Raw genomic sequence first — 137176 nt, 5'->3', positions numbered from 1 at the left:
CCCCACGGACCGTCCAGTCCGGCTCCTGGCGGTGCACAGGTCACCCTAGCAACCCTACCCCGTGCCTGCCTGAGAGCATTATCCAAAAACTCCTTGAGCTATGTCCGGTTTGCGCTTATGCCCTGGGGAGCCTCTTCCAGTGCTCAGCCACCCTCTGGGAGAAGAACCTTTTCCCGATATCCAGCCTAAACCTCCCCTGACTCAGCTTTGTGCTATTCCCTCGAGTTCTGTCCGTGGTCAGCGGAGGGGAGATCAGTGCCTGCCCCTGCCCTGCCCCTCGTGAGGATGTTGAAGCCCACAGTGAGGTCTCCCCTCAGTCTTCTCCGAGGTGAGCAAAGTGCCCTCAGCCGCTCCTCATAAGGCTTCCCCTCCGGACCCTTCCCCATCCTCGTGTCCCTCATTTGGACGCTCTCTAATAGCTTAATGTCTTTTTTATACTGTGGTGCCCGAAAGGGCACACTATATCCCAGGTGAGGCTACCCCAGAGCAGGGCACAGAGGGACAATCCCCTCCCTTGCCCTGCTGGCAGTGCTGATGTCCCCCAGGACACGTTGTCCCTCCTGGCTGCCAGGTGACTCTCACATCCAACTTTCCAGGACCCCCAGGGCCCTTCCCACAGCCGCTCTCCAGCCTCTCATTCCCCAGTCCGTACACACAGCCAGGAGTGCCCTGTCCTAGGCACAGAATCCGTCACTCGTGTTAAATTCCATGCGGTTGGTGATTGTCCAGCCCTCTGATTAACCGAGGTCCCTCTGCAGCGCCTCTCTGCCCTCGAGGGGGTGCCCCGTAACCCGTGTTTGGGGCTCCAGGGGTTTCTTTCTTTTCCCGGAGATGTGTTAAACACTCGTGATGTCCCGGGGCAGCCACTCGCAGCCACACCCGGCTTGGTGATCCTGGCGTGGGGTGAGCACGGTGTGAGCAAATTAACAGCAGTCAGAGTGTTAAAAACGAGCCTGTAGTATCGGCTTTTGCATTTATGAATAAAGCTTTTACATGTTGCTATTGATTGTAAGTATTCAAATACAGCATAATTCATAACCCCTTTTAGCTGCTTGCTAATAGAATTTTTCATTCTAGGTATGCACTGTATAGCCCACAGAAATAGTAGTGTGATGAATATATTATATCTATGTATACACCTTGCAGCTTATAGAAATAATGGTGTGATGAATGTATGATACTGTAGGCCTTAGCAAAACATAAAATGTTAAAATACTTCTGTGTAACTGAAAGAACTATATAAAGCAATGATGTTGTTTCCCATATCTGCTGACTGACCTCTCCAAGTGATAACAGTGACACAAACCAGAGCACCATTTGAGAAGAACTTGTTAACTCCTCCTTATCAGGGAAGTGTGAAACAACAGGATGAAGCCACAAGAAGGAATAAATATATTAACCTTATCTGCAGAATGTCATGCAGATAAGTCAGAGTGAAAAAACAAAACAAGAAAGTTCATACAACATCAAAAGCTCCCAAGATTATTTGAATAATGCATGAAACTTATGAATATGGATGTACCTTAGTAAAGTAACAGTATATAGATAACAGTGCCTTAATATACTGCCGTTCTCATTGGCCAATAGCCAGAAACACCCAAGCACTGGACATTGTCCTGTTTTATTCCCTTATTAACCTTTTAAATTAGTCTAAATGAATTTTCATTTATCTCCAGGACAAAGGCAGAACTCACTGACAACATACCCCTCCTGACTGCTCAAAAGGACAGTTTTGTCCAAGCTACAGCACAGGGGTGTGTGCGTGTCCTGTGCTGGGTGTGATGCACACACGTGTGCGTGTCCTGGGTGGGATTCCTGCGTGTTTTACTCTTTGTAGACCGAGACTAACTGTGAGCGAGCGCAGCTCTGAGGGGCCGCTCCCGCCTCCAGGTGGGGATAACGAGCTGCGTTAGCTCCACAAAAACCTGCTGGGACTTGGGGGCAAAGATTCTGCGATGTGCTTATTTGGCTGTGAAAGTTACGCGTGTGAGTGTCAGGACTTAGGGAAACAGTAAACTTGGTGTATTTTCGCTAGGTGATAGGATCGGAGAAGGAATGCAAGGAGAAATAAAGGATCGGGTGGAAACGCAGCACTGGAGGTGCTCAGTGGGAGTGGCTCAGTGATGCCTGCTCAAACAGAGCTGCATGAGAGAAATGCATCAAATTATTTCCAGAACTAATGGAACTGCTGAGGAGAACTGTGGGACGACAGTCTGGTGTACTCTGGAGCCTACTGAAATCGATGGTGTAGGTTCATATCCCTCTTACACAGAGCATTTTCACATGTATATATCAAGATTGTATATGTGTTTTTTTCTCATTTTGCAGATGCAAAGACCAAAGTCCAGAAAAGTCACCTTACCTAGGTTTCCTCTGATATGCCACTTACCTAGGTTTTCTTTTTCCCTTCCTCCCAAATTTTAGCTGCCTTTAAGCCATAGCAAAAGAAAGGCTTTTTTGTTGTTGTTGGTATGTTTTTCCTGAGAGAAGTATTCCTGAGGGAGTTGGAGGCTGAGCTGTTTTTGCAAGTATGGATTCCATGTTTAGGGGCTTGTTTTAGTTTTTATCATTCGTTGTCAGAGGTTTCTGACAGCCAGAGAAGTGACTAACCAGCCATACCCAGAGCTCTCCTAGGTAGCCCCACATTTTGTCACCTTGGTGTAATCACTCCAGCATAAATCAAACTCTGTAGAGGTAATTAAGTTAATGTAATTGTCATAAAGATGAATAACTCAATTTGTGCATAGAAGATTGAATATAACATCCAGTTACCAGAAAATGCACAAGGAATAGGGAGATTCTAAATCCTCCAATGCCAGCTTGCAGTGTTACTGATGCTCAGGTTAAACATTTGGGACAAGTAAACCACAGACTGTGGTTCTGGTGCTCACAGTGCTGGCTCTGGAGCTCACATAGCCTTTTTTTTCTGAAAGCACTACTAAAAACTTTTGAATTAATTCATGTGAGGCATCCACTGCGTCATTCACAGGCATTGATGGGAAGTTTGGGTTCAGGAGTGTTACATCAAGGCTTCAGTAAGTGGCTTTTCCCCTTTAAAATGAAGTGGTGTTTGTAGTGAGTGATGCCATGTTTTATAGAGCTGGCAGATATCAGAGGGACAAACAGAAGCTTTGGGACACTCCAGCTTCTCTTGGAGTCTGACTCAGATGCAGCAAACAAGTCCAAGCTGGGAAAACGTGACTGCAACATTAACTTGATTACTGTGATTAATGAAAGGAAAAGACAAATTAGAAATAATCTATTTTGGAGAAATGGCGTAGACGTCTGATAACATTGTTGTTTTTACAGGATTAATTTAATCTCTTCCTGTAAATATAGGTTAGAGTGTTCTAACAGTGGAGATCTGTCAAATATTTTCTTTTGGCTGGAGAATTGTTTGGGTGTTGATATGTCAGGGATGGGTGAAATGATTAGAAAGCATCCAGTCTGTTCAGCTGTGATGGGAACAAAACCAGACTACCAGTTCATGAGGAACTGTCTGGAACAGGACCTGGATTCATCTAGGTGAGGAGAAAAGGGGAATTTTCAGAACTGTCATTATGTTTCTAGCCCAACCAAAGTAACTTCTGTCTCCAAATCTGTTCACTTCACACAAACATCAACTTGATACTGTTCCTGACGTGCACAGGCCTGCTAAGGCTGTCAGTCAGGGTCCACATGGCTAGAGATGATTCTTCATGTGTAGTCTGAGAAAACATTAACTCACCCAGTGCCTGTGGTGGCTTATCCTGTGAAGGCAACGCCAGCAGCATTGAACCATTGCAGGATGAGGCATCCCCATCTTCACCCAGTTTGAGTGTGCAGCTCTTTGGGCATCCACTGTCATTTTTCCTAATGATTTCTACAAATTTGTTGTATTTTTGTCTGGTTTCTGCAGGCAGAGATTGCTTAAGGTATTTCATGACAGCATGGTGTCAGCTTGCCTCCTAATCTTGAGAGTACCTTAAGAATAGTCTGATTTAATAAGCAGTGTATTTTGTGCCTGTTTGTGGGTACTTGGAATTTTGCAAGTCCCTTTGGCAGTCCCACTTTGAAGATTTTCTTCTCCATATGAAATGCTAGAAATTTGGTTTTAATTAAAATAAGATTTCTTGCATAATCACATGAATCCAGGAGCTTGAGGCATAAATAATCTCAGCATTTCAACACTTGGGATAAAATATGAGTACTGGTGGCAGAGTGTGTGAACATAATGCATTATGCAGGGGACTAAAGCAACTCTTGGATCAAGAGTCTGAGGAAGCTGCATATGGTGACCATTACTGAGTTTTGCTTTTTTATTTTAGTGGTTGAGGTCTGGGATTGGGCTTTGAAAAGTAAAGCCACACTTAAGGTACCATTTTCCATTCTAGTTGCTGGTGATCCATATTCTGATTTTAAGTAATGTTAGCTTGGGCAAGAAAACATTTTGTGCCATCTGTGAGAAGCTTTTCCTGTTGATTTTGAAGGAAATAGTACTTCAAGCTGATAACTATGCTTTCATTTCCAGAAATTTCCCTGTTTCTAAAACAAGATCTTGTTGCAGGAAGATAAGGATGGATTGCTCAGCTTTAACTGATACTTGAAGTGTGCAGGAGCTGTTTGCTATTTGTACTTTGCCAGATTGATGTTCCCATTTCTCAGTTCACCAGGTTTCTGCAAAGTGCCACTGATGGCAAAGTCACCTTCTCCTCATGAGCTGCAGTTCTGCCTGTGGGGATATGGAACAGGGGCACTGAGAAGGAGGGGGTTGCCTCCTCCTGAGGGGAGGAGTGGGCTCCTGATTAAATGCTGCTCTGTCTGTGGAATTTGTTACAGAGCCCCAAATCAGCCTCCTAAATTCAGTGTATTTCCAGCTGTGCAGTCTGGGCCTTCCAGAGAGAATATTTATTTGTCAGGTAATTACTGTTCTCACTTAGAACAGAGACCTTTTTGTGTTCCAACACATTTCCAAGTGTCTTCCCAGCTGCAGGATGTTCACCAGTGTGGTGGAGAAGCATCTGTCCTGCAGAGGGACAGTGATTTCCTTGCTCCACAGTGCTGGGTACCTGTGAATGTGATCACCCTTTCTGTGTCCCTGAAAGGCAGCTTCTCTGTCTAAAGATTTGTGTTAGGTGAGTGTTCCCAAGGAACCTCCCGAGATATCACCATGGCAAGATGTCCTTGGATTAGTTTAGCATCCAGGTCCTTTTATAACCCAGTACTCAAAAACCCACATAAATACAGCTCTAAGCTGCTTAATAAAATGAAATATAATAAAGAAGAAATAATAGTCTTAGGAAGGGAGGCAGTTCAGAGCTGTAATATGAATGGAATAAGCTGTAGCTCGTTGGTTTTGTAATTGATACAGTATTTCATGTTATTTTTATTCTTCCAGTTAAAACCAGATACTGCCATTCTTAAAGAGCAGGGAATCTATTTAATGATACCTTTAATAATCCCCTCTTTCCTTTTGAAAGCCGTATTTTGGAAGCAGAATGTCTCTCCCACTAATGGCTGTCTGCCAATTGGCTTTCATCTTTATCCTTTCTGATTCTGCAGTCTTTTACCCATGTGAATAATTTGCTCTCAGAGCATGCTGTTTTTAGCTCCTGGCAGTCAAGAGGAGAGAAATCAATGTAGATTGCTGGGGTGAGTGACCAGGAGGTGAACCTTGAAAGCCTTGAACATTGGCTGCTTCAGCCTGGCAAGCACGATGAAGTGTGCATGAATGGGGAACTGCATGGGCCATGAAGGAGAGTCAGTCACAGGACCTCAGAAAAGACTATAAAAAACCAAATACATAAGATCCCCTGAGGCAGAAAGTAGAGACTCATGTAAGAAGCTTCTGTGAGTACAGAACAACTTCCTGTGTAGATTCACCTTTCAAATCTTTTACTCACATTTATTGTCCACCTTCTTTTTTTAATTTGGCTTAACAGTGTGGGAGGCCACAGGTTTCTTGAAGATGCTTACAGACGTGCTATTGACATTTGCATTTAGTCAAATACACTTTTAAATATAGTTTGGATTTCTATGATTTTTAACTTCTCAGAAGCTGACATTTTCTTGTTCCTTGAAGATGGAAGAAGGATTTTTTTTGCTTACAGACATAGTATTGACATTTGTATTAAGTCAAATACATTTTAAATATAGTTTGGATTTGTATGATTTTTAACTTCTCAGAAGCCAACACTTTCTTGTTCCTTGAAGATGGAAGATGGATTGCAGTACAAGGGTTGAAGTTGTTTTTCTAATATGACACCCTTTTGAATGTAACAGATTTATCATGAACCATTATTTGCCTCTTTAATTTTATTTCTCATTTCAAGTGACCAATTCTGTAACCACAGTTGTCATGATAAATTCTCCCAGTCTTACAGGAGACGGAATTAAGGATGGAATTAGGAGTTTCTTTGGATGTTGAGCCAAGTGTTCAAGAGCGTTTGAAATGTTGAAATGAGAGAAGCTGTCTTGGAACAGGCTGTTCCTATCCTGAACCAGATTTCTTGGTGTATTTCCAGCAGTACTGAACAGAACTGGGAAATGGGCCTCAGAACTAAAATTTGTGACCCAGTAGGACTGGCCTTGTTCTATTGCTTTGCTCCCTGGAGTGTTAGAGCAGACCTAAAGCTAACTGTGTGCAGAGGCTCCAGGTTCATGCCAGCAGGACACAGAGCAGAGAGATTACCAAGCAATAATTCATCCTATGCCTGTGAAATTCTCAGTTTCCAGGGTTGACGTTTATTTTGTGTCATGAGACTGGATTTAAAATAAACCCTACAGTTCCTCATTGTGTGTCAGCCTGTAATACATGTAGGGAGGTCAGTGAGATCATATCTGGTACAGGACAGTATCTAAGGGCTTACAGGAATACCATAAAAAACAGAACATCACATTGTTCTGTTCTCCAAAATACTAAAACTTTATAATCTTGCATTTAAATATGAAATATCAAATAGCAAATGTCACAATAGGTGCTTGTAAATCATCCAAGTTTGAAGAATAAGTAAAATATTTGCCTGAGGGGAAATATAAAATTTTATTCCTGCTGTGGTGGGAAATGAATGTGTTTTGTAGGATTGCTGTTGGTTAAAATGAAGTACTGTTTATTCCATAAAGACAAATGGATTTGGACAAGAGCCACGTGCTGGGTTATTTCTCTTGTGCTGTGTACGTATTTGGCTTAACTATCAACAGCTCCTGTTCTAGGGAGCTCAGAGACTGACTGAGAGTAGGAGTTGTGCCTGGACTGGGCCATCATTCAGATTGTGTGGCAGGTACCTTATGTCTCCATATCCTGTTCTTATATCCTTTATGTTCAGAAGTTTAGGAGTTGCTGAACAAGCCACAACAGAGGAGAAAAAGACATTGGCAACTGTAGGTATCTAAGGTGATGTTATCTGAAAGTTATTGAAATGCATAAGCAGAAAAACCCAGAAATTTCTGAGTGTTGGTCAGTCCCAGGGGTTAAAAAATCACTGCCATCAATGCCAGATGAGCTATTGCTGAACCTGGAGCCCTGTCAGTCATCTCCAGACCTATCAGCTGTTTTGTGTAGCACAATACAGGATGTCATGTCAAGAACATTATAGAAACAATGCTTCAGGAACAGCTGGGCAAGATCCTTTTTCCTGTAGGTGTCCTCATCTCCCAGTCTGGTCACTAAATTGTGTATTCATTTCTAAATGCCCTGAGGCACCAATGGATTCTGCACAGATGTTTCTCTAAATCCAGCCCACCTGATAGGACAGAGAACTCATCAAAGCATCACTGCAGAACAGCAGTGGCTCTGCCATTGGGGACAGTTGGGTCTATTCCCCCTAAACCTTCCCAAGTTTTGCAGTGAATCTCGCTGTGTAAGTCTCAGTACACACATGGAGTTAGAGTTAGGAACTGAGGAAAGAGAAATCTAGATGTACAGTGAGAGAAGGACAGTCAATAGGGCTTGTCAAATCAGTGAGCAGATTGTTGGTAGGGTCTGCTCAATACACATGACCTGGGAGTGTGGCTGATGTCCTTAAAACCCAGTCAAGGTTCAGAGTGAAGATGATGGCTCTGACAATGAGAAATTCAGTCATAGGGTAGGAGTGGATTTCAGAGGTGACACCACAGTAGAACGAGGGCTTTTACTTGTGCTCTCCCCTCAGCAATCCTTTGACTGGGGACTGCAGTGCCCCATGGATAAGGGACATCTTAGGGGGTAGTGAGGGGTGGGGTCTAGTGGCTCTTAGGCAGAGACAGTGAGGTCACAGAGTTAAGTAGGTTGGAGAAGGCTTTTAAGATCATCAAGTCCGGCCATTAACCCAGCACTGCCTTCTCAGCCAGGGCCTGGTTCCTCTCTGCCTCCTCCTGAGCTGGGTTTCCTGGGCTCAGTGCAGGTGGTGCCCACATCAGCTCGATCCAGGCACCACAGCTCACCAGGAGTGTGACAGAACCAGAGGTGTGGAGCCTGCAGCCCTCAGCAGGAGATCCACTCATGCTGAAAGCACTGCGGCTGTCACTGCCAGAGAGGAAAAGAACCATGCCACAAAATTTTCCCTAGCACAGCCAGGGTTAACACAGTCACACTCAACACCCACTTATTATTCTTGGGACAGGACTATGCTCCTATGTAAATAGAGATTAAGTTCATTGCATCCTTCTAAAGGACCTACTATCAAATTATGTTTAGAATTGCACAGAGTTCTAGGGAGAGGGCACACTCCCAGTTTCACTAATGAACTTTGTTTCCAAGCCTGTATCTTTTTTTTTTTTAAACTCTTCTCTATTTCCCAGAAATTTGTTCTGCTTTTTGACCCTTAGAATTCATATCTCATATTTCTAGCAGGCTGAGAGATTCCAGCTCCATACTTTCTTACTTCCTGTCCATGATAGTTTAACCTCTAGGCATTCACATTGCTTCCTCACCATCATCGAGCTGTAGCTGTGCAATTCCTTGCCTATTGTCCATTTCATACTGTTCTCTTGCTGTTCTCTGAGTGTTTGGATTTGACATTCCTGTTACTTCAAGTAAAAGGAAGTGACTAAACACCAACTTTCACATCATTTTACTGTTATCACCATTATATGGCTGATCAGAAATGCCAAATCACAACCTCAAGAAGAACGAAACTTTGCTTCTCTTACATGAGCTGTCTTTGCAGGATGAGAATTCCTGCTGTGCTGTCACAAAGGAGCAGGCATCAGCTTGGAGCAGGGAAATGCCTGAGGGCTAGTTCCAACATCTGGCCTTGTTAGTGACAGTGACAGTGACAGTGACAGTGGGGTACTACGAGTTTCAGAAATGTAGACAACTGTCCTCTGCAGCAAGCAGTCACCATTAATCCTCACTTTGCTCAGTCACTGGGGAACCACCAATGGAACTGCTTAGACTCAAGAGCAAGTTTCATTTTTAATTTCATGTGGAAACTGGCTATTATGGAGGTCTTAACTGTAGTCTGATGTAAGATTACTCTCTGTTGTGTTCTCTGTTGGAAATTGTTTCCAGTCTATCACATGTTCTCAGTGAGTTGCTACTGCCCCTGTTGTGATAGTTGCTTCGACAGTTAAATCTTGAATCTCAGGTGACTTCATGTGTCAGCATAAATACAACCAGGATAGGAACTTGCTTTTGGGTTTCTAATGGGTCATGGGAAATGAAGTTTATAATTTGTAAGCTATGGTTTGAGATAATTTTGTGTTTGTCTTGAACTCCTCTGTCAAAACACATTTGCATTTGTCAGAAGATCCTATTTAACTGTCCAACACATCCATGAGGCATGAGCTAAACATTGGCTGTAGGTGCAGGGTTGTGGTTGAATGGATAAAGCCTGTGGTTTTTTAAAAGAGTAAGAAGTTGCTTAAATCTCCCCTTTTCTTTCTTGTTATAAATCCCTTCATAGTTCACATCCTAGGACTCCTGCTGGGCTGTGACTGTACTTCAGCCTGTTTTTCAGAAAAGCCCTGAGAAGTTGGCTCAGTTGCCCGAAGGGTCAGAGGACAGGCAGCTCTCTCAGTCTCAGTGGGTTTCTTTCTCTCTGATTGTTCATTTAGGGTGATGTTCCATAAGCGTTTATTCTGGGTTGTAGCATGGGCTGCTCCCCACAACTTCAGGGCTCAAGGTGCTGCAGTCGGGAGGGTGTCAAAGGGGACAAGATTTGCAGAGGTTCAGAAGGTGCTGCTTTGACTGTGGCTCTTTCCAGGTCACCTCATTGCTCTGGGCTCGCTGGAGGGGCAGCAATGGGTGACAGGCCTGGCAGCACTGAGTCCTCTCCAGTGGTGCAGTGACAGTGTTTCCTTGGCTCAGACAGAGCTACTTTGGCCAGTTCTGTTTTTCTAAAGCAGAGACTCACCACTGTTATTCCATTGCTGGAGTAACAGCAGTCTGGGGGATCAAGAGTGATGGGCCTGAAGGGAAACAGCACAGTGAAGATGTGTTTTGCTCTGAAAACTCTCATCATGCTGTAAATCAGAAGCTGGATGACATTGGAAAAATTCATTAAACTAAATTATCAAGGGGTACCACATACAAAGAGGCACTTGTGGCTCAGGAAGTTTATGAATTTCAAGTATTTGGAGGCTGAGAGAACATTTAGGGAAGAATCACTACACATTTATTGTTGTCTTCTTCCTGCTGTATTCCTCCCTGGGCATCCCAGTACCAGCTGCTGTCAGAGACAGGAGCTGTGGGGCTCTCCGTTTGACTCATCTGCCCGGTTTTTCATTTGAATATAAATAGTCAACATCTAAGGCTATTGTTTAGAAAGGATGGGAATGTAAGCAAATGAGACAAATTTTCTTTAGATGAAATAGTATCTGTGACCATGAAACCAGGACAGGGCTGTGCTGTATGTCTTTACATTTGAACATTGATCTGTTTCAGAGGGTTTAAAATTTTTTTTCTCTTTCTAAACAATGCATGGAGAATAGAAAAGTTTTCTCAATATAAACACTTTTGTTTTTACTGTGTTTATGTTTTCAAAACAGCTATTTGGTTAATCTTGAATAAACAAGCCTCCAAAATATGGTGTTGGGCAATCTTGGCTATTAATGTGCGTGTGATAAGTGTGTTTATGTGTGTGTCCAACTCTGTTCAGACTGACTGAATTTCATGTCAGACAAGGAAATATAAAACTTGTACCGTCTGCTGAGAGTCCAGGCTTGACAGCTTTCTGGAATCCTGCACAGATCTGCTCTTGATTCTGCAGCAAATGTCAGACCTTGGGGAGGAAGCAGAAAGGGACAGTCCAAGTTGTCTCCGAGACTGAGATGTGGCACCGTTTTAGCACGTGACATGAAATACAGATTGACATTCAGGAGCTGGGTTTTGCTTGTCCCGGGCAGTGGGAAATGGGAATAGGCAAAGCAAGGAAACAGGGCTGGTTACCTTTTGGCAGGAGCCAAGGGCTGCTGAGGGTTGAGTCTGGAAGAGTTGTTTCTTTGGACCTTGGTGATGGCTGCCCGATTTGAAGGACTTTATCCCGTTCCAGGAGGTGATAGATGCTGGGCAGAGCTGCTGAAGGAAAAGAATTGTCGCTGTGGCAGAGGCATGGCCATGTCAGGAGGGAGCTGTCAGGGAGAGAGCGGCCCCAGGCACCAACTGTCCCAGAAAGGAGAGAGATGAGGTTTTAGTAATGAGGCACTGTCCATGCTCTTGGGCAACCCAGAAGATCTCTGTAAGTGATTATGAATTCCACATGTTCTGGGAGTGGAATGCTTTATGGCTGTGCAGCACTCAGGAGGCTGCACCAGGAATTGCCAGCTGGGAAAGTTGTGTGGCCAGGAAGCAGATCTCAGAAAAGAAAGCAGCAGGCAGGAGAATAGATACTGATGGGATAATGTGATGGAAATACCTGGTAGGAGAGCTGTGCATTTCTGTAACTCATCCAGGGGCCTGAAGTGGCAAAAAGTTTGGTCACTGCTCACGTGCAGCATCCAAAAGACTCTGTCTGAACTAGGCAGTGAAAGTGGAAGCACTGTGAGAATTGCTGGTGCAGACAGAAAGGAGCTGAGGGCCAGAAGGGAAGACAAGATGCCATCAGCCCCGTGGTTGTGGCTCCTGAAGCTAGGTTTTGATTTTCTGAATTTCAGAGAAAATGATGTGTGAGGCTGAAGGACCATGTCCGTTTTCCATTCTGCCTGCTACCATGGAGCTCTGGAGATGCACACTGTGATCCAGTTTCTGTGTTCCAAAAGCTTTCAAATGAATTTAATTTTATTAAACTAGGACACCCTGTCCAGTCACTGCTGGAAGTCCTTTAATCTATTGCAAACAAACCCCAGATGTTTCTGTGTGCATTATTTATTTTGTCCTTTCTACATTGACCCTGGTGCACTGTGTAGAAACAGTTTCTTTTTGTTAAATGCTGCTGCTTCCATCTACCCTTTGGTATGGAGACCAGCAGCTCTGCTTTTTATGGAAAAAACCTGAAAACCCAAAAAAACCCAACACCCTCTCCAACCAAAACAAACAAATAAACAAAAATCCAAATAAAACCCCAAACCAAACCCCAAATAACTCCCCCCCTCCCCTCAAACAACCCCCAAGAAACCCTCAAGGTTTTCTTGAGTCAACCTTTTTCCTCATGCAACTGCCTTTCTTTTGATGACTTCTGTGGAAATCTACACATTACTGCTCAGGGTCAGGCTTAGGGTTTGAATCCAGAAGAGGTTTGTGAAATGTACTGTGCTGGTACAGCTACTGCACATAGTTTGGAAAGGGACCACGTTACTGTTGAGAACTAGCATGCATTGCTGACAATAACTTACTTGCATTCACCAATCTGATAAGCTGAAAATGTCTTACTTCAATATGGTAAGAAACTTAACCAGCTGTTGTACAAAGAAAGGCCTTAAAATTAAATGTACAAGGTAGAAAAGAAGGGGAGGATATGAACAAAATTCTGAAAACAGTTTATTTTTTATTGAAATAAAAAATGTGTAGTACTCTGGCATCTCAGCTCAGGTATTAGTACACTATATATTTAACACTGATGAAAATGAATATTCAAATTCTGAATGTGGGAAAGCGGGGATTTTTTCCATTCCCATTGTTCATGCCCATGAATAAGCAGCAGTTGACTTCTTGCATTTTCTACTCCATGTTCCAGCTGAATAAATGTTGGGACTATAACATCAGCATGTCCCTAGAGGAAAGAGGGTAAAATTTTGAAGGGAGGAGGGAGACATTTACCATGATCAGAGTGTGGGAAAGTGGCTAATGATAAGTAATACAACAGCTCCAAAGGGAATTGTGCAACAGCCTGGAAACACCACATTTGAATACCAGGGAATTTCCAAAGTAAAACAGCAGTGTAAAATAAGCAGGGAAAAAGAAAAGTACAGAAAACAAAGTCTACCAGACTGATTTTCTCTTTCCCTTCATGCTGCCCTTCCACTTTCTAGGGAAGAAAGCAAACAGTTCCTTGTACTCTTGCACAAAGAAAGGGTTACCTCACACAAGCTCCCAGGACTATCCAGAAGGAAGGGAAGTTATTGTGAATCAATGCTGTCGTCCCTGGAACCAAGACAGAGCTAGGAGCCTACATCTGTAGTTGCCCAATACCAATAACCTTTTTTCACCAAGACAAGGCAAGGGTTGTTTATGGAGCTGGGTTTTATCCTTCTGTCAGCCTCTCATTGCTGTGCTTGTGAAGTGCATGAGGATCATAAGGGCAGTTAAGAACCTGCTCTTCCCCCATTCCCTTGTGGAGAAGCTCAGCTTGCTCTGGTTTTCCATGTGTGCTGGCTCTGAGATCCTTGTTGACTTGCAGCACTCACACATCTGGCTTGCTTTCCCAGGAGCTTCTCCTTCCCAAAGATCTGGAAGTGCAGCAGGGAGAGGGCAGCGGTGCAGGCTGTGTTTAAGCTGGGTCTGAGGCAAGTGTGAGGGAGTCTCCTCAGTAGCTTGTGGCTTCCCAGAGGTGCATCCTGGTCCCTGCCCATCACTCCTGCACCAGCTGCACATGTCCTCCCTTGCTGTCCCTTTCAGCACTCTGATGCTGGTGGATGTCACTGGATTCCAGGGAGATGGTAGGAAGCTGCAGAACTCCAGTGGGGATGCTGTGTGGATGCTTTCATGCTCAGAAAGAGCTGCAGGGATAGGCAGAGGTGGGGCCTGCTGACTTCACAGGACAGTACAATCTGTTTGGCTGCATTTTGCTAGTCCTGCTCATTTTTGAGAGGAGATGAAATCCAGACGCTGGTCCTGGTCTTGATTCCTGACTCAGAAATTGCACTGTGATTAAGCACTTTGGAAAGCTTCACTGTGCATAGCAGTGTAGCTCTGTCATTTACCTGGGAATCCCAGAAAACCTTAGTTCTAATTTAGGGGAATTTTTAGAAAATACTTCCCATCCTTGCTCCTTTTTCTGAGAGGTTGAGGTTGTTTTCAGATGTTAATACAGAACTCTCTACTGTTTTTATATACCCTTAACACCAGGAACTTAAAAAAAAAAACAAAACAAAACAACAACAACAACAAAAAATAAGTAGTAGCAGCTGCACAAACAGCCTAATGCAGATATCACATGCCCATTGCCTGGAGCTCAGTATGTACAGCCCATGGAGTCTTTGCCCTCATGTCCTGCATGGTGTGAGCTTGCATTGACTGACTGTGAGGAGCAGGGACCCAGAGTGTGGGGATGGCAGAGGGAGGGAAGTGGGAATATTTGGTGGGGGATAGTCCCTGCTTTGTGGAGTTGGGAACCAGGGTATTAGATGCTGGAGAAGCATGTAGAGGGCTTGGAAGAGAACACACAGACGAGCTTGTGGGTTTTGCCAGCATTTAAATAGTCATTTCCCTGGATCCCTCTGGAGAGCAGCCCTGTGCTGAGCACGTTATTCTGCCTGTGTGCAGACCTCTGCCCTGCTGTGTACCAAACTTCATGAGGTTTCTGTTCAAGTTCAGCAAGGTCCCTGTGGATGATGCTCTGCTGCTTGACAGCCATTCCCCTTAATTTAGTCCAAGCCAGAGATTTGCTGGTGTTGCATTTTCATCCTTGTTGATTCCCCTTTTGACTTTTAAATTGTATTTCAACAGCACTCCTTTTTCTGAACGTCTTTCTAGGCTTTTGTCATTACAGAGTTCAGGGTTTGAGTGTGTTACTTCTCTCTGTGAAGATCCCTGGCAAAATCATCCTCAGCTTCCTCAGCTGATGTGCTTCCCTGGTGTTCAGAGTGGCTCGTGTTGCCCTGTGCTGGGCTCTGGGGAGACCAAGGGACCTCCAGTCTGCCAGGACTCAGGGAAAAAACTGCTCCAGGCAGCTCTGGAATGAGCACGGCAGCGAACCAGGACTCACTGGCTGGGCTCCCTGAGGAGCAAATTATGGCAGCTGTATAGGGAGTTGCATATAGAAATACACACACTTTACTATAAATATATTGTATTTAGTACTTTCAGTGAGTTTAGTGCTTCCATGTGGGTTTTAAATCCTCCACAGCTATCCTTGGAGTCACTAATGTGATACTCCAGCCTATTTCAGACAATACAGAGTTCAGGCAGAGTTTGCTGTCAGTGTCTTTGGATGCACACAAAGCTCCCTTTTGTTTTCTCCTGCCAGTACTTTCAGCTGTTATAGTAATTGTACTAATGAGGTTTAATCTTTAAGAAAACTGCTGGATTTGGTCCAGAAGGGCACTCAAGAGTTAAGGACTGAACCAGAAGGTTTCACTGTTAATCTAATATTGAGCATTGCTGCAGTGTTACAGAAAGAATAAAGTGCTGAAGTTTGCAGTGAACTGTGCCTGGATATCCTCATTGAATAAAGTAAATAGATAGGAGTTTCCCTTGGGCAGTGGTTTGTGCCATGTGTCCCACTAAACAGATCTGTGCAAAAGTTGATTTTTGTTGGGTCAATGTCACTGGGAAATAGTGGTTGTTCTGGTTTGGGTTCCACGGAGCATTTCCAACAGGCTCTACTTCGTAACCAGCAGGAAAGGAGGAAGGAGGCAGCAGCTCTGCCTTTAACCTTGAAAAATTCAACACAGAGGAGTCCCTGAGATTCTGTGGGTCCCTTGAGGCTTTCAGTGGTGTGAGAAATGGTGTTTGACCTGAGACTGTCCTGTTCAAGTGTTTCCCCTTTGCTCATGCTTACAGCCCACAAAGAGAGATTCTTTAAGTGGGAAACTGAAGTGTAATTGAGGAGAACAGTGCCAGAGTAGTATTGGCCTGTTGATACTTGCCGTCCTCAAGATGTAGGTTTGTCCTCTCCAGCCATCTGTCACTGCCCTGCTGCTGTACTTCTAAAAGATGGAATGCCTGTGATCACCCTCCAACCCTTCAAAGCTTTGTTGGACAAATCTGTTTAACCATTACAGTTGGAGCCAGAAGTGTGTTTTCAAGATTTGAGATGAAGTACTGCCAAGTTTCCCAGCTAGAAGTGTGAGAGTTATTCTGTGGCATGCTTTCAAATTAAAAGGAAAACCAAAAATTCAAAAGGTACTTAAATGCTAATCTCAGCAAAACACAGACCTATGAGTAAATCAGGAACATACTTCCCTTTTCTGATTTCAGTAACAAAAGAAGAATTTGGTTTTCCTGAATCAGGGCAGTTTATGGGTGTAACTGTCATCCTGAATTCTGAGGAATAACAGAGGGAGGAGAAAGATGAATGAGAAATTCTTGAGTACCAGAATTTCCTGATACCAAGTATCTGTTTTTCCAGATGCCTGAACACTTGGTTTTTGTGGGAGCTGACCCATGACCCTCAATAAAGTAAGCTTATTTGTGTGCAAAGGAAAACAATGTGCAAAGTTTAGTGTGTAGCAGTTTCTGAAGAACTGTGCTGAGACAAATGGATCATGAGCTCCAACTGTGGAACTCACAGCCATGTCCCTTAGAAAATCTGGACAATAAATTCCCTGAATGTTGCCTATTATTGGGTTATTTGATTATCATATAGAGTTAATTGATATTCCTGGGTTATAAATAAACATGACTGAAGGAGGGGACAAACAGCATATGAAAAATATCCAATTTGGCTTTCAGTTGTATGATCTTGGAAGTTTTCCTAGACTCTTGTCCAACGGTTAAAACCTAATTTAGAGCTGAGAAATGCACTTTTTATTTATTACAGTAAGAGCTTGGTGACTGTAGACAATGCTGTGCAAACAAACACCAGCAGCAAGAGGCATCCTCCTGAGTATGTTGCAAAATAATTTGGACGGTGTAGAGACCAAGGCAAATGAGGTTATTTAAGACACTAGTGTGAGAATGGCTCATGAGTTTGGTGTGCATTTAGGGTTCTTTTGATTTATATTTTTAAAAGATGAGATGAAGAGTGATAAATTGAGTGTCAATAGCTTAGCTTTTCTTTGTCAAGCACAAATGTCTTGACTTTCTGTCTGTTCTTTACTTCTTCTCAAGCAATGGAAAGCAGCACTAAATAAAAGGAGGGAAAACAGTGCTTGAAATGTCATTCATGCCACAAACCTACTCTTTTGCTGCACACAAAGCTACAAACTTATTTTTCTCAGTCTGGCCCTGGACTGTCATGAATCCTGCTTCAACACAGAGGTGTCCATCTTCTCCAAAGGCAGCTCCTTGATTTGCATCTCCAGGTTAATTCTTCCAAATGAAAAACATGCTTACACCTCGTGTAGGTGCTGGGGCTCTTTGGGACTGTCTCCTCACCTCCAGGCTCCCCAGGCTGGTTATGAGGGGTGTCTTTCAACCAGCAAACAGCTGTCCTCCCCTCAAACGTGGCTGATGCACCCATCATCCAAAACCAGCTTTACTTCAGAGCAGCAGCAACTACAGATGGCAGCTCTGTGTGTCAAGACTTGTTGGAGCTTGAGGTAAAATTACAGTGGCTCAGTGCCCTACACTGAGCAGAGGTGCACAGCCTCTCCAGCAAGGCTGAAGGAGAAGCCCCTGGTGCCTCCAAAGCCTGCCCTGGTCCCTTTGGTCAGGAGATGACTCCCTGTACTCCCCCCACCAACTCAGCCCAATGGCTGAGGCTCTTCAACAGATCTGCAATAACCTGAGAGGGAAATTGGGAAAGAAATCTGAGAATTTACACCCTTTGATAATTTCTTACCCTCCAAAAGGCAGCTGTGGTCTTCACGTCAACCTTAACAATGCCTGTACTTCAGATATTACATAATATTCAAATTTGATCTCTTGATTGCAGATTTGGACAAAGATGTAGCAGGACACCAACAATGTAAAGGACAATTTAAAGATGCTCTGCCTTATTATAAGTTAATGAATAATGATTTGGTTAATAATTAAAATTTTAGTTAAATTTTCCCTGAGTTTATCTTGGCCTGTAAGGGTCTTTAAGTACCAGTCCCCTTTCAAGCAGCATACAAAGCCCTTCATACTGGCAGCAGAAGACCAGAGAATGAAGGGCTATGTATAGAGATTTCTGCCAAGGCAAACTGTGCTCCCAGACAATGATGGCAAATGTAAAAGTTTTGACAAACAAGCAGAAAAATAGGGGCCAAAATCCTGAATCCCAGCTAAGTGAACTGTTGTGAACTGCTAAGCAGCTTCTGATATGGGACGCTCAGTGCAGTTTGTAGTATCATAAGGTCAAAGTTGAATGTTGCACCAAGACTGTAAAGGTTACACAGTGAAAAAGGCTCAGTCTTCATTTCCATATCAAAAAGACAAATGGGTTTTCCTGTGAGAGGCAGCTGTTAGTTGGGATAGTCATAACTATGTCTTGGCCCTCCCAGGCCATCCTTGGCCTCTCCCTTGGTCTGGGAGATGACACTCTCTTCTTTCTACCTTTCTTGCCTCTTCCATGTCTCTGACTGCACAATGATAATTTTCCAGATGCAGACGTTTGATGTGCTGAGTTAAACCCCAAATCTAGGTTGGAGAGAAATAGAAGAGACTACAGCTGAATGCTCCACAGCATTTGATGCAAGTGAATAGGCAAAGGCCACTTCTTTTTTTGGTACTGAGTGGCCAGCCCTGCTATGAGTTTAAAGGGAAGAGCTTCCCCAGAAATAGCAGGATTCTTTAAGTGTTACACTGTAATTTGTCAAAAACAAGATATCAAAGCCATGTAGGGATTGAATCATTCTACAAAATCAGCAATATTTGGAATGGAGTGAAGAGTCACATCAGCACTGAGGAGGCTTGTGTACACGTGCCAAGTATATTTGCAAGTAAGACTGAGGTGTGGAGACCAAGAAATTATTCCCTATGGACCATGGTTTTATCTTGGACAAAACCATGCATTTTTCTTGAACTATTTTCTGTTCCCCAGGGTTAACTGAGAAGACACAGCCACGAAACCATTTTAGCCTATCAAATCCATTTCTTGCGATGTGTGAAATAGTACTGCTTAGTTATAAGATAAAGATTAGTGGGACAAGTTCATAATCTGCTCTGAAATACATGTGTAAATCTGCACAGGTGAATTGCCCTTCTCCCAAGTCTAGCAGGGAAAGGATCACAGGTAACACCTTTTAGAAAAGATAGCAGGCAGAGCCCTATCTTTAACTTCTCCAGTGCAAGGAGAACTGTGCAATGAAGAGCTTGTTAAGGATCCAGCTGCACTGGGTAGCAATTCCTGCTCTCATCACTGCTCCCTGAGGGATCAGGACTGTCCCAGGGAGCAGCAGTGCACAGGCTGGGCCCAAGAGCTCTTGGTGCTCTGGGCACCGATGTTTTCAAAGTGCTGCTTTATTCCAGTTGTTCTCCTCTGCTCCTTTACAGAAGGTGTATGCTGTGGACACTGGTAAAATGTACATATGAAAAAAATAAATAAGATTATAATAACTATAAGGTAAACTAAGGGTAAATATGTAGGTTCTAGCTTTGTACAGTGTGTTCAACTTTTACTTCTCTGAGGAGTTTTACAGGAACAAAACACCCCAAGTTTGCAGTGTAGGGCAGGTAATTTTCCCTGTGATTCACATAGGCCACCTTTGTTAGGTCATTTGTGTGTCAAGAATGGGAAGGCAGAGAAGCTTTGAGAAGCCGAGGAGCAGAGTGGAGATTTCTCTTTGAACTGCTCACTCAGGAGTGAATGTGTTAAATGTTTTCATCAGAGACACACACACAAAAGGCGGATGGTGGATCTGCAAGAAAAGTTTATAAAGAGAGTGTAAAGCCCCTCCACACCTCAGCGAGTAAGTGAGAAAGCGTACAGCGCTTTTTAATGTTAGAAAGTTCTTAAAGTTAGAAAGAATGTAACGCTGGGGGCAGAGCCCACTGCGGTGGGACCTCCCTCACTAAACCGCCGGGATATATCCGCTTCCTCGAAAGGACCGAGCGCCTTGCAGCTGCTCCGGCGGCACAGGATAGCCATGAGCACGGGGAAGATCTGCTGCCTGCTGCTGCTGACCCTGGGAGTGCTGGCGGTGGCCGTGACTCTTGTGGTCATGCTGACCCAGCCCAGGTGCGGTGCCCAGCAGTACCTGCACGGCGCCGTGGCTGCTGACACCGAGAGCTGCTCCCTCATCGGCCGGTACGTGCACGGAGCTCCTGCCTCCCCTGGCTGCCCTGGCTCCCCTGCCTCCCCTGGCTCCCCTGGCTGCCCTGTGTGTGTGTGGTGACTCGGGCTAACAGAGGGGACAAGCTCCGAGCACCGTCCCCGCTGCGGGGCAGCGCCGCGATGCCGCTCCCGGGGTGACTCCAGCCGGCAGAGCAGACGGAAACTCTGCCTCCGCGGCTGATGCTTACTTGCACTAAAGTGTCTCGGAAGTTTGCAGCCGTGCAAACTCTTGGCCTTTTAGAAAGTATAAATATTTGTAGTAGACAAGTGCAATGGTAGTTTTAAGTGGGGAAGGAAGGAATTTACTTTTTATGGCGTGATGGGTCTGTCAGACAAGTGACTTAGAATAAATCAAGAAGTTAGAGGAGCTTGCAGAGAGCTGCAGCCAGGCTTCAACGGAGACAAGGAAGGGAAGGCAGGGAAAGGGGTATCCATCCTTGCCTTTTGGAAGTGTATTTCTGGACTGAAGCCTCTAGCAAGAGTGTCTGCTATGAAGAAAAAAGTAAAGAGCAGATTTTGACTGAAATTCAGTCAAGACAGTAGAAAAGACATGTTTACATCACTTGGAAAGAAAGATGTAGGTTAAAGTAATTCTGTAGATGCCCAGGTTGTACACCTTCAGTTTGTGTAAAACTTGTCTCTCAAACATTTTGACTCCCATGTTACTATTTTTCTATTCCTTCAACTGTTAAATGCCTGTATCCATGCAAGCAGAAGGATGGAAGTTTACATGTGATGCTGGATGCTCGGGCGATGGATGCTGGAGCTGTGTGCTCTGCCTTGTGGCTGAAGGAGTGAAATGAGACGTGGTGCCACAATATCACACTTTGCCATGGCTCACCTCTCATTCTGGTAATGACCTGCTGGCACAGCATGTGCCTGTAGCTGGAGAAAATACACTGTGGCTGCACATATGTCAAGCAGTGAGATGGGTTTTTTTATGAGAAGCCACAGGTTAGTTCTTCAGAAAGCAGAAGTATTTTTAAAATCACTATTATATGGAAAAAGAGGGAAATACCTAATTGGATTGCCCAAAGAATCTGCTGGGGAAAACCACTGCATTTGTTTTTGCAGCTTTTGTAAATGTTAACTTAATGTAGTGTATAATCAGCTGGAAGACACTGAAGTGAGAGCCACAGAAATCTGTGGCCAGTGGACAACTGAGCAGCTTTGTCCAGCTGGCTACTGCTGCTGAGGTCTCACTTCCTTCCTTTCTCTCAGCAAGAAGCTCCACAGGCTTCCCCAGCCTCCACCATTGCTGCAGCTGCACCTCCAGCACAATTGCTGACAGATCTGTGCTGTCCCTCTAGTCCCATGGACCTACAAATTCCCTCTACAAATTCCCTACAAATAGTCTGCCAATGGTCCCCACAAAATCCTGCCCTGGCTCCACCTTCCCATCACATCCCCCCCACTTTTGGCCATCCTGGGGCCTCTGCACATCAGGTCCTGCTCTCTCCTCCAGCCCTGCCAACCCTCTGGGACCTCCCCAGCCATGGCCATTCTCCTGCTCTGCCTGGGCTCTACACTGTTCACCCTCTGCCTGGTGGTCACCTCTACTCCCCCGCTGCTGCATGATTGCTCCTGCTTTTCTCAGTGTCCTTTGCCTCCAGCCATTCTTGGAAATCTTTATGCTCATTTCATGCTGTCCTTAGACTTGGAATGAGACAAACTCCCATGTTGTTCTCCCAGCTTCTTTGGTGCATGCTCTTGTAAAGGATTATAATAAAATTGTTTATAGAAGTGTTCCTCTGCAAGAGAGCTTGGGATCAGAAGCTTTGTGTAATATTTGCCCTTTTCCTTGTTGTTGTCATATTTTTTTCTCCATCCCACTGGCCCACAGTGGTGGCTTCATTTTTCTCTGTAGGAAGTTTACTGCATGCTCTGTACTGCATGTGATCTTGCTGATTTTCCCTGGACATTTCTGTGCTGTTATACCTGTATGTCACTTTTTAAGCTCTCAGCTCTTAGCACATGATGGTCACCACTAAATTAGTTCTCAGAGCAAAATGCGAGGTGAGAAAATGATGTTCTTTCACTGATGAGGAAAACTCACATGGCTATGGGACTGTGAGGATGCCTCAGCAGAGGGGCTCTGGCCAGGGGCTCATCCTTTCAGAGCCATCTGCTCTGCTCTGCTCTGTCACCTCCTGTGGGACTCTGCAGGGCGAGGGCTTCCTCAAGGCTGACTCGGGGTCCCTGATGGGAGCACCACAAGATGATGAGCATGCAGCTGCTTCCTACCTTATCTTTGCTGAATAAGATTTTAGCATCCATAGGGATTTTGTCACAGCAGTAGCAATAAAATCCAGTTTCTGCAAGCAGTCTCGGCCATTGGGCCCTGCTATCCCCAGCTGTGAACTGGCAGTTCGTGAGCCACTTTACTTTAGCAACAGGGTGACAGCAGGGCAAAGCCAAGCAGCCCTGGATGCCTAAAGACACACTACAGGTCTGGTTCGTCCCTGCTCTTCCTCACTGACCTTGCAGACCCTCTCTCCTGCTGTGAGCCCAGGCTGTTCCCCACAGCCATCCCCTTCATCCTCAAATCTCCCCTCCCTGGGCTCACAGGAATCCATGTGGGGGGTGCTCAGAGAACTGTTCGGGTGCCTGAAGCCTTGGAATCTAAGAGCAGCACCTAATCTCTGACTTACTTACAGATTTTATTCTTTAATTAAAAAATCTTGTTTATTTTAAAGATAAACTCAAACCACATGCCCTGTGACTTGTCAGGAATGAAATTCCCAGGGCACTACATGATACTCTGTTGGTTTAAGATTCTTTAGGAGTCTTTGTGTATTCCTAACAGAACTATCAATTGAACTTACTGAGAATAACTGAACTAAACCTCTTGCTTGAGAAGGAATCTTCTGTTTCAAAGAGTGGGATAGTGGGTTAGGGAAAACACCTCAGGGCTCATGTGTTTTCCAGCGCTGGAGATTGTGCTTGTGTACTCTGGATTTTTGAAATCTTTGTGGGACTCTTTGGGTCCCTGCAGAAAGTGAGCAATATTCAGCCTGTCACTGTCCATGTTAGCAGGTCCTGAGCTAAACTTCCCCACAGCTATCAGTGCCCAGCTCTCAGTGCTGAACAAAGTTGGGTCTCTTGCTGCGTTTTTTCTGCTGGAAACTGGGGGCTGAAAGCAACCTTGTACAGCTGTCTGGTCCAGACTAAGACCTTGCCCTGGGAGAAAACTTGCCCCTGAATGAAGTGAAACACTTCGATGAAGAGGGATGGGAGGCTAAAAGGAGAATCAGAGCACTTTTAACCCAAGGATGTGGATTTGGTGCCTCACTAATTTGTCCTCATGTCAAGAACCCTGAGGAGACAGGAGATGATTGCCCTGTGACAGTAAGAGGTATTCGAACTTCACCTCCAAGTCCGAGCCACTTGTTCCCTCCTGGAAGAGGCTCTTTTCACTAAGCATGCAAAAAGCTCTATATTCCCTACCAGTGTGCAGTTGGAGCTCTGTCATCCACTGCTCTGCTTTCCTTTGTTTCCCAGATGGCAAAAGCAAGAGCCAGCATAAGGTCAGGGACAGATTTAGGAAAAATGTTCATTCCCAGTGGTGGGATTCACTGCAGCAAGGCGAGCTGACCTGGCCTGGCCCAGCAGCATCTCTGATCCCACTTCTCCAGTGCAGCCAGGCATGAGCCCTGGGAACTGACCTTCTTTGAAATCAACACTCCCCAGGGGGACAGGGTGGTGGGGAGGGTGAGAATGGTGAGACTTTAACAGTCAGAAAACCTCTGCAACCCTGGGAAGCTCAGTCCTAGACAGAGAATCTGATACAAAAATCCTTTTCAGTGATGGCCCAGCAGATTTCTGAAGTGTGTTTACATCCCAAAGGACTTGGTTTCCCTTCTTGTACGTTTTAAATTTAGTAATTGGCCCTTTTTAACAGAAGAAGTTGCTGCTTTTGCTCTTCATAAATCCTGAGGAGGCAGCTGCTGTATAATGGGTGGTCTCCCTGTCCCCAGCCTTCTTTGGCAAAAAAAAAAAAGGGTCAATGCAATTTAATACATTAGCATTTCCAGTGTCTGTAAAGGGGTCTCAGGGCTCCCTCTAGCCTAGGGCAGAACAGCCCATCTTTGCTGTGAGCAAAGTGCCATCATCATTCACCCTTCCAGGGAGCGTGAATCCCCATTTGCTGCTGCTGGAAAGGGACTTGGTTGTTAACACCCTCTTCTGCTCCTTGTTGTAAGGAAACTCCATTAATGACTAAAGCCTAGCACTGAAACCAAGTGGCAGGAAGGATATGGGACAAAACATTGTTATCAGATCTTGTCAGCTGCCGCACTGGTATCTCTAGAGAGACCTGGTAAGGTGCCACACTTTGATTAAGGATCTTGCATTACAATTAAAATCATTGAGCAGAGATCCATCTGAAGGGAGCCAGGTACTGGGTCATAAATCCAGATGAGGTTTTGCAATACATAATGGCCCTTAATTCCCCTACATCATTTCAGGGAAGTGACAGGTTTCTGACTGGAAGTGAGTGAGCCACGAACAGGGAGCCACATGGGACACACCAAGAGCCAGCTCAGAGTATTTTCTGTTGAGTTTCAGTCTCTGGAGAGGCTGGAGGGAAAGGTGTCAAGGCTGGAGGCCAGTGTGAATGTGCTGTGAATTTGGGTGAGAATCTGGTGCTTTTAAGGCTTTGGGAAATGTGCCTGGTGTTCCATGTTAAGGTCTAAATGCATTTCACGGCCAGAAACATTCATTTCCCTGTCACCAGGCTTTGTACATTGTTTTGCCTCACAGCCCATATTCCAGGGGCTCTGGGGAGCACTGTCCTGAGTCAGTGTAGAAATCCTTCTTCCCTCTTTTTCCAACTTTCTAACACTGTTTGGGTCTTCTACAGAGGTGACCTGGTTTTTAAGGAAGCCCTCGTGTCCTTGCTTACTGTGGTCAGCAATTAACAGCTTCCATTTCAGAAAAACACCTCCCAGGGACATTGGTGTGGTGAGTCCACCCCTGCTGCAAGGGGCTGGATGGGCGAGTCTGAGCCTCAGTCTCCATGGAGCTCCTAGGAGGGAGCTCCTAGGAGGCCAAAAGCCAGGCAGATCTCAAACAGAAATCCTGATGTTCCCTGCTGTTTCTTTTCTTCCCACTTGTCCACATGTCGTTTGTCCACATGCAGTGATCCCGGTGCCCTTAGGGGAACAGGAAAGCCACAGCCAGTGTGCCTGCTGGCAGCATCCTGTTCCCGGACCCAGCAGGTCCCAGCCATATCAGTGGATGTAAAATAAACACCAGTCTCTGTGTGTGCTCTGTGTTCTCATGCAAACTCTGGGAGCAGCTGCACTGCAATTAATGAACTATTCCAGTTTCCCCTCTGGCTTTGCCTTATCTGAGCAATAACCCAATAAAACAGTTAGGAACCTCCCTAGCAAACACCAGTGCTGGCTACTGGCAGGCTGTGCAGAAAACGCCACCCCATTTCCACTGCAAGGAAGAGAGGTTTTTCAGATGTTCCTGAGAGAAGCATTTGTTGAGACACATTTCTCTAACAGAACCTCGTTGCTGTCAGCTGCAAGAGGCTGCCTTAATGCCTGTGTCTTCTTTCACTTAGGTGTGCCTTGGTAGAACGTGTTGAAGCCTTTGTTTCCTGTTTGGTTTTTTGTTTCTTTGTTGGTTTTGTCTTTGGGAATACACAGAGCAGGGTGGGAATTTTTTTGTGCTAATAAGCCCAGGAAGTCACATTTTAGGAACAATGAAGTGACTATTGTGCTAATTGACACGTTGTCCCGGGAGTTTGCTTCGCATGGACCCAGTGTTCCCACTTCAGTGTCCTGTCCACTTGACCAGCATATGCCTTTATTAGGAACGGCATTTGGGAAGCTAGAGATCAGTTGTTTGGTTCCTAGTATGTGGAAAGCCCTCTTCTGTGCTCAGAGCATCCTTCTCCATGTCTCGGGACTCCTTGCTGTCCCTTTTAGTCTACAGCAGCTGTGAGCAGCTGCAGTCCTCTCTGTCCCATAACTCTTTACTCACACAGGTCTGGCCCTGGCTGCTCTTTCCTCCTGTGGACTCTCCTTTCTTTCCCTCTAATTGTTCCTTCTCACTCCAGCAGAGGAAGGTGCCCCTCCATGCCCTCACACCCCACAGTGCTGGCACTACATTTCTCCAGCTGCTCTCCTCAAGTTGCAGAGGCCCCAAGGAGGCATTTTCATGTGGTTCCTCCATTCTGACATTGCTGGATTTTAACGGTGACTTTTTTCTTCCCTTCCCACCACAGGGACATCCTGAAAAGTGGAGGCACAGCTGTGGATGCTGCCATTGCTGGCTTGATCTGCACTTCAGTGATGAACCCTCAGAGTTCGGGCCTGGGTGGGGGTGTCGTATTTACCATCTATAATGCCAGCACAGGTATGGGCCTGCCCTGGCCTCCCCGTGGTGCCTTGTCCCTCTGCAGACACACAACTGCTGTGGAGAAATCAGAATCCTTCCCTCAGAGCAAGCTTTTGAATATAAAATCTACATCACAAACCACACTTGTGCTCTTAATCCAAAGCATCCACGACAGGGAGCTGTGATTGTCATTTCACAGCAAGAACGTGTGTGTGTAGGAAAGAGCTTTGATATAAAAACTAAGTTTGCCTCTCCTTCCCCCTCCAAAGCAATCTCAAAGTACATTTCAAAGCCACACAGCTGACTGCACTAGGTGTGAGTGGCTGAGGGAAGCAGGCAGGAGGGGAGTGCAGCCTGTGCTGGCAGTGCCTCACTGAGCCCTTGGGGTGGCACTTGAGGGGCTTGTGCTGCCCAGCAGCTCTGGCAGTGCCTGCTGACACTGGGGCTGTGTCTCTCACTGCTGTCCCCCGTGCTGGTGTGAATGCCCAAAGCAGAGTTGACAGTTCCTGTCCCAGGAGGTGCATCTCCACTTCAGAAATCTAAACCTAGCAGTGTTCAGTGTCTGTTGGGGAGCCTTTCTGTGTTTGGCTTAAACACAAAAGTGTTTGCTTGCTTTTATGTTTTTAATGTGGGAGTTTTAAAGTCTTGGCTTCCAAAAATCCCCAGAGCTTATATATCTAATAGTAATATCAACAATGAACACTGTAACAATATCATAGTTTTAAAAATCCTGCCAAGTAGTTTCTCAGAGTCACAAATCTGGAAATGTTTGGGTGTATCTTATGCAAGAGCCTAATTTGGCAGAACACCTATATTTTTCTTCTTTTCCCTTTTGGCAGAGCTGTGGAACTTTGTTTCCTGACAGGAATCCTCCTCTGCTACCTGAGTTATGCTGCTGCACAGAGCTGCCCGTGGCACTTGGCACCCCAGGGAGCAGTGTGGGCTCCTGCAGCACAGCTGGCTCTGTGGGCTGGGATAGGGACAGATAAACACAAGGCAGAGAAGGAGACAAAATATGCTAGACCTGAAATATGAGTGTATGCAAGTGGGGGTTTGAGGTTTTTTCCTTTCAAGCTCCCTGATACATAGAGGGCTTTAAATACGATGGACTTGCTTCATCATCATTTGCTAAATGGCCCTGCCAGGAGCATGAGGCTCACTTTATGTCTTTGACATGTGCACATGTGTGCAATGTGCTCACATTATGTCTCTGACATGTGCACGTGTGTGCAATGTGCTCACATTATGTCTCTGACATGTCCCATCTGTAGAAGAAGTGCAGGAACCTGCAGGTGTGAGGCACCATGTCCCAGCCTGTGAACCCTGGGGGGAACCTTCGCTGGCTGCAGACAAGCCCTGGCCTTCTCCCTGTACTTTCAGTACCTTTAGTAGGCACTGCTTGGATTGCTGTAAATAAAAGCACGGGAGTCAAGGACAAGTTGTGCTGACACCTGACCCTGCAGGTGCACCTGGCACATCTGGCAAAAGGCTCCAGAGCAGCTCAGCTCTGAGGCAGCAGCATGTGCAGTGCTACAGCTGACTCCAGTGTGATGTTCACCTGCTTCAGGAAAACAACATCATGCATTTCCCTCTTCTTCCTTCCAGGAACAGTCGAGGTGATCAACGCCCGTGAGACGGTCCCACGAATGTTTTCTCCCAAGTTATTGTCTGGCTGTGGGGCTGGTTTCCCCATTGGTAAGGACACAGCCTGGGCCACAGCTCTGTGCCCTCCTGGTGTGCACAGAGCTCAGCGTGGGGAACTGAGCACCTCACTGACTTGTTCTGGAGTTCTGTTTAGTTTAACACACTCTACCTGGACTGCCTTTTGCAAAAGTAACTAAAAATACTAGGTCCATAAAAATCCCTGTTTGGTAATAACATCGGCAACCTGACCAGTGAGACAACAGGGAGCCAGCTTGAGGAGAAATCACAATGTAACTTCTCTCCATAGGAAGTCTGCAGTTCAAGACTGGATTTCCCATAGCCCTCATTCCCCAGAAGTGCTTACAGAGAAAAATAAGATCAATAGCTTTTTGGAAACAAAAGAAATCTATCTCGTGTGCTTGCCCATGTCCATAGATTGAGGAAGCACATCAGGGGTTGAGTTGCTGGGCTCAGGCACTCTTGCTTTAGCAGCACATCTTGGATCTTTCCACATTTCTTGCTGCATTCATTCTCCTTCCCTAGAATGTTATCTTTTGGAGTGTGTCCTAGATTCTTATCCTTGGAAGAGCCTGAAAAGGAATCAGGAGCAGCTCTGGTTGGAAGGGACAGCTGGAGGTCTGCTCAAAGCAGGGTGATGTCAGGTGTTGCTCAGGCTGCTCAGGGATGGAGAATTTCACTGTTTCCCTTGTTCTGGTATTTGACCAGACCCCATTGATGCCATTTGTCCAGTGTCCAGCTGGCACCTCCCTTGCTGCAGTGTGTGCCTGTTGCCTGTGAAGCTTTCAGCACACCTCAGGCATGGCTCCAACCTCTCTATACCCCTGCTGTTCAGTAAAAGCATGAACAGGAAAAGGTCATAGACAAACCAAGCTTGCTTTTAGAAGCCTTGGTTGCCTCTACCAACTCAGACTTGGATTGGAGAGCTTTCAGGGAGGTGGAACCCCCGTGGCAGTGACTGACTGGGTGTGACTCTGCTCCTGTGCTCCCAGGTCCCCTCTGGATTGGCGTGCCTGGAGAACTCCGTGGCTATGAGGAAGCCCACAGGCGACACGGCCGCCTACCATGGAAAGCCCTGTTTGAACCAACCATCAAGCTGCTGTCAGAGCCACTGGTCATTTCCCCAGTTCTGCACAAAATTCTCCATCACCCAGCCTTCTCTGCTCCGGGGAAAAGCCTGTGGTAAGACCCATCAACGAAACTGCAGTGGGAGGGGCACTGTTCCCTCAGCTTCATTCCCTTTCTCTGACATGCTGACGTGAGCACAGGCTGCTGCTGTGCTTTGTGCTCAGGGAATACTTGCTAAGGAGTGGGAGAGAATCACAGAAGTGGGTTTTTAGAAGAAACTCCAGTATAGCACTGCCTTGGAAAGTACACAACATCCACAATCCAGATCAGCTCTTGGTAGGAAAAAGAGATCATTGGCCCTGGGCAAGAACAAGCTCACGCTGTAAAACTGATGAATGTTCTTCTTTAACAGCCCACTGCTATGTGATGGTCAAAGATTTCTGAAGGGTGGTGAGACCTTCCGGTGGCGAGCGCTGCAGCAAACTCTGCAAGCTGTAGCAGAACACGGAGCTGCAGCTTTCTATGAGGGAGAGATAGGAAGGGCCCTGGTGGAGGACGTCAGGAAGGCTGGTAGGTAACAGCTACAGGAAGCCCTGATACACTTTCAGTACCACGCTTTCTCCCAGCCATTGGCTCACAGTGAGCCTGTACCAGGCAAAGCCAACACATGGCATTTGCTTGTCACTTGGGGTGGCACCTGACATGGGAAAAGGTCACCTTTCCCCAGTTCCTATAGCTCAGGCCCAGAAGCAGGGCTGAGACCACCCACTGCTCTGGCATTTGCCCACAGCACTCATGCACTGGCCCCTCTGACTCCTCTAGGCTTTGTGACATCCTGGGGCTTGGCAGCACCTGAGGATGTGTGAGAGCAGTGCTGTGCTGGGTGGAGGGGATTTGGGCTGTAGGGCCATGGCTCTTCACAAGCTTTACCAAGGATCTGATGCAGGCAGCCCACAGCACCAGTACAAGCTGCAGTGCTAATGGCAGCTCCTGGTCTCTGTTGAAGGGTCCAGTCTCTCACTGGAGGACCTTCGGGCATACAAAGCAGAGGTGTCCTCAGCTCTGAACATCACCCTGAACAACCACACCACAGTGTTTGCTCCAGGACCACCCATGGGAGGTGCAGTGCTCATGTTCATCCTCAAGGTATTGGAAGGTAAATTCCTAATGGAAAAGGGTCAGCAAGAGGTTTTCAGAGAGGGTTGCTCCAGAGTGATAAACTGCAATGGGCAGAAATAGAGTTTTTGAGCCAGAATGAGGCCCAAAGCAGCAGTGTGACCATGCTATGCAGCAGGAGATGAACTGGTTCACTTGTACAGTGGGTCAGCATCACCACAGCTGCTGCAAAGGCCAAAGGATGCATGACTTTCCCATTGCTTCAAAAGAATTGAAGTCACAGTTGAAATTAGCACTTGGTTATTTCTGTGCCCACATCCTTCTAAAGCATAGGGGAAACCTGGGAAGAACTGGAGTTGGAAGAGGAAGCTCCATTTAACTTTTTTTTTTTTACACTTCTTGAAAAAACATTGCCTCAGGTCTATTAACCAAATTACTTCATCCTGCTCCATAGAGTTTAAATTCCATAAAGCATCACTGGCAACACCTGAGGAGAAGGTAGAAACCTACCACTACATTGCAGAGGCCCTGAAGTTTGGCAACATGCTAAGACCCCACATGAGTGACCCAGCCTTCTCCGAAGCTCAGGTGAGCTCCATGGTGTGTTGGTACAGTGCTACAGCACCGAGCAATGTTCTGACATGCCCCTTCTTTGCAGCCTGGAAGGAAAGAAAATACTCAGAGCTGCTACTGAAGAGCAATGCAGCTGAGTTGGCCAAGACAGAGGCAGGATCAGGCTGTTTACTCTGCAGCTTCAGCTGTAGGCAGGCCCTCACTTGCCTGACAAATGATGTGCACATGCTCCTGCCAGTGTTGAGGTGCCTCAGTGCTGAGCTTGGTCCATTTTCTGGGACGAGAGTGGCCTGGGGCTGAATGCTGCCACTCCAGGGCCCCAGGCTCTGACTGCCGGGGCTCAGTTCCTGAGGCCTGCCTGTGCCCAAAGACATGCCCATGCTTTGGTGACCAGCTCAGTGTCCTTGCTGTGCTTGCAGGTGCCTGTGGGGACCCTGCTGTCTGAGCAGTTTGCTGAGTTGGCGAGGCAGCGGATAGATGCCCGTGGTGACCACCCACTCAGCCACTACAGCCTGCTGGAGTCCCTCTACAGTGACAAACACAAAAGTATGGGCACGAGCCACATCTCCGTGCTCGCTGCCGACGGCAGCGCCGTGTCTGCCACCAGCACCATCAACTACCCGTGAGTAGCCAGGGCTTGGAACAGAGGCACACAGGGTCACAGGGGAGCTGCAAGGGCTGGCTACCAGAGATGCAAACCCCTCGGGTTTCACTGGTTTAGGCAAGTTCTGAGCTGTGAGTGCCCTTTCCATGTGACAGCAAAAATCTGTGAGCATCAACTCCAAGGGCTGTCATAATTCAGGAGGATGCAAGAAATTGCTGAGGCTCTTGCTGAATTTCTGTGGGTTGAGCAAATCCTCACAGGCACCAGTAACAGGGAACTTATCTCTGTCACCAGCAGCAGCACAAATTCCTTTTGGACACCCTCACTAGGACACTTGCAGACTGGAAGGAGACAGAAATTACAAATTCCTTTTGGACACCCTCACTGGGACACTTGCAGGCTGGGAGGAGACAGAAGTTACTCACAGGGTGCCATGTGCAGTTAATGTCATCCACAACAGGAGAACCCTGGGCACTAAAAGGCTTCATCTTTCCTCCCTGCAGGTTTGGCTCCTTTGTGTATTCTAACCAAACTGGGATAATTTTAAATAATGAACTTGCTGACTTCTGCATAGCAAACAGAAGCATTAAACCAGGTGAGCATCCTCATCCTCAGAATAAAGCACAGGGCCAGGGGATGGACACACAGGCTGTGTACAAGTGGACAGGGACAACCTGTAAACTTACAGGTGCTCTTTCTTTTCCTAGATCTGGAGGAGAGCAAGTTTATTTCAGACTAACAGGGCATAAAGCCCTGTAGTGTGTTTGTGTCTGCTCACATATCTCCTCATGTGGAAACACAGAAGTTTTGGGTTCTAACCAGAGAAGTCAGAGGTTTAAAAAAATCTGAAGCTGATCACTGACTGATGGAAAAGGGAGGGAAGAAGTGAAGAAACTACTGCTAAGACAAGCCTGCTGATATTTTAGGCTTATCTATGATTCTGAGCATAGAGCTGCTACAGGCTTGCACCAAGCTCTGTGACACAGCAGTGTTGGTGCAGACATGGCTCTGTGCCATGAGCTGTCCCTGCTGCATCCCCCTCAGCCTGCTGGGAGAGGATACCAGTGCTGCCATGGCAGGATTTCTGCTAAGGGTTCCTCATTTGGTTGGATGAGCTGCAGCAAGTCCTGAATACTTGTAGGGTGCCCTGTCCTGCATCAAGAGAAGCTTGTTTAGCTTGTGCCATAAAGGTCCCTGTTTCTTGGGAGACAGGCTTTCAGTACAAGGAAATTTTTCAGGAAGTCCTGAGCATCTTGAGGAAGGAGTAGCATCTTGTTGTTCTGTGGGAGACAAAAGAAAGGCAAGGTAGATGAACCTGTGTCGCTCCTACCCTGTTTAGAGCCACATGGAAAGAATAATATCTCTGCTTCTGCTCTAGGAGAGAAGCCTCCCTCAGCAATGGTGCCTTCCATCCTCATCTCCAAGTCAGGAGACATGCTGGTGATTGGAGGAGCTGGGGGGGGCTGGATTATCAGTGCTACCACCATGGTAAGTGAAACCCACAGCAAATTGCCAGCTTTTTCAGCCCTCCCAGATTTCTAGCCATGGTCAGTCCCTACTCAGCTCTCCTCAGATCTTGACTCCTTGGTGCTTTTTTTTAAATTTGCAATTTAGAAGTTACTAAAGACTACACGCTATAGGCCAGGGAAAGCATTCTGGGAAGTGTTACGTGCTCATCCTATTCTCTTACTTGCCCCAAGCATCTAGTACTGATCACATGAAAGCAGGACTGATAGGACTGCAGGTCTGGCTCAGTGCAGCCTGGGTAGGACAGCCCAGGTTTTATGTCCAGTTGGGCAGTGTGGGATTTGTTTTATTGCAGGCAATTATAAACAAGCTGTGGTTTGGCTATGACTTGGAACACGCTATTTCAGCTCCTGTCATGCACACCCAGGGTGACAGTGTCCTGTTTGAGGAGTCTTTTAGCGAGGTGAGTGGCCTTGGTGGGAAGTAGAATGCTTCTGTAACTCTCCTGGGTAATCTTTATTTTGCCTCTGGCTCACCTCCTTCTTGTTTAAACTTCACTTTCTCAGCCAGACTCCACACACATCCCCTATGTTCCACACCTGGCAATGTTAAGATCTCAGCCCCCTGCCCCATTCACTCCATTTCCTCTTCTCTCCCCCCACAGGAGGTTAGGACTGGCCTGCTGGGAAGAGGACATAAAGAAAAGAAAGACAAATTTGCAATGAATGTTGTACAGGGAATTTCCAAGGAAGGAAAATGCATCTCTGCTTACTCTGATAAAAGGAAGCTGGGGAAGTCAGCTGGATATTAGCATGAAATGTCATCACAATTCACAAAACCACAGGAGATTCAGAACATGCTTTGCTTGGATGTGCCCAAAATTTCCTGCTCCCATCAGGATGTCTCCTGGAGCATGGGCACAGTCTGTGATTACATCTAATTCCAGCAGGTCGCCCTCAGGCAATACAAGGAGAGCTCAGCCAACCTTGTTTAGAGCTACACCTTTCATTACTTATGTGATACACAGAGAACATATTTCTTGAGCACATCAGTTACTCAGAATGAGAGAATACAAAGTGTGAAAGGAAAATTGGTCCAAACCCCACTGAGAACACTGTGAAATGGCCCAGCTGCATCTTCCATTCCTAGTGGAGTCCCAGTTTCTTTCAGGCTGTTCCACACTAAGCTTTTTGCTGGGGCTCAGCAATGTGAAATACATTACTATCTTAGCTATGAACAAAGAAGCATCTGTAGGGTCAGGATTTTAAAATCTGGAGCATTCAGGCTTAGAGTGTGGGTTTGGAAAGGGAAGAGATCAAAATTCTACACTCTCCCTCTGTTTTCCCACCCAAAGAAGCTCAGCTTTTCCCCGAGGTGGCAGATGAAATCACACCACGGCACAAGTGCTGCCCTGCCTGCTGCTCTCTGCCTCGGGGGTCCAAAGGACCCCACAGGCTCAGGGTAACTGCCCCAACACTTCCTCCAGCCCTGCTCATGGTGCCTCTGGAATAGCCTCCCATGGGGGCATGTGATTTCCCTGCTCCTGGGACAAACAGGCTTCAGCTGAGCTGGAGGTGCCTCTCCCTGTGGCGAGATGGGTCCCAGCCTGTGCCAGTTCTCTCTCCTCAACACTGGTACATCAGTCTTAGGGAAGGCAGGTCAGGAAGGCAGTGGAAATGTTGTTTTGTGGAAACTTTGGAACTTTCTTCAAATTGCAAAGTATACGTGTCAGGAGATGTCGTTTGTAGCCCTGAGTTCAGCTGGGCCAGGCAAACACCAGGACTGCTGAGAAGTGAGGCAGCACCATCAGGCATGAGCAGAATTCTCCCATTCTCTCCAAATCCCTGTTTACCACAGCTAATCTCTAGTGTTCCCTTTAGACCACCAGGAGGGCATTACAGGACTCTAAGAACTATGACAGAAAGAGAAAACCTTTGGAGAGGAGACCTGAAGGTGAAAGATTCTGGATTTTGCACCTAGATGCAAAAGGTCTTTGCAGTTAATCCACAATCTTGCCCTGCTCAAAATGACCAAGAGAATCAAACATTTAAGAAAGTAAAACCTAAAACCCAAAAAACCCCCAAAGTTCTTTAAATATGCAGGGTCAAATTCCCAGAATGCTTCAAAATTCCATTTTCTGAAAGCTTCTGAACCTGACTTCCCTATGGGCACAGTGTTGTGTGTGTGTCTGAAAGAAAGCAGAGCCAGGCACTAGCAGAGCCCTCCTCCTCACACATAGAGTCCATGGGACTCCTAGCTCTCCAACAAAAAGAATCCTTCTGTAAACATTATAACAGGCACATACTATTAAAAAGCACAAATTAAAACAAGGCCAGCTAGATTTAATGCCAAATGTTTTTACTCACAAAGCCTGTCCAACAAAGCCATCAATGTACTGAAATCTCAGCCTTCACTTGCATTTTAGTGATGGTCCAAGTGCAGCTGACCAGAGCCAGACATGTGTTTTCCTTCAGAAGTTGTGCACCAAGGACTGTAGCATGGCCCCTGCTGTGTCAGTGAATGACTGCTGAGTTACCAGATCATAACTGCAAGCACTTGATCATGCAGCTGGAAATCAAGTAACTCATGGATGGAGCCAGCTCCATGCACTGCCCTGCTCCCTCCTTGTCCAAGTGGAATTCATCTGAAATCCCCCAGTTCAGGAAGAACTGCTGCTTTCCCCAGCAGAGCTTCTCACTCACACCTGGAAGTGGCTCAGCACCCTCTGAGGCAGCACCACAGCGCTGGTGAATGGGAAAGGAGACAGCCCCAAAAGCTGACAAGGGGCAGTTTTTATGTTCATGTGGAAGGAATTACATTGACTATGACTACCAAAGAAACCAAACCTATCTAATTTGCTGGAGTTTTCTACATGGATTAACTCCCTTGCCCCAGGGAGCAGTTCCTGGGTGCATCAGTTGTGGTGTCAGAAACACCACCCGGCAGAGCTGTGCAGGGGAAACACTGACAGGTGCCAGACACCATCTGCAGCTCCCACTGCAGCTCCAGACACACCAACCAGACCGGATGCTGGCTCTGGCAAGATCCATAGTTATTTCCAGCTAACCCCACTGAGCCGAGAGTTTGCAATGAGCAACTGAGAGTGGCACTGGCTGGAGACAGGGAGAGCACTCCTGGCTTCCCTATTAGGTTTCAGGGCCATCTTCAGCAGTGCTCTGGTCCCTCTCCATCATGTTTCACTACAGAAAACCCAAGTCACCAAGTAACTGAGCCTTTCATTACCTTTTGCTTCTGACACACCTTAGGGTGAAGCACCCTGCAGTACTCCAGCCTATCACCTTTCCAGTGCAGTAGTATCACAGCTACTTCCCACCACAAAGGCACAGGAATATTATCTTTAGTCCAGTACTCACTGCAGTTTAACTGCTTTGCTATTAACTTTGCAAGTCAGCCAGTGAAGCAGTTTAAAAACTCATCATAGATTTAATTTGCAAGACAGAAGGAAATGGGAGTGCAGATCTCTCAGTGTGGCAGAGACTTCCAGTCCTGCAGTCCTTCCAGCAGAATACCTGGTGAAGCTGAGATTGTACCTGCTTTGGCACCTCTGCTCTTGCCCGGCCACCTCCTCACTGCTGCTGAAATCTGCTTGGGTCAAGAGCCTCTCAGTTTGGTCTCTCCACATTCCTGCTCCTCCCAACAAGAGAGCATTATTTTTGTACTGAAATCAACTTACATGGACTTTTAAAGCATCACTGTACAGAGGCTGCTCTGTTTTCTAATGAAGTCTTTAAGTTATACTTTAATAAAATGTTTTTAGACCTGAGTGGGATTTTCTCTGCTAAACCTGTTGCCTATCCCATCACACAAGCACAGAGGACTCCATGCAGGTGTTTCCAGCAGTAACAGTTGTTCATTCTGGAGCCTCATATGCTGCTGGAGAAGCTGAGCAATGGTGCAGCTCCTGCCACTTGTCTCTCACAGCTGAGTTTTGTTCCCTTGAAGAGGCTGGATGGTTGCCAAAAGAAAATTGTGGTCATGTCAGACTGAAGAATAGGGGCAAGAGGTGAACCCTCCAGCTCATGACCTGAATTGCCTTTTAATGGTACAGCTTCCTTTCCATCAGCTGGAATCAGCCATGGAATGTGTCCTGTTCTCCATGCCCTGCACGGGGCAGGCAGCCCACACCAGCACACTGTGTGCACCAGGAGCAGAGCCACGTGCTCCCACTCAAAAGGTGGGACATGGAATGACGAGGGACCTCAGAGACCATCTTGTTCTGACCCCCTGTCATGGGCAGAGATGTCACTCACTAGACCCAAGCTGTCCTTGAACATTTCCAGGCATGGGGCAGCCACGGTTCCTCTGGGTAACCTCTGCCAGGGCCTCACTGCTGTCACAGTCAAGAATATCATCTTAACATGTAACCTAAATGTTCCCTCTTTCAGTTTAAAGCTATTTCCTCTTGTCCTATCCAGAAGACTTTTCCCTGCAGCTGAAACATCCCATCAGCTGAGCAGCCTGGAGGGTACAGCAGGAGGTTTTACAGCAGGAACCACTGACTGACATCTGGCTGTTGATGCACAGACAGCCCCAGCGTTGGGTGAGCAGTGGGATGTGGTATCCAAGCAGGTGGTAGAAGTGCCTGTCAGTGTACAGATATGTCCAAATGAGATACAAATAATTACAGCTTGCAGAAATATCCATAGCTTTTTAAAAAAAAGTAGGATGTAAGTGCAAGCTGTAGCCCTGTTTACCAAATCATTCCTCTGCAGTGATACCACTAAAAAAACAACCAGACATATAAACTTCTGCAGAATCAAGAATTCAAATGCATTTATATAAGAACAGTTGTAACTAGGAGTGTTTTAAGCTTTCCACAGGGGAAGCTTTTTAACACAGGTTATAAATAATAGGGGAATTTTCTGACTAGCAAGTAGAAATTCAGGGACATCAGAACAACTGCTGCACCATGAACTGTTAGAGGCAGCCCAGCAGCAGCCACTCACACCTGTGAGGCAATCAGGATTGTCCAACAGGCCTTTCCCAGAAATCAGTTTCCAATTTTGGACTCACTGTAGTGGTTGTAAGATTCCAATAAGCTTATTTTGCTGTGCAGCAATTTTCTTTATTTCCCAGGTGGCACCTAGCCAAGAAAGAACTCTGCTAGTCCCAATTCCAAAGGCAGTCTGACACTGAGGACATCAGCAGTGGAATTACAAGAAGTGGAAAAGTGGAAGTCTCAGTTCAGCAATAAGAGGACATAGACTTGGCCCCAAACTGGTCTCTTGAGGGAACAAGAGGGAACACAGTGACTTAGAGGTCATTTACAATCTCTGCCTTTGCTGCACCTAATGCAGCACCACCAGTAAGAGCTCGGGAAAAGGAGCCAGACCACACTCAGGGCACGTTTGGTAAAAGCCACTCATTTGGGTCAAATGATATAAGCAAATATGTATGTTAAGGTCAAAACTCTGACTGATTTAAACATCATCTAGCTGTCACTTTATTCTGTGAAACTGGGCTTTCCTCAATTCCAGACACTTCTAGGAAAGAGGTTGCATGATGCCTAAAACTTCAGCCTTTCATTTTCTCTTCTGTATTTTAAGGTTCTTACAAACTGACAGGAAGTTTCAACAAGCTGAATAGATGAGTTAACTTACTGCCACTTGTGTATCCACAATTTCAAAAACACCACTAGAGCGTGACAAAATCCTGGATCATTTGGTTTTGATCCTGGGCTAAGTGATATATTGATCCATGACGGTAGGTGAACACCAAACCCCCTCATGCAGGTACAAACACTCTCAGCTGCTCCATATCAGACAGGGATTTCTGAGAGCTCCTTAACAGTCTGGTTAATGGTAACTTACCTTTAAACAAGAGTAGCTGCAGCATACCCTTTTGTAGAAGTTTCATTTCCCCAAACTCTGATATTTCACGCCTGCAGTACGACATGAAAAAAAGCGAAGTGGAGAAAAACAAGCTTGTTTTGAATATGTAACTATTATTCTTTACTCACGACTTCATCAAAGCAGTGAAGAAAAGACAAAAATCTCAGAAGAGCTTCTTTCACACAGACTCTCACCATCCCTTTTTGCAGCAACTGTGCAGGCAAGGAAAATGTGTGACTCCATATTTATTTATTTTAGTTGTGCTCAGAGTTTTACAGGTAGCATCTTCCCTTTAGACCTTCTCAACAGAAATATAAAAAAGTTTGAAGCCATTTCCCCATTTCCCCACTCATCTCCAAAAATCCACTGGGTGAAATGTAGAAACATCTTTTGTTAACAGAGTGGTGAGTTTGGCTTATCCCAGTCTAGGGTGGGCTTCCTGCTTCTATTAGTTTGTAACCTGGAAAACCCAGTCCCAGAGTCCTGTAACTCCCACCTACTCAACAGGAAGCAAATATCTTCTCTAGCAGTGACAGGGACATTCCTGGTAGCTGACACCGTGCAGGGGAAACGCTTCCTGCAGCTGGATTGAGCTGGACCTTCTGCAGAGGCTGGGCACGCAGTCTGTCTTCATGGGATGGAGAGGAGGCAGGGAACAAACTCTTCAAGGCAGAACAGACTCTTCAAGTAAGTACTGCACGTCCTGGTGGACGTGCCTGTCTTAGCAGACGGCTGTGGCATGAGGCACTTCGGTCATGGCTGTAGAGAACTGTCCCAGTTCCATCAACAGAATCACAGGTAGATGTGTTCTCATTCCTGTGAGAAGTCCCTGAGTTGCAGATCTAAAGGATCTTCCCCCCAAACACACCTTGGTGTCACGAGACCGCTGAGAGAAGGAGCTGAGCGGGTCAGTAGCCTGCAGGGAAGCCGCCTTTCCGCGAGTCGGAGGCCGCAGCCCATCCGCGCTCCGTCCTGAGGATGGCCTGCACCACCGCGCCGCCGCTCACCCGCGCCGTGTCGTGCCTCCTCCTCTTCAGCTGCTGCTCTATGCCCTGCAACGCACAGCCGTGACTGCTGCAGCTGCTCTGGAGCTGCACAGAGAGGTTTGGCCATGACTGAACCCAACCCGACCAGCCTAGCTTGTTAAAGAGTAGAATAAACAAGCCCCCAGGTAAGACAATGATGGGTTGGATTTGAACTCAAACGGGGACCCCAGCCAGTCCCATTCAATCCTGAATGCAGACACATCACTGCCAGGGAGCTGGGCAGTGCTGAGACCCCGGCCAAGCAGGTGTTCAAGCACGGGAATTTTGAACCCTATAAAAGGGGCATTTATCAATAAATGCTGGCCGTTGTTGCATGATCTCAGTCATGTGCCTGCCTCCTAAACTGTGACCAAACAAAAACAGCACAGAGGGAAACTGCTCCTGCTGCAGGCTGCCACCTGCATCCCCCATAGCCACCCAGGTGTTCAGGGCCTGTGTCAGACAGGGCTGATCTACGTGTTGTTCCTTGTCTTCCCTTTGCTTCCTGGGATGCCCTACTTTTGAAGAAGTGGAATTCAGAAGATTTGGTATTTGTGGTGCTCAGTGTGGATTACTAATACTATTCTTGGTCATAGATATTCACACAGTAACAGCCAAGACTGATGGATTCTGTTTGGCAGTGGTGGAAAACCCAGGACTTGTAGAGAGCAAGGCATCCTCCCCAGATATCTCAGCTGTTACCCTCATAAGAAGCTTATTAACAGAGGAAATTCTACAGAGTTTGATAAGAAACCTGCATTACGTAGGACTGTTTTCCCAAATACAGAGGCACATAGAGATGAGATATGTACAGAGAGGCAGATACAGGGGCATGAGATATGTACAGAGCCAGTGCCTGTCTCAGGCCTCTGGGACATGCAGTTTCTCAGGGTGAATGAAGCTGCCAGCTGAGGTGAGTGGTCTGGAGAGCAAGGCAGGCCTTGTCATCAGCTCTCTGACTGACAGTACTGTGCTGACATCTCTGCTGTGAATACATTTTCAAGTCTGTTCACAGGTCCCTCTGGGCATCCCTCCTTGCTAGCTCTGGGCTGGGCCTTCCAGATTCATCAGGAGGTTACACAGCAGGACAACAGTTCCCTGAGACTGACTGGATTTAGACCGCTGGATGCTCTGGGCTCTGATGTGGTTTGCTGTTTTGCAAGTGCTTTGTGCCAAACATCACTGCAAGCAGATACTCAGTTTCAGATACAAATCACTCTTCAATGCACTGGCTTCACACCTGAGTGACTGAGACTAAAGGTACACTTTGAACAGCTTGCTGTGACCCAGCACTAGACCTGTACCAGCTTTACTACTGCTCACCTAGGAACATCTGGCCAAACCTGGTGATTTTCCACAGTGCTTGCCTTCCCAGCACTAGGAACCCAACCCTTACAAGTTCATGTATGGCTCTAGTGAGACTGACCTCTTCTATTTGCAGCTCAAGCTCCGTGACATTGGGAAACAGCTGATCGTGAATTCTGGGCTCCTCCACTGCTTTCTTCACATCATAACCAAACCAGATGGAATTCATAATGGTCTGTGAGAAACAAAAAGCCTCAATATTAATTACTTGTCTTCAAAGAAGTCTGACCCTTGGAGCCACACAGGCAGAGGTGCCTCAAGGGTGTTCATCAGAGCACACAGAAGGCACCATTTCTGCTTGACATGGCTTTCAGTGGTTCTTCTCTTGGCTAAGCAAAACACATTGCAGCTTGTATATGCCTAGCAGGATTCCCACACAAAGAAACCATGAGTGACTAAGATTAACACAGCAAAAGCATCAGATCCCTAAGCTGTGGTGGCTGCTGTAACTAAGCACACAACAGTCACCTCAACAAGCACACCTACAGCTTCCTGCTGTTGTACAAACAGTTCCCTTAGGCCTGGCTCATCTCTGCAGGATTGAACTGCAGGCTGGAGCTGCTGGGAAGTGAGAAAACTCTGAGAATCCAGGGATTAGGAAGTTGCTTGTAGTGGTTTTTACAGTCTTCTCTACCTCAGCCCAAAAGCCAGATCCAGCCTGGTGCTGCTGGCACAGGGGACAGTCACTGCTGCCGTCACTCTTGGGTAATTTGAGGTGCTGCCCCAGCAGCTCACAGAGGCCCTGCCTGTCAGGCCTGACACCGTGCCTGAGTTCTTATTTAGCTTCTCTGTGTGATTTTCACCCAAAGTTAAGGATGTTGGATGGGAACAACTCTAAACAAGGTAAATAGGCTCATGGAGATCCAGAGAACAGAATTCAAAGCAAATCTTCTGCAAGTGGTAAGAACAACTTGCCAGAGAAAATGTCACTAAAGGAAGCACTGGAGTCACCAAAGGAGGCAATTTAATAGCAGACCTTTTGCAGCCCTGGCAGGAGTTTGTGCTGGAGGTCTGGCCCTTAGAATGCCAGGCAGGAACTTCCTTTTCAAGCCCCTGGCCCCCAGCAGGGAGCCACAGCTGTGATCCTGTCACATGTGCAGACAGGAGTCCCCCAAGTGCTGCCTCTCCCATTTTGCCTCGTGTTGTCCCCCATTTGCCCACACCATCACCTACCAGTGCCGTTGCTGTAGTTATTTTTGTTCCTCCAGAAGCACCGACCACCATCCTCACCTTTTTCATTTTATCCACCAAAATAGAGGGGCACATAGAGGACATTGGCTGTTTACCTGTTGGGACACAGATGCAACACAGAGGCTCAGCTTTCTACCTGCACCTCACAAACTCCCAGCTCTTGCTCCATGTCTAAACCCAGAGCCCCAGCATCCACCTCCCTGACTGAGCTCATGTGTCCTGTTCAGTTCTTGGGGATCCCACCACCCCCTGCATTCAGCTCCTTGACTCTCTCCTGCCCCTGTCCTCTGCAGGTCCCAGACCTGTGGCCCATGGCACAGATGCTGCAGTGTGAGCTTGCATAACACAGCCAAAGACTGAGTCAGGAAGGTAGTTTACAGCTACCTGGAGCTATGAAATTTGCTGGAGAAGGAGGGATCCCAAATCCATTGATTATGTAAGGTGAGCTGAAGTCATCCATTTCATCATTAAATATGATTCCACTCACGTTGGATCGTATATCAGAGCCAAAGCTGGAGAATACAAATTGTCAAAGTCAGGTCAGAACCACAGCAAACCTAGGCAGAGCTTCAGCAGAATTTGCTGCAGTGTGAAACCTGGGATTTGTTTGGAGTAAAGCACCACTCCCTCCCATGGTAAAGGACTTTCTGTCACCCCTAGGGAGAAGGAAGCATTAATACCATGAACACACAGCTACACACAGAGGAAAGGCAGTCCAGAGCCCTTCCTAGAGCTCTCTGAGAGGACCCCATGGGGAAAACCAGCACAGCACCTCAGTACAACTCCTGCCCCTTCCAGATGGGCAGTACTGCACTCCATGCAGAGGCAGCACAGCTCAAAGGTTGGCACATCTGGGAATGACTGGGGGTTTGCTTGGATGTGTCAAGCTGGAGACATTTTCTGTGGATAGAAAGAAGCTTCACACCCTGACCCCAGGCCATATGTGTGAACACAGCTCTTTCTGACAGCACTCACAGCCAAACACTGCACTTCCAGGCCAGCTGGATTAGCTCAAATTCCTTCCAAAAGCCTGGGAAATCAGGACCAGCAGCAACAGCTCTGCTTATGAGAAGATCCAGATGCACTGAATGTCGTGGTGGAATTCAACGTGAGAGAGGACAGATCTTGTCCTCTGACACAAGCACGAGGCCTCAGTGCTGAGCACTGACCTGCAGGCTCAGCAGAAGCGCCCATCACCAGCACTGCTGACCCCCACCCGCCCCAGAGGTGACAGCTCAGTGGTGTTTGATACCAGCCCCAGAACCAGCACTAGGAAGGTGGCAAAGGCCTACAGGGAAGGAATGTCTGAGCTCATACTATTGGTTGATGGTGCTGGTGGCGGACACAGCACTGCCATCATCAGCCACAATGGAGACGTGGGATGTACCGGCATTGTCTCCAGTGTAATACACGGGCTCGTAGTAGTCAACGGGGTGGGAGGTGCTGTCTGTGATTTTCCTCCGGAGCCCATCCGCAAAGCGCTCAGATGTCATGTTCCTGATTGCCTGTCAGAGAAACCCAGCGCAGTTACTCAGCAGATGAGGAGACACATAGCTATGAGCTGATATCCAGTACTTCAGACCACAGAACAGGGACAAATCCCAGCAGTGAGGCTACAGTTTTCCCCCAAGGGTCTTCCTTCTTGGAAGATGGACATTGTGCCAAAAGATCATTTTAAGCTGTCACAGGAGCAGCTGTTACAGTCACCCCTTTGTGCAGAAGTTGATCAGCATCCATTATTGCAGTGCTAGGGAAAGCTATGTCCACACTGCTGTGAGGCAAGCGGGGCTACACTTGTTTCAGGGACAAGAGGAATGGGATTGGATTGAGAGGACAAGGACAAGGACAAGGACAAGGACAAGGACAAGGACAAGGACAAGGACAAGGACAAGGACAAGGACAAGGACAAGGACAAGGACAAGGTCTGACCAGAGCTTGTAAGCTAAAGTAAGTTAAAAATTTGTGTTCATCAAGCTGGGCTGGGGTCAGAGTCTGCTGCTTTTGCAGGCACAGATGTAAAGCACAAAGTGCAAACTTGGGACGAGGATTCTCACCCCTTTCCATCTATTGCTCCATTTTACTACAGGCAGGACTCTGGTTAGAGAGCCACAGGGATGAATAAGGCTTCAAACATTATAAAAACAGACAGGGTTAGACCTAAATGTACTCCAGCTCTCCTGGTGAATGGAAGAGTTTGTTTTTCCTTACAGCAGGAAGGTTGCCTCCATTTATAGCCCTCACAGCTCAGCCATGAGCCACTCAGGACATCACTTTTTAACTCAGAGCTGCTTCAGTGCCTGTCAACAGCAAGTGGCACAGAGCATGCCTGACAAAGTGGAGTCACCCAAAAACTTTAAGCCGTGTTCCAGTCAACTTTGGTGTTGCAGAAAGGAAAGGCTTTTGCCAGGTACCTCTGTAATGTTGACAAATTTTGGGTCTCCCAGCAAAGTCCTCTTGGCGTAGGCAAAGCGAAAGGCCTCCACGATGCGATGGTAGGTCAGCCCTTTCTCCTCCATGGTTCTGATACTGGCAGCAGAGAAATTATACCCTGGCAACAGAAGACAAACAACTGTGAACACAAAGCACGGGGTCAATGGATTGCCAATGCCCCTGTGTCAAATGTATAACCTTGAAGCCCAGTCTCTACAGAGATGCAGCTGCTGGAGTGTCCTAATCTCCACATGGAGAACTCAGGAGCTCTGGTAGTTTGGAGCACCTCGGGAGTCACCAGCAGAATTTGTATTTGCAGAGGTGCTTTCCAAAGAAGCCTCAAGTACATGTTAGGTTCCACCCATACATGTATCAGGGAAGCTCCCCTATCAGGAAAATATTTTTCCTCTTGCAACTGTATTTCAGGTAGGAGGGCAACATCCTTGAGTTTACAGAAGAAGAGGAATGTTTCTACATCTGTGATCTCTCCTGGGCTCTCACCTGCTGGAGGGCTATCAGGGAGGCCTTGCTCCCCCAAAAAACGGTGCTCTGTGGCACTCTCACCTTTCAATATGTTGAAAATGAGAGCCAGAACTGGGCCACTTAGGGGGGCACTGGGTGTGTAGAGGGTGAACTCCCCGAGTTGGATCTGTATGGGGTCATCGATCACTGTGGCATTGTAGTCCCGCAGGTCTTCCAATGTGACAATTCCCCCTGGAAAGAGAAGGAAACTGGAGATGTGGGTTTATGTGATCTCTGGTGGGAAGAGCAGGTCGTACTCCATCACCACAAATCACAGCAAGGAGCAAGGATTGGAGGGAACATGGACAAATCCAAAAAGTAACAAGGTGAAGAAAGCAAAGATGTGTGCCAATGAGATTTACTTCTTGATAGATCCATCTGAGGCTCAGATAGTCTAAGCACAAAGTTGGGCTGATTTACAGCAGCCAAAACTCTGGTGATCCACCTTTTTTTACAAAGGACATCAGCAGTGTCAGGCTACAAAATGTCCTTACAAAATGTCCCTACCCCACAGGTAGAATAATTTGAATGTTCTGTCACCTTTCTGATCTGGAGGGGTAATATAGTAAGTAATTATCCACCACAAATAAAGCCAGTAAATTACTCACAGGAAGTTCACCAAGCTAGCCAGAGCTGGCTGTGAGGATAGGATTCTGCCACCATCTAGTGGCACCGAGAGATCAAACAGCTCAGAGTTCACAGGACCACCACGTATGGAACGTTTTAGGTACAAACTCGTTGGATTCAGGCTCTGAATCAAACAGATCAGCCTGTATCTACTCAGCTACAGCCAGAACTGCACCCACTTGGGAGGCTCTGTGGTACAGAAATGCACAGTAAACACTCTCCATTTCTGAGTTTCAAACACATCTGTTAAAGTGCTTCTTTTGGGTGTCCTGTTGCCACAGATCTCAGAGGCAGCATTTCAGGGCTGACCTCTCCCAAGGCTTCTGCAGGTCACTGGCTGCTCCCCAGGCTCTGAGCTGTGTGGTCACTCCTGCTGCCTGGGACACGTCCTGGTTCTCACCTGCGCTCTGGATGTCAGCAATGATCTGCTTTGCCAGGCTTCCCGTGTAAAAGGCATCTGCTCCTTCTGTGGCTATGGTCTGGTAGGTGTTGGCTAGCTTGGGCATCTTGATGGTTTCACCCTCTTGCAGGATTTTCCCTCCTTTGCAGAACACTTCGCTAACAGAGAGAGGAGATTGAAAAGATCAGGTCTGAGAGACAAGTTCAAAACCATGTGCATCTGTGGCAGCTGAACCATCACCAGTGTTCATGCTAGATGCTTCTAGGAGAGAAGAGAAACTGCCTGAGCCATAGCTCAGGGGTCCTCGTGTCTTGGCACTGTGACATTAAATTGAACAGTGTTTTGTGACCTGCAATTCCACATGCTCAGTGTGCTCAATGGAGCCTGCAGCAGGGATTTGCACCACTGCACCATCCTCCCTGCCCACCCAAGGAGCCAACGAGTGCCTCAAGGTGCACAGGAGGGGCCACAGTCCTTGAACTCAGCAGTTTAGTTCAGAGTGATCTATTAAGCTGTGAGGTTCAAAGCTTCCAGTAAATCCAGAAGTGTTTCAGTCCCTGTTTGTTAGATCACTTTAAGGTAGATTGTTTCCTCTCTAGCTCCCTCATGATGGATCATGATTGTGCTGCTGTGGAGCTGCCAGATGGAAGGACAGGAGATAGGCCAGGATGTACACTACCAATTGCGTAGGAAGCAAACCTGCAGCTGGCAAAGATTTTAGGGAAAAGAGAGAATTAAGAATTAATTATCTCCAGCAGGGCTGGACATAAACACTAAGGGTTTGATTGTAAGAACTGGAGGAGTATTTAAAACCCTTCATGCTCAGAGTTTTTGCAAGAAGTGGATGGTCAGAGGCCCTGGTTGAGGAAGGCTGATTGCAGAGTAGGAGATGACCCAAATTCCCACTGCCTGACAGCAGATGAGATGTTCAAGGAGACCCTGCAATTGCTCCAAGTGCAGGTAAGATGAGCTTGCTGCACTTACAGCATGAGGAAAAGCTGGGGATTCAGAAAATACATTGTCATTGGGCAGACTGATCCTAGCACTACTCTAATTCCACCTTTGCTCAGACAAATAGACTTCAGGAGTAGAATTTCTCCCCCTTGAAAGGTCAGGACTGAACATTCCCCATGATTTAGCACCTTTGGGCATCTGCAGTGACACCAGCAGGCACAGTGAGTGTGGTTACTGCAGGGGATGCACACTCCTCACAGACACTGCAGTACACAAACAGGGACTTTGCAGATTGAATGCAGCCACCCCAAATTTCTCTGCATAGAACAGCAACTGCTCTACCTACCACAGCAAGGGATTGCTTTCGATTGCCTCCTCTTTTGATTTGATGGCTGCAGCAAGGCCTTTCCCAACAGGGAATCCTTCTCTTGCCAGCTTGATACTGGGCAGAAACAGGTCTTTCCATGGCAGTTTGCCATGACGTTTGTGAGCCAGCTCATAGCCACGGATTTCTCCTGGAACAGCGATTGACAGTCCTCCTGGAGCAGAAAAGGAATGTGTTAAATCTTCCACAGCAAGAAAAGAAAGAGGCTGATGGAGCAGGAGGTAGGGCAGGCATCTCTGCCAGTCCTGGTTTTAGGCAGGGCTTGTGTGTACTGTGACCAGCTCAGCTTGTGAGAATTAACAGAATTAACAGAATCATTTGGTCCCACATTTGTGCCTACGTATTCTGAACTGCTGAAACCCCTCTGTCCTCTTGCTAGTATCTCCAGTTTTAGGGTCATTTCCCCTCAGTAGCTCTGTACCAGAGCAGAGCTGCTCAGAACACAGAAGTTATCACAGTGAGAGGACACAGACTGTGACATACTTAAGACAAAAACTTTGTTGCAGCATTGTAACTACAACTGGAACAGACTGATTCCATACAGCACAGTGATGCAGCAGTTTGCTTCCATCCTGTTTTCACTTGCATTTCCCAGAAGTTCAACACACTGCTCAAATCCCCTCCAAGGTGCTGTTCCTTCTTGCTTAGAAGAGTGACCATGAAGACAACTAGTCAGTATTTCTTTCTATTTCTTATTAGAAAATACTTTCCTGAAAGGAAACTTCTCTGGAGGCCCCAAGCCATTAGCTGAAGCCACCACAAGAAGTAATTTAGGGAGGACACTTGAACTGACAAAACCCAAGGTGATCCACACAAGGATTTATTCAAAGAGGTGTAAAGGAAAGGTGGCACATGTGGAACAGGTCATACTCAGTGCTTTGCATTCATCTGCTTTTTCATGAAATGAAAAGCAGAAAGTGATGGGGTCCCTGAGTAGTTTAAAGGGAATTGTTCTTAGCTTCTTTGTCAGACCAGAGTCTGCAAATACTGTAAGAGGATATTTACAGGATATTTCTAGGTGAGAAATCCTGAAGGTAGACAGGAACCTAACCATAAGACATGTTCCTGATGTAGATGTGGCAGTAGCAGTGAGTGCAGGAGGTGTGTGGTCCCCCCAAAGCAGTGAACAGCCTTTGCCATACCTTTCAGAGAGAGCTGTGTGTTGTTCCCAAACATGTCCTCCGATGCTCTTTTTGGAGCCACCTCTCTTGCATTAATGATTTCCACTTTTCCTTTAATGACAGAGCAAGGAAGATGATGTTTAGCTGTCAGCACACAGACCTGGTCTCTGCTGAAGGACTCTGATCAACATGAGCCAGTTTCTTTGCAATTATTTTGAGGACATTCCCCCAGAGGCTGTGAGCATCAGTCGTTTACCTTCTCTCAGGTGGGATAAATCACCAGCCTTAGATAAAAGTTCTCCAACTGCTCCAGCTGTGTGGCTCTGCTCCTTACCTGTGCTGCTGTAGATGGTGAAGAAGAGGCCCCCTCCAATGCCCATGCTGTGAGCATTCATGAGTCCCACGCAGAGCAGGGCTGCAATCGCGGCATCCACCGCCGATCCTCCCTGCTTGAGGATGTCCCTGTGGACAGAAGGGAAGGGGACATGTGACAGTGTCTCAGCTCCCTGGGAGCAGGGCATGCACCGTGTCACAGCAGCTGGGACGGATTCTCTGGGGCACATTTGTCCACACCCAGTCTATGTGTTCCTCAGGAATAGGGAGTTCTGAGCTTCTGTCACCAGAGAGAACAGACCCTTAATGGTCAGTGTGCAGACCAGATCAGCCCTCACTAGAGACACATCAAACCAGCTTGAAAACAGTGAGATGTGACAGAGTGGGGCTGTGGGGGCATTTTCTGTGGGGCTTTCCCTCTGTGGGGACAGACATTCCACACGCAGTCATTGCACTGTCATAAGAAATGCAAGTTTCCTGAGGAGCCTTAAATCTGCAGCACTTGAGACTAGAATGGGAGGATATCCCAATAAATTTTTTTTTAAAAAGACTTAGAATGAAAACTCTTGTTCTCATTGCTCATGGATCCAAGGAATCTCTGCCTGCTATGTTGTCTGTGACCAACTGCAGTAAAGTTGGTCAAGCATGGTAAAAGCCTGGGGTTTGTTAAGATCTCCTCTTTCTACAGGGAGATTAGGCATTGATTATCCATGCTGGGGAACTGCAAGGATTGCACCTGAGCATCAGGGAAGCAGCAGCTCTGTCTCCTCAAGAGCTGTCGGGGCTAAGGAGAGGCAGGGCACGGGGGGTGGGTACCTTCCAACGATGGAGCAGGGCCCCGCGTCGGTGGCCACGGCCGCGCTCCTGTAGGTGTGCGTGTCCCCGGAGCGCAGCCCGAAGAACAGCCCCAGGAACAGCACCAGCCCCAGCAGGGCCACGGCCACCACCGCCACCACCACGCAGCGCGTCTTCATCTTCCTGCGGAGAGAGAGGGACCGTCAGCCCTGCTGCCACCGCCTTCACATCCTCCAACCAGCACTAGAACCTGCCTCACAGCAGGCAGGAAACATCACCTACTGGAACACCTCCAGATCCAAGGAGCAGAACATAACTGCTGTTAGTCATGGCTGATGTCATCTTCAGGACAAAAAAAATTTATGAAAATTTAACTTCATGTAATCTGATTTTAAGTGCCGTGTCTGTGGAGTAGTCTCTGTCTGGAAGGTTGCCAAGGACCAGTGCAAAACACATCTAGGTCATTAGGAAACAACCTTGGATAAAGTTACCAGCCCAACATGAGCACAGCACCCATTCCTGCCTGGGGCCCTTGGCCAGAGCACCTTCCCCATGAGCTGGGCACTTCCAGAGGGCCATGGCCACTGCCCAGGTCCCCACGTGTCCCAGTCCTGCACTCAGCTGCTCTCGGGCTGCACAGGGCTCACAGCTCATGTGAGAGTGAGCACAGAATGCCAAGGAGCCCTTTGGGTACCCACGGGGATGGATGGAGAGCCATCGAGTGGGTGAAGAGTCACTGCCACCTTGGTGGGACAGGCAGTTCAGCAAAGACAACTTGAACAGCTACTCTGTGACCCATTTTCTTTTCCATTACAAGACCATTCCAGCAAAATAGACCTAAATTAATAATATTGCCTCCAGAGACCACCTTCCCCCTTTGTACTGCAGCTCTGGGTTTTTACCACAACTTCAATACAGTAGCCAAGATGTCCTTTACCTTACCAAAGCATCTGCCATCCTCAGAGAAAAGCCAGTCCATGGAGCTGTGGTGGAGAAGAGGTGCACCAACCCTGCTGTGGATGCCCAGCAGCCCAAGGCAGAGTGAACTCCAGCAGGCAGAGCAGCACTCAGTGCCCTGCAGCAGCCACACTGATTAGGCAGCAGTGAGGGTGCCAGCACTGAGCTAACCAGAGGAAACAGGCCAGGCCAGCCAAACCAACACTTTTCTCAGAGGGGGGTGATCAGCAAGCAGGGCCCCCCCAGCCTCACCCCCAGCTTAAACCAGAGATACACATTTACTGTCCAAGCCCTGTATCTGTGAGTCTCAGTCTGAGCACTAAAGATGCCCATCTCCATCCAGGTAAAAGAGCTGTAAATCTGCTCTGTGTGCTGCTCTGTAAACAAATGTCACTTGAGGGTAGTAAAAGTAAATGGATGAAACCTCTTTCCAGGTTCTAGAACTTAATTTACACTCAACCACTTTTAAAAGAGACCAGTGGTGTGTTTGCAGAGCAATGACTGTGCAGGGAAACAGAGAAGCCATTATGTCCCCAACAATAGCTCACACACAGCCACAGAGTTTAAAGACAGTTTTGTTTGTTGGCAGAGAGATTTCAGCTTCAGCACTGGCAGTCTCCTCCAGGCTTCACAAGAAATGCCATGGGATCTTTTATCTGTGCCCCAGCTCGGCAGAAGGTACTTTGTTTGGGCTGAAGGCTGCTCTGTGCTGGGCTGTCCTTCAAGCCTGGGCTGGCTCGAGCCCCTTAGTGCTGAGTTAACCCGTGGGCTCCTGGCTGGGGCTCTGCAGCTCCTCTCCACAGCTGCTTGTCTCACTGCTGGGCCCTGCAGAGTTTACTGCCTCATCAGGCAAGTTACTCCGACAGCAGGAGAGAAGGGGAGATTTCAGGCACTGCCTCTGCTCTCAGCTCCTCTCTGGAATGGGATCACACCTGTGAGCATCCCACAGAGCCCGAGGAGCTCCCTGCTGTGCCCTGCTGAGGGCACAGGCCTTGGAAAGGGCCCTCCAACCAACTTCACATGACTCAGGCACAGCTCCTGGCCTGCCAGGCATGAGGATAAGACATGCACCACACACAGGCTGCCATGCAGAGACACTGACCCTGTGCTGTACTGTGGCACCACCCTGTGCCTCTGCAACTCAGTGGAGTGCTCTGAATGCAGAGGTATCTGTGCAATCTGCCCAGGAAGCAGCAGATGTATGAGCTGGAGACCTGCAGCTTTCTCCTCTGCAGCAATGAGCAGAGAGCAAACCCAGCTGAGGATAATCCTCTCCACCTTTGCTGCCAGCTCAGCTCCCATAAGCTCCTTAGCCCGTCCCAGGCTGACCCTAGAAGGGAGCACAGCCCTCACTGCCCTCCCAACTGTGGCACAGCAGAGCCAAATGTGCATTTGGTTTGATGTACAGAAATCAGGAGAAGGATCAGGAGCCTGCAGATATCCACTGCTAACCCACCTCTCCATACTCCTTGTGCCCGGGCAGGCACACTGCAGAAACAGCTGAGTTTTTGGACCAATGGTTTGAACCTTGGCTCTGAGCTGAGTTCCCATGATGATTTATTATTGGGAGTGGAGCAGCAGCTGCAAGCCACCACCTGAGCAGGCTCCCCAGCTACTCTCTGCTGAGGCTGCCTTTAACCTCCACATCTCTGCCAAATCCAGCTGCTTGGAAGCCTGGCTTCAGTCACAGAGTGCTTTGGCAGCAGGAAAAGGTCTCCAGGAGAGAAGGGCTATAAAGCAATTAAAAGCAATACAATTATTCCTTACTGTCACAAAGGTCCACCAGCCAGTCTTAGCCATGGAATTTAAAAAGTAGCCTGATTGCCCTAATTTACATCAGCAGAGGGGGAGCACCAGCAAGCAGCAGAGCTCTGCTTGTACAAGCAGCCCCATTGAGCTGTGCTCAGACGTGTCACAACATGCACAACCTTATTCAAACATGACACTGGGTTTGAATTAAAAGTACCCCAGTGCAACAGGGGGTTGCTGATTGGTGTCAGGCAGGAGATGCAGGGTCGGACATCTCTGCCAAGAGGGCTGGGGCATTCTGTAGAGATGAGGAATCTGCCATGGTCAGGGAAAGTGCCAGGAAAATGGGGAGAGGAGAAGGAGATGTACTGGCCACAAAGCAGTGGGGAGAGAACAGTGGGATACCAGGGGACGACAAAGGACTCCAGGCATGATCAGGCACTGCTTTGCTCCCAAATGAAATAGTAAATGAAGCATCCACTGATAACACCTAAAACTTTAACCACAAACTTTAACCTAACATGTTCCTGCTTCAAACCCATCTGGCAACAGCTTCATACCTCAGCACATGCTCCTGAGAGTTCCCTGTGCTCCCACTTGCAGCCACTGCTGGACCATTGGCTTTGAGATATCCACCCTTCCTCTCCCCAGGAAGCACAGGAAATGCAGGGATAGTTTGGACATCTGGGCTCTTGTCACAGGACACAGGCCATGCCCTTGTGACAAACTATGAAGCCCCATCACGAGATATTTTAATCAAAGTCTTACACAGTCTTCAGCTCCACCAGCGATAAGGGAACTAAAGCACTGGTTCAGCCAAGCCATGAAGAAACCCAAAGAGGCTTCCAAATTCAGACCTAGGCACTGCTCCCACCTGAAGGAGGGCAAAGCAGTCCCCGGAGAAACACAGCAGCTCCACTGAGCTCAGTTAAAAGCCTTCCTGACAGACAGTGCTGGTTCCTGTCCAGCAGCCAGCACCCCCCTCTTGGGTAATCCCAGCACTGCAGACTCGAGTGGATACACACCAGTCTGCAGGAGAAAGCCTCAGTGGGATCAGTGCTCCCTGCTTCGTGCTGAGACAACCAGCACTGAACAGAGCTGAGCACTGAGCCTGTGAATGAAGGGGCTGCTCAGGTGCAGCTCAAGGGGAGCTCTTGTGACTCAAGGAGAGCTCTTGTGAGCACAGTCTGAGACTCCTCCACAGGCACGGGATTTCCTGAAGCCTAATGGCATGTAGTATTCTGCCCAATGTAGATCAAACTCTGAGTTCACTGAGAAAGAGACAATCATTTCCTCTTGAAGCAACTTTTTCCACAAAAATCCCTCATGTCTCCCAGCAGAAATTTTAGCATTAAATTCAACATTTTTTATTTTAAGACATTTCAGCATAAACTATGACGTGAAAAAAGAAAAGGCAGAAAGGTTGAATAAATACAGAATACCCCATTTCACATGGTTTTCATAGTGTTTCCTAGCTGAGAACCTCCCAGAAATCCACAACTGGCAAACTCAATCTCAAAGACTCAAGTTGTTAAAATTTTATAAACCCATTTAAAACATTATTGTAATGCTCACTCCCAATTTAAAGTCAAAATGCTTCATCAAAATAGCTCAGTTCTCCCAACTGTTGCAAAAGATGTTTTCAGGTGCTCTTTTGCCATTAATCTAGAAGTTGTTTATTTGACCTGAACTCATTCAGACTGGTTAGTCAGGTCCTATCATTTTCTTTTGACAAGCTTTCATCGGCTTACTCAAAACTCACATTTTCACACATTTTGTTGAATAACAAATCCCATTCAGGTTGAGGGGAATAGCTCAATGAAGGTAATTCCTGTCTCCCCCTTACCTCTCGAGTGTATTTGCAAGCTGGTCCTGTCCTTTTGCACAGACCTGTGTGTGCTGACCTCCTCAGAATGTCCTTTCCCAGGAAGTGAACCCTTTTCTAGGGGCAAAACATCCTTGTAGCAGTAGCAGTAACCACTTATCTTCCCTTAAAAGCTCTCCAAAACTCCTGTTTGGTATTTGTACTACTCTGTCACAGAGATGAACCCATTGAAACTCATTATGTTTGAATTCACAGTACCAGAGGAATGCAGAAATAATCATTGACTAGGTGAAGAGTCGAGAACCCACACCTCTTAAAATGCATATTTTAGGATCCAAAGATTGTTTATCAACAGCAGAATGACAAAGATTGTTCATCAACAGCAGAATCATTCTATGCTCCTGGATTTGATTACTACGTGTTACAAATATTTTTCCTCACCTCATTGCTAGCTCTGAAGTTCTGATTAAGCAACTGAGCAAATACAGTGAACTCAAGTTGCACCAGAGAAGGTTTAGATTGGATGTTAGGAAAAATTTCTTCACTGAAATGGTCTGGCTGCCCCAGAATGTTGTGGAGTAACCACCTCTGGAGGGATTTAAAAACCAAGTAGATATGGCACCTGGGGACATGGTTTAGTGGTCATTTGGCAGTGCTGGGTTAAAACTTGGACTCAATGATATTAAAGGTCTTTTCCAACCTAAATGATTCTAAACTCATGGTGTCTCCACATGGCCAGGTACCCTCTCACACCACTCTTGCCTAAACCCTTGTGTTCACAGAGGGACTGGATTTAGTGTCTGTCCCTTCAGCTTAAACCCAGACAGTGCCAGACTCTGCTGTGATTATTCTTGGTGGGAATAACCAAGTGTGGGCAGCTGCTGGCAGTGCCAGGGCACCTGGGCAGCTCACACATTGATCAGCTCACACATTGATCAGCTCACACATTGATCAGCTCACACACTGATCAGCTCACACATTGATCAGCTCACACACTGATCAGCTCACACTGATCAGCTCACACATTGATCAGCTCACACACTGATCAGCTCACACATTGATCAGTTCACACATTGATCATCTCACACATTGATCAGCTCACACACTGAGCAGCTCACACACTGAGCAGCTCACACACTGAGCAGCTCACACACTGAGCAGCTCACACACTGAGCAGCTCACACACTGAGCAGCTCACACACTGAGCAGCTCACACACTGAGCAGCTCACACACTGAGCAGCTCACACACTGAGCAGCTCACACACTGAGCAGCTCACACATTGATCAGCTCACACACTGATCAGCTCACACACTGATCAGCTCACACATTGATCAGTTCACACACTGATCATCTCACACACTGAGCAGCTCACACACCAAATCAGCTCACATACAGCAATCACAGCCACACCACCTTAAACTGGCACCAGGTTCACATCAGATTAATCCTCCAGCTGCAATGAGGTGTAAAGCCTGTCCTGCCTGGCCTGCTCCCACAGCAGCACCCTCTGGCAGGCAGGATGGCAGAGCAGGAAGGCAGGGATGAAGAAACCTGTCCTCCATCACTAAACCCCACTGAGGATTTTAAGCAACAGTTCTCCCTGTCTGCTTGTGCCAAGTCTGGAAGCACAGTTGCAGTTCCAAGGTTGCAGCTCATCTGCCGCTGAAGTGTAGCACAAACCCCAGACTAAGGTAAAGAGCTGTACAAACTGTCCTTGGACTCTAAGGACTCAGCTACTAAAATTTAGGTCACGGATTCTGTCCATGGCTCGTCAGAAATCCAGATCCTCCTTTGAACATGAGCTCAGTGCCCATCCAGAAATGCTGAACCCCCATCCAGAATGTAACACAAGCAAATCACAGCTTGCCTGAAACTTGGGCACAGTGAGGATCCAAGCCCACATGTCTTAAGCCTGACTTTTAGCCAGAAGGCAGTCTGCAAACACAGGATGGAGCAAAGTCTGCCTGGATGCCAGTCAGCACCGTTAGGTGCTATCTCTGCACTCAGGGGATGAGTCAAGAGGTTAATGCCTCAGCTCCAAACCAGCCCAGGCCCTCTGCCCACTCCAACCTTTGATACCCCACATCTCCACTTGCTGCAGGAGGGCAGGAGCTGTACCACACTGACTCATTAACAAAGTTTGGCCTAGTTCCAAGATTAAAAGCTTTAGGGTGATATTTTCTCTGTCTAAAAATACATCTTTTCTATAATAGCCACAAAATGGAGTTCTGTTTAACATTTACATGTGGAAAAATCAGTACTATGAGCATGAGATATTTGGAAGGAATATAGCCTGTGCCATCTTTCCAAGATGACTTTCAAATACCCCTTTCAAGACATTGTATGAGGAGCACAGGCCCCTTCAGTTATATTAAGAGGTCTTGGGCAAAAAAAAAGAAGCTTTCTGGAAAGTAGATACTGGCACAGAAAATACTCTGCTCACTGTGTCTAATTTATTGACGTGAGACTCACGATGCTCCACTGAAAAGATTGTGACAGGAGCACACAGCTATCCTCTGAAAAAGCAGTGTGGGTCTCTGCCCCAAACAAATCAACTTCCACTTTCAGTCTGTCACGCCTTTAATATTAACAGGGCAATTTAAGATACAGTCTGCTGAGCAGAACCCTTTTCTTAATTTACTGACCCTGTAGGCGTGATGGTATCAGGTTTTATTTTAATGATTTCATAGTTCTAAAGCTGCTATGTCCCTGAAGTGGGTCTAGGTCAGCAGAGAGACTCCCTGTCACATTTGTCTCAGAGGGTGCAAGGTGACATGGAAAGGCTGTAAGAAAGCCCAATTCTAAATCATATTTATCCCACTGTAGTATTTCACCCCTGCTGTTGAAAGACAGGGTTTAGATCAGCGAGCCAACAAAACTAAGCAAATTCTGCCCTCTTCAAGGACAATGCAGTGCCAGGCTCTCACCAGCACAGAGCTGGAACAAGTTGGATGCTCCTCAGCAAGTTACTCTTTCACTTATGGACAAGTAGAGTTGAAGATGGGGTCAGAGAAAGAATGAAACCTGAAGTCAGTGCCTGCAGTTCCACAGGGTGAACACTGCTGTGTACAGGTTGTGCTGTGCACAGCTACCTTATTTCAGCTACACACAATATTTGGCAACTGTCAAGTATCTCTGTCTAGGACTAATATCATAGAGAGCCCTGGTATAACTCAGCCTTACAAGTTTTCAGCTGAAAAACCACACCTCAAGCAGTAAGGCCATGTTTAATGCAGGTGCACTGCTGACTTGCTCTTCTCAACCCATTATAAAAAAAGAAAGAAAAAATCTGCTGAAGGACTTGCCACCTCCTTCCATCTGTGATGTTCATGGCATGGTCACCTTTAACATTCCCCAAAAATTAGCATGCACCATTACATTGAAACTTGAGCAACACAGAAGTGCCTCTTTCAGCATATGGAGCACTGCCTCCATGCCTCTTGTCATGGAACTTGCAGATACTGAAGAGCATCAGGCAACCCAAGGCACTTCTGGGGAGTTTCTCTCTTTGTTTCTTCCCCCACCCTTGTTGGTTCTTTCCGCAGGAATTTCATGAAGCGACCCCAGCAATGACTCACAGAGCACAGACCACATCTGCTGTTTAGACTCCTACCTTTTATGGCAGAAGCAGCAACCCAAGGCCTCCACTTCCCCGTGTTTTAACATCCCAGTGCATTATTGGAATAGATGCTGTGACAAGGTTTTGCAGCTTAGGTTTACCTCTTGTTGCAGGTTAGCTATTTTTCCCATGAGGAATTCTTTCCCCTCCAACAGAGCAGCACTGCAATCCACTACTACCTGAACATCAAAAATAGCATCTCGAGTGCCCACTAACACAGAGCTGTTAATAAGCACGTGAGGCTCCTTCCTACTAAATAATATTTCCCTTTTGGACCCCTTGCTCTGCTCTTCCAGGAGGAGGGTAACCAGTGGAAGCTAAGTACCAGCTGTATGGGTAGCAGACAATTCCAATTTAGGCTAAACATGACCTGAAAAAATCTGATTCAAAAAAGAGATCACTGCTGAAAAAGCCCTGGAAAAGTGTCTAGGGGAGACTCTTAGAGAAAAGGTACTTTAAGAATGGAAAAGATGCCCAGTGTGCAAGAGGTTGAGTTGACTAATTGCAGGGACACAAAAGTTGCCTTACAGAGCTGAAAATAAACAAGCAGATGTTTGTCCACAGCCAAAGCACCTCCTTCCCCTCCAGTGAGAGCTGCTTTCACTGTAACTCCCCTGCTGACATGGAGCCACCCACCAAACCCATTTTCATTTTATGGATCTGTTTTCCCATAATCAGCCACAGGTGCACACTTTTCCCTGGGACCAAAGTAAGCAAGTGGAAGATAACTGGTAAACAGGGAGGTTTATTAATCCTTTCCTGCCAGCCACACTGCTTAACCAGTCCTGGTTATATCCTTCTACCCCAGAGGCAGCTGCAGCAGCATTGCTGGGACAGTGCTCTGTGAACTGCTGGGTCTCCTCAGTGCTTGGAGGTCATTGGTTGCTGTTGCAGAAGAAACCCTTCTGCCCCTCACTTCCAGAAAAGAGTGGCTGTCCTCTGCCCAAGTTCTGCCTTCTTTTGTAATTTTTCCTCAATTTTATCTCTCTGCTATCTCAACTCAATCTTACTCACTAACTTTATATCAAACTCTGCAGTTTCTAAAACCTACATCCATCCGTACCATTTATCTACCAACTTCAAAAAGCCCTTTAATCTTTGCAAAGCCTTTCTGCCAGGCCACCAAAGGGACTGTGTCCTTGCAGCTGACAGAATTGCCTTTCCCCCAGCAGCCAGCAATGAGCTCAGCAGCACAGCCCCACAGCTTCCCCTCAGCCTCTCCACCCCTGAATAAAAGGGGACAGGGCTGCTGGGGAAAGAAGAGGGAATGACACAGGGAAAGAAGAAAACCCAAACTGGTGAAGGAAAAACAGAGAAAGTGGGAATGAAAGGGGACAAAATAAATGAATGAAGATAAGAGGACAGAAATGGTGAAAGAACAGGAAAAGGGGAAAGTGAAGGGCAAGAAATGAACAATGCCCTCTCTCCCAAGGCTGGAGGTTTTCCCCAGTCTTGCCTGGCTGCTGCACTTGGACCTGTTCTGCACATGCACATTGAAGCTCTCAGAACACAGGTGAAGTTTGGACTTTCTTGGTGCTCTGCAGAAAGGTTTATGTAATTTTTATGTAAGGTTTATGTAATGTTACACCTGCCATAGCAGATAACTGCGTATTTTACAGAGTGTAGAGCATCTGGATGGGTGGGTGAGAGCACCAAAACCCCTGGATTCCAGTTATAATAAATGAACTCAAGACTGCATTCACTGAAGAGGTTTCACAGACTTCAGCTGAAGTTGGAAAAGAGCTGTTTCCAACTGGAAAAAAAATTATAGATTATAGCTACCTGCATAAATTCACCTGGCTTTGCTAAACCAAGACTCTACAGGTAGGTGAATACCTTAATGACCTGTTTGAATGGCTTTGCCTCTGCTGATCTCAGTGTGCTGTGGACACCTGGATCAGGAAATGCACCCCAGCACTGGAACCTTGAGAGAAAAAGCCCTGGTCCCGGAGAGCCCACCACTGACAGGCTAGAGGGGATCCAGCCAAGAGCAGGAGCAGCTCTTTGTTTTCTAAACACACATAGGAGAGGGCCATTCTTTTTGTGCTGGTGATGAGCAGAGAGTCTCCCAGATGCTGTTCTGGTTCTTCATGTGCTGAAGTATTCATTTTCCTGGGTGGAATCTGCTCATTTTCATACAAATACATTTGCTCTTGATAGTTCTTTGCAACACACTGTGGGGGTTTTTTGGTGGTTGGTTGGTTGGTTTGTTTGTTTGTTTGTTTTAAACAAAGAATAAAATGTGGATTGATTTATTTCAGAATATTTCTTTCTCCATCACAGGCCAGTTTCCACACACATGAATGGTCTTCCACCCTGCATCTGGATCACACCCTCAGCATCATCCCATTGTCCCTGCAGCTTTTCTGTTTTTTCTCCTGCCTCCTGGCCCTTCCCCTAGCTATCAGGTAAGAAATCTGCCAGTGCTTGACCTCCCACACTAACAGGGCTTATATTTTTCAGGTTACCAATTTGAAGCACAGAACGACATGGAAAGAGGAGGTATCCAAAATTTATGGATTTCAGCCTACTTCTTAGACATTGATTCCTCTGAAGAGCACCACCTGCCAGAGGGACATTGACTGAAGTAAGAATTTCTCATCTGTAGGACCCCATGAAATCTGCTTCCTGTGTTTGTGTATCTCTGACCTCTCTGGTTGTTCTGGGAGCCTTTCCCGTATAAGCTTGCCAAAACAGCACTTCTTTATCAGCAATTCCTGTCACTTACACTACCTGCAAAACCAACCTCGGGCCAATGACCCTGCACCAACCTTTCCACAGACTTTCAGAACCCAAAAAGGAGCTGAGACCAACGTCAGCTTGGGTTGTAGACAGCACCTTCAAAGGCTTGGATGAGCCATGCAGAGGTGAAATGTCTTCCCCAGTGATGGGACTGAGATCCCAGCTCACTGGACTTCCAGCTCCTTGCCCTGATCTCAGCCTGTCAGAAACCCCAATCCTTCTTGAAGCCATCAGTCCATGTGCTGCTGGCCCTGCCAAGCCACAGCAGGTCCCCTCAAGGGTGGCTCAGCAGCTGTCCACATTGCCTGGACAGAGACCCTGCTGCCTTTCCTAACTGAGGCAATCCAGAGGCAACACAGGAGATCAAGTCCTGTCAACCCTTGCAAGAGAGAAACACTTGCTCCTCAAACCTAAGCCTGAAGGCTTGTGAAACAAAGCTACCCTTTAATAAAATAGGATTAATGAACTGGAAAGATACGCAATAAAGGGAAAGAAACAACTTCTCTATTTCACACCCCAATCCAACCAAAATATGGAGATAAGATAAAATCATGCTGTTTACTCACTGCTTTAAAGCTCTGTTCTCCCCGGATGCAGCTCACCTTCAGCCAGTGACACCAAAAGAAGGGGCTTCTGCCTGATGCTCCTGCCCCTTATTCCTTGAGAGTTCCCAGAAACAGGGACTCCAAAAACAAGACGGGTCACACAGAGCTGAGTGGCAGCAAGGCTTCATATATGGGAGTGGTCAGAAGGGGAGGGTGATGTAATGAAGCCCTATCTTGGAGCAGTAAAGGCATGCCACCCTTCCCCCTCCCTGTCCCTGAAGAATTGCTGGCTCACGGGGCAAGATGAGAACAGAGTGGTCCAGCGCCTTCCGTGCCGCACTTTCTCACGGTAAAGGGAACAGCGGAGAGGGTGGGGAGCAAGCAAAGATCAGAGTTGGATGGAGACAATACTTTGATGTTAGGTAGTCCCAGGAGTGCATCTGTACTGGCAGAGTTGTTTCTTTTCTTCGTGCATCAAACGATTCTCTGCCAAGCTGCTGGTTTCCCCTGGCATAAGTCCTGACAGGGAGGACACTCTCTGCACTAGAGCACTGATGACCCCATACCCATCCTGACAGAGAAAATGCCATTCCTGCACTCTTCCAGGTTGGCTGATGCTGGAGCACTGCCCAGCTCCATGGCCATAGGGGCTGAGAGCTCTGTAGAGGAGAAGAAATGGGCATCCCATAAATGGTGGTGTCTTGGACACCAACCTGGGAAGCTCTTGAGAGCCACATCCTGCCCTTCTCCATCAGAGGAAGTCTTGAACCCTGGGAATGGAGAGGAAATCTCTCAAGGATGTACCACTGCTGTCCAAAGGGAAAATAATTCAATTTTGACTTCCTTCATTTCAGTTTTGTTGATGGCTTACTGAAGGGCTTGTTTGACCGTGAAAAGCCACATCAGGCATTAGACAAGGTTTGCCTAATTCAAAGATTATAAACAATCAGTGGAGTGGCTCTATGATTGCTGTATAAAGGGAGAGTTCAGGTCTAACAAAAGGTTTCTGTGTGCTCTCAGATGAGGCAATTGGAAAAGGCAGGAGCCAGTCCAGGCTTTCACAAAGTGGGACTCACAGAGTTACTGCCCTCCAGCAGGAACAGCACCAAGGTCCACAGGATCCTGCAACAGCAGCCAAACAAAACCCACCAGCTCCGAGAACCAAAACCTCACACTGACAGGAACCTCCGTGGGTAATGCTCAGATTCGGGTGGGGAAGGGAGATGTGGGAATGAATCTTGCAAGAAGGGCTGCTTGTGCAATGCATGGCAAACTCAGCTGGAGAACAACAGTGCCTTTACCCCTTCACAGGTTATTTTTTTTAGCCAGAGATGTCCTCTGTCCACACAACACTGCATCATCTCAAGTAAAGGAGCTATTCCTGTGCACTGTTAAGGAGCATTCCTGTGCACATCACAGTCTGAGTCTCTCTCACCCTGAGGAATGGGTCTGGTTTGATAGTGTCAAGGGACTGGAAAGCAGATACACAACTGAAAACCCCTTTTAACTGCCAGGAATGCTGCCTAAGAGATTTTTTCAGATCCAGGACAAACTAGCTCTCTCTTACAGATGTAAGATTTGCTCTACTACATTTGCACTCTCCTGCAAATTACAGAATCTCAATGGAGATTCTGCTCCCTCTTGTTCTGTTGTTTTGAGGGGGGCCTGGCTTTGGAGCTATTGGGAACGAAACAGAAACAATTAACACTGAGTTGTTCTGTTATCCAAACAAGAATCTGTATCCCATGGGTATTTTTCAGTACAACCACAACTGCAGCAGAACCTTTTCACCCCCAGGAGAGCTCCCCACTTGCTCAAGGTGCAGAATGTTTGTTACAGGATTGGTTGAAGACAACCTAAACATGCTGGATGGGTGACAAAGTAAACTCTAACCAAACTGTAAACACAAAAAGGAAGAACAGAGTCATAGTGGGTCCCTTCCCCTGTTTCTCCACTGTTACTCATGGTGAGAGACACAGACATAGGGAAGACTGTGTAAAGCTGCCTACCAAACAGGAACCTCCAGTACTTGCTGCACCTACAGGAAGATCTCCAAACTCCATAACCTGTCCAGACTGCCGAATTCTTATCACCATCACCACAAAAAAATTCACTACTTTACAGCATTTTAAAGTTATCAGGGCCAGGAAGCCTCACAAGTCCACATGATAAAAGCATTCATATCCCCACTTCAGGGACAGGACAACAGACATCTCACCCAGGGCTTCAGAGCAGGTCAGTGCCTGGGCTGGAATAAGGAATCTTCCCCCCAGATCCCTTAACCATGTTCCTAGACAGCACCTTTCTTCCCTGTCACATGCCTGATACAGAGAGTAAATCCAGAGGAGGTGACAGGGGTAGAGGCTGGCACTGATCTACAGCACTGTGCCTAGAGCTCCATGGGATGTGTTCAGTGCTCCTCACAGCTTCAGTCTCTCCTCCACTGTAAACAGGAAATTAATAAAACGTGAAGGTGGCACCCTCCATCTCCTTATGAAAACAGACAGCAGGTTAAATTCCAGCAGAGGTGCTGAAAGGAAGTTCAAAGTGTTTGCCACTTAATGGAGAACTTGCAGATTATTACAGAGAGTTGTTGGGTAACTAATCTCTGCTAAAGTCTAACCTAAGCAAGAGGGCCCTAAAACCAGAAGAACACAGCAAAAGCCAAGGTCCACTTTCCATTCTGCTTGAGGATCAGTAGGACTTGGAGATGTGAGGCTCGGAAGTTGTTCCTGGACATGAATGAACAGTGACTCACAGAGATCTGATCACTTCACCTCATGAGAGCTGTGCTTCTCAGGAAATCCCCCCCAATTTCTTGTTCCTTTCTCAGCGGTTTCTGCTGAAGGATCAGCTCTGCTGCTCTTGGAGCAACAAATGAAACCTCTCAGCATAAAATTCAGCAGATCCTGGTAAGCCAGAATCTGTCCCGGGTTACCTCAGCATGGCAAGGTTTCAATGGGACCACGGGAAATCTTGTCAGGGTAGCGGCCTCTCAGGGAGGGACAGGGCACAGCAGCACTGCAGCCATCCCCAGTGTGTTATCCCTGCATGCCAGCCTGCTTACCCAGCCCTGGGGGTGCCTTCTGCCAGCACTCAGCTCACAGAGGGGTGGGAATCAACCCAGCAAGGAGCCACTGATGGCTCTTAGGTGCTGTCAGGGAAGAAATCCCTCTGAGTCCCTGGGAAGGCTGTGGGTAAAGCTCTGATTTGCACTGGGTGGGCAGGGGCTATGTGTATTCTGGCTACACTATTGCCAGGCTTAGGGCAAACCTGTCTGAGGGATGAACACCCAGAAGCAGGAGTTTCATGGATCTTTACACTGGGACCCCTTTCCCTGCTGTGCAAAGGGTGCTCAGCAGCCATACAAATAGTTAATATAGCACTGCCCAGGAGAGGTGCACCATGCAAGACAGCTCATGCTCTAAATGGGAATCTGGACATACAACTCTTTTATTCCAGTGGTTCTCAGCACTTGGTACTCTCTGGATTTGCTCCCCAGAACAACAGCTTCAGGAAATAACTGATTTTTTTCTTTCTAAAGAAGTCACTCACTGCAGATCCAATACTGCTCTAGTGCTTCAGGCTCACATTTAGTCCAGGTAAGACTTGGGCAATACAGTTCATGTCTGTGTGGCCATTTGCAACCCAGGAGTTTTGACCTTAGGAGAGAAACAGCACCAAACCTGCTGTGTGTTCATCTTCCCCCAGCCCAAGGCTGTTCTCTGAAATCACCGGGTGACTCAGGGCTGTCCAGAAGGGCAGTCACAAAGTTCCTATAAAAGAAGACCCCAGAGACAGGAGCCTGTCTTGACTGGCCTCTGCACCTGAATCTGGCAGGTTTGGTGCTTGGAGCATCTCCTTCTCTGGGCAGAGCATGACACAGGGCTGAGGAAAGGATAGGTGCTCAAACACCAACAAATTTTCTGTCCTGGGAGATGCCTCATGCTACCAGGAGAACAGGACTCACATCTCAAGTAGAGATCAGAGAAAAGAGTCCCTGTCTGGTTCATCTCCTGCCTGTCCCAGTCTCCTTCAGGGCTTGTTTGTTTAGGTGCTGCCAAGGGCACCAGAAATGCCCATTTGCCTGTGAGAGCCCACAATCACAAACCTCTGCCTCAAAGCCCTTGGAAGCTGTGTCGGAAAGTGTGAGGAGCCAGCTGGGCTGGAGGCAGAGGCTGTACCAGCACGGCTCTGGGAGCACACACTGGGCTTTGGGAGGAACACACAAACTCCAGGGGCTGACACACAGCCCTGCACAGGAGCTCTCCCCTCCACAGCACACGCAGGGGCTGCTCAGCCTTTACATCCCAGCCTCTCTGGGCTGGATGGGGCAGATGCTGGTGCCCTCCCACCCACTGGGCCCACGCCTGCTCCCATTTCCAGTGCCAGGGGAGCCACAGGTCCTTTGCTGTGTTTCCACCTGATCTCTGGGGAAGGCTTGGTTTGTTTACCCAGCGTGCCAGGGCTGGCAGAGCAGGCCAGTCACACCTGCATGGCACAGCACAAAGCTGCTTAAAGCCCCCTCTATCAACCTGAGCCCCCTGAGCCCTGATCTTCCCAGGGAGAACTGGCAATGCATGGAAACCACAGGCAATGCACTCTCAAAGATCAGGGTGTCTCCCACACCTTGAGAGGAGGGGTACTATGAACACAGACACCTCCTAAATGTTGAGAGCCACAGCAGCCAGGGCCATCAGGCACAAATGGACTTTTGCAGGGGGTGGAGTGGCCCTCCCTGGGAAAGGCTCTCACCTTCCCCTGCAGATAGAGGCAAAAGGGCTTCCCACAGGCTGCAGCAATGTTCCCACTCTGCCCCTCCCCACGTCAGCCAGCAACTCTGGCCCTCTGATGCTGTGGGTATAACCCCTTTCTGACAGCTGCTGTGCCTCTGTCTCCCACCTTGTCCCCATAGCATTGAGGAAGAGGAACAATTTTCAGTGAGGTCAGCCTGATGTGTCATGGGGGTCTGTGAGAAACAGACCTTGGGGTTTAACAGGGCTCCCACAGCCAGAAATGAACCTTGAACTGCAGCAGGGCAGGGCAGAATTGTGCAGAGACAGAAGACTAGATAAAAGAGATTATCTTTTTATAGATATGGATTTTTTTTTAAGAGAGCAGGAAAGAGCAGGAAAGAGAGGCAGAGTCCAGAGCCTGGTCTGGCTGTTCATATCTGAGGCTACCAGAAATGCTGGCTGCTCTTGAAAAGGCTTCCTGACTCACCCCATGCCACCCTGGCCTCTGCCACAGAGATCCCACCAGCCTCGAGCTAATTTGGGCTCATGGGTGAGAACACAGAAACACAATAGTGACAGGAATGAAAAGCAGCAGGGAGGATGACACCCAGGAGACTTACTGTTATCAAAAACCAACAGCATATCAAAGGGCATCTGTGAAGACAGGGAAGAGCCTTTTGTAAAAGCCACAATTGAGCCAAATCCTGCAGTTTTTACAGTCTCCTGGGAACCCAAGGATGAAGACTGCCCCAAAGGGAGACCCCTGTGCCAGCCAGGCCATGTGCCAGACACGCTGCACGCCGAGCAGTCACACACCCACAGTCACCGTTTGCCCTGTGCATGTGCTTTGTAATTACAGTGTTGATTTGCAAAGCATCTCATACAGAAAAGACAAATTACATTACTCTCAGCTTATTAAAATCACCCTCAGATTTTCTCAACTGCTAATTACACCCAGGCAGCAGTGTCAGTGTAATTAAAGCTGGGATGGAGGTTTGGGGATAGAGCTGTCACACAGCCCTTCCTGCACCAGGCTCAGCTGAGCCCTGCCCAGGGTTTGGCCCCTGTGACACCCAGGTACAGCCCTGTCAGGCCATGAGAGAAGGTGATGCAGGTAAAGCCAAGCACCTCTCCAGCACAGGGGAGGGGCCCCCTGCACCAAACCTCCCCAGTTATAGCTGGGCACCCACCCAACCCTGCTGCAGGGGCTGGGGGAAGGGGTACATGTGGCCTTGGGGTTACAGCACTGAGGGGTGGGGAGTGAAAGGGGGTTTTCTCCTGTTTCTGGTGCTAAATGATTGCAATAAATCACATTGCCTGTCCAAGCCTCCATTTGCCTTAATCCAAAACAGATTTTGGCCTTCCCTGTTAATTAAATATCTCTGGGAACAAACCACAGAATGGACTCTCACTGGCACCCAAACACTTTAAAGCCTGACTGTGGCACAGAACAGAGCTGGGAATGGATTACACTGGGAAAGGTGTGAAGCCCTAAAAACTGAGTTCCAAAGAACTGAGAGACACAATAAAAGACCTTACGGACCTGTGAGGAGCTGGGAGCCCGCTGGAGAACCCACTGTGCCTCTGCAGCCCTTGGTCTTGGCAGAAGGGCCACCACAGGTGTGCAAACAGCTGCGTGGGCAGCACAGCAAGCACCTGCCCCAGCTCAGGCACCGCAGAAACGCAGCTCTCAGGGCACTGCACCACGTAAGCTTTGGGCAAGTGGGGAATTAACCCCAGCACTGCCTTCCTGCTGCCAAGGGGGTGCTGTGGAGAGAATCACCTCCAGGAAGAGAGAGCACTAATTACGGAAAGCAGATAAAGCCTGTGTCTCTTTCAAGATGAGTTTCCTTCCCACTGAAATCCTCACAGTTTCAGTGCTCAGCAGGATGCAAACACATCGTTAAATGATTTCCTGGAGCCTGGTTTCAAAGATCAGTCCCTTCAAAAGCAGGAACATGCCAAGATCAATAGCAGACCCAGGAGAGCTCTAAGCATGCCAGCTCCAAAAGCCCCGGGCTTTCACTACAGCCAGTTACCTCTCAGATGCTAAGGGGCACTGCTACCTTTTCACATTTGCAAAGGCTACCAAGATTCTTCTTCCTAAGCAATCAGCCTTGCTTAAGTACCAAAGAAAATAAAACCAGCAGGAAATTTTACATTTCAGGAACAGCACAGATGTGCCTGTGCAATATATCCCGGAGAGGCAAACCCACAGAGAGAGTTCACAAGCAAAGAGGAGCAGAGCTCACAGATACTGGATGTGATCCCAAGAACCCATATGCTCATCTGCTCCTTGAATAGTTTTACTACTAACTCCCTAAAGTCACTAACAGGATGTCCTGGGAAGCAGCTGTCAGGTGATTGTTTTTAATCCAATACAAGTTACAAGAGAAGAATGAATGATCAGAACTTCATGTGGAAAAAGCTGAGTGGGGTGTCCCATGGATACCAGAGGACACATGTTCAATATATTTACTCCATTACTAATGAAATAGTAAAGATAACATATGGAGCTAACAAAAGACATCAGGAACATTTCAGTTGTGGAAAACTTGAAAACATCTGTGAAACAGAGCAAACAATAGCTGATGAAATTCAATACAGAGAAATATGTAATGCCTGGCTGTGATAATCCAATATGAAGGATAGATATATATTGATGAGTTTGAGTTAGAAGCTCCTTACACCACCTTAAAATCTCTTACAAAGATTTGGGGGGGAAATGCAGCATGAAGGAAGCAAGAATTTCTTAGCTCCTGATTCATTGGCTCTTATTTAAAGGTTATAAATGAAACTGGGTCTGTAAAGAGGAAAAGTATTCCTTTGAAAAGGATAAAGAGGACAGAGGCAGAGTTAGGAATCAAAGCTGGCAAATCAAACTACAGCTATGGAAACTTTTGAAAAAAATAACAACTTAGTACAAGGAACTTACCTAAGAAATGATGTAACAAAGATTGTGCCCAACACCCTGCAAAATACAGTGTTTTCAGTCTAGGGTGTTCACTCAAGTACAGCTAACTGCAGCTCCCTTGGAATAGCATTGAAATCTGTCCAAGTAGGAGAATTCCAGTCAGAGGTCATTATTTTCATCCCTTAAAACATGTGTGCAGCGCTGGAGCACGCCGCAGGAACACAGCGCCTGGAAAGCAGAGGCAGGAGTCCCAAGGGCTTCCAGCCTTCCTCTCCCTACCTGGAGCCTGTGGCAGCGAGGCAGGGCCCGCTCCCACCTGCGGGCTGGGGGCAGGCTCCCTCCTCCATCCTCCCCACGGCCACACCTGCGGCTGCTCCTACCTGCGCCCAAGGGGGATTTTCCGTGCGGGCGCTGCGGCATCTCAGGGGTGCTCCCCGCACATCCCTGCCCGGCCCGGGAGGGAGAGCCGGTTCTCCAGAGCGGCCGGGCTGTTCCCCTGTGGGGGAGAGGCTGGGTCAGTCCCAGTTCTTGTGCTGGGCACTAGATGGCACAGACGGGAGGCGCTGCCAGGGGAGCCCGCGCTGGGCGGGCCCGCCGGGGGCTGCTGCCACGGGGAATGCGCTGCCAGCAGCATCGCCCCTCCGGGGATCCCCTCCACGGGGTGTCCCCGCTGCCACTGCCCTGCTGCACCCCCTGACAGCCCGTCCTGTGCAGCCAAAGCGCCGCCTGTGCTGCAGGGAGGCCGGATAGCTGTCCTGTGGCATCCATCCCCTGCCTCCTGGGCATGATCTGCTGCTCCTCACCAAGCTCAGGCTCACTGGCTATACCTGGCTCACAGAGCAGCCCTAGATTTGGCTCAAACTGTGTCAAAAAGAGGGCAGAAATCCTCCCTGGGAGGGCCTGTCCTGTTCCACTGGCAGGCTGCACCTCAGTCATCAACCTCCAGGACCATGAAGATCCCCTGACCCCCGGAGTGTGGGGACAGGCAGGGCCAGGAACCCCATCAGGGGTCCCTGTGGGTGCAGGCCAGTTCTGGGGAGTGGCACCCCAGCACCTTTCCTTTGCCCTGCGGGGTGATGGTGCAAAGGAAGGAAGCACTTAGTCACTGCTCCTGAAGCATTTGTCACAAAGTAGCTCCTCTAAACAGCTCGCTCTTCCTCCTGGTTTTCTTTCTTTTCAGCACAGCTGCCTGCAATCATTGCACCTCAGAGCCTTCCCAGCCTCATCTTCCTCATTTTCTTTAAGGTGTGGATGAAATTCCTTCCCAGTGAACGGTGCGGAGTGACGCGGTGAGGCAAACGTGGGCTGAGCCACACAGAACCGCTGTGCTAAGCACAGGAGGAGCCAAAGCGCTTTCCATGGCTACAAAAAAAATGTGTGGGGAGGTGGAAGTTTGCACGCTGGCCTCTGCTGTTCTGACACTAGAAATTAACTTTACTTGAAAGGTTAACACAGTTAATGCCTCTGCTGAAGATGACAGGCTCTGCCAGCCTGCCTGGAGCAGGGCACGGGGGACAGCATGTGCAGGGTGGCACTGGAGCCAGCAGAGTGGCACACATGGGTGTTACCCAAACCAAACCTGAGCCTGGCAAAGCCCAAAAGAGCTTTTGTGCTGGGCAGCTCAGTGATGCCAGGTATTAATGACACAGACAAGTCCCCAAGGAAAAGCCTGTTTGCTTTTCCAGCAGCACTACCCTTTCCTGTCTGTCTGCTGGTGCACTGCCCTGCAGACTGCAGTGGGGCTGGGGATCACCCAGACCCCACAGGGGAAAGCCCTCAGGGTGCTGTAGGTGAGAGACAAAACATAATTATAATTCAGATGCCTGAACTGTAAAATCCAAATTCATCCATGGTGTAAACAGGGCAGTAGGTCAGTTTGGCTCAGTGGCTCTTATCTTTCAAAGGCTGGAGTGGGTGACACTGGTGACCTGGGCAAAACCCAGAGAGAGACTCATGCTAGATCCTGGGGACAGCTCCAGTCCAGTGTCCAGAGGCTGAGATGTGCAGAACAGCCAGAGCAGCCCCTTCCACACTGGGCTCTCACTGACAGACTTGGAGACCTGCTTTGGATCAGCCATCTAAATCTAAATGCTGGGTCACTGGTGTGTAACAGCCTGGCTCTGAAAGGTTCCTGGGCAGAGAAGGAAAAGTCCAAAAAAGGGTTTTATGCACCAAATCCCACTCCAAGTTCTGCTTCTTGTACTCTTCAAACATTTGGGTTTTTTTAGACAAGAGATGTCTTTTTATCTTTGGATATAAATGGAGAAAAAAATAGTCAAACGGAAAAGAAATAAAAAGAGTTGGTCGCTTTTCCAGGCCTCCCATGAACTGTAAACACATTTTAAGAAATGCTGAGGTCTTTGGAGAACATGAAAGCCTTAGTCAGGGAGGCCACCCTCCTCAACAGAAGGACACCTCACGTGTGATGTGCTGGCTGGACTCACTTCCCTCTGCCAGAGGGAGGGATGGAGAGCGTCAATGATGCTGCTCCCCTGCAGCCTCCCTGCACTGTCTGCTCAGGGCAGGCTCCACAGCCTGCCCTCCAGTGCCTGGTCCATCCCCGAGGGCCTGTGGTTGCTCTCAGCGGTTTAGAGCTGCTTGCTAAGACGCTTAGAGCCAGCATAATCTCTGCACTTAGTGGTTTCAAATTCCAAAAGGAGCTTAGCGGCACCAGGTGCTGCCTTCAGCCTCTCCTGCATGGGCTTAAGATGGTTTAATTCTTTTATGAAACCGTAACTCCAGCCCACAGCTTTCAACTGGGGAGCTTCTCAGCCAGGTTTTCTAAAAGCTCTTCAGAAATACTTCTATAAGACACACACACACACACACACAAAAAAAAAAAAAGGGATTCCAGAGGGACGTAAGATCAGACATTTCTGCCTCTTAAAAGCTGGAAATGTGAGAGCTCCATGGCAAAGTACATTTTAAGTCCTTGCAAGGCTTTCCTCCAATGTGTCTCCTGTCTTAGATCAGCTTCTTAAATGGTCTAATGTATGGTAATGCCTGGAGAGTCCCAGAACCTTCCCCTACACGTCCCATCAGCCTTGTGAAAGCATCTGCAGGCAAGAGCCACCTCTGTGCTCCAAAGGCTGAACAGAAAAGCAGCCCCGTGGGACCACAGGTGCCCCCTGGAAGTGTCCCTGGCCAGCATTTGCTTCATTAACTGCATTGCTCTGCTGTTTGGGTTTTTTTCATGGTTTTGTTTGGTTGGTTGGTTTGGTTTTGGTTTTGGGGTTTTTTTTTTAAGTCTACTGCTCCCCTTTACAGGCTGATCAAAAGCTCAAGGTGTTACAAAGGGGATCTTATGCTGCTGCATTGAAAGTCCTCCTGCTGCTCCCAGTGACTCTCCCTTCGTGCCTTGTGTGTCTGCCAGGGGCAAGCAGAGAGCTGGGAAGGACAGAAAATGTTTCTGGAGAGCACACATGGGTCCAGGTGGCAGTGGAGAGGTGCAAAAGGAAAGAGAGGGGAAGGGTGAGCCTGGGGCAGAATGTGAGAAGAGCCAGAGTTTCCCACCACCTCCCTCCAAAAAAAAGCCCCAACAGGGCTGGAAGAGAAACCCCACAGTGCAGGTGTGTGATTCCCTTCCTGCCTGGGACAGGAGAGTGTGGCCAGCCCCACTGCTCCAGAGCAGTGAGGAACATCTCTGGGGGTGCTTTCAGAGCTGCCTGCCCTGCCTTTCTGCCAGGGACTGCAGCCACTGCAGCAGTCCAGTGCAAGGCTGTGAGTCCAAAGCAGTATCCTCACAGCCCAGTATCTTGATTTAATCAAGATAAAATGAATCTAAATGAAATGGGTGCAGTGTGCCCCCAGAATGGAGGTAACAGAAATGCTCCATGCATCTCAGATCTGGGACTGGCTCACTGTGAAAGCAGCAGAAGCTCAGAATTCCCCTGTGCAAAAGTCAAGGTAATGCCATGCGTCACTGGAGCAGACTGGTGACCTTCCCACGCTCACAGCAGTGCTGTCCAATTTCACTGTGACCACAGGATCACAGGTGGTTAATATTCTCTATGCAGGCAATATACAGCCCAGCAAATCTGCTTTTATGGGCACTGCAAGGACTTGATGAATTTATCCAATAACGAGCAGGCCAATGTCCATAATTACATAGCAGAACTCTGTCCTTTTGAAAACTCATCACTGCCTCAAATTCAAAGCACCACCAAGGGCCCATGGGCTGCAAAAAGAGCCTCAGCTGCAAAAAGCAAAAGGTTTAAGACCTAATGACTCTCACATGGGCCATTGCTACCATTTCTCCATCAAATGCAGAACCCCAGCAGTGACTGTTTGCGTGCAGCTGCTTCCACCAGCACTGACCTGCAGGAAGTCCCTGAGACTACAGCCCAGCTGATGCTGCACTCATCCTGTATCTCCCCATCTCCATGTACTCTGCAGGTCAAGGAAGAAATCCCCCTAATGTTTGTCATTAAGAGAACTTCTTCCTCAAAACTGCACTGTCATGGACAGACGGACCTGCTGCAGGTCTGCTGCTTTGTTCAGTCAAGAGCTCACAGGTATTTGGGACATGAACAGCTCATGGCCAAACAGCGAGCACATTTGCCCCTAGATACAACGGAATTAAATCTGGAGCCTGCACCAGCTCTGTGCAGGGATCTCTCCAGAGCTACAGCTCCCTTCCCAGCAGGAGCCTTGGCTTTGAGGGATCTGCCAACAAGCTCAGAGCCACGAGAAATAACAACTCGGGAGCTCAGACAAGCTGGTTTGCAGGCAAACAAAAGCTGAAGCTGTGAAAGTGTGAGGCAGACCCTGCAGTGTCTGGCAGCACAGCCTCACCTCCGCCTTAATCCTCTTTCCTTCTTAAGCACTAAATTAATCAATTACACTTCCAGCCCGGCAGAATCAGTCAGAAATGTAACCTTCATCATACACAAGGCAAACATAATTAGGATTGTCATTCGAAGCCGGCTTGACCAGCATACAAATGGGAGCAGCCCTGCGGGCGGGGAGGGGCCGCTGGCACGGCCTGGCAGCGCGGCCGTGCCCGGGGAGGGGCAGGGGCCGTGCCCGGGGAGGGGCAGCAAAGGGCAGGGGCCATGCCCAGGGAGGGACAGCGGCCGCAGCTCCGGCCCCAGCTCTGCAGGGAGTCCGTGGCACCCAGCACTGCACACACAGCCCGGGGGCACAGCAGGCACTGCACACCCCCGGCTGCCCCTTGGGCCGTGGCAGGGAGGAAGCCACGACCTCCCCCAGGCAGACATGGGAGCCCAAACCCCCAGCCCAGCACTGCACAGACCCTGCAGGGATGGACAGCAGGGAAATGAGGCCTTGGAAATGCCTGACCAAGACTGCCAGTGTGAATTCATAAAGGGAGTGAGCAGTAATGATCACCTCCCTGATCTACTAATGGGAAACTGAGTCACAGGGACTAAGTGATAGCAAGAGCAAGGCAGGAGAGTTCAGTGAAAGCATCAGCTCAAGAACAATAAAAAAAATCCAAGTGGGTGCTGGCAGCCAGAGCAAAATCACAAAGCCAGTGTGCTCCCAGGGAGCTGCAGGGTGCAGCTGCAGCCCCAGGGCTGCTGTCCCAGTGCAGCTCAGGCTACAGCAGGGCTAGAGGAGAGGCAGGGACATACATAAGGATGAACTAAGGGCTGAAATGGCTTCTGTACAAGTCCAACACTCTCCAGTTTGGGAAGCAGAAACATGAGAGGGGCACAGCAGAGGTTTATCTGAGAGTGGCTTAGAGAAAATGAATGAGGAATGACTGCCTGCTGCTTCTTCCCATATTTAAGCTACAAAAGCATCAAATGAAAACAGCGAGTGACAGATTCAGAACAAAGTAAATATTTCTTCACACAGCTGAACAGCACCATAAGTTGCTGTGGATACCCAAAATTTTCTCAGGCTCAAAAAAGGGTTTAGGAAAAACTTGAAAAGACTGTTAAAAGCAGAGATCCACATCTCAGGAAACTCCTGATCTATGGATGGCTGATGGGTAAGGAGAGTACCCAGCAGCACACTGACCTACATCTCCCTGTTGTTATTCTCCTCTATTAACCACTGCTAATTGAGGATCCCAGGGGAAAGAGACCTGTGGTCTGATCCAGTTGTTCTTCTGTCCTGGCACTGATATGAGCTCACCTTATTTGCCTGAAAGACTGGAAACTGGGAATATTCCCATTCCTGGGCACTTGGGTGGCAACAAGGAGACGTGCCTGTGGCACAGAATGTGAGTTAATAGCGAAAGGATCTCTGCTTTCCATTTTTCTCATTTCTCATGCTAGGAGAAATTTTTGGTAAAATTAACTCAGTCATATTGCACCCAGCTAGATTGCAGTTGGCAGCACCATGTACCCCGCATTCAGTTTAGAAACAAGATAACATCCTTCTGAGAGGTGCTAAAATATCCACGGGGATGGGATTTCCAAGTCTCAAGCGCACAGCTTGTGGTCGTTGTGAGAAACCCCACAGTTCCCACTCTGTTGTACCAAACAAGCTCATGAGCTGATCTATCTCTGTGTAAAGCTTGCGAGTGCCCCTGACACTGCAGCAGAGATGAAAGAAAGGTGGGGACACTGCTGTAGATTGGTTTCTCCCAGGTCTTGCATGCTCACTCCTACTGGCAGAAAGGTCCACTCTTTCCAAGCAAACTCCTGCCTCCTGCCCTTGCTGACCATCTCAGCTATACAAGTACATCCCCTCGCTGTCATGTGCCCTTTGAAAGCACTCAGATAGGGCAGGATTATCTCTCAGTCTGCAGGGAGCTGCTGGCCGGGCATTCTCCTTGAGTGGAGACAAGTGGAACACTGGTGTGTTTCTCATTAGCTCCTATTATCCGTGCTATTGTCGTGTTCCCGGTGCTGAAGCACAGCCGGGAGACAGCTGAATTGCCCCTGCAATTGTTTGTTTGTTAAGAGGATTGGCTCTGTGACAGGATATTTCCAGGTCACACGCAGAGGAGGGGTATCCTGGTAACAGTGTCATCCTCGGAGCCACTTGTGTGCCCTGGTTCTCCCAGCGCCTCAGAACAATCCACCTGGTTCCAGCCCCACTACGAGAAAACTGCAAATTGTGTTTCCTTCTGACCCTCAGAGATAAGGTGTGAGACAACTGAGCCATACAAAGCCATTCTGCTGCTGAACGGATCCTTTGGTTCCAAATGCACTTCCTCTGCTGCTCCTTCCAGCGGCACTCAGAGCAGAGCGGGCAGGAGCACGGATCTGTGGCAGCCTGTCCAGCTGCCAGCCAGCAGGGAAAGGCCATCATGCACCTCCTTTGACACTCCAGCACTTTCTGTCCTTGCCTTTGCTCCCAGTGACAATTCTGCAGCTGTAACACTGCACCCCATGAGTGATTCTCTCTTGACCCAGCCTCTCTCAAAGCTCTCTGACCAAATCCACCAGTCCTTACTCAGCATCTACTCCCTCCAAATGGGATTAGCTTGAGTCAGTCTCAGCCATATCTCAAGATCTGTTGATGCTGATTTCCCTCATGCAGGTGCTTTGAGCAGTAGGGGACTCATGGGCAGATGGACAGTCAGGGCTTTTGTCTGACCAAGCATCGAGTAAAATTCTGAGAAGGCCTTCAGAATCTGTCCTGCCACGGTTAGAGAGCTGCACAAACACTGTGACAAAATTAATGCATTAGCCAGGCTGCTTTGCACTCCAGCCCCTTTTTGTCTCTGTCTCTTCAAGCCAGACACGGGTCACCAGTTGAGTATTTGAAAGAGGCTGTCATGATGCAAAGCATCCACATCTCCATCCCCATTCATGGCTCAGAGGAAAGCTGAGAAGGAAAATGGTCCTTGCAGGCTCTGTACCACAAAGAGCTATGGCCATCCCCATTCCCCAAAGTGAGAGCCCAGTGGCCACAACACTCTTCCACAGATGCCCTGGACGGTGCTTGCCCATGGATGCACACGGCAGTGGGAGCCCCAGGTTGTTCCTATGGCTGTGGCCCTCACATTACAGCTGCCAGACACCCCTGCTCTGCCTGCAGGACCCACGGTCTGCCACGGGCACCGGGGCTCCCTGTGGTGAGAGTCCTGAACAGGAGTAAGCTTATGGAGGTCAGGCTGAGCCACTGGTTATGTGGGAGCATGACTGAGCTGCCTGCAAAATCTCGGTGGCTGGAGATGGGATCCAGGCTTTGTTTTTTACCATCCTGTTGGGTGGCAGTGATTCTGTCTGAGGAAAAGCATGTCCTAAACTCGCTGTGCACTGCTGGAGGAGGGAAGAATGCACACAAGGGAAACAGCTCTACCCACAGCAGGTGAGGAACAGTGCCAGCATCGTACTATCAGTTGCAGATGACGGGTGGTGGGCAAAACTCCTGCCACTTTCTAGATTAGTAAAACACCTCCTCTGGATCCAACAGCAGACTGATAGGAAACACAGCCCACAGAAGCAGTCCCCGCAGATGGTGTGTTTTGAACTACTATTAATCTAGACAACCTTTTGCGATGTTCCAAGAGTTTGTCCAGGAATAAAATAGCATCCCCAAAATGCCCCAAAATAAAATAGCATCCCCAAAAGGATGGACGGAGCAGCCTCGGCAGCATCCGCGTCTCCCTTTGTCTTCCCCACCGAGCATCTCCCGGCAGAACAAGCCCGGCGGGAGGAGGAGGCGCCTCGGGGGCAGCGGGGCTGCCCGGCCCCGGGGAGGCGGCAGCCGAGCCCCGCAGTGCCGGAGCGCGGGGAGCCGGGGCGGGGCCGGGCGGGGCAGCGCGGACCCCCCGCCTCTCCCGGCGCCTCCCCCGGGCCGCAGCCCCGAGCCCGCCCGGCCCGGAGCGCGGCGGCGGCGCGGCCATGGGCTCCCGGCTGAGCCGGCAGAGCAGCCTGGAGGAGGAGAGCGCCGAGGAGCCCTGTCCCGGCAGGCTGGAGAGCGGCCGGGGCGACTTCCACCTCTCGTCGCTGCTCCTGCACCCGCAGAAGCTGCCCGGGGTGCTGCGGAAAGCCTCGCCCGCGCCCTACGTGCGGCGGGTGGGGTGGCTGCGGGAGATCCAGGCCACCATCCGCGAGCACAAGCGGGAGCACGCCGTGCACATCCTCCGGCTGCTGAGGAAGGTACCTGCGGCGGGAGCGGGCCCGGGCGGGGCGGGGCGGGGCAGGGCAGGACGGGGACAAAGGGCCGAGGGGCCGGGGCTGCAGCCCCCGCCCGGCGCTCGGACCGCGCTGCAGGAGCCCCCTCGCCGGCGCTGGGGTCCGCAGCCCTCCTTGGCGGGGCTCTTTGTGCTGCCTGTCTCCGCTCCGTGCCCTGGTCCCCACCGTGCCGGGCGACACCAGGCACCTCCCCGAGCCGCAGCCTGGCCCGGCCGCCGGGGCTGCGAGCGGGAGTGCGCTCTGCACGCAGGAGAAGGGGGCTCCGAGCTCGGGCTGGGCTCATCCACAGCCCTCCGTGCCAGCCCGCTGGCGCTCCGTGCTCAGGAGCGATGCCCTCCAGAGAAAAGCCACTGCCGCCCCACTGCCACCACATCCCGTTATGCTACTCAGCCAGACTGACTGAGATGTGTCTGGGAAAGCCCAGAATGGTTTTGGAGGGGACCTCTGGGACAAGGGAGGCTGAGAGGAGAGGTAAAGGGGTCAGTGTATCAGTGGGAGCATGTTTCTGTCTGCCGCCATTCAGGAACAGAGCAGCCAGTGTGCAGACAGTGTGGTGCCAAAGTGATGCTGAGGACAGAGCCCTGCTGCTGGAGCAGAGCCATCTCCTTCATCACCCACTGCTACCATCCCTTTCCAGCCAAACTCAGCTCTGTAATAACTGGTAGCACAGGGGACAAAGCTACCTCAGCTATGGACATCAAACACCATCAGTCTGTAGCTTATCATGTTGCTTCATTGGATAGTGATCTACTTCATCTTGGGATCATTCCTTATTTCTTGCCTTAGTAGCAAGTGGGTGTGAGTGCAGTGGAGCAGGGACTGGCTGGCTGGATGCTTGTTCACCCACACCACCAGCTGCAGGGAGCTGCAGGAACAGCCCTGTCTGCCCTGCGTGTCCATTTACAGCACGTCTGACAGTGGTGCTGGCTGCCCTGGGCTGCCAGGAAGCTGCACACTCACAAGTAAGAATTCACAGGACCAAAAATTACATCTCTGCTTTTGCTGTCCACTACTTCAGCATTCACTTGAGGATTGTTACCAGCATCACACTCTTCTTGCCAGACATGTAGACAGATAAACTCACAGCAGACAAGCTCTGTGTGCACCAGTGTGGCAGACAAGGGTTGAATAAGATTTCGAAGGCAGTTTTGGAGAGCCCCTATGGCAATAAGCTTATGAAGAAAGAGAGGCGACCACTCACTTCATGGATGTGGTGATGCAACATAAACAGCACTACAGAATGTCATTTTCTGTAGTGCTCAGCACCTCTCCTGGAGACTGAAGCACTGAAACCCTCCACAGACCATGGACGTCTCCAGATCCATCTGTGAACAGGCAGGGTTTGAGTGCTAAGTCACAGGGCCATATGGAATGGAGGGTCATTTCTAAGCTCCTTTCAGGATCAGTTAAACACTTGGCTTCCCCACATCTGCGCTTGAGAATTACCATGTCCTGAACATTCACGTTTTGCCTGCTGCCTTTCCAGTTCCCTGTGCTATTCCTGGTCCCCATCTCTGCCTGCCCATGTTGAAATAGTGACTGTCTGTCCATCTGCTCACAACAGAACAGTGGGACATGCATCCTGTAATGATAGGAACCCATCAGCAACTCCCCAAAGCCTCTGCTTCATCCTCTGCTCAGAGGTTTCAGAGACAGAGGGTTTACACCACTAGCATGTACCACAGCCCCAGCTGTCACCCAGTCTGGGGTCATGCAATCACCACCAGTCCTGCTCACATGTCCAGTGTCAGCTTCAGATCAGCCTTTTTCCTCATGTCCAAGTTTTCCTCCCTGCACAGCTGCATTCACCCCCTTGGTCCCCAGCTGCCCCTCCTTACCTGGGCAGTGTCGTGCTCTCGGGAGTCAGGGATTAGTGTGTCCCACGTGAGGGGCTGTTTGCTGCCTGTAAAAAGAGAGACACCTTGTTCACTCTGGTGGGCAGGGAGGGTATTTAACACCACACCTCATCACTGTGCCCTGGGCCAGGTGCAAACACTCCAGGGAAGGCTGAGAAATGGTGGGGCAGGAACTGCGGCCTCCCCAGGTGAGCAGACAGCTCTGACAGACCGGAGGACAAGGATCCTGTGTGTGCCTCCTGCTGCTCCCAGCACACTCCCCCTGCCCAGCCCTGCAGGTGCACCCTGCTCAGGTATCTGCCAGTGGGTTTTGACCTGTGGTCTGCAGACTTCAAAAGGCTGCAGGCTGCTCCTAGGATGTTCAGAGGGCGTGATAACGTAAAGCAAGCAAGCCAGGCAGAAGCAGCTCCCCCAACAGAGATGTGAGATCCCAGCATTTGAGAAGACTGCAGGGAGAACAGCTCCAAACCACAGGTGCATGCACAGTGCTTTGTGCATGAGCACTTGGACAGCTCCACTGCACGTCACCTGCCCCAGAAACACCCACCAGCAGAAGCAGATCAGCTTTCCTGCTGATCGAGGTGGGCATCACTCAGCTGAAGCCCAGGGAGACATTAGACTTACACCAGCAAAAAGTCTGGTATAATCTGTTTTCCCTGTGCTGAGACAATGGCAAAGTGTCATCTATAAGACAACAGCACTAAGCCAACTGAACTGGCAAGAGTTATAATATTCTGCTGTCTGCAGCCTCCCTTTAGGTGGTACAAAATTTTCCAAGAAATGAGAGAGAGAGGGAGGGAGACAGGGAAATAAGTAAGATGAGCCGAAAATGCCTCTGGGCTAAGAATTTATGGAATATCAATGTGAAGTGAATATTTACAGCTATATTACTTACAAAACCCTCGCAGGCAGGATTTATAATGGGAATGCAGATTCATCTTAATGGTGTAGCTCCAACTGGGGGAGTTTAATTACTGCTCTGACATCCACTGCTGCATGCCCAGCCATGCCATGCTCACAGCAGCTTTCTCCATCTGTGCACATTGCACTTGGTGTGGGAGGCTCCATTTCCCTGAAGCCTTATGGTTAAGGGAGACACTGGCAGGATGCCTTGGTAGGCTCCTGGCCCATGTCCAGCTGTGGCTGTCTGTCCTTCAGGACTGATCCACTGCTTGGGTTCCTTGCCTGCTTACGGGTGTCATTTGTGTGCACAGAGTGATGGGGCTGGGGCTGTAATGTATTTAATTTATTCTCCCTCTCTGAGTCTCTAGCCAGGGTCTCTTTTGGATTGTGTTTTCTGCTCAATCCAGCATATCCAGAGCAGGATGGAGCACTGGCTTTGATTGGTGCTTAGAGTTAAGATCCCAAACCTCTGCCAGCTATGGCTCTGTCCCTGTTGGAGATGTACGTGCATACATCCAGCTTTTTTTCCCTCTCTCACTCCATTTTTTTTTTAGCTCTCAGTCACTGGGTGGTGCCTGAAACACACACTCAGTAGAGCAGTGTGAACATATGGGGCACACATTTGCTTATTCATTTCTCCTGTCAGCCACATTCAGAATGGGGAGAAGACTTCCACCCTTAGCTGAGCCCTCCTTATCAACTGAATCAAACCCAGCACTATCCCTACCAGGAACTTTTTCTGTTCTACTTTTCTACTCCTAGGTTTTTTGGTTTGTTTTTTTGTTTTTTGGGGGTTTTTTTGCCCCTATGGCACTTTCATGTGAATATGTGATCTCTTTTTCTCACATTTTTTTAAAATTTTGTTTGTTTTTCACAGCTCTGGGGTACCTTCTGATTATAATAACTGTGTCAATATATTAGCTCATTGCTTTCCTCTTAGCAAGAAACAGCTTCGTTCTTTGCAGTATCATGCATCTGACCCTGGGGAGGTTGTTTGTCCCCAAAGATGCCGAGGTTTCCTCCAAAGGTGCCCCATCCCCTGATCCACACAGATAAGTTGCATGGACCACAGATGTTCCCCTAACTCACACCGTGGAAGATGGAAGAGGAGTTCCTCTAACTGGGGTGTAAAGCCACCTCTACATTCACCATTGCACCCCATTGCTTAGTTCTTACTGCAAAATTCACAGCACAGCTAAACTCACACAGATGGGCAGGAGTTCTGCTCAGCCAGCCAGCACCAGGGCATATGGCAGCATCTAAATACCTGAGAAAGGTGTGATTCTTCCAGAAAAGAGATTGGAGAAGCAGCTTTAGAGCCAGCCTTCCTGCTTGGCTTCCTCAGCAGATTCACACATAGAGGCTGACAAAACTGTGTTCCTCTGAAGTTAATTCTCTCCAGGCTCCAGCCAGCCTGAAAATGATAGAATTCTCACCTTCCTGTGGTAGGTGGAAATAAGGTGGTCAGCCCTAGGCTGAGTAGCTCAAATTAACACTGCATCTCATTCAGCCCCTGCTGCCTGCACCCCCAGCACAGGAATGCTGGGTCAGGCTGCTTCACCTCTGCTGGATAATTTCCTGTGCTGGGCATCCAGCTGGCACCACATCAGATTTATCTTCTGGTTTCAGAACAGCCCATGGATACAGCTCGGTGTGCCTGACTCTCTGTTTGTATTGTAGGACCTAGGACTGGAAGGAACATTTCTCAATGAAGTGCTCTACAAAAATGCAACTTTCCTCAACTTGGTGGACCCCATCTCCCATGACCTGCTGATGAGCCTTGCTAGAGACCTGCAGTGTCCCAAAAAGGTAAATTCTCCCTCAGCTCAGTGAATATTTTGTGGCCCAGCACTGATGCAGAGAGCCCTACGGGGGCAGCTGGTGCTGCAGTCAGCCCTGCAGAGCCAGGCTGTGTGTGCCCTGGGAGTGGCAGCAGATGGGTTTTGGGGCATATTTCTGTAGAAATCAGCTCAAACTACCTCAGAACATGAATGCAGCTGAAGGAGGTTATGTGCACAGATATTAGGAAATCACTTTTTGTGCCCATAATAAACTTAGTGCCAGGGCAGAGAGCCATAATCACTGGTGTCACAGAGGTTCACAGAGAGCTCATGGGGCTGCAGAGGAGAGCAGAGATCTCTGCAGAAAAGCCACCTCTCTCTTCCTGGGCCTTCTGCCATATGTAACTACCTCAACCCAGCATTGTTTCCCCCCATAAATTCTCAGAGTTCCCCTTAGAGAAAGGTGCTGTAGGAATATATTACCACTGGGGTTCAGAAAGTAAATGTTATGTGCTCAGTATCCCTGCATGCTCCAGCACTTTCCTTCAGAGGATGAGGAGAGCAGAGGGAGAAAGGCAGGGCTGAGAACAGACAAACATCACAGATGTCCCAGTCCCACTGCAACAACCAGCATCTATTTCTGTTACCCTTTGCCACCACAAACACTTGCATTTGCAACGTATCCATTTGCTCATTAGGCTTGGCAAGTATCATGTTTGCTTTATAAGGAGAGGAGCAGAGTGAATTTCTTTATTCAAAGAGAGATATTAAGAACACACAGCCCAGAGCAAGCAGCAGTGCCCCAGGGAATACACTGAATGCCTGATGTAGATTAGTGGCATTTCTAACCTTGTTCTGCTGTCTCCTGAGGCTCACTGATAACAATTAACCAGTCATGTCTCAATAGACAAACCACATTTAGCCAAAGTTTAATCATCATTATTGGGCTGCAGTGCAGCCTGAAAAGAGAAGTCTTTCCAAGTGTAATGTCTGTAATTCGTGTGAGCATAGGAAGGAGGGGTGGGCTGTAGCAGTAGTGTCTCTTTAACCACACTTCACTTGACCTCATCTCCAGCTGTTCTTCCAGACCATCTCCAAGCCCGTGCTGTGCAGTGCCCTCAGGGCAGGCAGCAGGAGGGGATCTCACTCTAATGCAGTAGCCCTGTGTTTGGCAGATAACACATCACCATTTTTGTACACTTCCTTATACCCCCACTCTGGTTTCATGCCTTATGGATGCACTGACACACGTACCATAACATCAGAAATTATTTTCCCCATTCCTAAGGAAGATGTTGAGTTGCCCTTCAAAGCCAACAGAAGTTTATTTAAGTGGTTGTAGAAATTCAATAGAATTGTAGAAATTCACCTACAGCACCAGGAGCCTTCCCAGAACAACCAGACCACGTCCCCTCTCCAACCCTGGCTGAGCATCTGGTGGGTGTAACTGCATTACAGGCAAGCAGGCTGAGTGCAATTCCCAGTCTGTCAGTGGAAATTAAATCACTGAGGACACAGGAAAGAGCAGGAGGGTAACTGTCAGCTGTGAGCCAACAATTGCTCGCAGAGCTTTGTGCCAGCTGCTGCACTGGAGCCTGGTGTGCACGTGCACCCACTTGGAGAGCTTTGCTGTTGTGGGTGACAGCAGAGTGCCAGCTGCAGCCCTGCCAGCACAGCAGGAGTCTGGAGCAGGGCACCCCAGCCAAAGGCATGGGCCAGTCCCTGTGGGGCTCCTAGGGAAGCTGGGGTGGGGATCGGGGGTGCTCAGCTGAGCAGAAGGCTGGGATCCCTCTCCCCTTGGCACAGGAGAATTGGCACACGCTGGCACTGCATCGCTGGGGAGTTCAGCTGATTCAGGGACTGCTGGGCAAAGTCACAGTGCAGCTGTTGGCCCCAGTGCAGTGCTGTAACCACTCACAGTAAGGAATCGGTCAGTGCATTCCCTGACAGCTTTACCGGGTGTTAACCCATCAAATCCCTAAATGCACACGTGGGACCATGGCTGGAGGGCTGAGGGCTGGAAATGCAGGTGTCTGACAGCAATTGGAAAATACAATGGAGAAGGCAGAAGTCCCAGCCTTCAGCAGCTGCCATTTGCCATTGTGCTTCAGCAGAGGAAGAGGTTCTGTTCCAAGTCATGGCACTAAAGAACATGAGCAAAAATAACCCAGGAAGGCAGCAGCCATGTGGGTGCCTTCTCTTCCTGATGAGTTAGTGCAGAGGCAGGAGGGCACTGCTGGCTTTGGAAGCTCCCAAACTGAAACCTCCAGTAGCAGAGTGGACTGCAAGGAAGAAAGATGGACTATGGGGAAGTAGCCAAAGCTCCCTGTCCTTTCATCTCCCAAATGGAGCACAGGAGGCTGTGGAGTCAGGGTGCTCCTGCAGGAGGAGCAAGAAGCACCTTGGGGATGGGGCAAGGGTGCCAGTTCCTGCCCTTTCCACATCAGGGGATCAGATGGTCCAGAGACAGTCTGGGGAAGCATGACAACAAGGCAATTAGTAGAAATTTAGCACTGTCTTGTAACACAAAGTTACACCGTGTAGGGGTCCCTGCAACAGAGCATTGTCAGTCACCCCTGCCACAGCCCTAGGAAATGAACCCCTCTTGGGAGTTTCACTTGTTCCTGGGTAGGCTGGGAAATTGTAGCCCTGCTCTGGGCAGGAACGTGCTGGCTGGGCTGGGGTTCCTCCTGGCAGTGCAGAACTCCTCCTGCTCCTCCTCCACCCCAGGAGGAGCTGGTGTGTGGCAGAGGCATCTCAGGCCTTCTCACCATTCCTCTCTTCATCTCCTCCTTACAAACATGACCCTGCCCCACTGCCATCTTTATGCCTTTCCCACCTGGCTCTGCCCTCCTCCTTTTCTCCCGTCCTGCTGTCAGTCTGAGCTGTCCCTTTGCTTTCAGGAATATGACCCCTGGAAATCCTCGGACAGGATCTGCAGGCAGCTCATTTACCACCTGACGCCGCACTCCAAGTGGCCCCGGCACGGGATGCCCCGCAGGAAGTCCCAAGTGTGGTAAGGACCTGGCAGGGCCTGTGGGTGGGCACAGAGGGGGATCTGCCTGGGCACACGGCAGCACCTGCACCCCAGCCTGCCACCAGTGCCCTCCTCAGGGAGAGCAGGACTGAAAACACTGCACAGCAGCTGCAGTGCAGCCTCGTCCAAAACCCAGCCCCAGCGCCCCTCCCTCTGATCTGTTCTGGTGTTTGCTCCTTTCTGTGGGGTGTTACAGTTCCTCACCCTCCCCAAAGTGCACTGAAATCAAAACCCCCAAGTGCACAGCATGGACAAACCCTCCTGCAGGGCTTGCAGGGTGTCTGGCCAGCCTGCAAAAACACCCACGTGCCAAACAGAGCTGTTCCCAGCTCTGCATCACAGCCTGGCCTGGTTTAAAGCTTCCCTGGCAGTGGGAAAGATCCCATTGCAAGGCACTGCCTCCAGCTGGTCACCCATTGAGCAGGATCCTCTCTGGGGTGGCTGGCAGGGAGGTGCCCATCCTTGTCACCTCACTTCTCTGCCAGCACCTGCAGAGTGCAGATGCACAGAGAACCCGACTCAGAGCGTGGTGGTCACTGATACTGCTGGATGGCAGCTGCTTTTCACCACTGCAGGTGTGCTCAGACACCCAGACTTGTTCCCTCCCTGACACTGGCTGGGTTTTTCTGCCCAGATAAAGAGCAATCCCCATGTCTTTTAAATCCACCCCTCCTCTTGTCATTTTCTTGGAGCAAACCCTGTTCCTGTGACACAGATCACCACTGCTGAAGAAAAGACAGAGAAGTGACTAAGAAAAGAGCTCATGTCAGCCCCATTGGCTTCACAGGAATAAATGCAGGATTGGATAAAAAGAAATGCAAAATCAGCAGCACTCTGGGAACGGCCTTGGGCTTTTCTGACGTTTTTGGTCTTTGATGTGTGTGCCAGCAACTTGAAATCCCCCATGGAATTTGACATTTCCATCATACCTTTCGTTCTGAGTCAAAGGCAAGTTCCCAGTGCATCTTAAGGAATAAAATCCCTAATACCACAATTTCCAGGCCAGGTGCCTCTTGCACCTGTAGCCCCATTTTGCCACTGGAGCTGAGCACTCCCAGTGCTCTCAGCCCCAGCACCCCACAGGGCAGCACTGCCTGTGCTGCTCTGCAGCTGCAGCCACAGCACAGGACTGAGCTCTCAGAGCTGAGCCCTTTTCCAGACCCACTCAATGACATTTTCCCTGCAGGATCCTGCAGAATACTGGAGATGCAGGATATAAATGGCAGTTCTGACCTCGTCCCTGTGCCCTCCCAAGATAAGTTTAAAGATAAAAAGTTCAGGACTCCAAACTCCTGCTTGCAGGCAAACCTCTTCTCCAGCTGGACTTGAGGATGAAGAGTCAAACTGGAAGTGTTCCCTGTGATTGCACAGCCTGGGGACAGCAGAGGACTGCAAACTGCTGCAAACCCAGTACTTAATAACAACAGAGAGCAGCTTTGTGGCCAGAGGAAGAGCTCTGGGTCCACTGAGCACCTCACATAGAGGGGTCAGGCCCCAAGTATTGGCAGGTACAGAACATCTGTGGGCACAAGCAGGGAGAGGGCAACAAGGCAATGTGCAATGGAGGGAAATAGAGCTCTAAAATGGGCTGCCCTGCCTGGCTACCACACCCAGTTACAATGTGTTACATAAGGCACAAATTAATTTTGATTAAATATTTAACAGCAGAGCTTCTTTTGAGTGTGGAAATGGAATGGTTTGCAGTTTGCAGCAGAAGATGCCTGCAGAGTTGGCATCAGAGGCCGCTGCAAGAAAATGGGTGTTGCCAGTAGCAGGAAGGCAAGAAATAGCTGCTTCATTTGGAGATCCCAAGGCCTGAGTTTGCTTAGGCAGGCTGTTTTTACAATCCAAATTCTCCACTTCCCTCTGCCTGCTAGTGGGAGTGTTTTACTGTAGTGTCTGTCTCAAACCCTGTGCCCTTGGCTTGCATCCTCCTGCTGCTGAGGTCCTGTAAAGAGCATGGGTGTACAGAAATACTTCGTAGGAATTTCTAAAATCCAGCGAGGGTTAAAGAAAGCAGGGAGGAATCTGTGCATGGGGACCACATTCAGAACCCAAATTCTCCTCTCCCTTTTGCAGCCTCCTGGGCTTTGGCATCTGGCTTTCACAGAGCTGATGCTGGACTCCCTTGTTCTCTGAAATGCAGTTTCTATTTTAGCATGTTAGATGGGTCCAGGAGATAATAAGCAAGCCCAGCCATACAGAGAGCTTGGAGCATCTGCCAGGTTTTAATTACATTTGTGCTGTTATGGAGATGTGGTCTGGGAGATGGAGAGGACCTGCAATACTGGATCCCACCCCAGGTGTTTGTCCCACTGCCAAACCAGTGGGTCACAAACAAACTAACAGCAATTACACCCCCAGCTCCTCTCAGTGGGACCCACATCCAGCAGGTACCAAGCTGAGCCACCCATGAGCAGCTAAAGCAAGAAGGATGAGATACATTTCTTCAAGCACTGCTGGTTCAGAGCACAGGCAGAGCCCATATAGAAATGTGGAAGGAGAAAATTCATTGCAGGTCCATGGGCTCAGTGCAACAGCAGCTGGAGGAGCAGGACACATCTAGCCCAGGCTCTGTCTGGTTTCTGTGCTTGCCTACACTGCTGAAGGTGAAGCTGGGAGGCAGCCTTGCCTCTGCATCCATGCCTGTGGGTTCCTTGGAGTGGCTGTATGCCTTGTACGAGGAAGGGGTGCAGTCCCCAGCTGTGCAGTCACCCAGAGAGGGTATTTCAGCTGCCTAGATGATGCTCAGACAAGTTTGCCACACTGAAAGGAAGGGGCTCCTTTCCTGCAAAATCCTGTCTCAGGTTTGCAGCCCCACTGGCTCTGCCCTACTTGGGTTGGCTGCCTAACCAAACCAGGAAGATGAGCTCTTGCAGATTCACTCTGCAGGTTTTTAAATTAAAAGCTCAAAAGCTGGAGGATAAGATTTCTGCAGCAGGGACTAGCATAACTACTGCACAATTTTCAGTCCTTTATATCCTAGAGGGAATTTAGTTTTAGCACCATTTTACAGTTGTATAGATCACTCCCACTTAACAAGCAGAATACATCCTAGAGTGTTGTATAACTGCAGCTTCCCTTTCTCATTAAATTGGTGTTCAGTGTGTAAAGAGTAATGGCTTAAGAAATGCTCCTTTATACAGACATATACCTTTTAGGCTATCAGTGCCACTTCTTTGGCATTTTGACAGATGCAGAACTTTTAGATGTTATTAGTTCTTGTCTTCAGAATTCCTGGGGCCTCTTGCCATGCTGAATTCAAGAAAACTGTCACCATCTGCTGCTAGAACAGGGCAGGACCCAGAGGGTGGATTATTTTCTGAGGGCCAGACACACTGGGCTGCAGTTCAGAGCAGAGAGGGAGAAGGGTATCAGGTGAAGACAGCCTTTGTCTGGAGAGCTGGATCACAGTCTGGTACTGTGATCAGGAAGCTCTGGATTACAACTGAGCTGCCTTGGCAAGGCCCTGTCAGGGAACCTTAATGCATCTTCCACTTGCATCCTCCCCAGAGCTGGCTACTTCAGAGTAACTGCTTCCTTTCCTGAGTGCAAAGGATCAAACCTGAACCCACAAAGCAGGCAGCAGACACAGCTTTGTGATGGTGACAAAAAGCCCCCCAGGTTTTTCACACAGTGGCTGTTCTGGAAGAGCAAAGGCAGTTGTGTGTATGGAGTTAACTCCCAAACCACAGGCATATGGCCTCTCCTCTTCACAAACCTCACCACAGCTTTACTTTGCTCATCTGAGCGAATTTCATCATGGCTAATCCAAAGTGGGTGGAGAGCAGAGTATCCCTTCTGGGCTCATTGCTCCCTTTCTGTTGTTGACGTGCATTCACCAGACATTGCAGCATTAGATGCACTTTTAAAATGCAGTGGAAGCACTTGTGTCTAGAGGACTTCAAGGAAACAGCTTTAAAGGGCTTCAGATCTTTTTTTTTTTCCTTGAAAACATCACTCAGCACTGAGGCTGACAGTGCTGGCAGATGAGATCCCAGCCTTCCCATGCCATGAGGAGAATATTAACTGCAGCTTCATGTCACCCTTATGCAACAGGGTAAACAGGCCCCATCATTCCTGCTTTAGTGAGGGGAAGCCAAGTCACTTAACTAAAGCCACATGGTAAACATCATATGGGAGTGCAGGAATGCCCCACACACTGTTCCAACAGGCTGCTGCTCACAGAGATGTCCCATGGACAGACACGGGCTGGTGGGTGAGTTGTGAGTTGTGAGTTGTGGACAGAGGCAGGAATTGTGCCCTCATCTTACAGTGCAGAGCATCCCAAACACTGCCCCTCAAGAGGCAGCAGCAAGAGGCCCAAACCTTTGGAAAGGCTGTCAGAGGTGGCAGGAAGGGTCACCCAGCAGCTTGACACTGCCCTGGCAGAGTCAGGAGTAAAATGGCCAAGACTGGCAGGCAGGAGAAGCAGGACAGTGAAATAACAGAGCCTGGGGGGAGGTGGTTGTTGAAAGCAGTCAGCAGAGACCTTGTGCCTTTGTGACCCTTACCCAGTCAAAGGTGTGACAAGGACATGGGCCAATACATCATATTTAAAGTGTGCAGCTTCATTCCCTGCTTTGCTAGGAGAGGCCTAATAATGAAGGAAAACAACCTGAGACCTTGGACAGATTAAGTAGCAGCAGGAGGAAGGCCAAGGGTTCACAGCTTTCTTGAACACACCTTCAAGGACAAAGTGACAGTAGAGGCAGGGAGAGAGGCACTCAGCTGCATCAACAACTCCAGATTTCCATGTCCCACCCCAGCTGCAGAGGGAATGAGACAGCAGAGGAGAAAGGCTGCCTTTGGCTCCTCTCCATGCTGGTCAAAAAAGCTGGACATGAGGATGGAGACATGACCAAGGGACTTCCTTTGGAAGTGACCTATTTGTGCACTTCCCCACCTTCACAGCAGGGCCAGGCCAGCCTCAGATCAGCTGGGGCTGGGTTAGTCTGGGTCAGTACTTTTGAGGCTTCTCTTTCCTTTTTCATGTTGCATTAGAGGCAGCTAAAGCCAACCCTGCACAGCAGCACCCTGTGCCACTGGGGAAGCAAAGCAAGCAGATTATGCTAAGTAGGCAATTAAAAAGCTCAGGATCCATCCCCTAAATCACTGCTCAAAGCAGGGAAGCCATCCAGACATGACTGAGGTTCTGTGCAAGAAAGAGCAGCTGAGAGATACCTGACTCATGGCTAATTAGGCACTGCTGGCAGTGCCTGTTAACGACAGAGGGGATTCACAGTAATGGGGATTTCTGGCATCAGCAAAGTTTTATATTTGGAGACAAGTTTAATGTGAAAAATAAAAGACAGAGGGGTAGGAAGCTGGTAATTCTCCAGAGAAATAGGCATGAAGTAGTGAGCATCCCTTGTTAGCAAAGTTCTTTCTGACTCTTACTGTGTCCTCCCAGCCTTTCTCCATAGCATGGAGACAAGGAAATGAGCTGGGACTCCAGGAGCTTCAACATTCTTGGGCTGCACGAGCTCCCCCAAACCCCACACAGCTAACAAGAGGCCAAACACCACTGTGACTGCTACAGGTCCCAACAGGGCAACACTCAGGAGCCATTACACCCCTTCCCTGCAGCCACCAAAGAATTCAGCTTTGGTGGGCAAGAAATTGATGGGATTCAGTGCTAACAAAAAACAAAAAAAAAAACAAAAACAAAAACAAAAAAAAAAAAAAAAAAAAAAAAAAAAAAAACAAAAAAACCAAATGTGCTGAGCCTGCAGCTTCATGGGCTCGAAGAAGGACCTGGAAGATGGCCTAAGGGTTAGTTGCCTCGGGACAGGTCCTGGAGACAAACTAGCAATTAATGTCATGTCTCCTAATTGTCCCATTTCAAGACAGCTCTGTATTTGCTTATGCTAGCTGAGTTCCCAGGAGGCTGGAACAGTGGCTGAGTGTTAGTGGAAAGAGGAAGATTTTTATCCCAAAATAAAGCCTGGGGAGGCACAAGATGGTCTCACCTCTTTCCCAGCCCACATTTCTCACTGAGAGGGTTTTTTTCCAGACACCCACAGGTCCCTCAGGCCCCTGCTCTGTCTGCACTGACCCAGGGTGGATCTCCCACAGCCAGGGAGTGCTGGTAGTGCCGGCTGAAGAGCAGAGCTGGCACCCAGGGAAGGGGGTAAGTGGCAGGGAGGGTGGAAGTAAGACTGCTTCCTTGTCCATGGGAGAAAGGCCAGACCCCAAAAAGTGATTTGGGAACAATGCAAAGTGAACCTTTCACATGAGAAACAAGGAGATGTACCTCAGCGAGCTCCCATCCCTCAGCAGGGCTGAACAAGGGTTGCAGGCAGGGTGCTGATCCCTTATAAACAGGACTTTGGGCCAACCCCACTCCTCACTGGATGCTGCATCCCCAGGCAGGCAGTAGGGGATGGGCTGCTGATTGCCCTTATTTCTTGCTCAAAGTTTCCAAGAATTTCTCACTTGCAGCCACTTCTCCAGCATCTGAGGGAGTGGGGGGTTGTTTCCTCTCCAAGCTTGCTGCAGAGAATACAAACACAGGCTGCTGCCCTGCATCCAGGGTCCAGATCCTCGTTAGATGCAAATCCTCACAATTACAAATGAGCACCAGTTGCAGAAGCAGCAGGCTAATCCAGCCCCCAGTGCTCTGCAGCCTCTGTCCACAAGTCCCACGGGCATCCAGAGCCACGTTGCTAAGTAGCTGTTGTATCCCACACAAAGGAAAAAAAGCCTTCTGCAGTCTTAAAGCCTGCTTCAAGTGCAGAAATTAGGGGATAATAGATGACCCATTTCCCTGGGAAGAAACCTAGTATTTTCTCAGCTGCTGCACAAGTGAGCTTGATGCCCTGTGCATCATGCCCCTCTTCCCCCCAAGAAATAGAGCTAAACAGAGCTCAAAAAAAATCAACTGTCAGATAATTCAGAGTGAAGCATCTACCCCCATCTCCTTGACCCATTTCTGACTGCACTCACATTTACCTCTGAAGCAGTGGGGAGAGTGGGCAGCTATTCTATGCCTTGCCCTAGAGATGGGATTTGGCTGTGCCTCTTGGAGCTGCACAGAAACACCGGGGAGGCGAGGAGGAGCCTGCCAGGGTTCACAGCATGCGTGGGGTGTTGTATCTCATGCTTCAGCACTTACCAGAGAGCTGAGAGCCTGGCTGCAGCACAGGGCTGTGTCCACCAGGATGGGGCTCCTACAGACACATCCCTGCAAGAGGCACTTTTATAGGCAAGAGAGCAGCTTAAACACAGGAGGGAGCCCCCAGTCCCGAGAGAGGAGGCCCGGAGTTACCCTGGCAGGTACAGCAATGAGGGCAAAAGGAAGCGGCAAAAAAACACAGGAAAGGAAAGAAAAACAAGGCAGCGAAGAGGGGAGGGCGGGCTCTGGCACAGCACGGGAGGGTTGAAGCACATTCAGCCAGGAGCAGTCCAGTCTGGAGAATCAATTAGGGGAAGATAATTTGTCTGCTTGATTAAAGCCTCCTTGGGGTGTTGGCTGGCTGCTGGGGAGAGCAGCAGCGGGTACCTGTGGGAGGGCACAGCTCGGTGTGTGCGGCACGGATCTGTGCCTTGGCGGCAGTGCCCGCACAGCACGGGAGGCAGGGACAGACCAGCACATCGGCGCTGTCTTTGAGGCTTTCCCCTTCAGTCATCACTGTCTGCACCCAGAGCCAGGCGGCTCCAGAGGGGACCCCAGGGCCTCTCAAGGCTTCCCCTGTTAGGAAAGCTGCAGACGAACAGGAGAACGGCACCTGCACGCCGAGAGCGGCGGCGCGGCCGGGCCGGCTCAGCCGTGCCCTCCAGCGGTCCCCGCTCCGGCCCGGCTCCCTGCCCCTCTCACAACCACTGCCCCGGAGCTCCAGGGAAAGGAACGTCTGAGGAGGCTTTGCACAGCCCGACACAAGGCTTAGGGCTGGGGAACGTGCCCCTGTGCTCGGGTCTCCTTTCTGTGTCCCCCACCCAGCCAGGATCTGCCGCGGCTCGACAGCGCTGGGGAGGAGAATTTCCAGGAGCCGCAGGCTGCGTTCATACAGAACAGGCACTGGAGTAGTTATTTCTATTGTTGTTGTTTCTATGCCTGTTTATTCTGTATTCCCCACACTCCCAAGAAAGCCTTATTCTAAACCTCTACAGGCCAGAGAAGGCTGCTGTACCTCTTGTTCCAGCCCCCTGTGGATACAGGGCACAGGTACCCTGTGCACTCAGGTTCACACTCCATTTCATTTCTGCCTGTTTCCCCTGACCCATACGAATGCACACCTGCCCTGTGCACTGGATGCTCTGTTCTGCTAGAACATCAAATAGATCAAACACCCAGATAAAATACCTAGCATGGCTGAAAGGATAACTCTTGTTGTGCGAGGGGAAACTTGAGAGATTTCCAGCTTTGAGGCTGGTCCCTGATAAATATCATACAAGATGAACCCTCCCTCTTTTGTGCTACACCACTGCCAGTGATTGGTGACAAACACCAAAACACACACATTGTTTTTTGAGAGAGTTGAAGAACTGTAGCTCCCAGACAGCCTGGGCATCAAGCATCCCTTGGATTAGCAGGAAAAGGGAGCCTTGCTCAGTGCCCCCCAGACCGCAGCATGCACAGTTCACAACTGCTGCTGCAGCAGGTGAAAGAACTGCACTGCTGCTACAAGCAGTGTGGTGGATTAATTCTTCACAGTCCCATCTCTGGGGCCCAGACAGTGGAGGGATATCAAGTACCATCCTCAAGGCCCTTTGGTGACCTCTCTCGTGTGCTCAGACCAATTAAAATTCCCCAGTAATCATCCCTGCTGTTTGACAGTACAGACAAGCACTGCTCCCCTTGCCCCTCCTGTGATCCACTGAGGTGTAGTGCGGGTCATCTGATGTGTAAATATTTAGTAATTTATACATTTTACTTACAACACTTTAGGTCTGAATAGAAGTTAATTCATGCTGTTACTAGCTCTCTGACACGAGAGCTCATTAGTCCAAATGCAGGCTTGCAGATACGGCTTCAGCCTTGCACAGTGAATTCCCATGGGAAACACAGGGACACACAGAAGTAGCCTGAGCAAAGTATTGCTAAACCCAGAGCAGGAATCTGTGGGCTTAAGAATTGACAGGGCAGGCCACGAGGTCTTTCTGCCTCATGCTCCTACAAAGAAGTGCAGCTGCAGGTTTGTGCCTGAATACGTCCACAACAGGCTTTGCCTGCTGCGGTGCACATTTACTCCCTTGTGTCAATACATGCTTATAGGGGATTATTAAGGGCTGAAACTTCTAGGATGCCATGAACTGCGTGTGTAAAGCAAAGCTACAGAGGCAGTGCCACCTCCTCTGCCCAGCTCCAGCAGCACCTGGCAGCACTGAGGCTGTAGGGACATTCTCACCTGCCATGGGAGCTCCTGCGGTGCTGCAGCCTCCTCCGAGGAAGTTGCATGTCCCCATGAACCCATTGCTTTCAGGGACTGGCTGTGCCACAGGTGTGCAGGACACTACAGAGAGCCAGACAGGAAGAGTGGGGACCTTCGAAGTGGTGGTTAATGTTTAACCCACCCTGATCCTCCCAAACTCATTAAGGCACCTACAGGACCCCCCTGAGCACATGGCTGGGGGTCCTGCTAGGGCTGCCATGTCCTTAAGGCAAGATGTGTCTGAAAGAGCAGCAAGATTAACACAATTTACCCTGTGGGATTGGGTTCTCCTATGTTACACCAACACACGTTTCTACTCAATTTTGCAATGAATCCCCCAGCAGCTCCTGCAGCCCCACAGTTCCCACTTCTCACAGCACTCTTACAAACCCACAGTCCATCATTAAGCTCCACACCACACTCCCTTTGCACCCCCAGCAGCCTCACGACACAGCTCTCCTACCTCCTCCTCACTCCCTTGGCCAGGCAGACAGTAAAAGAAATGCTGAAGCTATCTCTTGGCACCCTTGTGCCCTCCCCTCCTCCTCATAGCTGCAGCAGATCCCAGATGATCTGCTGACCACAGAGACCCAAATAGGCAGCCACTGGTGCTGCTCACTGACTAAGTGCTGCTTGCGAAGGCTTTTAAAGGGACACGCAGTGAATCCATTCCTGGAGTGCAGTTTGCCTACCTATTGTTTTCCTGATGAAACATCCATTTCTCAGAGGTTTAACACTGCTCTGCTCCATAGCACAGACCTTGGTATCCACCTGGGGAGGCGGCTCACAAACAGTCCCCACACAGTGTAAACCAGTGCTCTTGGAAAGTTTGCTTGCCTTGGTTATTTTTGCTTTCTATGCATGAGCGCCTGTTATGGGCACATACAGACAAACCCTCTGACATTTGCTAGCGGGAGACACTTTAGCAAGCTGTTTTTAGCCAGTTCTGCCAAAGTTCATGTGTGAGTGCTGAGAATACACAGCAAAGCCCCAGGCCAGTCTGCCCTGAGGTATGGTGCGAATGCTTGTTCCCCCAGTGAGCTCCATTAACCCTTTCCTTAGCATTCTAGCCCACGTTGTTAATGAGTTCTCCCTGTCCCAAGTGCGTGGCTGAGACAGATGGGAGCGCTCCCCTTAACAATCTCTCTGTCTCCCCTTCTCCACCAGCAGCCTGAAGACCAGCCTGCAGAAGAAGGTGAGCCAGGACTCCATGGATTTGTCCGGGATCCCCCTGACCATGCGGGATGTCCACCGCATGGCCTACTACCTGCAGAACAACGGGGCCCACCTCACCTCGGTGGACCTGAGCTTCACGGAGCTCAACGACGACATGGTGCGCCTGCTGCTGCCCTTCCTCTGGGCGCTCCCCAAGCTCACCCACCTGTCCCTCAACGGCAACCGCCTGACGCGGGCCACCATGAAGGAGCTCACTGACACCATGAAGGACATGAACAAGTTCCCCTGCCTGGCCTGGGTCGACCTCGGCAACAACGTGGACGTCTCCTCCATGCCGCAGCCGCTGCTGGTGGGCCTGCGCAAGCGCCTCAGCCAGCAGACCACGCTGCCGACCATCTATGAGGCGCTCGACTGCGACGCTGAGCTCGCCGGCGGGCACGAGGGCAGCCAGCCAGGGGATGAGGCTGCCGGAAGCGCCCCGCCACGTGCTCTTTCTCAGCAGGGCTGCGAGAGGTGACTGAACACGCCGGCATGCTGAGGCCACCCCAAGGAGAAGTTTTGAGTACGAACATCAAGCAGAGGGCCAGCTTGACCAGCTTCCCTTGGCTCTTTTCTCTCGCCTTCCCTGACATCTTCCCCCCCTCCTGCTGTGAGACAAAAGCCTGTTGTCCCCCCACAGCCTGCTCCGCTCCCTCCCCTCGCTGCCAAACCCATTGCCCACGTTCCAGAGAGGAACCGGTGACTTACAGTGAACCTGGTCCCCAGGCAGGGTCTCACTGGAAGACGGGAAAGGACCTGTCGGAGTCAAGAATATCCTCCAGCAGCCATTGGGTTGAGGGAAAGGGATTGGGGGGAACCTAAAACAGAAACAGGCTTGTAGTCTACTTCCCTTCTTCCTTTTCCTATGAACCTTGGAAACCTTGGGACCTGCAGCCTTGAGTGTGAAAGGAGGTACCCCAAGAGCCTAGTGCTGTGGAGCTTAGTGGAAGGGCTCAGAGGCCAGAGCTGGAGCCCGGCAGTGTGTCTCCCTCTTGTGTCTGGCTCCTTTTGTTTTGTTTTTTTCCTATTGTGTGTTTTGTATGAACGTCTGAACAAAGGGACCTGGTCAGAGACCATTGGATCACATAGGCTGGGGCGGACACATGGCTTGGAACTGCAGCATCAGGATATTTGCTGTGTGACCGGGGTGAGAGGGAGGGGAAGGAGGTATGTGTTGGTGGGAGCATGGGGGATGGGATGAGTGGGGATGGGGTTGGGAGGAGGGGGGAGGGGAACGGTCTTGTGGATTAGTAGGATTGGTTTCAAAAAGTGTGCTTTTGTACTGAAATTACACGTTCCAAGGTACTACAACTGCAAGTTCCAAGTGAAATTGAGGAGAAGCTGGCAGCTCAGCACCTAACTGTGGCATGAGAGGAGCGAGCAGTGAGTGTGCCAGAGGTGGGCACCTCCCCATGGGAAGAGCAAAGCTTTGGCTCCTGGTGGACATTGCTCACCTCGGAACGCAGCCGCAGCGCCATCTCCAACGCTGGCCAAAAACCAAGCCACTGATGCAGAATTGCCAGTGTTCTCCACATTGCTCATGCTCTATGTAAACATAATAAAGAGTTCTCTTGGACGTGAGCGTGAAGTACTTCCGAGTCTGAGTATCTGGGTTGTTTGCAGAGCTTGGAAGATGGAGCAGAGCCCTCGTGCAGTGCCTGAGGGACAGGATCAGAGCCATTCCCACTGGGGAGTTTGTTCATTCCTCTAAGGAAAGAGAAGCATGGATGTTCATTGTGGTAGGCTGCCATACTTTGTATTGCAAGGGGCTGGTGGAAATAACCTGATGAGATTTAGCTGATAATCAATTATCTGTTCCCACAGGAATTCAGAGTGGATGAGTTTTTGAAAGAGTTAAAAGTTAAAGAAATGAGACATATTTAAGAAAACATAAAAATCCTCACCCTTCTAAATTAACAATGGTAACTTTGCTTCCTCTGCTGATTGTCTCTGTAAGTCTCAGAGCAACACATATAAACAACACTCACCTGAAAACAACCCAAATTCACATGGAATAGATATACCTTTCATGCTCTTTACTAATTTCACAAGACATTGCGGGAAGTAAATTGGTGATATTTTTCAAGTGATCTATTCCCTTCAGACCAAGAGTGTGAGGACACTGGAAGGTATTGGTGCCTCTGATCAACCACCAAAAGCTCCAAATAAAACCAGCTCCCCGAGGAAGAAAGGTGGGATTAGACACTGTGCTGAGCATTACAGTCTGACACTGCAAATGCTGGACCCAGTCCTATCTGCACTCCAGTCACAGGTGCAGGACCTCAAAACCTTCATGTTAACCTGCACAAAGGTCACCACCTGCTCTCTTCTCATGACTCATTTTTCCCTTCTCAGTGTAGTATCTTTACAAATCATAAAATTGCTTCAGTTGGAAAAGACCTTTGAGGTCGTGGAGTCCAAACATGACCCAGCACTGCCAAGCCCACCACTGAACCACGTCCCTGAGTGCCACAGCTGCACCTCTCCTACATAACTCCAGGGATGGTGACTCAGCCACTGCCCTGGACATCTGTTCAATGCTGACAACCCAGTCCTGCTGGCCACACTCTGGCATATACAAGCCAGGATGCCACTGGCCTTTTCCACTCAGCAGCTTTCCAGCTGCTCCTCCCCAAGCCTGGGCTCCTGTTTGGGGTTGTTGTGACCCAGGTGCAGAACCTGGCACACGGCCTTGTTGGACCTCACACAATTGTCCTTGGAGCATCAACTCCAGTCTGTCCAAACCCTTCTGCAGAGCCTTCCCACCCCCCAGCAGATCAACATTCCCACCCAACTCGGTGTCATCTGTGAATTCAGCTGAGGATGGCCTCGATCCCCTCATCCAGATAATCGATAAAGGCATTAAACAGAACTGGCCCCAATCCTGAGCCCTGGGGAACCCCACTAGTGACCAGCTGGCTGCAATTCCTTTTACCACCACTCTCCACACTCAGCTCTTTGTTTCCTTCCCTGCTGTGGAAGAGATGGTATTATTTTTTCCTTCCAAAATACCTTTCATCAAAAATGAAAAGTATTTCAAGTGTCAGCAAGATCTGCTTAAACTCTTACAGTCTAAGCAGAGCAGCACTCTGCTCTGTGCCAAGAAGAGAACTCGGGCACAAAGCATTTAAATGAAGGCTTGGAGCTGCCTGGTGAGGCAGTGCATATCTGCAAAGAGGGAGCAGTGCTGCTGAACATTTGGTCCTTGGCTCTGAGCACTGTCCCCCCAGGGTTCTGCATCGAGGCGTCTTCACAGCTTCTCCATAACAGCAACAACTCCCCAAAATGAGGTGAGACCCTCAGTGTGTAGTGCCCCCCTGCTCTTCCCTGCCAAGCCCCTGGCTCAGCCCCAGCCTGTTTCCAGCCCTGCTCAAAGCTGTGCTTTCACTCTGAGCTCTGCTACCCAGCAGGACAGGGATGAAACATTCAGCCCCTTGCAGAGGAATTCTGTGCCAATCCCTGGCAATGCCACCTGCCAGCTGGCAACTCCAGGATCTGGAGATAAAGCAGGAAACACGCTGGTTCAGCTGAGCAGCTGTGGCATGCATGTTTATTCCTCTATATGCACTTGGTGGCTTTGCCACAGAAAGCTCCCTATGGAGAACTGGTTGTGAATAAATATGTGAAAATGCAAATTATGTAGTCCTGCCGCTGCTTCTTGGATGAACTTTGGTGGGCTGTAACTTAGCAGAAATGATTCCAGCACACCCAGCTCCTCCCCTCCAGCTCCTGATCACATGGATCGGTGGGGGGCTCTGGGCAGCACGCTGCATCCAGCTCCAAAGCTGGAAGTGCTCCTGGGCCCCCGACAGATGGGGCCTGGAGGCCCCAGATCTGCAATTGTAATAAAAGCTGAGTTCACCAACCAGAGAGGATGACACAAATGAAATGAGCCTTGCCTTGCACTGAATGAGAACGCTCAGGGCCCTCAAAGGGTATTAAAGAGATGAGCTGCTCGTTCAGGTCTCCTCACAGCCAGCCAGAGGGACCAGCTTAGTTCTGATGCCAAATCAGGGGGCACCTGCCCTGCAGTGAGCCTGTCTCCTGTCAGGTAACACAGCCAGCAGGACTGAACTCTCTCCTCAGGAGGTACCTGCTGGTGCAGGGCTGTAATCTCAGGTACTTAGAGCAGCACTCAGTGCCCAGACTTAGGCACCAGCCTCTCTCCACCATTTCAGTTTCCAGGCCCCCTCTCCCTGCAGATGCTCAGCCTGGGATGGGACCTGTGCAGCAGGAAGGGAGCTGAAGCTCACAGCCGGTACCACAGCCCTTCCCCACCCCGAGCTCCCAGCAGGGGATCAGTCTCAGCACAGCTCAGTGAGACATTCAGCACAGTGTTCTGGAAAGAGGGGTCACCAGGTGTAAAGCATCTCCCCTGAAGGTGCTGGTGAGCATTGTCAGCTGGGGCTCCACGGGCTCAGGCAGCAGCAGAGAGCCCCAGCAGCACCAGCCCACAGAGCCCAGCCACACACGGGGAGACAAGGAGCAGCACCACAGCTACTGAGGCCATTGGTGCCTGAGAGGGAAGGAGGAGCAGTGCTCCAACAGAAAAGCTCTTGTTCTCTCCCTGCCTAAGGGACAACACCTTCCTTGCACCTCCATCCTGTATTTCACCTCAGCTTTTGACAACAAAACCCAGGTGAGCATCTTGGCATGCTGCAGGTAGAATGTGCTGAGCACTGAGTTCAGCAGAACCTCCCTCAGTTCAGTGCCTCTGTCTAAATAAGTGGTAATTATTTTGTTGAGGCAAGGATGCAAAAAGCAGCTGGAAGCACAGGCTTGTCTAATCTATTTTTTATTTCACACACTTCAAAACCTGTCAAGGCCCTTTGCTTTTGTACTGCCAAGGCTCTTTTTTCAACTTATAATTCATCTCTCATCACAAGCACTAGGAAGATAAAGGAGTTGGCATTGTTTGGGGCAGGCTGACAAGCTCCTTAGTGGACAGCTGCTGACAAAGATGTCAAAAATATAAATTGTTTCATCTTAAGAAAACAAACAAGGGAAGATTAAACATTGCCTTTCGAGATTGCTCTGCTCCCTCCCAGAGGGCGTGATTCAAAGCTTGGAAGAGGCAAAGTGCCTCAATACAAACCCTGCTCACTGCGGTCCCTGGCAGTGCAGGTGAGAAGCCTCCAAGGGCAGCTGGCAGGAAGCCCAGCCACCCCAGCTGGGACATTATCCATCCATAAGGGAGCCTGTTTTGCAGTTTACTGCCCTTAAACAGGTGCTCTCAAAGCAGGTGCAGTAGCTGGTTTAAGGCTGCCAAGAGGCTGTTCACAAAACAATCCAGGCTGGAACCCTGCTAGCTGAGGGCAGTGCTCTGGAAGGCCACGACTGCATCTTGATCCCCTTTGAGGCACAAGTACTCTGTGGAGAGCTGCAGTTCCTCTCAGATCTGACAGCACCCCAGCTCAGTCATGCTGATTCCAAACCAGCCACAAAACACAATAACCACACAGGAACTCTGCTTCAGCAGAAAAGATCAGAGGAAAGTCAGCTTTTCTTCCATTTACTCCTTTTCCCATAGCCTGGCACTCTCCCTGGGGCATCCCAAGGGGCCTCAAAAGCAAGTGAACCTCAATGGCACTGACATTTCCTTCCACAGCAGCATCGGGTTCATTCTGCTTGCACACAGGGTGTGCCACAAAGGAAGAGAGATACTTTCCTGCTTTGTGATCAGCCAGTTCCTCAGCTTCTTGGGAGGGTTATTCCTCCCAGTCCATTCTTGTGTCAACCTGCCCCACATTGGACACAATGATGGGAAGCATTTGAAAAGCTATCAGAAATGACATGGGCCTTATTCACAACCTGTGTAATTCCCCACAAACACACAGTGTCTCAACAACAAAAACCTGGTACAAAAAATGGGGGAAAGGCCCTTTCCCAGACAAGCAGAGGCAGCTGCCTGTGGGTCTCCATGTCAGACTTGTGAGCAGAGCTTTGCTCCTGATCCCCTGAAACCTTTTGGTTTGCAGAGCCAAGTTTGATGTGTGCACCTTTGTCTGGACTCTGCTACAACTGAAAAACTGAGCAGCCACTGCCCATCCACTCCCTTCAACAGCAGGTATTTTGGGTTTTAGTGTTTCAGAAACTGCAATGGAAAGAGACCTAGGTGGAGGCCAAAGGAACAGGTTTGATGTGTAACCAGATACTCAGAGACAACAGCCCAGAGGGTGTCCAGGTGCTCTTGCTGAGGTCTCAGCCCTGGAGTGGCCCATCCCTCAGCCCCAGTATGGATCCCAGCGTTTGACAGTGTCACTGGCAGCCCCCAAAGCTCCTGCCAGCACAGGGCCAGGTGCTCTGGAGCTGGGTGGCTGCTGCACTCTCACAAGCAGGACAGCAGGATGCCCCTCCAGAGCTCCTTCCCAAGGCATGCAGCTGAGCCAGGGGCTGCAGGGCCAGTGAAAGCCAGGCTCAAATGAGGCCATGGAGATGAAGTGAGATCTCCTGCATGGACCCTCTCAACAGCCTCCAGCCAGAAGCTTCAGCACGTCCCATGGTAAAAATCTCTGCCTAGGTTTAAGATTAGACTTCATGTATTTGGAGTCAAATTCTGACATGAAAAGCCTCTAATGAGTACCCTAGAGCTTCATCCACTTTCCCCTTATCAAATTTGGATCATTAACTGGAAAAAATTTTTTAAAAAGGTTGCAGTGAAAACACAAAACAAAGACAGCCGATGCTAACAAGTACCAAGGGAAAAGGAAGAAGCAACATTTCCTTTAAGTGCAGCCACTCCTTTCCCCAAACCACAGCACTTCTGCTGCTGTATCCAAACTGCCCTCAAAAGCAAGAGGTGAACAAGGCTGCAGGCAAATGACACACTCCTGCCTGGTTCTGAGGATGCATGTGATGTGCCCTTTGATATGGTGTTCTTCAAGGGGAAGGGCATTAACTTTTGGCTGAGCTTTGCAAAAAAAGGCTTGTTGTGGAGCTGCTTCAGAGACATGAGACAGAAAGAAGCTCATTTGATCATGAAGCAACGAACAGCAACACCTCTTGGTCAGAGAAAAGTAAATATCTGCACATAGCAGTTCTGTGTCTCAGCTGGGTATGGTGTCAGGGGAAAAAACCCCATTCACTCTACAGTTTATTTGAGATTTTAGGGGAGTGTGAAGATATCAATAAGCATTCTAAAATGCCACCACATGGGTCTGTGCATTATCACAATATCAGTTTCACCCCATGTCTGCTGAGGGCCATCAGCTGCAGTGCTCCAAAACTTCTCTGAGGCTGTGGGCTCCACTCACTCCCTATTAACATTTTAGGCACCAAGGGACAAGATGTAAGAAGTTTTGCCTCACAAGCAGTGGTTTGCTCTGGATGCTGGTACATCTGTACCAGCATCTCTCCACTGAGCTGGAATTAGGGCAAACCCCCAGCCACACAACAGATTTTAAGTCCTCAGGCAAGGGAAAATGAAGAACAAATTAAACGCTCACTGCAAGGAGTTCACCAAACAAAAGAACAATAATAGTGTTTTTCTGCAATTCTTTTCATTTCTCCCAGCATAACTACACATCTTCTGGATACAATCTGTTTCTTTGCCAGGGCTTCGGCATTCTCCCCCGAATTACCGATGCTGGAAAATCTCCACTTTTCACAGACTCTGATAGTCTCTGCTGAGCAGCAGGAGGCTGCACAATACTGGCTTATGCAATGACTGGTCCTGTGCCAGGAATAATGGCCCATCTACTAGGAACAAGCAACTCACATACAAACCCCAAATACTTTTCTCATTAAATGCCTGAATTAGGTGGCATAAACCCACCCCAAATCCACTATTCATACTGCACACTAATGTCAGCCTCCACAAGGAGTTAAATATCCCACACCCTGGTCTGTGAGGAACAGCTACCATGAGCAGGGAAGGGTAGCACTTCCTTATTCATCACCTCCAAAATACTCTTGGCTCTATCAAGAGCTCTTATTACAGGTCTAGGCAACAACAGGACACCTGCAATAGCCAAAACACAGCCTGACCTGGAAAATACTTGCAGACAGGCAGTGCTTTGGCTGCTTCAGGCACCAGCACCCTGCAGTCATCTGGTAGCTCTCCTGTCTGCAGGTGTGAGCAGGTGAACTCTCCTCTCACTTGCAGAGTGATCTGCACACACTGACCCATCAGCATTTCTTCAAGGCTCTTCCATGAGCACACTTTTTGAAGTGGTATATCTGTATTTCCTTCCAAAGAACCACTGAGGCAGGAGGGTCCCATAAAGTTTTATCTAATGTTAGAGGAGGAAGACCAGATTTCTGTCTGAAATCAGGTTGGTTGCAATAAAGTGCAAGACCAGATCTAAATTTTTGCTTTTGTCAGGGTGGAAACATCGAGGATCCCTGGGAGAACTCCTTCCCTGCTTTTGACCCTTGCCTGAGAAATAAACAGCTGAATCACTGGCACTTTCTTGTAGACCTCAGAATTCCACCCACTGCTACCTTACCAAACCATTGCTCCACTGGAACATCAGTCTTCCACCCTTGCTCACATTTTACTGGCAAAAGAAATAGGACATATCTATTTTACAGGAAAGCTCACTGTAAAGCTCAGGTAGCAAAGAGATACAGACTGGACAGTTATTCTGATTAGCAGCACCAGAAATTCACATTTCCCTCTCCATTCTGCCCTCCTAGAAGAGGGAATTTTCATTGAAAAATTAATTTAAAGAAAAGTACAACTTTAGGACCAAATATAAGTTAGACATACCTGGAGAGAAGAATGTATGGGATGAAAGCACCTGGTCAGTGAGGAAAGATCAGTTCTGTGCAAAATAAGTTTTTTTTCAAATGATGCTTTCTCTACCTCTTCTCTGATGTTATGCCCTGTTTTCATAGCAGAGCACAAGTGTGGTTTTGACCCTGGCAGACTGGCTGAATTTCTACCTGCCCCTCTCCACACACCATTTTGCACAGCTACAGATTCTCTGTCCCATGAGTACTTCAAAGGCACCTGCACTGGTGTTGTCAAAGGGCAGGTTTAGAGCAAGGCTTTAGGGCAGTGCTTGTCTCTCTCTGTCAAAAGCAGGAAACTGTGGAGAGCCCTGCACCCACTGAGGAGCATGAGATTAACCAGCCCACACACAGTGTGATGGCAAAGAATGAAAAGAAATGCTGCAATCTGGGATAAAAAAAAGTGACAAATAAAGTGCAGATGTTAAGAACAGCTGCATCTCTCCTTAGTATCTGCCATCCCAGGGACACAGATTGCTTAATTCACTGAACTGAGGAATCTACACGATCTAAGTGCATTTGCCCTATTAGCCAGCACCAGGGAAACACAGCATCAGTCAGCAGCTGGAATAACCCAGCCACGCAGGAAGCCAGCACTCTAGGAACACTGAAGAAGGAAGAAAATAAGGTATTTTCATGTCGTTTATAATAGCCTTTGGGTTTATGGCCTTTACAACAGAAGTCACATTTCTTGCATTTTTATTTTCCAGAGGGTTCTGGTTTCTTGAGTTTCATTCTTTTCCCAACAGAGCCATCTAGTGGGTGAGACCTGGTCTGTGAGAGGGAAATTTTGATTTATCACACTCTGAGTATACACACATCACAGGAAAGCTGTGGAAAGCAGTCTGTGAACATCCCAGTTACTCCAGTCAGAAATTGCTAAGTGATGTTTGTCTTGGCTGGGATTTTCCTACCAGCGTGAAACTTGATCATTTTTAACGCTGAATTTGCGGTATCTTTCTGAACAGTTCATCCTAGACTCAGCCTCAACCTGAAGGCATAGTGCAAAGCTTCGTGTTTATGCAAAATCCAGTATCTTCTTCAAAGCTGACAGGCATTAGAGATGCTACTTCAAACTTCTTAAAGCGGATACAGAGTTTGCTCCATCAAACCTCCTGAGGAGGGTGACTGTTTCTCTCTGTTGTTGTTCCCCGCCCTCAGTGCTGCTGAAATTTTTTGCTCCTAAGAAAACAGCAGCTTAGCATTGCTCAAGGAGGAGAACAGGGACACTTTAAAAAGATGAGCCAGTCACCACCAGTGGAAGTGGTCCCTGTTTGTGAGGACTGCCATCCTTTGGATACATCCCTCAGGAGAGGAGTAAGATGACACTACAGTGCTTTTATAGCTAAGCTCAAGTATCCCTTTAACACATTCTAAGGAGGTTCCCATTGCAAATATTTAGGACCACTACTACCCAGAAGAACATGCAGGGTTTTCCCTGGTGATGCAGGACCAAATACAGCTTTATTTACACACAAGTCAACAGGTTAATACATTAGTTCAACTTTCCTGTCTGCACACAAGGGAGAGTCTTCACAGCATCTGAGCAGAAAAGCAAGAGCAGCTCTTTTCAGTGTGTACAGACTGGTAATTGACTGTATGCAAGGAAGTGATTAGGTACAGAAAGGTTACAATGAAACATTTCAACCATTTCAGTCAGTAAAAACACCCACGCTACACTTTAAGCAAAACAAACTGAAGATACAACTACATTTAGCTTCCTGCAGATCAGCTGGTCTATACACAACTGTGCATAGACATGATCAAAACCTGAAGTTGATCATGAGTTTTGTTCAAAACATCAGCATTTGTATTGAGTTGTGTTTAATGGATAACTATTTATGACTTTCCTCATACACCTGCACTGCCTGTCAAATCTAGAAGGCATTTCAAATTTATCCTGGAAAATGCCTATTCTGTCATCTTTTCCCAGACACAGGGAAAAACTGCTAAGAAAGTCAGAGCATTTTTTTTTTTGCTGCAAATATAGATTCAGGCTATCAAAGTTGTGTGTTCCTAATGAAATATTCTCCCCATATCCAAAGAAAAAAATAAGAAATGCAAGAATACAAGTTCAATATACAGATCTGAAGATGGACCTCTGTCTACTGTAGGTCCATGTAAAGCAAAAGAACACAGTGCTCTGCTTCACAGGAAGCTGCCTGTTTTGCTGCATGTTCCATAAATGCAGCTGCTAATAAGACTTTATAATGTATGACTTAAAAGTCTTCATTAAGAATGCCTTCTAATTCTTTAGAGAATAAATGACAGCAGGACTAAACAAGAAAAAGGAAACAAAATGGTCTTTAAAAACCAATGCATCACACAAAGTGGTCAAAACTAGATATAAAAAAGTCCACTATTTTCCAAAGCTGGTTTAATTTTGAAATCCACCTAGAGGATATTTGCCCAAGAATTGTCCTGTCAGGTAAGAGCAGACGAGTTTTTATCAGAAACATTTATTAAACAAAACTGATACCAATGCACAAGTCGTCAAGTTAACACCCCTAATAAAAAAAGCAATTTGGCCAAGACCAAAATTATCTTCTCTTCTGGAAGATGTTGCCACGGCCCATACCACGGCCTCTTCCTCTTGCAGCCACTGAAGAAAGAAAACATCAGGGATGAGGTGAATTTGACATACCTGCAGATTTATCTCAGCAACTGACGAGCAAAACAGCAACAACACTCAAGGTCTCTTGCTCAGAAAGTGATGTGAGAGCAAGAAGCTTTCTGTGAGAAGTACCAGAACCTAATGGTGCCAGAGTGTGGCTCCTCAGAGATGCAGTAAATATTCATGCATCTCTTGTTCCTTCCAATACACAAATCTGTGTCACCCAAGAGATTTGAAAGCTCCCACTCTTGCAAGGCTTTGCAACACTACTCAGTTAGTTCCTCACATAAACGTTACTGCACACTGAAGTTAACCAGGGACTTTGTGGCACATGATTGTTATTCAATTACCTAATAACCAGACTGCTCCCCTGAGAAAGGCACAAATGAGAGGGAACTACAGAAAAACTAATAATTACAGCTTCCCAGCAGCTTAAGTACCATCTTTATAACTAAAGCTGTTTTCCTACAAAAGCTTTCCCTAAGTATTCCAAACAGCTGGTGGCCACAACTGCAGGAAAACAGAACTCTTCAGTTTAACAGAAAGGCTCCGTTCAACAAGACTACTCACTACCTAAATTACTGTAGCATCAATATTACACATTCAGGTAATTGGGACAATTTGAGACTTGGCTCTCACTGTAAGATAAAACATACAGGAAAACACTGTATGAACCAGTAATCTTTTCACTTCTTACTGCTCAATCTCTGTGACAGAGATAAGTTTTCCAGCTCTACAGAAAAACAGGGGGAGGGACCATGAACAAATTGTACCTACCTTGAGCTTTGAGAATAGCTGCTTTCCCTCGCCCAGCTCCAGAACCCTGGTTTTTATTCTTCATGCTCTTTAGCATAGGAGCATTCTTCAACATATCTGGTAAGATGAGAAACCGTATCTTGCTGCCCCTGATGTACACCTGCTCGAGCTGTGCCACCCGTCCATCCCTGTACGTCACCGTTATGTTGGACATCTGCAAGGTGAAGATCAGTCAGTGCTCAGACAGGCCTCAGCACCATTTAAACACACCCCATGCCTGCTGCCCAGGACTTCTGCTTTCTCCCCAGTTTACAAATTAGCTTTATCAGCATCAATATTTTTGTTTCCTTATATGCAAATGGTTTTAATAAAGCTGTTCTAGTACTAACTATTAGGAAAGCATTCTGATTTCAATGATCACTTGCCTGAAGTCAAAATCAGGCCCTCTTGGAATGACTGAAGTGATGTGCATTAAATTAGCTTCAGTTTCTTGACTCAACGTTTTTTTATTCTTACACTCAGTGGCTTTACATAAAGAACTCTGGAAAAACACTGTTCACAGGACAGAATCTTAAAATCTCTGATCTCACTGATAAGGATGCCCAAACCCACTCTGAAATTGGAAATCGGCTCTGCCACTTTGGAGCGATCTGTAATGCTGAATCCACTTCCCCACGGTAAAAAGCAGCAGCACAGTTTTCTTTATCCCAGAACTAAAAGCAACAGTCTTTTCATTAAATTTTCAGCCTTCCCAGGCCCAGATCAGCCAGCTTCCCTCCAGCCTTGTGAGGCAGCAGATACCTGGCAGTTCATGTTGTCCTCGGCCTCGATGAGCTTGCCGCGGTACACCTCGCCGGTGTTGGTCTCGCAGGTCACGATGTGGCCCTCGGCCTCGTGCAGCACCTTGATGGGCACCCCGATGGACATGGCTGCTGTGATAAACGCCAATCACTCGCTTTTTGAAATTTATGAAAATTTAATAAAGAATAAAAATTGGTTACAAAAATTTTAATACAATAATAAAAGTTTAAAAAGTTTTCAGAGACAGGACAAATAATGAGACAATAAAAGCAAAGAAGGTAGCCCGGGCCACCCAAGACCCCCCCCTTCCAGACAAAGGCTAGAGGGAGAAGGGCTCAGAACAAAGAGAAGTCTTCTTTTTTAAGCCTTCGGTTGATGACTATTCATATCTTATGTAAAACGAGTAATTTTTAGCTGTTTCTTGTCACAAAAGCTTTCTGTTAATTAAAAGAACGCATGAGAGCATACGTCCTTGAGAAAGTTAGGTTCTGCGGATAAGAGGCCATAAATTCTTCTTCACTAGAAGGTTTAGGGGCCTCTGTGAATGTTATCTCTGTGCTGAGGAATTTTTCTTCTTGAGCAAAAAAAATATAACTCACATACACAGCTTCTATTGTACTATGACTTACTGTTAATTACAAAACTACATTCACTACATTATTCTAATGTTAACATAGTATAACTTTTCTATCTATCAGATTACATATAGTAAATATCTGCGTAGAGCCACACATACAATATGCCTTTTTCACAGCTGCGCTGCTGCGGCTCTGCACCTGAGGCACGGGGAAACGACAGCTTTTACTACAAAGGGAGACAGGGAATAAAACCCATCATCCTTCCCATTAGCGTAAAGCACCGATGTTCTCACACTGAAACACAACGTGGGCTTTGACTATGCATCAATAACACTCCTCTAGAGGCGTGCCCATGGAGAGACTTCAAATATCGATAGCCACTCTTTTCCTGGTCTCTTCTAGGAAAATCACTTTTAAGGACCACATAACAGACCACTCGCACCTCCAATGGAGGAGCCCCACAGCGGCACGGCCCCTGCGAGCCCCGCGGGCCGCAGCGCCCAGCCCCGGGCCCTTCGTGAGGGAGCCGGGCCCCGCAGCGCCCAGCCCCGGGCCCTTCGTGAGGGAGCCGGGCCCCGCAGCCCTCCCGCGCCTCGCCGCTCTGAGCCGGCCCCGCCCGGCCCCACGGGACGCGAGCAGGCCCCGCGGGGGGACACGACCCGGGCCCGGCACTCACGGCCGGCACTCACCTCCCGCTCTCCCCGCTAATGGCCTCCGCCGCCTCCCGCCCTGCTCCGCGCACCGGAACCGGAACGCGGCGCTGGGGGCGGTGCGGCCTCGTCCCGTCCGCTCCCGCCCGGGGCCAGCCCCGCAGCCCCGCGGTGCCCCGAGCCCGGGGCACGGTGCGCGCCCCCCGCCCGCCGTGTCATGCCCCTGCCCGCCCGCGCGGCCCGCCGCCCTCCCCGCCGCCACGGCGCGGGGCAAGCGCCCCGGGGCCCGGCCCCCCTCAGCCCCCGCCTCCGGGAGGAGCCAGCGCCGGGCCCCGGGGCCGCGCCGCCGGCTCGGCGGGGCCGGCAGTGAGCGGGCGGCGGGTGCCGCCACCGCCATGAAGAGCCCCCGGGAGGCCGGCGAGCCGCCGCCAGGTCAGTGCGGCCCGCCCGGCCCTGCTGGGGCCGGCGGGGCCTCTGCGGGCAGGGGGCGGCGGGGAAGCGGAGTTCGCCCCGCGGAACGGGCCGGGGGAGCCCGGCGGGGAGCGGGGAGCGGGGAGCGGGCGGCTCCTGCTGCGGGCCCCGCCGGAGGTCCCGGCGCCTCTCGGTCCTCCCGAGCCGCGGGGAGCTGGCGAAGCGCGGAGGGGTTGGCAGGGTGATTTACAGGGACGGCATAGGCGGGCTGGTATCGCGTCTCGGGACAGCCGACAGTCGCTGAAGAGCTCTAGGTGTGTTGGGAAACAGGGGCTGGAAGCTGCCCGGCCAAGAAAACTTGTTGTTGCTTTCTGAAGCTTTCACGTAGAAAACATGTACCGCTTAGTAGAGGCCCAGGTTGTTTACAAAAAGGAGACAGATTCGTGACATGCCAAGAAAAAATGATGATAAAATACTTGAGAAGTCTTGGTTTGAGGACAAGTGGAAATTGGTTTTCTTTTCTTTTTTTTTTCTTGTTATGATACTTGAGAGTACCTTAAGCAAGATGAATTTAAAAGATTGAATATATCAACCAGTGTGCCACTCTTTAAAGTCATGATTAAACAGAGGCATAACTAGGAAAAATGTAACATTATGTAAAAAGTTCGATAAATAATATTACACCAAAACTAGATGAGTCCATGTGATGTCAAATTCATTTTTATTCCCATTATAAAATGTAGAGACTCTTGTTAACAAAACTTCTCAAAGTCCAAAGTCTCTCAAAGGTTACTGCGAAAAGGCCTTTGTGATTAACTCTGGTCAATGCTGAAGTAGCAATGACAGGCACAACTCTTCAAGTCCTGCTAGTGGTGAGGGTGTTCCTGAAACTGAAACCACCACATTGCCAACTCCGTAAAAATAAAAAACTGAGGCAGAGGATGGAGCTGGTATTTGGGGACTTTTTGGCAGAGATGATTAATTTTCCCTCTCTATTGAAGTTTTGATGGAATTAATACAAAAGGAAAACTGGTGCCACTTCTGAGTTTTAACTTGTGAATTTTGTTTAGATTCTGTAAATTACCATTCCTGAGGAAAAAATCTATAGAAAAGGCTTAAATCTGTGGGGCTCCTAAGAGATTCCTGCCCAGAGATCTTGGTGTTTTCTCCCAGTTTGGTTTAAGTCCTCTTGTGGCACAGAAGTACAATCGGACACAAGAGAAAGGATGAATACCTGTGCCTTACCTGCTCTTATCCAGGAGGAATCACAGCTTCAATTGAGGGGTGGTGGGTAAATCACCCCACCAAAAAAAGAAAGAAAGAAAAAAAGAAACTTCGAAGGGAAAAGCGGGTGGAAAGCCAGTGATCAGTGATTGTATGGAACAATAAAGGAGTATGAGATTAAACCAAATGCTTACCTGTACAGAAATACTAAAGGCACATTCCCCTAAGAAAGAAAAAAATCCACCTGCCAACCAGACAAACCCACATTCCTGAGTTCCCGTGGCTGTAGTGCTGAGGACAGGCTGACTTTTAGTGGCATGGAAAACATTCCTGTAGGATTGACATTGTGTTCTGCTCACACAGTTGACTGCATCCAGCTGAAAGTGCCCGTGATTCAGCAGCTGTACCACTGGGACTGCGGGCTGGCCTGCTCCAGGATGGTGCTGCAGTAAGTGGCTCTCTCAGAGTGGGAATCCCATTCCATGGGGAGGGGTAGCAGGAAGCAAATCCCAGGGAGAAGAGGTGTGTTGAAGCAGCCATGAGTTCAGTCTTAGAGCAGCAGTTTCTTTGAGGTACCCTTGGACAGTGACTGCTGCTTGGGCCTCGCCCAGCTCTCCAGCAGGAGCAAGGGAAAATATAAACTGAAGTGAACTTCGGACCCTTTTGAATAATTGACTAATTAGACAGATGCAGAATACCTAATCAGCTCTGTGAACTTTGCAGGCTGGTATGCATAAGCTCATAGAAAATGTTGCCTCTTTCCTGTTGTGACAATTCAGAGCTGATAGTTAGCTGTGACTCACCTGATTCCTTTCTGTTTCCAAGTGATGGGTAGGTGTATCCCAGTTTATGAGTGTGTGCTGTACCCCTTCTACCTCTGTCCTGCTGAGCCCCAACCTGTGGGATGAGTGTTTGTGTTCCAGGACTAGTTTCAGCTTCAAAATTGTGTTGCCCTTTGGGTTGGTTTTTTTTTTTTTGTTTATTTTTGGTTTTACCTTTTTTTGAACTAGTAGCTGTCCTGCTGAACTCCTCTTTCCTTCCACAGAGGAACATGAGCTTAGGTGCAGGAGAAATACCTATTTAGATGTCCACTTAGTAGCTATGAAGCAGAAGATTTTCATTTCTCTCCATCCCTTCTGCCAAGACGTTAGTCCGTGTGCTGGTAATTTCCCATCTTGACTACTGTAACCTCTATTCCCTTTACCTCTTTGCCACTCCAGTCTGCCCAAAACTCAGCTTCCAAGATTAATCTTCTCACCCTGCTGATCTGACCTGTTTGCCCTGCATCCTCAATTCCAGTCCCTTTTTATTTTTCATCCTTTACTTCCATTCCTTTTCTTACTTTCAGAACTCCCTGTAACTACCTTGCCCTGCCCCCTTGCAACCTGTCCCAAGCTTCCTCTTGACGTATCTCCCCTTTTCTTCCTTTTGTGTCATCAGTGCCCAAGACAAGCTTCCTTTGAATATTTACTGAATTCCTCTATGGCTCCTCCTTTTGAAATCCATCTATTGAAGGAAGTTTTAGTCTTTAACTCTTCTTTCTGTGTTGGCTCTAATACACTTGTACATTACACTGTAAACCCTTCAGGACAGAGTTCTATACCAGCTTGCCTCTGGTACAGCACCTGTACACTTCCAGCACTCTAAAATAGCTAAGGAACCACACATTTCCAATTATAAAAAGTCAGCAATAAATCCAGTTAAATATTCCCTACTCCCTTCCCTTAAATTTCTGTCTCCTTTGTGGGTTGGGTTTTTTGGTTTTTTTCTGTTATTTTGTAGCCAAGCCCATTGTTTCAGTGTTTATGTGCTGTGATGCAGAGGCTTGGGCTACAGCACACATTTTGCTTCTCCTAAGATCTGTGCTTCCCTTCCCCTGCCTTTCTTGATACCACAGGTACCTGAATCATTTGGACAATGATGAGTTTCAGAAAGCCATCCAGGAACTCCAGTTAACAAAGAGTATCTGGACTATTGACCTGGCCTACCTAATGCGGCACTTCGGAGTTAGGCATAAATTTTGCACCCAGACACTCGGAGTGGACAAGGGCTACAAAAATCAGGTCAGTATTCTCAGCTGCAGGGGGAGAGCAGGCAGCTTGAAAAGCCTCAAGTATCATGCTGTAAAAGCTCTGCTGTTACTGACAGTCAGCCACGGTTCATTTGACCTACTGCCAAAACTGGCACAAATCTGTTCCAAAGGCAGTATGATCCCATGTATTGATTCCATCTTTTCGATTTTTAAAAAGTTTGCATGTAGTGTTCATGAAAGGTTCCAACCTATTTGACAGCCTTGGAGACTGAAGCCCTGTATTTATCTACAGAACAGGTACAGCCTGGGCAGCAGCAGTGTTTAGCTTCCACACTTTCCCCACCACCGTGCCTCAGCCTTGACGTGGAAGAGCCACCTCTAGAGGTGAGAGGGGAACTCAGCCTCCATCCACTGAGAGCTTGGCCTCTCCAGGGCTGCCCTCAAGGGGCCAAGCAGGGCCTGGAGCAGCCCTGACTTTATTGCAAGCTCCTGCCCGGTTTCCCCTGGGAAAGCAGACAGGCTCTCTCTCGTAGGCAGCTGAACAGCCACTGGATAGAAACTACAACAGTAACTGTCCAGGAGCCCTTTAATTTGTAATTCAGAGCAGAAATCCTTGTCCTGTTTCCAGTGAACTAAGGGAGAGATCTTTTATCCCATAGCCAGATCTCCAATTTCTGCAGGCCCTTGCTAGCAGACTAAGTGGTGGATTACCCAAGGTAAACACCATTCCAGTTCAGAACTTGTGTTATTTCCCCAGTCATTTTACAGGAAGCACTTTGACACAGAAGAGAATCGAGTGAATCAGCTCTTTGCACAAGCCAAAGACTGCAAGGTCCTGGTGGAGAAATGGTAAGCTTACTGTTTTCTTTCTCTTTGGAGATTCTGTGGGCCCCTGCTTTTCTTGGAGGCACCAAGCTAAACCACTGAAACACAATGAAATCAAGCCCTAAGCTTTTTCTTGCCAATTAGTGTCTTTCTGCTATTATCTGTCTAAAAACCCCATGCACATCAAGAGCTAATAATGAAGTTTGAAGAAAAATTAGTCATGATGCACAATAAATGATGTGAAAATGCTGATAGGAGCTGACTGTGTTTTGAATTTGATTATCCATTACACTAAGGCAGTAGGGAGTGCCTACAGCACTTTAATTGGCCATTGTTGGAATTAAAGGGAATGCTGTCAGGGTACAGAACTCATTGTTCCCAAAGGTATGCAAACATGGATCTCTGTTCCCAGACAAACATGCAAAGTATAAATTAGCATAGGAGCTTTTGCTAAGGGAACCAGGAAATAGGGAACTCCATGAAAGAAGAGCAAACCCAGAAGAGATGGAAAAACTGCAGAATTTTCATAATAAGCACTGAAATCCTATTGGGGAATGGCTAAGCATCCAACTTGAGCTGCATCCCTTTTTATAGGGAAGCTGTATTTGAATCCCTGTTGTCAAAGTGGGGTAAATGATACAGGGTAAGCAAAGAAGAGAGGAAATGGGGCAGCCACAATGGCATTTGAATGCTGGAGTATAACTTACATTTAGCAGAATCAAGTGTCCTCTCTAACATGTGGAGTCACCATCACTTTAACTACAGCTGTGACAGGACAGAAGGGACACTCGGTCCCTCTTGCTCTTGCAGTCTTAAGACTGCCCTTGATCAAGGCTGGGGCAGAGGACACATCTACCTGTGCAGCACTGAGGCTGGGGCATCACAGTGGGGAAGTGACACTGGGAGGATTAAGTAAACAGCACATGAGTTCAGTCTGCACACAGCACAGACACCTGGGACAGATCCAAGTCATGAGATTCTCACACACATGGAACACACCATCTGTCTCAGTGAAGGACAGCTCTTAACAGATGAGGTTACAGGTGATGTTTGGGGGATACTTACTCTCTGTAGAAATAAAGTCTCAGGAGTATCAGGCGATTCAGTCCTGTGTGACACAGGCAAGTTTGGGGACATCCTAATTTGCTTAGTGGTTACACAGTATTTAACCAGTCAATTGATAAAGATTTGGTGTCTCAGATAAGCTTTTCTAACAGCAAGAGAGAATACTTCACTTTGAATTTTCCTACAACAGAAGTCCCTCTAAGTTACTGAGTGAGTTGCCTTTAATTCTCTTCTCTGGGGCATCTGATGTCATCTCAGAATGTGTTACTGCAGAATCCAGAGCTGTGGCTCTGCACTTCAGCAGCAGCAATGAAATGAAAAGGCCTTGAATGCTACAGGTTCTGGCAGGCTTTGTCCATAGCAAAGCCTGCAAGGTTTAACAGCAAAGAGCTCTACCTGTGATATTGAAGTGTATCTATAGAAATGCCAGCTGCACTGTCCACCATCAGGCACCTCCTTTACACCAGCCTCTTTCAGTAAGCGTGTCTGTTTTCTTCCTTGCAGCACAGTAACTGTTCAAGACATCCAAAACCACCTGTCCCAGGGTCACATTGCCATTGTCCTTGTCAATGCAGTCCTGCTCCTGTGTGATCTTTGCTCAAGTCCTGTCAAATACTGCTGCTTCCTTCCCATCGGACAGAAGTGCTTCTGCAGGAGCCCTGACTACCAGGGCCACTTCATTGTGTTATGTGGCTACAACAAAGCCTCAGGGAGTATCTACTACAACAACCCTGCCTATGCTGACCGTGAGTAGCCTGTCCCTTGTGATGGATTCTCAGTCAGTGCATTGCTAATGAGTCTGACACAGAGCCACAGCTGGACCTCCCCTCAGTGCACAGGCATTCCAAGCACCATTACCCAATCTGTCAGAAGGGGTTTTGCCATTAATTACATCAGTGCTGCATTTTGTGGTGTGGTTTAGTTGAAGCATTCAGATAGGCATTCTAGCACATGGCTTGTTTGGCTTTCAGGGGTTAGGGAGAGGTGCTGAACTGTCTATGGCAGAATATAACAGAAGGGCCAGTTTGGTACCTATTTGCAGCATTACTTCAGTGAGCTCTTTAAGGTGAAAAAAATCTGCCTGAGTAAAGCTGTAACCTAAGCTGCTGGGTGTAGTTTCTGTACTAGTTTGGTTTGTGGATGCTGTTACAGTCAGTGTAAGAACCTTTCACTGGCACATCCTTCTGAACGTTTTGTAACATTCTGTTCTCCCTGGCAGGAACATGCTGCACCAGCATCAGTAACTTTGAGGAAGCCAGGACAAGTTATGGCACTGATGAAGATATTCTGTTCATCTACACAGACAGCTGACAGGCAGAGGACACTGCTGCTCCTCCCTGCACAGCCTGCACGGCAGCTGGCTGCTCGTCTCAGGACTCCCCTGCACACACCTCTCTCCTGAACTGCAGTGGGATCTTCCACAAGGGTGGCTTTATGGACATTGACAGGATTGTATGGCAATGCTGTCTTTACCTTTGGTTTTTTTTCCTGAGGATGTATCTGATTTTGCAATGTCCGTTCTCTGGTTTTTTGTTTGATTTTGGGGTTTTTTTCCCTTATTTTCAACATTGCACATTTGACAGCAGTTCTAAAATACAGGCCCAGAGCCTGTTCACTTTCAGCTTATTTTCAAATTAAACACGTAAGAAAAAAAGCACCAAATTTATGAACTTTAACACGTGCTAATATTTGCATAGGTTTAGGTAAACAAAGAAAAAAAATAGAAAATACCTGTTTCTCTCTCTGTCAAAGCATCCAGGGCTGCTCTTCATCCAAAATCTATGGATTTGAAGTTCAGCAGAGTATTATAAAAGGAAAAAAAAGTTAACTTAAGCTACTTTAAATAACAAAAAAATGCCTTGCTGGCTCCTCAGTATTGTCTGCAACGTAAGGAAACTTCCCATGTACCAAATTCACCGAGATTTAGCATTTATGCAACTGCAATACTGGAATTGCTCCCTTGCACGACAAATTCAATTTCTTTTGGCTAAATCCTCTTGGATGACTGCTCAGAGCTCCAGATTGCTCCAAAACTTCAAGTGGAAAGATTTTATTTGCACTTGGAAATCTTATTGCTCTTTGCAAAAAGCTCTGAATGTTATGCCACCCACATGTGCCACATTCTGCAGAATCCATTCTAAATATGAATGCTCTAACTATTTAAACTTATTAAGCAAATGCAGTAAATTAACATCCACACTAATGGCATATGTTTTGTGTGTAAAGTGTAAATATCTGACAGCACCTACTGCATTGTAAAATGCTGAATCATAATTTGAGCCAAATTTTGCTGTTGGTATTAGTTCAGTGACCTTCTAAGAAGAGCTAAAATCAATTAAGAAAATAGGAAATACAAACAGACCTGCTACAAGTAAGAAGGCAGAACTTCTATTTTCCTAGCTCTTATACTACAGCTGTGTTTGGATTAAGTTGTTGCTGTATTGAGACATTAGGTGAAATTGGGAGCAGCCCTGTCATAGCCCTTTCCTCTGTTATCTGGGGAGCAGTCTGAAATGTAAGAAAAAGCCACTTATTGCAGCCTCCTCCATCCTAGTTTCCTGTAAGTCTCAATCTTCAGTCCCGCCTATATCAAAGTGAGTAGGAAAATCAGCACTGATGTAAAACTAGGAAAATGTGCACTTGAGACAGAGATCCCACATCTCTGGCACGCTTTTAGGAAAAGAACTGTTCAAGTTCTGGAACTGTGTGGAATCACAGTAAAAGGATATTGTTATTTACTGGTGGATATAATAAATAGGAATCTACTTTCAGCATAGAAAGTTTTTTTACCAAGATAAATATTTTCTTTTTTCAGTTGTTAACTAACTGAAAAGTATACAGTGTTGACTAAGTATTTAGCAGAATCAAGAGTGCTCCTTTGTACAAAGGCAAAAAATAGTAATGGACATCTAAAATGCAGTAACCCTGAAAAAAATTCCAAACAGAAGTGCGTGACAGGAAATTTTGTATGTCAAATTTCACTTATCGTTGGTGAAGTTTAAATACTTTCTGGCACTGATGAGTAACAGGTAGGATGTGATTTGTGTAGATCTGGTGCATCAGCACCACCAGCAGCACCCCTCCAGAAGAAAGGTACAAATCCTGTAGTGGATAATGCCTGTCAAATCCTCCAGAGTAACCCGAAGACCCCTGATGTGGGAATTTTTATGTCCAGGGCCAAAATCGTGATGTTTGATTTAGAGAGAGTGTATTAGCTCTGTTAATAATTAACAGGTATGGAAGCTGCAGGCTGTTAGAGTAGCTCCTTAACCCATGCATTTTCAGGTAGGTAAGTTCATTCAACACCATTAAACTGCCACAGGATTTCTCTTAGAGCAGGCTTGAGTAGTTGAATAAAAACAATTCTTACAAAGGGTCGTAATTGACATTACTGTTTCCGTTACCAAAAGTGAACCCTGGGCATAGAGAAAACATGAATTTAAGGGCAAGCTTAGTGTTCTGAAGTGCACACAGAGGTGTAGCAATATTGCCTGGTAAGCATTTGGCACCCAGGGTTTAAATGCTTCAACAAAAGTGAAAGATAAAGCTGTCTAAGCTAGTGCAGACAAAAGGAGAGGTCCACTACTGCAACAGGATCTTATACAGCTGCCAACTGGAAGATGGCTATGAGAGATGAAAACACAAGGAAGAAGCAAAAGCCAAGAGAAAAGACTGAGTCTATGACAAATTCAGCTGAAAAAGCAGCTCACTTGCACAAGCATCCAGAATATCTGCATTTTCTGAAACTTGCTTTCCTATTACAAGACTGTATATCAAAACACTCACTCTGAAAATGTTCTGTTGCTTTGTTTCTGTCAGGATGTCAATAGTAAAGGAAGGGGATTTTATGTGCAGGGATTTTATACATAAATATATTTTTATTTGTAATTAAGTCATTCTCAATAAAGGTTAAACTCACAAATAACCCCATAACTTAATGTAGCAAGTGCATTTATTAACAAGTTTATTACAGAAAATGGTTTTGATAATTTGAAATTGTAATTTAGAAAAACGAAAACTAGTTCAAATATTTATTATAGCTATGAATTCATAGTTGCTGGGCTGTAAATGATATTCAGTCTGCACTGCACCTATTGCCATCACCCAAATCATGAGGCAAAGTTTCAGAATGCAGTACTGCCTAAGAATAGCAAATGTATCATTAGCACTTCCTTCCACAGCTGCCTTGTCTGCTCTGCAGCCACCACACATCCCACTGCAGTGCAGCCCAGGAAGGAGTTTTCCTTTGCCCACCCTGAGCTCTCTGTTCACAGTGAAAGCCTTGCCTGTGCACTGCCCAGGGGCTCTGCTTCTGCCTCAGGGCACTGAGCTTTGGAGGATGCCAAAGCATCTCTGTGAGCACGACCTCTGCACCTTGAGGGGCCCAGCAAAGACTGCTCCAGCTGTGCTTGTGGAAAAGGCAACAGAACCAACGTGGTCTTGCTTTACAGCACCCACAGGTATTCAAATAACTGCCATGTCTGGGATGTTTGTCAGCTTTAACAGAACTGCATCAAGCAGTTCATAAGCAGGAAAAGCAAACCCAGATAAAAACAATTTCTGCCTCCTTTCTCCCTAAATTATTCATTTGGGCAGAGGGTAAAAACTGGAAAGCAGAAATAGATGTACAATGAAAAGTTTAGGTAAGAATTTTCATGTTCCTCTGAACTCATCAACTCTATCACAGTACACTGTATGTGATTCTACTCTAAAAAAACACTGGATGTATTTCTAGCAAGGAACAAAACTTTGGGCTCATTAGTGTAAATAACAAACACTTAAGAAGCCATTTTCAATTATTTTATGTAACAGAGTTTTGAATCGCATTATTTAAAATTGGTTACATGAAATTAAACTGATAACATTAAAACAGCAACTTGTGATTCACAGTAAAGCTTTCATCCAACAGTAACTTCAAATTTGTCTTGTAACATTTGAGTGTAGTGAAATGCTCTCTCTTACTCTTTGATGATATTGGGTATAAAGAAAGGCTGGATTGCTTCAGCAAGCTTTTCTGCATACATTTCATATCTACCAGTCATCTGGAAAAGAAAAAGCTTCAGTTCTTTCAGTGAGTTACAGAAGTACTTCAGTAGGAAATATTTCTATCCACTGGTTGTTTTTTTTCTACAGCAATATATGATTTAATTGTCCCAAACGTCAAAACCATAATTGCCTCAAAATTCAAGATCTTGAGTGCCTTAGCACGAAGTATTTTTAATAAAAGAACTTGTATGATGTTGCCTAGGACTGTATTTCTATCCAAAAAGCAACATAGTTCCACTGTGAAAAGTCAAACTTTTAAATGACCACCTTCCTGTTTGGCAGCTCTCCTTCAGTGGCAGTCATGTCTGCTGACTTACTAGAGCTGTTCTGGAGAGCTGAAAGCTGAATGTGAAAGGTGCCTTTGCTTTCTCATCCACCAACAATTCTGTAAGTTGTGTCAATGAAGGCAGAGGAGTGTCTCTGTAATTAGGGCCTCATGTCATGTCCTTGCCAAGCAGGGAACCCTGCTGCCAGCAGTAAGTTTGCATATCTGCCACTGACAGTGCTGGGGTTACTTTTACTTCATCCGTTAATAATACAAAATATAAATGGTTTGGGCAACAGAGCAAGTGCTGGAAGTGTTGCAATACAGCACCTGATGTGCTGTTGTCCTCTTCTGAACTGCACTGGCTCTGGAAGGGGCAAACTACATATTGAATTAATTTGTTTAACCTCTTTGCTGCTCTAAGTTTAGCAAAGACTTTCTACTGAATGTCCCTTTCAGGCTTCACAGGGTGCAAACTGCAGATGGCAGAGCAGGTTAAAGAGGTTCCTGCTTGCTGTTAGGGGTTTTCTGCAGTGGGTTACCTGTGACCACTCTTCCCCATTCCCCTCAGCAAGAACCACCTCTGTCCTGGCCACAGCTGAGAGGAAAAGGAAGCAGCTCTCCCGTCACGTGAACAAAACCACGGCTGTGCCTTACGTGCCCAAACCCAACAACAGCACTCCCCACCATCAACACGAAATTAAGGTGATGAAAGCACAGGGCTTGAAGACAGCAAAAAATACACAATTCTACACAAATCAGCCAAAGGGCAGTGTTTTGGTTTTACTGTTTGTTTTTCCTAATCAATAGAGTTGCTTTTGTTCAGATACCCCTCCCAAGCTGCAGAAGCAATGCTCCATGTGCTTCCTGACTCACCAAGCCTCTCCTCTGCAGCAAGGGCCTCAGACGCTGATGGCAAAGCAAAACTCAATACCTGCCTGACTTAAAAACTAAGAATCTCTCAGCACAGCTTAATTCCATTAAGGCAACAACCACATGCCTACCACAGGCATCTGTAAAATAACAAATGCAATTCTGTTCCAGAAGATGACCCGAAATTACGTCTTGGTTTTAGTGCCTATATATGGATTAGCAATAACAGCAAAGAAATTAGGCTCTAGATAAGAAATTACTATTTTTTAAATTAGAGAGCTTATTCAGCATTTTAAATCCACAGAGACTTTTCAGTTTTATGTTAAACTGACATCAAAACATGTTGAATATTGCTCCATACTGTAATGCACAGCAGGCAAATAAACCAGCTCTATAAAATGAATGTCTTCTTGCAGCAGCATGATGTTCAAAAACTGACACTCCTTGCAAATGATTACTTATTTTAAATACTAGGTGATCACTTAAGAAACCACACATATATTGTACAGCTGCTTAGCCAGGTGTTCTGATCTACATTGTTAGGATTCAAATCAGGCTGATCTTAAGAAAGACTAGGAAAAAGTTCTTGTCTTTAGCAGTACTGAGGACTAGAACAAAAGATCTGTCTCCACAGAAGCAAGATGTTTTTTCATCAACAAAGCCTATTTCCAAAGTTGCCGCTTCTCTTCTTTTTTTGTTCCAACAGGACGTTTGTGTGGCCTGTTGTAAACTTGATCAGAATAAAAAAAGAACTAGTGTTTGTTTAAAAAAAAAGGATCTGGTCACTACACTAAATCCGTATATAATCTAGCACCCCACATGGCTTGTATTGGCAGAACTGAAGGGTGAGCCAGCTGCTGTGCTGAGGCAGCCATTTCTTCAACCAGCACTGCTGCTGCACAAATTAAATCCAATTATGCCCTCTGGAAAGATGAACCAAATTAGCTTTACCTCAGAATACAAAAAATAGGAATAAATAAGGTTTGTTAAAGCCATATGGAGTGGCTTGCAGCTATCTTAATCTGATTTAGATAAATTCAAAAGTGTGTTAAAATACTCCAGAGATGGATATATACAGTACACAGTACTGTAGTTATATTATATGTATATATATGCATATATATATATTTCTCTCTAGTTTCAACATATACACAAATTCAGGAAGCTAACATTGTAAGAATTCTGCCTTCAGAAAGTTCTCAGAAGCTTGTGGGTTTGTGTTTTCACTAAATTTCACCAAAACTGACAATTAATGCCTTTAAGAATATCTAATAGTACCATGTTAGACAGATCCAATGCTTGGCTCAGCAACAAATGCCTACGTTCACTGCCTAAGGAAATCACAAACTCTCCCCCAGCAATCCTCAGAGCTGCTGGCAATCCACGTCAAGCTCCCGAGGCTAAGGTTTTCATTAGAAAGCTACTGGCCTAGTTTCCCTGAATTTAGCTACTCTTTTTCCAGATCTATTTATGCTTTTGGCCTCCATAATATCCTGTTAAATTACTTCAACAATTTAAGCTCTGAACTGCTGGGAAAAAAAAAATAAAGGCTGCCTTTTACCTATTGTAACGTCATAGCATCATAGAATCATTATCAAAGCTCGTTTGTTCCAATATCGTATTTTCTTTATAATCAGGCTTACCTTAAAATTCCACTTGTCACCCACTTGCCTGCAGAGGTTGAGGTCCATCTCTGCCACCAGCAGCCCATCCTGAGTGCGAGACAGCCCCGGGGTCCTGCTGCCGTCCGGTGCAGCGACGTAACTCGAGCCATAGAAATGGCCCAACTCGTGGTGTGCTGGGGGGGGTTTAAAAAGCATTACTGCCATCTGAAAACAGGGCTGTAACTCCACATGCAGTGTCCACAAACCCTGACTCCATTGCATGGGGACTCACTGTCCTCTAGGCAAGATATCCATCTTGAAGAGTCACAGCATGATCCTAAATTAACTGCAGTTTTGGCCAGTTATAATTTTCGTGCACAGCACATCATCACATAATCAGGGAAATCTCACTGCATTGCTTTTCAAATAATGTCTCATTACGCTTCCCCATTATTAAGTCTCTGGACTAAAGGCTTTGCCTTTATTGCTTTTTACTTAACATTTAAATGAATTCAAATTGTCAAATCACACATTTCCAAAACAGCTGACAGAGATGCACCCATTCTATTTTCAATAAAAGGTCAGAGGTGAAAACACTGGGATATGAGGCACAGAAAAGATGTTATTTCATATTGCACAACTCTTGAGTTGTGCCAAAAATCAATCACATCTGTGGTACTACTAAGCAATGGATACCACTAACCTTTTCATGCAGCTGCTAAAAACACTTAGTCCCAAAAGTGGCTAAAAAAGGCTCAGGCCCACTCTGGATGGAGCCACAAGCAGCCATGGTTTTCACAGCACAAATTACTGTGTTTCAACAAGTACACAAAAGAAAGCCTCAAACCTCTCTCACTGATCTTTCTCTTTAACTTCCAGCAAATGTGGGAACTGGTACTGAATGTGATCTCTGAACATACCTTTTCCACCATCTCCAGAAGTAAAGGCGTTTTTGTAGTATTCCTGTGAAACAAGGAGAATCCATAGGTGGCAGTATAATTCTGTTTCATTCAAGACAACCTTGCTAGTCTATCATATTTGGGAAGTTTATATAAATCTACAAATATTTTTTTCTGGCACCCGATCAGCACTGTCTAAAGGGAGTCATCAGAGAGGCCCAGTTTCTGTGATGGATAGCATAGAACACAAGGTCTTTTGTATCACTGCCTGTTGTTCATACACATCAGGGAACATGCCTCGTATCCATTTTGCAAGTTTAAAGAGGCAAAAGAGGAGAGATATTTAACCAAATACATATTTTTGAATCACAAAGAAAGGCAAACATATTCACACAGCAAGCAAGGGCAAGCAGGGAGTCTAATTTTAAAAATATACATGTAACATAATTGGATTAATCTGAAGGTAAGAATGACCTATTGCATGCACTATTAAATTTCATTATAGAATTTTACTGTCCAGAGAGAGGTAGTATCTGTACAACAGCCACAAGATGTGTACCGTTGACTCGAGAATATATCAAATTTTCAGTCATTTTGGCTAAAAGAAAACTGATTTCACCAGAGAAACTGGGAGAGCTGGGAAAAGGGCGGGTGCTTATTACAGAGATTCAACTCAAGAACAGGAAGCAGCTGCAATCAAAAAGTAGGCTGCCAGCAAGAGGCAGCTCTCAATCTCCTCATCACTGTCTGTGTTCAAATCACATCATAAACCCCGGGACAGGGTTACACAGCAGAGGAACCCCTGCACTCTAGTGCCACCAGTCCCTGCCTTGAACTAACCCCTGCTCCAAGCCCTGAAGGGTGGAATGAGAGGGAGCAATGAGGATACGAACCGTTCCTACTCTGTTGATGGGGCAGGTGAAGCAGTGATTGGCTATGGCAGCGTTTCTGGCTTCGATTGGCCACAGCGCCTCGCTGCAACACACAAACAGACAGCAGCTACTGTTACTGTGCACCTCAGCGCCACAGAGACTCCCACTGCCTCACACTGCACAGCCTCTGGCACAGGAGCCAAAGGCAGCCTGCAGGAAATCGAGTCCGTGCAATTAACGTTAATCTGCAGAAGATTAATCTCAACAAACAGTTTACACTGGTCCAGTCTGGCTCAGGAGGCCTGGTAATTGTGAACTTGCTAACAGTTTAAAAAAGTGTTTCTGAGAAAAGGGTATCTCAGCTTGGTTCTGAAAACTGCAATTTCACACCACACTCCTAGGTAGACAATGCAAGCTGGTAAAATAAGCCTGACTATGACCACTACCTATTATATAGCAAAAATATCACATAAAAAAATTTAAATAAACTCTCAGTCTTCAGAACACCAGCTGGAGGCTGTTTAATGCTGTCTCAAACACAGGACACATGCTGATGTACAATAAAGTTCTGAAAGAGAATCAGTTACTGGGAGGAGCCTGGGAGCCCAAAATTCCTGGTGGGGGAGAATGCAGGCTCCTTTGTAAAGGCAAAACAAGGAGACTACAGGCCTCAGCAAGGTGCCCTTCAGGACCCAGTGAGGGGCTCAGAGGTTCAATTAACCCACAAAGGGAGCAATGGCAGAGGTCAGTTGTATTTTACCTGAGTGTCCCAATGGTGGCTGAAGGGTTAAAGATGATCTCTGCTCCATTCATGCTGTACATGAGCCAATTCAGAGGGTGGTGGCGCCCATAGCAGATGTTCACAGCTATTGCCCCAAACTGTGTCTGAAACACGGGGTGTCCTGTATTTCCTTCCATATAGTAAGTAGACTATAAACAAACAAAAGAAAAAAAATAAACAAATAAAAAACCCAACAACCAACAAAACCCGCAAAGGCAGACTTCTTTAGGAAGTGCAAAGAAGTACCTCCAACTAAAAAAGCTTTTCAATCTGCAGATGGAAGGCTGTGAATAACATGATATTTACAGAATCACTCAGGCAGTAGAAAAGATGAATACAGAAACGCCAAGGCAGCAGCAGGAGTGTGTGATCACTGAAATCACACTCTTATACCTGCTTGCAAGCAAAGGAACTTTTTTTTATGCAGCAGGCAGTGCACTTCCAAAATGTGCTGCTTTCTCAAAGTACCATCACCGGGTTCAGGGCAAAGACATTGATAAAGACTCACAGATAAGAAGAAAAAACATGCCACCCAACATTCCTTACACAGGATCCCAAGGGAGTACAGAGGTTGCAGTGGCCAGGCTGGTTCCTCTGGTGCCAATGTGAGGCAGGAGAGCAGGGGACACAGTCCACCACCCTGACCCAAGGGGACGTGTCTCTGATCAGGGAAGGAAAGCGTGCTGTACAGCAGCCCCTCTTTACTGAAATTACCTGTTCCTTGTAACCACCACTGCCACTGGTCCTGAAGGAAGCAGAACCGCCTGAGGCCTAAAGCAAGCAGGTACAGCTGGGAACAAACCTGGGCCTCCTGTAAGTGTGGGCCAATGGCATGACACTTACAGGAGGGTCACCTTCTGAAACCAAAGGCTACAGGTTCAGTATCTCCAGTAAAATAATCTCAGGGTTTTTATTTATTATCAGGTCTCATGAAATTGCACAATCCCTTGGGCACTGATTTGATCTCCTTTCATGTCTGTAGACAGCAGACCACATGGTGGGTGCTCACACAAGCTTTTTCAAAACAATTCTGCTGAATGAATATATTTCCATTTCTTCTCCTATTCTCAGTTTCCTTTCTTACAATAGGAGAAGAAAAACAAAGATGCTGTTGCTTCAGGGAATTCATCAGTTCCTATTTCTTTATTTCACACCAGAGGTCACAATCCTCTCCACAGCAATAAACTGTGATGTCTCAAGAAGGATTGGTTTTTGTTTTTACGGCCTCCCACACACGGCTGAACAGGCCACAGACCAATCTCTCTGCCCTTTCCATTTAGCTCCTACTGATTCAACGGGCACCATTTCCACAAGGCTCCTCTCCTGTCTGCCCTACAGAGACAACCCACAAGAAATGATTTCAAATTCGAGACTTCCTTGAGGTTTAACTTTGTTGATAAAGAAAACAACATTAAAGTAACACAGATTAATATAATCCTTTCCTGTAGCCTGGGTGGTTTCTGAAGTTGCTTTATCAGAATTGTTCAGGTCAGAAGAGTGGACTTAATGCTTTGCTAGCAAAGCCAGCTGAAGACAGTGCTGTCTTGGGTAAACAATATTTGATTCTGTAACAAGGTAGATACAAGAAGAAATGCCAGATCATTATAGTATATCTGGAAGCTATAAACAGATTGTTTTGTAGTAATTCTGGCATTTAGGATTCTAAGAACTAACTTATTTTAGCAACTATGCAAAACTCTTATGAAACTCTATTTATACTTCACATGAGAAAGTAAAAATACTTTCTTTTTTTAGGTGTCTCATTACAGTTTCATAGCTGTAAACAGTGAGCTTCTTGGAATCTGTTGATTCTTCACTAAACACCGTCAGGAAAACTGAAAGACATCATATTTTAGCACAAGCAACAGGAATTTATTTTTTGTTGGATTACATAAGGAACAAATAAAAAATGTGAAAAGTAAGCAATGGATTTGTTAATTACTACTTTTGCTAGCTAAAGGGAAGACCTGATAAAATAATATTAAATATCAAAATAATTGTTAAAAATACTAGGTAAGACTGGTGACTGACAGGCTGTGCCAGAAATTCATTGTGTAGAATTCTATTAACAGCCTCCTCTGGAGAAACTCAAACCAGCTTGATCAGGCCTGGGAGCAAGGTCAGAACTTCCAGAGGTCTTTGAACACCAAGTTTTGAGACCCAAAAGAACTTTTTACATTAATAAAATATCACTTTAGGTTCTGAAGCCTCAGTTTGATGATTGGAGCAGTGAGACAGGGAACAAAAGAAACTGCAGGTACACAGCAGCCTCCGGTGCTTAGAAGAAATGCCTCTGTTAATTACTCACTTTAGCTGACAAGGAGAGATTTAGTTAGGTAAGACAATGTTTTTTTAGACTTCAGTTAATTTTTAATCCTGATCTTTCTGTTTGTGATAGTTCTATGGATGGATAAACACATTTCAGATCTACCAGTCATTGCCTTTACTGCCAGTTCAGTTTCTGATTTTGGAAGATGACCCAAAACCTGCTGGGGGCTTCAGCTGCAATAACGTGATTAATAACAAGAAGATGCCATAAAGCAGCTATTCAGTCAGAGGCACAATGAATTAAGGGATTCTGCTCGAATAAACACAAGGAAAAGAACTGTCATTTCCAAGACAACCTCCCAGAGAAACAGACAAAGGCTGTAAGTAATGTTCATGCTTCGACCATGGAACAATTGCCCTGCAAATTAAAGTAAGTTCAATGTGCACACATGACAAAACTACCCAAGCCAATCATGCACAACAAACATAACACAGCTATAATTTAAAGGATTCCTTTAAAGGATACTTGATACTTTTGAAGTTTCACTGGGCCAAGGAAGAGTAACCAACAAGATTCAATGTTATTTTGCCTTTAAGACTCATCACTCTCACAAAAAATATTCCTTCTTGATAAATCAACTTTCTCTCACCTCATCTCAGAAAAACATATTCGACAGTAAGTGACCCACCTTTTCTAGAAACACACTGCATTTCCTGCCACTGTGACTGGCACAAAGAGCTGCAAGGTAAGATTAACTTGACTGTCACAATACTGCTTCTTACCTCATTGAAATCTCCAACCCTTGGAATGTGATTCTTCCTGCTTTTTCCGAGGAGTGCTCCGGAGTTAGAAATGACCACTGCAGTGTTCCACAGAACCCCACCATGCAGCTCATCTCGCTCCAGGATGGGAGACACCACTACCATGTTGTACTTCTTTGCAAGCTGCACAAATGAACACAATTCCTGTATTATACACCACCCTGCAGCACCCCAGAATGACAGACACCACAGCCAGCTGAAAAGTTAATTAAAAAAAGCTAAAACAGCATTACATATTAACTAGAAATGTTAATAACACAGGTATGAGTGAGAAATACAGCAAGTTCTGCCTGCCAGATCACTGGTATATTGTCTTTTCTTTCAAATTATGTCAGCTGGGCTTTTTTTTTGGTTGGTTGGTTTTTTACCTCTTGACAGAATTTTGTTGTTGGTCCATCCTCTGCTGACTCAGCAAATTCAGTCCAAGGAAGTTTCTCTCTTGTACAAAAAGCAAAGGGCATGGCTGGAAAACACCAAAGCAAGGCAAAATGTACAAAAACGTTCGTGTCACTCAAGAAATACATGCAATTTGCATGAATACAGATTAAAAAAATTAGACAATTAAGAATGATGCAACTGTTCTCCGTGTTTAAAGGCAAAAGCTACTTAAAAATATTTTTAGCCAGGGTAAGGAGTTTTGAGCTCACACAGGGCAAACCAGAAGAGAATGGATGCACTTAGTGAAGCCTCAGCAGGAGTAAAAAGACAATATACCCCAGTCACTAGTGTACACTGTAAATAACCTGTTTTCACAAATATTCATGGACCTTCACTTGCCCATGAAAGTGAAGGGTTTTGCTTCTATTAAGCCTCAAACACCCCAAGTTAATTAAAACCAGATTTTTAAATTTTAATACCCGTCTAGAAAAAAACCCCTAAAGTTTTAGGGGAAAAAATGAGGAAAGGATCACAAAGGATGCCATGGAGGAGCTCCAAACATCATATGGCAGTCTTCAATGCAACAAGCCCCCCATATCTCTTCCATACAGCTCTGCTACCTCAGACTCTTTAGTTTTTCCTTTAGGAAGAAAATTACTGCAGTCAATTGCTGTATCTTGGAAGATTTCTACTGTTTACTTACAAGACGTAGTACAGGACACCTGTTAAAATAGAAAGCACTCGACACCTGACAGCCTCCAGGGAAGCACAGCAAATACTCAGATACTCACTCCAAGCCTCCTGGAAACACACAATGTTGACCCCACACATTGCAGCCACTCCCACCATCTCCTCGATGCGTCTGTGCAGAGCGGCCACCTGATTGTGAGAATGTCACACCATTAAACAGCCACGGGTTCTAACTCACCTCTGTTAACTGCCTGCTTTTACAACCTTTGTGCACATGGAGTTTATCTCGTTCTATACTTAGTGCCATTGCTTTCAGGGGGTAACTCGAGGTATCATTCCTCAACACTGAGAGTCAGATATAGATTTTTAAAAGCATTTAGATGCTGAAAATAGAGAAAGCATTCTAATGGGTTTCTAATTCCATGGCTGCAACATTTATATAGCTGGAAACTCACTGCTGCTTGACTTGAAAAAAGCTGAAAATCTAAACAGAACCAACAAAACCTATAATTTTGCTGGTCATTGTAAATAATCTACAGGATTATGTTAAGCCCTCTGTCCTAAGAGCTAAGTAATCGTTACCAAGAAAAACCATCAAAGTTTTCTAGAGTATTCTACTTAAAGATAAGCATAGGTGCAATACTTTGCATTGCTACTTTCAGGTGTTAAAAAAAAGAATAAAGGCAAGACTCCAGTGACCTATGAACTAAAAAATTGTATATTGATTTACAGAAGTAGTTAACTAGTCATTCATAAAGCAAAATCATCAATATAGCTGGTACTTCATTCAACAGCTGCTATAATCCACAAACTTGATCCATTTACTGAATTAATGACTTGCATCTGTGATAGGTAATCTTTCCAAAACAAATTACTTCAGAAATGTTCTGTCCTGTCACTGTACAAAACTACTACTCCAAGAGATTTTATAAACGTAGTATTTTCTTTCCCTTTTTAAAAGCTACTCTCTGGAGACTATTTCTACACATATTTGTCACTTTAGTGCTGTTGTGTCCAAGGCGTTAAGTGATGATGGTTTCAGAATCATTAATGTTGGAACAGACCTCTAAGATCATCAAGCAAGTCCAACCATTAACCCAGCACTGCCAAGTCACCACTAAACCATGTTATCTTGTAATAAGATTTCACTCACTGCTGTACAAAGAATAATGAACACAGCTTTATTAATCTGTTTCCTCTAATGGATTTTCCTGTAATGGAACATTTCTCAATTAAAACAAGAACTGCACCTGTGGTTTCCACTGGCTGCCATCCCTTTTGATTTTGTGTTTCATCTTAGAGGCAAAGGATTTTCATGTGCAAAATGAGCTACTAAATATTTAGCTTTGGAAAAATTGCAAGCAGGTTGGGCATGCTAGGTAAGCACAAGAGATGTTTCTGAGAAACAGTAAAACCAGATGTGTCATTCAAATATTTAAAGGATGCACTACTGCAGTAGTGATGGCTCCTGTACTGCCAGAGAATCATTAGACATTTCATGATACAGTTCCTCAAATCAACAACTGAACTGTGTTATGTCTCAATCCAGCAGAAGAGGACATAGAAACAGCCCCAGCCCCAGTCTGTGTACCTGGACTGCCACTGCTGTGTCTGTGGGAAGAGGAATTTTATTCTGTATCAGTCCCACTCGAACAATACGTGGCCTTCTCAATTGCTCCGGAGCAGCTTCAAATCCATAGCCCTGTAGTTCAAATTCTTTTTCCTGAGCTGCCGCCACTGCAGCAGTTGGCAAATCAAGTTTTCTGGATTGAACAGGAAACAAGGGCATTTCAAGATGAGATGTTCTCCTTTCCTGCTCTGAATGCAATGGAGCCAGGGGATGACAATTCTGCCTAACGCTGCAGAGACACCCAAGCTCCCCATTCCTCCATCAGCCAAGGCCAGGCAGTGCCCAGCTCATGTGCCGATCTCACCCTCCACCTCCACTCACCCATCTCCCACTGTCCTCCTGTCATTTCCAGACACTAACACCCTGCTGCAGAAATCAAGGAGTGCATAAGCACAAACTTCCACCTGCCATAAACACTTTCTCTCCATAGTATTTTCCTCAAGTTTATTCCCTACTTTTCAGGCTCCATCACCCTGGTATCACTATTCCTGACAGGTCTTCCATCTCTGTCCGTCACCTCACATCACCCTGCTCCCCACATCTGGATAACCTCCAAAATACCCCAGTCACCTCACTGCAGCACCACAAGCCTTACTTTTCCTTTTTCCCCTCAGCCCAGCCCTGTGTCTTGTACACCCGCCCTCACACTGACTCCTTCCCCTCACTCCAGGACTGAGCATCCCCGCGGAGCCCGGGGAGAGGAGGGATGGAAACCCGCAGAGCGGGGGTCGAGCCCGTCCTGACGGCGCACCTGGCCTCGCCCCCGTACAGGATCCGCTTCACCTCGGCGAGTTCCCCGGGCGGGATGTACCGCTCCAGGCACAGCTCCAGCGACTCCAGGCCTCCCGCCATGGCGGAGGGCGAGCGCGCGCACCCCTCAGGCGCTCGGCGGGCCCCTGGACTTTGCCCCGGGCGGCCCCGTCGGCCACGCCCCGCTCCCCTCACGGGTTTTGGCGGGACGGTCCCGTGAGGTGCCCTCGGTGCCCTCAGGGCGCCATTGCCGGGCTCTCGCCGCTCCGGGAGCGAGTGCGGACACTGAGGGGAAGGGAGCGCCCAGGACTCGTAAATGGTCGTGGTCGAAAGGAACCACAAAAGTCGAGAGTCCACAAAAAGTCACTTGGCGTGGAAATCCGTTATGTTGGTCACTGACCTACTATAGGAGCACATAGTAGAAAGTGAGGGGGAAAGAGAGGGGGAAAGGGAAAGAAAAAAAAAGACAAGAGAAAAAAGAAAAGAGAGAAGAGGGAAAGGAGGAAAGCAAGAAAAATAAGGAAGGAAAGGAGAGGTAGGAAGAGGAAAGGAAAAACATCACCAGCCCTGTTCTATCCATCCAGCCGATGGCATGTCCAGGGGATGTGGCCATTCCTGGCTACTTGCCACTTCTGAACCAACTCTTGTGCTCAGACGTAAGTCATCTAAAAGCAAAACATCTTTAGAAGCATTTTCTAATGATACCTTTCCAACCAAAAGGCTTGGAAATAGGTCATAAAATGGCAGTGGTTCTCATGGATATGTGTGTATCTATTGAAGTTGCAGTAAAACTCTGAACAGGAGCTAGTAATAAATAACTTTGAATTTAACATGGATTTTGAGGTACATTGTAATTGGAAATCCATCCCCAAACCAGACTTAATTTCAGATAAAGGATTGAACCAATTAAGACCTTGATCTGGGACAAAATGAAAGTGCATCAAATAAAGGACATTTCCTTCAGCAGGTCCAAGGCAGACACGCTGTTTAAAGCAGTTATTCCCACTGAACCATTGCCCGGCCTTCTGCTTCAAAACACACACAAGTTCACAACATAGCAACTGGGTTTCTCATTCGAGTGGAACACGAAGTCCAGGGGTGGACACATCTCTAAATATATCCCACTGAGTTCAAGCACTGCCTTATGTATCTGCTGGAGGATGTAACAACTTTCAGCACTTAGCATTTGCAGTTGTTAGGTATTTTGAGTTAAATATTAAGCCTTTTAGACTAAATAAAAAAAGAATGTCAGGGGAGAGGGTGTCTAATATTTAACTTTAGGCAGAGAGTGTCCAGGGGTAGTCTGGTTTCATCAAGGCATTTGGAGACATGTGATTCTTTCTCTCTAATTCACCCTTTTTAACCGAAAAATGTTTCAGTGAAATTACTTTTCTTGCCCAAACATATTTATAAAGGGCAATAATTAACAGTGGCTGATACATGCATTCGATTTTTCATCCTATTATCCTGATTTTCTTTAATGGTCAATTTTAAAGGTAACATTTTGTTCTGTTCATGGCTGGCAGATCTTTAAATGTTGCAGGGAGGGAGATCAATGAAAGAATCAGCTGACAATATAGGGGGGAAATGAGGAGGCCAAGTAAGTTCATTTCCATATCAGTGTAGCCAGGATGTCAACAGATAAAGCATTTCTGGAGGATTCAGAGAAACAAACAGAAGGGCCTGGGTTTCTCTGGGAACTGTTCAAGTTCTTTTCTGCCTGGACTGCAAATTAAAGGGAAAAACAGCAGGTCTATTTTGCATCCAGCTCCTGAGGAAGGTCACATAACTGAACTTTTCTCTTCAAGTTCTATTCTTAGTGTGAACTTTCACTGACTTCTCTATTGGTGCCTTGTTTATTTGTAATTTAGTAAATTGTACTACATGTAGGAAATGGACTTCATGGCAATAAAACTGAAGCCCCTGAAAAGAATACTTAGGAACAGTGGAGACCTGAAAAAACAGAACATTTCCTGTACGCCGTATCAACCATCCTGCAACAACACGGTGAGGTTCAGACTGCATGAATAGGAAATGACAAGCCTAGAATTACTAATAATGATGAAAGGAGATCAGGCTATTCCATAGGGACTGTGTGTATATAAAGGTATAACTCCAGCCAACACAATAAACCTTCAAAGCACGAAATGTTAATGTTGAGCAGGAAAGTAACCTAATAAAGGAAGATGCCTTCCATATCCCAGACAAAGCATATTAGAGGGCTTGGATTTAAGTCTGAATGTTCCACCTCAGTCAGTGCAATTATCTGTTAAGTAGGATGCTTGAATCCAGATCTCAGTTCTGATTCTGACTTCCTTAAACCTCTGTATTTAAACTTCTTGCATTACCTGGACCAAGTAAATATTTTGGGAAACAGCTGAGCCTTTTGGTATGAACCCAAACTGTAATAACTGATTTAGAGGAAAATAAGTATTTTATGGAACAAAAGCACTTCAAAACAAGGGAAAATTCCTGCAAAACAGTTCTGAAGTGCACATGCTTTTCATCTCCATTGGCCTCAGTCAGGGTGGTCCATGAAGTGGGGTGTAGAACTCAGGACCACACAGTGCAATCTGTACAGAAACAGTTCTCCTGTGTTTCTGTGCTGAAACCCTGCATTGCTAAAACTGGGCTTTGGTAGTGCTGGTCCACAGCTCTGTGCTGCAGCACTGTTCTCAAGAGTTCCTGTAAAACCCCACAATAGCACCCTGGCATTAGTCAGAAGCACCCTGGAGAATGAATTTCAGAGCCAAATATCTGGAGTTCAGGCTAAAATTGGGACAGACCCAAGAAAAAATTTAAACAAACAAACAGAGTCTTTCCACTGTAGCCCAAGATAGGAGAAAGGCTGAACAGCATCACAAATCAGTGCTTGTAGCAGGATTAGAGGCAGCATTTCTATCTGTCCTCCCTAAGGCAGCAGCAGGCATATGTACTCCCTCTGAAACACCCAGCTTCTTACAAACCCTGCTACTATCATCATGTGAATCATGTTTCTGACACCTTCTTCCCTGTCAGTCCTTGAAATTGGTCACAGAGTTCCCCGGAGCAGCTAAATAAATTAATATCTCATGTCCCTAATCCAGTAGCTGCCTCAGATACCCCAATGTCATGCTGCTGGTCATTAACACCTGTCAAGGGGTTTGGGTGGACACAGATGTGTCCTGCAAGGGCACATGATGTTGGTGCTCTGTCTAAACTTGCTTTTTAATGCTGCAGTACCCTTTAAAATTATCTTCTACAATGTCCTTTTCCAGTGGCCACAAGATAAAGTACTGAATTCTACTGCAATCAGGTCTTTACATTGCTTCACTTCAAAGACAAATTCCCTTGCCTCATGTGGAAATGTAACACAATTATCTTGAAACACACCTGATTCAAAACATTTCAAGTGTAAGAGACAGGCAGTGAAGGGGAATTAGCATAATAGAAGTGTAGGAGAGAAGGTCTTAAATACAGAGGGAAGATAAAACACTAGCTTCAGGCTCCTTAATACACAGCCAAAAGAAGGGAGTTGGTAACCTTCCTGTCTCTCCTGCTTTGGTTTAAAGGTGATGTGATGCAGGAAAACCAAAATTCTCTGCTTTAACATGACCTCTTGCTAATGACACTTAACTCTGGTGGGGCTTTTGGGGTTTGCGTTTTTGCCTTTACACACAAAGCTCTCTTCCTAATTCTACTTAAATCCTCACAAGCACTGTTACTGGTTTTAGAAATGAGTCTGTATGTAAACTTAAGCCAAAGTGAAGTTGAGGATTTTGATATGGATGGAAAATTCCAGCTTCCATTTAGATTAAGCCTGTCTTAGCTGTGAACTCTGCAACAGCCATAGGTACAATCACCTATGCCTATCTATTTGGCAGCAGAGCCAAATTATAAAATCATCTAGCTGGCTTTGTGTCCTCTGCTTTTGGCTTCCTGCTGTTCTGAAGGCTGGGTGAGGGGAAGTGGCTGAAAACTGAGGAAGTTTATTGTTGACAATACATTTTGTCTGGTCTCAGGCATGCCTGGGACCAAAGCAGTCCCCAGGCAGCCCC

At 47.4% G+C, this 137176-nt stretch overlaps 6 protein-coding genes across 20 annotated transcripts; 3 read left to right on the top strand and 3 right to left on the bottom strand.

The window, feature by feature from the left end:
* The first annotated feature begins 19988 nt into the window (after positions 1 to 19988).
* GGT5 (gamma-glutamyltransferase 5) lies at positions 19989 to 39195 on the top strand. Of its 2 annotated transcripts, none has more exons than XM_063415630.1 (12): positions 19989 to 20387; positions 26653 to 26783; positions 28371 to 28460; positions 29420 to 29609; positions 29908 to 30065; positions 30502 to 30651; positions 31066 to 31199; positions 31604 to 31806; positions 32292 to 32383; positions 33167 to 33276; positions 33611 to 33718; positions 35681 to 39195. In XM_063415630.1, the coding sequence occupies exons 1-12, from the start codon at positions 20227 to 20229 to the stop codon at positions 35681 to 35683; spliced, it is 1530 nt and encodes a 509-aa protein (XP_063271700.1). In that variant the 5' UTR covers positions 19989 to 20226; the 3' UTR covers positions 35684 to 39195. The 2 variants fall into 2 exon arrangements, with proteins under 2 accessions (XP_063271700.1, XP_063271699.1); XM_063415629.1 differs by having other exon boundaries at positions 19990 to 20387; positions 33920 to 39195.
* A 142-nt stretch (positions 39196 to 39337) lies between these two features.
* GGT1 (gamma-glutamyltransferase 1) lies at positions 39338 to 95965 on the bottom strand. 8 transcript variants are annotated; one of them, XM_063415623.1, is made up of 15 exons: positions 95821 to 95965; positions 95334 to 95438; positions 80245 to 80309; positions 50277 to 50438; positions 49462 to 49589; positions 49149 to 49238; positions 47968 to 48160; positions 46668 to 46825; positions 45683 to 45832; positions 45100 to 45236; positions 44006 to 44193; positions 43073 to 43200; positions 42671 to 42783; positions 41559 to 41672; positions 39338 to 40159 (listed from the first exon to the last, which is right to left on the bottom strand). In XM_063415623.1, the coding sequence occupies exons 4-15, from the start codon at positions 50432 to 50434 to the stop codon at positions 40016 to 40018; spliced, it is 1701 nt and encodes a 566-aa protein (XP_063271693.1). In that variant the 5' UTR covers positions 50435 to 50438; positions 80245 to 80309; positions 95334 to 95438; positions 95821 to 95965; the 3' UTR covers positions 39338 to 40015. The 8 variants fall into 8 exon arrangements, with proteins under 8 accessions (XP_063271693.1, XP_063271694.1, XP_063271697.1 ...); XM_063415624.1 differs by lacking the exons at positions 95334 to 95438; positions 95821 to 95965 and adding an exon at positions 93101 to 93259; XM_063415627.1 differs by lacking the exons at positions 80245 to 80309; positions 95334 to 95438; positions 95821 to 95965 and adding exons at positions 69366 to 69401; positions 69725 to 69832.
* Positions 78014 to 97749, top strand: LRRC75B (leucine rich repeat containing 75B). 2 transcript variants are annotated; one of them, XM_063415632.1, is made up of 4 exons: positions 78014 to 78370; positions 82846 to 82974; positions 85850 to 85962; positions 96528 to 97749. In XM_063415632.1, the coding sequence occupies exons 1-4, from the start codon at positions 78113 to 78115 to the stop codon at positions 97048 to 97050; spliced, it is 1023 nt and encodes a 340-aa protein (XP_063271702.1). In that variant the 5' UTR covers positions 78014 to 78112; the 3' UTR covers positions 97051 to 97749. The 2 variants fall into 2 exon arrangements, with proteins under 2 accessions (XP_063271702.1, XP_063271701.1); XM_063415631.1 differs by having other exon boundaries at positions 78016 to 78370; positions 96525 to 97749.
* Positions 97750 to 107745: 9996 nt separating this feature from the next.
* SNRPD3 (small nuclear ribonucleoprotein D3 polypeptide) lies at positions 107746 to 110883 on the bottom strand. 4 transcript variants are annotated; one of them, XM_063416404.1, is made up of 5 exons: positions 110744 to 110866; positions 110235 to 110252; positions 109477 to 109608; positions 108697 to 108889; positions 107746 to 107907 (listed from the first exon to the last, which is right to left on the bottom strand). In XM_063416404.1, the coding sequence occupies exons 3-5, from the start codon at positions 109600 to 109602 to the stop codon at positions 107846 to 107848; spliced, it is 381 nt and encodes a 126-aa protein (XP_063272474.1). In that variant the 5' UTR covers positions 109603 to 109608; positions 110235 to 110252; positions 110744 to 110866; the 3' UTR covers positions 107746 to 107845. The 4 variants fall into 4 exon arrangements, with proteins under 4 accessions (XP_063272474.1, XP_063272473.1, XP_063272470.1 ...); XM_063416403.1 differs by having other exon boundaries at positions 110235 to 110280; positions 110744 to 110833; XM_063416400.1 differs by lacking the exon at positions 110235 to 110252 and having other exon boundaries at positions 109477 to 109630; positions 110744 to 110883.
* Positions 110884 to 110958: 75 nt separating this feature from the next.
* Positions 110959 to 120194, top strand: GUCD1 (guanylyl cyclase domain containing 1). 3 transcript variants are annotated; one of them, XM_063416399.1, is made up of 8 exons: positions 111110 to 111136; positions 112703 to 112787; positions 113385 to 113501; positions 114237 to 114402; positions 114669 to 114755; positions 115129 to 115220; positions 116766 to 117007; positions 117481 to 120194. In XM_063416399.1, exons 4-8 carry the CDS (start codon positions 114331 to 114333, stop codon positions 117570 to 117572), a joined length of 585 nt encoding a protein of 194 aa, XP_063272469.1. In that variant the 5' UTR covers positions 111110 to 111136; positions 112703 to 112787; positions 113385 to 113501; positions 114237 to 114330; the 3' UTR covers positions 117573 to 120194. The 3 variants fall into 3 exon arrangements, with proteins under 3 accessions (XP_063272467.1, XP_063272468.1, XP_063272469.1); XM_063416397.1 differs by lacking the exon at positions 113385 to 113501 and having other exon boundaries at positions 110959 to 111136; XM_063416398.1 differs by lacking the exons at positions 113385 to 113501; positions 114669 to 114755 and having other exon boundaries at positions 110961 to 111136.
* Positions 120195 to 120292: 98 nt separating this feature from the next.
* On the bottom strand, positions 120293 to 133506 carry UPB1 (beta-ureidopropionase 1). The gene is made up of 10 exons (XM_063416396.1): positions 133141 to 133506; positions 132351 to 132522; positions 130861 to 130948; positions 130060 to 130154; positions 129653 to 129814; positions 126581 to 126750; positions 125842 to 125923; positions 124970 to 125012; positions 124089 to 124243; positions 120293 to 121303 (listed from the first exon to the last, which is right to left on the bottom strand). The coding sequence occupies exons 1-10, from the start codon at positions 133239 to 133241 to the stop codon at positions 121220 to 121222; spliced, it is 1152 nt and encodes a 383-aa protein (XP_063272466.1). The 5' UTR covers positions 133242 to 133506; the 3' UTR covers positions 120293 to 121219.
* Positions 133507 to 137176: the final 3670 nt, after the last annotated feature.

This window comes from Prinia subflava, chromosome 19, assembly GCF_021018805.1.
Source record: "Prinia subflava isolate CZ2003 ecotype Zambia chromosome 19, Cam_Psub_1.2, whole genome shotgun sequence".
Taxonomy (NCBI): domain Eukaryota; kingdom Metazoa; phylum Chordata; class Aves; order Passeriformes; family Cisticolidae; genus Prinia; species Prinia subflava.
The sequence above is the reverse complement of the archived record's forward strand: the minus strand, read 5'-3'. Positions and strand labels throughout refer to the sequence as shown.

Excerpts from the sequence above, each read along its gene's own strand:
- GUCD1 (XM_063416397.1), top strand. The coding sequence starts at position 111,100 with ATGAAGAGCCCCCGGGAGGCCGGCGAGCCGCCGCCAG. Across the intron at positions 114,403-114,668 it reads ACAAGGGCTACAAAAATCAG|GTACAGCCTGGGCAGCAGCA; the intron begins GTCAGTATTCTC and ends TCTACAGAACAG. Across the intron at positions 114,756-115,128 it reads TGGAAGAGCCACCTCTAGAG|TCATTTTACAGGAAGCACTT; the intron begins GTGAGAGGGGAA and ends TTATTTCCCCAG.
- SNRPD3 (XM_063416400.1), bottom strand. The coding sequence starts at position 109,602 with ATGTCCATCGGGGTGCCCATCAAGGTGCTGCACGAGGCCGAGGGCCAC. Across the intron at positions 108,890-109,476 it reads AGGACAACATGAACTGCCAG|ATGTCCAACATAACGGTGAC; the intron begins GTATCTGCTGCC and ends TTCACCTTGCAG. Across the intron at positions 107,908-108,696 it reads AGCTATTCTCAAAGCTCAAG|TGGCTGCAAGAGGAAGAGGC; the intron begins GTAGGTACAATT and ends TTCTTTCTTCAG.
- UPB1 (XM_063416396.1), bottom strand. The coding sequence starts at position 133,241 with ATGGCGGGAGGCCTGGAGTCGCTGGAGCTGTGCCTGGAGCGGTACATC. Across the intron at positions 130,949-132,350 it reads ACACAGCAGTGGCAGTCCAG|GTGGCCGCTCTGCACAGACG; the intron begins GTACACAGACTG and ends TCTCACAATCAG. Across the intron at positions 124,244-124,969 it reads TTCTGGAGATGGTGGAAAAG|CACACCACGAGTTGGGCCAT; the intron begins GTATGTTCAGAG and ends AACCCCCCCCAG.
- LRRC75B (XM_063415631.1), top strand. The coding sequence starts at position 78,113 with ATGGGCTCCCGGCTGAGCCGGCAGAGCAGCCTGGAGGAGGAGAGCGCC. Across the intron at positions 78,371-82,845 it reads TCCTCCGGCTGCTGAGGAAG|GACCTAGGACTGGAAGGAAC; the intron begins GTACCTGCGGCG and ends TTTGTATTGTAG. Across the intron at positions 85,963-96,524 it reads CGCAGGAAGTCCCAAGTGTG|CAGCCTGAAGACCAGCCTGC; the intron begins GTAAGGACCTGG and ends CTTCTCCACCAG.
- GGT1 (XM_063415620.1), bottom strand. Across the intron at positions 44,194-45,099 it reads AATTTGTCAACATTACAGAG|GCAATCAGGAACATGACATC; the intron begins GTACCTGGCAAA and ends TTTCTCTGACAG. Across the intron at positions 43,201-44,005 it reads ACCAGCACCATCAACCAATA|CTTTGGCTCTGATATACGAT; the intron begins GTATGAGCTCAG and ends TGTATTCTCCAG.
- GGT5 (XM_063415629.1), top strand. The coding sequence starts at position 20,227 with ATGAGCACGGGGAAGATCTGCTGCCTGCTGCTGCTGACCCTGGGAGTG. Across the intron at positions 28,461-29,419 it reads TGGGGCTGGTTTCCCCATTG|GTCCCCTCTGGATTGGCGTG; the intron begins GTAAGGACACAG and ends CTGTGCTCCCAG. Across the intron at positions 31,807-32,291 it reads ACCAGCACCATCAACTACCC|GTTTGGCTCCTTTGTGTATT; the intron begins GTGAGTAGCCAG and ends TCCTCCCTGCAG.